The 143,736-nt window shown below is 43.3% G+C and overlaps 4 protein-coding genes across 6 annotated transcripts; 3 read left to right on the top strand and 1 right to left on the bottom strand.

Moving 5' to 3' along the window:
* The first annotated feature begins 31,608 nt into the window (after positions 1 to 31,608).
* Positions 31,609 to 39,286, top strand: H2AZ1 (H2A.Z variant histone 1). Its single transcript, XM_090031865.1, has 5 exons — positions 31,609 to 31,766; positions 32,197 to 32,274; positions 33,281 to 33,394; positions 38,576 to 38,705; positions 38,869 to 39,286. The coding sequence occupies exons 1-5, from the start codon at positions 31,764 to 31,766 to the stop codon at positions 38,928 to 38,930; spliced, it is 387 nt and encodes a 128-aa protein (XP_089887991.1). The 5' UTR covers positions 31,609 to 31,763; the 3' UTR covers positions 38,931 to 39,286.
* Positions 39,287 to 40,586: 1,300 nt separating this feature from the next.
* DNAJB14 (DnaJ heat shock protein family (Hsp40) member B14) lies at positions 40,587 to 74,055 on the top strand. The gene is made up of 8 exons (XM_090031864.1): positions 40,587 to 40,878; positions 49,765 to 49,939; positions 62,807 to 62,952; positions 67,995 to 68,180; positions 68,492 to 68,586; positions 69,471 to 69,580; positions 70,401 to 70,573; positions 73,206 to 74,055. The coding sequence occupies exons 1-8, from the start codon at positions 40,746 to 40,748 to the stop codon at positions 73,328 to 73,330; spliced, it is 1,143 nt and encodes a 380-aa protein (XP_089887990.1). The 5' UTR covers positions 40,587 to 40,745; the 3' UTR covers positions 73,331 to 74,055.
* Positions 74,056 to 82,723: 8,668 nt separating this feature from the next.
* LAMTOR3 (late endosomal/lysosomal adaptor, MAPK and MTOR activator 3) lies at positions 82,724 to 90,826 on the top strand. Of its 2 annotated transcripts, XM_090031863.1 has the most exons (7): positions 82,733 to 82,844; positions 83,011 to 83,048; positions 83,355 to 83,389; positions 85,593 to 85,651; positions 86,785 to 86,918; positions 88,149 to 88,212; positions 89,954 to 90,826. In XM_090031863.1, exons 2-7 carry the CDS (start codon positions 83,040 to 83,042, stop codon positions 90,025 to 90,027), a joined length of 375 nt encoding a protein of 124 aa, XP_089887989.1. In that variant the 5' UTR covers positions 82,733 to 82,844; positions 83,011 to 83,039; the 3' UTR covers positions 90,028 to 90,826. The 2 variants fall into 2 exon arrangements, with proteins under 2 accessions (XP_089887988.1, XP_089887989.1); XM_090031862.1 differs by having other exon boundaries at positions 82,724 to 83,048.
* A 1,338-nt stretch (positions 90,827 to 92,164) lies between these two features.
* DAPP1 (dual adaptor of phosphotyrosine and 3-phosphoinositides 1) lies at positions 92,165 to 139,161 on the bottom strand. 2 transcript variants are annotated; one of them, XM_090031861.1, is made up of 9 exons: positions 138,901 to 139,160; positions 113,198 to 113,320; positions 109,860 to 109,993; positions 100,266 to 100,396; positions 97,921 to 97,968; positions 96,964 to 97,026; positions 94,863 to 94,948; positions 94,156 to 94,243; positions 92,165 to 93,554 (listed from the first exon to the last, which is right to left on the bottom strand). In XM_090031861.1, exons 1-9 carry the CDS (start codon positions 138,999 to 139,001, stop codon positions 93,504 to 93,506), a joined length of 825 nt encoding a protein of 274 aa, XP_089887987.1. In that variant the 5' UTR covers positions 139,002 to 139,160; the 3' UTR covers positions 92,165 to 93,503. The 2 variants fall into 2 exon arrangements, with proteins under 2 accessions (XP_089887987.1, XP_089887986.1); XM_090031860.1 differs by lacking the exon at positions 94,156 to 94,243 and having other exon boundaries at positions 138,901 to 139,161.
* Positions 139,162 to 143,736: the final 4,575 nt, after the last annotated feature.

Below are 143,736 nucleotides of genomic sequence, written 5' to 3'. Positions count from 1 at the left end.
ATGTGGGGCCTGTGCAAGATTCTCTGGGCAATCTGGTGGTTGTGCCAGAGGAGAAAGCAGACCTCTTTAACTAATTCTTCACCTCTGTTTTCTTGGGCAGGGACCAGGACTTCCCTACCGTGATGCAAGATGGACTCGAGGGGAACGCCTCCAGACCTCAGGATGGGGAGGACCGGGTTAGAGAGTTTCTGGAGGGGCTGGACCAGCAGGTCCAGATGCTCTCCACCCCAGGGTGTTGAGGGAGCTAGCAGGGATTATTGCAGGGCCCTTGGCATGGCTTTACGAGCGCTTGTGGTGCTCGGGCCAGGTGCCGGATGATTGGAAGATGGCCAACATGGTCCCCATCTTTAGAAAAGGGAGGAGGGGGGACCCAGGCAACTATAGGCCCATCAGTCTTACCTCAATCCTAGGGAAACTCTTTGAGAAGATCATCATGGAGCACATCTGCGATGGGCCAGCCTCAGAGATGATGCTTAAGGGCAACCAGCACGGTTTCATTAGGGGCAGGTTATGTCAGACCAACCTGATTGCCTTTTATGATCAGGTCACAAAAGCATTGGATGCAGGTGTTGCCGTGGATGTAGTCTTTCTGGACTTCAGCAAGGCCTTTGACACCGTCTCCCACCCCATCCTCATTAAAAAATTGGGCGACTGTGGCATTGATACCTACACAATCAGATGGATTGCAGATTGGCTGAAGGGTCGTACTCAGAGGGTGGTGGTGGACGGGTCATATTCGACCTGGGGAGAAGTGGGCAGCGGAGTCCCCCAGGACTTGGTTCTTGGGCCTGCGCTGTTCAATCTCTTTATCAGTGATTTGGACGATGGGGTGAAAAGCAACCTGTTTAAATTCACTGATGATACCAAAATTTGGGGTGAGGTGAGCATGCTAGAAAGGGGGGGAAAGACTGCAGCAAGACCTGGATAGGTTACAGGGGTGGGCTAACAAAAATAGGATGCGCTTCAACACTGACAAGTGCAGGGTGCTGCGTTTGGGCAGTAGTAACCAGCAACACACTTATAAGATGGGAAACTCCCTTCCTGAGAGCATGGAGGCAGAAAGGGATCTTGGAGTCATTATTGACTCCAAGATGAACATGGGCCAACAATGCGAGGTCACGGTTGGCAGTGCTAACCGAACCTTGTCGTGCATCCACAGGTGCATCTCTAGCAGGGACAAGGAGGTGATCCTCCCCCTATACGCAACACTGGTCAGGCCACAGCTGGAGTACTGTGTCCAGTTCTGTGCGCCCCACTTCAGGAGGGATGCGGACAGCATTGAGAGGGTCCAGAGGAGGCCACCCGCATGATCCGGGGACTACAGGGCAGGCCCTACAATGAGAGACTGTGGGACATGAACCTGTTCAGCTTTCACAAGAGAAGGCTGAGGGGGGACCTGGTGACTGTCTATAAACTCACTAGGGGGGACCAGAAGGGTTTGGGAGAGACCTTGTTTCCCCTAGCGCCCCCTGGCATAACAAGGAATAACAGCCACAAGTTGTTGGAGAGTAGGTTTAGATTAGACAGCCGTAAGAACTACTTCACGGTCAGGGCAGCTAGGATCTGAAACCAACTTCTGGAAGTAGTGCTGGTTCCTACCCTGGGGGTCTTTAAGAGGAAGCTTGATGCCTACCTAGCTGGGATCATCTGAGCCCAGTTTTTTCTCCTGCCCTGGCAGGGGGTCGGACTTGAAGATCTACAAGGTCCCTTCCACCCCTACTTCTATGATACCTATATATAGCAGTGTTTCATTTTAATCCTGGAAAAACACAGATTTGGGGATTTTTAATCAGAGAACCTGCAATTTTTATCAGAGAATTTGCAGTTTTTAAACAGAGAAAACCAAAATCCCTGTACATACTCACAATCTGCCTCTTGAGTTAGGAGGAGATTCTGGCTTAAATGTGAGATCACCTCAATGTCAGAGTCACAGTCATCAAACGTCTTTGGCCTCTGCACTGTGGCTAAATGTTGGTGCTCCGGGACAAAACAGATTAATTACAAGGACAGATGACAAAAGCACTTCTGGAGATCTGTTTTTTGTCCTTGGTTTGTGAGGCTGCTTTCAGATCGGTGTTGTTAATCCAGCATTGCAGTTTCTCTTGAGTGTAACCCCTCTTGGCCATTCCTTTAATAATAGCTTCATACATCTCTATTCTGGTGGTTTTTTGACATGAGAACCTCTGCTGTTCTCTGAAGGGCAAGGAGATCTAGGCAATATGTATCATTCCAGACAGGTACACAAAGCCCAATGTAGTGCTATGGTGCTAGATTGTGATGATCTGGAATTCAGGTGTATGCAACCACAAATGGCTCAACCCTAGCAGCATGTCAGCACTCAGAGTGGTGACATATAGTCAGCAGGACCCCAGAGCAGCAGAAGGCACAGAAGCAAACAGGTTGATTCTGATCAAGACAACAGCTGGAGTAACTTAAGTAGAGAAACATCCAAATAAACACCCAGGCCATCGAGCATACTGGCTGCACCTACATGAGATGCTGACTGTGTAGTAGTCCATGAAAAACTGGCAACAACAGTGATACAATGCTACTGAACAGTAGTATTTGGCTACTGTGCAGTAGTTTCATGAAAAAGATGTTCGACGATGCTACTGCATAGTAGTTTGGGTTACTCAGCAGTCATTTACTATTTGTTTGTACACGTACTAAATGACTGTGCAGTAATGACTGTGCAGTCAGTGTCTCATGTAGTTATAGCCACTGTGAGGTAAACTCAACTGGCATTCAGACAAAAATAAGAATTTCCATGACCTGGCCAGCTATTTCACCCACAGAACTATGTCGTATGGATGCAGGTCATTTCTGTGTGAATATACTATGGTTAGTGCGAACTAACTCCTTTCTCTCCCTTCCCCCGCAGTAGACAATTCTTTATGATTTATGCTTAGGAAACATCACAGAAAGCAAGTGTCAAGTGTTACTGTTATAGTTATATAGTAGTAGCACCATAGCACTACACTGGGCTTTACCATGTATTACATATTAAAGAAGATGAAGAATACAGCCTGAAACCTGAATATTTATGAGGATATATAATATACAAGTGTAGTATATATACACATCTGAAAAAATAAATATATATATACACATCTTTAGTTTTCAGGGCATATTCTTTAAATATATATATTGCTTTGAAGAGTTTTTCCTTCAAACCCTGTACAAATACAGCAACTTAGAGATGATTAATAGTAAATACTCTGTTAAAGCCAGCAATCAAAATTAAAGAGCAGGACACTGTAGATGTGTCTACATGAGATGCTTTACTGTGCAGCAGCCTGATCTACTGCACAGTAAGGCATCAAGTCTACATGTGTATGGCATTTGCTGCACAGTAAATTGTCTACTATACAGTTAGCTAATACCTGTAAATACAGGTACTAGATTAACTGTGCAGTAGTTACTGCAGAGTAGCACTTGTGTGGACTCTGACCAGGAGCAAATTTGCTACCTGTCAACCACACCAGCAGGGGGCCAAAAGGGACAGGTGTGTTCTCTGTCCCTGGTACTACTCAGCTCCCAGCTCCCCTCAGGAGCCAGAAGCTAAGCAGTGCTGGGACTGGAGAGCTCTCTGCTTCCTTGCTCAGCAGTGGGCTTGCTGGCAGCTGCTCCAGGAGTGAGACAGCTCCCCATCACCCCCTGCTGGGTGGGGAAGCCTGCTGGGCACCAGGGTCCCTGGCAGCTGTGTGTCCGGATGTGCCTAGGGCTGGGAGAGCTCTGCTTGGCTGCAGCCACAGCTGTTTCGTCCCATGCACATCAGGACCTCTCCTGATGTGCATGCCACTACAGCCGGTAGAGGTCTCCTGGCCCCAAACACATTAGAACCAGTCTCCATACTCCCTATCAGCCCCCAGGCTAGCACTCTGGGGGAGCCTGGAGCTGCCCCAGGCTGCTGCAGGAGAGCACAGCAGAAGTGGACTGCTCCCAACAGGGAGCATGTGTAGATGTGCTCCCAGGGAAGGCTTACTGTGCAGTATTTTACTGCATAGTAAGCCTATACCATGTTAATAACATGTGTAGATATGCCCTGTGTGTGTAATACTAAGGGACCATTAAAGAAAGTAGGAAGAAATAGCCCAAAGATAACCTCAATGATTGGGTCTTCCAAACTCCAACTCCAGTTCTGCAGACCTTATCTGATGGCAAAAAAGAAGAAATTATAGATGTTGCTAGAGGTCTTTTTGCTGTTTTCTAGTGATGCTGTGTGCGTGGGCTTTGTAAGAGTGGGTAGATGCTTCTATCTTGAGGTGGTTTGTTAGTGTTTGAGTCCATGCTTTTTTAGATGTGTGAAATGATTGGCTGGCTCACATGTCTTCAATCATCTGTTTGTTTAGGTCACTGAGGAGGCAGCTTATCAGCATGTCTGCAGGTGCCTGCTGTCAGTTCAGACAAAGCAAGAGTAAGAAAGGTCTGTATTCACAGTGGATTTATACATCTATCAGACTACCTCTCATTAGAAAGAAGTGCAACTCCTTACACAAAGCCATGATGGATTTATTATGCTGCACACAGTTGTTCAAAATGAACACTAGCAAAGAGCAGAGGAGATGTATCTCTCTATCCCGGAAAGTAATTGCCAATGAGGAAGCACAGTGATAAATTAGAATTTCACTGTAACAATAATAGGAGAAGGAATATGAGAACTCCTGAACAAGTCTCAAACTCCTTGGTCTTCTACTACCATTAACACTCACCAGTGGCACAAATAAACCTTTGGCAGGGGACAGCACCAGTGAGCAGGTATTTGTGAAACTCAATCAGTGTAATGAGCTGACTTTGAGACTTGAACGTTGTGTAAGGGAATGAGGTGAAAACACAAATTCATATAATGCCAATAGTCACAGATAAAAAATGCTTCCGAGAAATGTAAGATTGCCACAGTAGGAAAGATGGAATAACTTTAAATTGATCCCAGATTTAGGAAGTGCTCAAAGCCTATTTGTCCCTCCTAACTGACAGAGAGAGTCAGATTTCATAGATTTCATAGACATCAGGGCTGGAAGGGACCTCGGGAGATCATCGAGTCCAGCCCCCTGCCCAAAGGGCAGGAAGTCAGCTGGGGTCATAGGATCCCAGCAAGATAAGCATCCAATTTATTCTTGAAGGTGTTCAATGTAGGTGCTTGAACCACCTCCGCTGGCAGACTGTTCCAGACCTTGGGGGCTCGGACAGTAAAGAAATTCTTCCTTATGTCCAGCCTGAAACGGTCTTGCAGGAGTTTGTGACCGTTCGACCTCGTCATCCCTTGGGGCGCTCTGGTGAACAAACGTTCCCCCAGATCCTGGTGGTCACCCCTGATAAACTTATAGGCGGCCATCAGATCACCCCTGAGCCTATGCTTTTCCAGGCTAAAGAGTCCCATGGCTCTCAGCCTGTCGTCGTAAGGTCTGTGTTCCTGGCCTCTGATCATGCGCGTGGCTCTCCTCTGGACTCTCTCCAGCTACTCCACATCCTTTTTGAATTGTGGAGCCCAAAACTGGACGCAGTACTCCAGCTGCGGCCTCACCAAGGCCGAGTACAAGGGGAGAATGACGTCCCGGGATTTGCTCGAGAAGCATCTATGGATGCAAGCCAGCATTTTGGTCGCTTTATTAGCCGCAGCATCGCATTGCAGGCTCATGTTCATCTTGTGGTCAATGATGACCCCCAAGTCTCTTCCTTCTGTAGTGCTATCCAACGTAGCACTGCCGAGCCTATAAGGATGCTGCAGGTTTTTCCTCCCAAGGTGGAGAACCTTGCATTTTTCCGTGTTAAACACCATCAGGTTCTCGTCTGCCCATTTGCTGAGCTTGTCCAAAATGTACTAGCTCCAAAATCCTTCCAGGTCCTTCTGCTGAGCAATCTGCTACTCCTCCCTCTGTGTATCTTTTCTGATGCTCTTATTTCATTTTAAAATGTATTTCCATTTAAATCATTCTAAACCCAGGGTAACTGCATTGGCATCTATGGAATTACTCCTGATTCAGACCAGAATAGCCTGTAAGCAGAATCTGGCTATAGATGTACTACATGCAACTAAATTTGTGATTTTTCTGTAAACAAAATATAGCTGCCACCATTAAATCTAAGGCAAACTGAGCATCATCCAGTCCGTTCAGCACCAAAGTAAAATCACTACATGAGCTGCTGCTGTTTCTCCTCTGCACGTAGCAGAGCATGAAAATCCTGTCTCAGTGGTTAAGGCTTCACATTTCAAGGTAGAAGGAAGCCTCAGTGTTTCAAAGACTTGGCCTTAATCTGCCTTGGGGATGAAGTAGGTGATTGGTCTTTTCTAAAAGCCTGCCCTCTGTGAACTTCAGCCTTGGCCCTTATACCAGCATACTTCTAAGGACATTTCAGTTCTGAAAAAGCTACTTCAGTCATCTATCTGCCTTGTTCACCTTATACCATAGCTTAGGAGTGTTTCAAATATATTGCACACAGCATAGGCAGTCAAGATTGAAAAGTATATACAGTAAAGAGCTTTTGTCACATTCCAGTAAATTTTTAAAATAAACTATCTCATGCTAGCGAATGTCCACATACTTTACTTGTATAGTAAACAGTCATTGAGCTCTCCCTTATGTTCTATATTTGTCTAAACAGAAGCTTTATCCTTCCTAATCAGCCTAGAGGATTTTGTGGAGGCCTTCAGGGATGACATAATTCAATACCTGTAATGTCACAATGCTGAGAAAGGGAATAGAGAATAAAACAGATAGGGCTCACATCTGAGAAACTATGGAAGTGTCAAAAGCTTTGTAAGGGCCCATTCCTGCCAAGGCTTAAGATGCTTTCTGTACCCTTCCAAGTGCCTCAATTCCTACTGTTATCAGCAAGAACTGGAGGTACAATTTTGGATGCTGAGTTCACCATAGAATCTAACACCAAATTGGAGCAACTATAAAGGACTTACTGTTTATACACAACACCAATGAAGAGGGGTGATGAGATAGTGCACTGTATCTCCATGATGGAATGGAAATGAGTGGAGACATTTTATAAACTGCTGTTTTCAAACATTTGTGGAAGCTCAAAGAAAAAAAGTTGAGAATTCATCCAACTGAAACATGGTGCACAATTTAATACCTAGATGTTGCTAGTGCCACCACCAACCCCATGCCCCAAGGCTGTACACTCACCTCCCATTTATTCCACTCAGAATGAGATGGTTTCTTTCTCCTCTGGGAAAGATTCGTCTCCCACGTCTCAGCACCTCCTGACTGGCTCTTTCCTTTTCGTTTCCGCTGTACCATTGGCTTCATGTTGCTCATCTCTCTTTCTTACATGGTTTGAACAATCTTGTTTTAAGCCAGTGCAATATGCTCCACTCCCCCAGCTCCCTTGCAGCTCCCTACCCAATCCCAAGGTGTCCTTATTGTTGCTAATATTCCATATTGTTCTCACTGTTGATTTATGGCACTGATATCTAGCTGCCTCACCAAGATAAGGAGAATGGATATGTATCCTTCATGGTGACACAGAGAAGAAATAGATCTCCCTGTTGAATACATTAGAGCAATTCACATTTAACCCTCTTAGTGCTGAATGGCCACTATTTTTTTTTTTTTGCTCACTTGTTACAAACCTGTCCCTTTAACAGTTGAGTTTTAATAGCTGGCAAATGCAACCAAGAAAAGAAACGCTTAAAACACACAATAAAGCAGTAAATGTAATTATTTATTGTATCCAGTGCTCATCATACAAGAACAACAGAAAATGTTTCTCAGCTGGTGACACTGCTACATGAAATGCCTAATATTATTATTTAATGTTCATAGTGCATTGTGTCCAGTCAGGATACCATCGCTCTATGCTAGGCATTATACAAACACATATGAAGTCAGTCCCTTTCCCCAAAGGAGCCTGGGTATCATAAAAGTAGTGTCTCTACATAAGAAAAGGTGCATAAAGGTGCAGAAGGCAGGGTAGATTTGAATATTATAGACTGATTAAAACAGAGATGTACAACACAAGTTTTTGAGAGTCTAAGCTTGCCTCATCAGGAGCTGTGAAAAGACATGCACAGAGACTGGCTAAGTGTCAGTTATTTGAGCTTAAGAAAATAGGTTCAGGTTGACTTCTATGCTGTTTTTGAGAGGGGGCTTATGGGATGCTGGTAGGAAGATGTCATTAGTTCATAATGGATAAACAGAAAAATAACATTATCTGCAACAGCACCATCAGCTGACTTTTAAAAATGTTAAACATTAAGGCTTCGTCCTTATTGCTAAAAAAAACCCAACCAAACAAAAAAACCCTTTTTCCATAAGATGATGAATTGAGGTTAATATTAGTCTTTTTGGCAGTGAAGATGTAGCCTCAAGGACCTACAAGAGCTGGGCTTGCACTATTTTATATTTAATGATGCCTATGCTCATTTCTTATGTTATGCTGCCACCTTGGGGCCAAGTCTTTTTTACTGAATAACCAATTCAGTTAAAAGAACAATATATGTTAGGAGCTTATCCCATGCTGTTGAACAAAACAATTAATCATGGAATAGCTGGGTTGAAATCCAATTTAGAAATGTGTTGAGTGCAAGTTGCTTTACTAGTCTGCTTGCAGGATTACTTGCAGTCTGGGTATGAGTTAGTTTTCCTAAAACAGAGAAACAACCCATACATTTAAAATGAAGCTCTGTTGGGACAGACCTTTGTCAGCAACACTCCCCTAGTGCCACCAATTTAAGTCACCATAGATCACAGTGATGGATAAATGCAAATCAATCTGACTTCTCTCCAGTCTCTATATTACTGTTGTTCTTCAACTACTTGTTTTAGAATTGTATGAAAACAATTTTTAAATCTTTCCACAGCATCATTCATTGTGAGAGTGGGCTAAACTTAAGCTAAGGGTCAGACTTTTGGTAAAACTGAGATCTTAGAAGCACCACAATTTATCTAGACCTCTATAAAGAGCTAACCCCAAAGCCTGGGGTCCATATAATCCTGTAAATTTGGTAAAATCCAGAGTTTTTAGCAGAATAGGCAGAAAGCTTTTGGAGGAAATTTGACTCTAAAAGCTGTATCCTCATCACTTCCTATAGCAACATTTTTCCTTGGAGGAGTATTACAGATGTGTAATAGATGTTCTTAAAAAGAATAAAATATCTCTTTTCTGCATAAAAATTGAAAACAGATGCTTTCGTTTCACTTAAAAGTTGTCTACAGTACAGTGCACTATCCATTAATTTTGCTGAAATCAATGGAATGATGGATTTATTAAACCAGTATGAGGCATAATGGGGCTCTTGCCCTTACAAGTGTAAATAGATGTTGATAACATGTTTGAAAACTGACTGTGCTATTTAAAGGACGTGGCAGCAAAGTTATATCCCATCCCTTTCAAACAAATCTCTTCTTTCTATTTTGAAGCCCTACTTCCTGCAGTCGCTTCACAGCATCTGATGAAGGAAGCCATTGATTATGAAAGCTTATGCTATGTAGCTCTGATTTAATTAGTCTGTAAGGTGCAAATATACCCTGCCTTCTGCCTGACTTCAGACTAACACAGAAAATTATTTCTGTCTGCTCTTAGAAAGCAGGCCAAATGAGGAGAGGTTGAAAGAAATAGGCATGTTCAGTTTACAGAAAAGGTGATTAAGAGGGGACATAAAAGAAGTCTTCAAATATCAGAAGAGCTGCCATAAAGAAGAGAGAAAATACCTTTTTCTGTTGCTGCAGAGAGAAGAATGTGTACCAATGGCTTGAAGTTGCAGTGAAATAGCTTTAGATTGGATATCAGGGAAAATGTTTTCACTGCTGGAATAGTAAAACAGTGGAACAGACTGTCTACTAAAGTAATCATCAAAGGTTTTCAAGAGAAGATTGGATAAGCATTGGTTAGGGCTGGTGTAGGAGTAGCAATGCCTAGAGTGCTCTGTAACAAGTTGGAAGCCCAGGAGTCTCCCCCAACCTCTCCATGAATCACTGGGGCTAGGGACAGACATTATACGTAAACTGGTTTAAGTGATCAGAAACTGGTTTAAACCTGTAACAGAACAGACGTTCAGTGCACATATACTAGTTTGAAAACGGTGGAAACTGTTTTGAGATAAACCTGGTTGAAGGTAGTATCAGACTTAATTGATTTGAGTCCAGCTGGTTTATGCAATGTCTGTCCCGGGCCCCTTCCTGGTTTAAGTTAAATTAGAGTTCCCCCAATCCCAGATGCTTCACAACACTGGGTGGGGCTCTACTCCAACCCTCTGCTCCCTGGCTGGAGCTCCAGAAGAGACTGAAGGTACAGGATGTCTGCCTGGCTTCCTCCTGCTCATCCCCCTCCCCCTCACCACTCCCTGCTCAAGCAGGGATTTCCCCCTCCCCTCTGCCTTACATAGACACTTCTCAGCATATTACCTAGCATACTACATGCTGGCTACATCCATGTTGTGGGAGATGGGACAAAGGCAGACAGGACAGCATCAGATTAGGGCTTTTTGGAGCTAATCAACAGGTAGCTGGTAACATCCTTCTGTTCCTTCCTTGGAAAAAGTTGTTTAAGAAGAGCTTGAACTAATGAGAGATCCTTTTGTTTTGCCAATGGATTGATAAATGCTGCGTAAATCCTTGCTGGCTCCCTCGCTGACCAGCAAGGCAAGGTATCCCTCCCTAATCTGAGTTTCCTGTGGGCCCTGGCCATGCCCCACTCAGCTCAGCAGTGTGGAAGAGGTGGAAGGGCTGCTCTTACATCCCCCAGCTTCTAGCCTGAGCCACGGCAGGCATGTGCCTGGATTTCTTCAGTCCAGAAGGGGTATCTGCACAGTTACAAACTGATTCAGCCTAGACAGGTTAGAATAATCTGCAAAGATTGAATCAATTCAGGATCAGGCTTTTTGAATGTCTGTCCCTAGCCAGGGAGATAATGAGAAGAAGCTCTGCACCCTAAAAAAGGTGGATATTGGAAACAACTATGCTCAGCAGTAGGAGAATGAAGCAGAGCTCCACAACTGGCTTAGTTATAAAAGAAGATTACAGCGGCTAAGATAAGTTTATGAGGGGGATACAGAAAGAGGAGGTATGACTGTCCAGTTAAGGGGTGTGGTATGTGGAATTCAGCTTGCTATTCCCATGTTGCAGAGCAGAATAAAGGGTCTTTGTTTTTGCCTATGCTTCTGGGCTTCAAGTTTCCTGTGAATATGTGGTAGAATCCTTGTCCGTCATACAGGAGACCTGGGTTGGATTCCCAGATGCTTATACAACTACAGCCATGGAGGCACCAAATATATGGACTCAGTTTGGCCTTTGAATTCTGACTCAGTGGCCTAAAGGTGGGATGAAAGGTCTGAGAAGCCTCTACTCCTCCAAACTCCTGCCTAGGTATATGCATCAAAGGTCTAGATGACATCTCATGCATATACAATGATCCAGAAGGATTGATGGTTGCCAACAGATGCTTCTAGGATTTGCTGGTTGCCACTTGGGGTTGGGAAGCAAATTTTTCCCTTCCTGTTGCTATGGGTGTTAGGGGTAATCCTGTTTTGGAGGGGAGAGGGGTTGTCTTCCTGAGAAGAACTGGCTGATTCTGGCTGAGGTATACCAAAGGGCTCAGGAAGGAATTGGTACAGACTATTTGGGGATTTGCTTTCCTCTGTAGTGAGGAGTATGGCCCTCTTCCTTGGATCTATCCAGTGCATTTTAACAATCTTTGTAGTGGTGGAAAACTGACAGTCCTTTTCCTCCTGCTTTACCTGTGAAAGGTTAGGATGTTTTTGGTGTCTTTGGGTAATAGGTCTTGTAGTTGTGGAAAAGTGTTGATTTTGTAGTTTTAGGAATAGGTTAGACAAGGACATGTAGGACATTTATATACATACATTTGTCTGATGTGCTGGAAATCTGGAAAAAAAAAAAAAAAATCGATCAATCAAGTCTGCTCCGCCCATGAGCTGACATGCCCGGCGCTGCATCCCCCACGTTTGTATAAATGGCAAAATGCATGTCAGCACTGAGAAAATGGCTGCAGTGTGCTTTTGAACTAAAACTCTTTCAATGTGTTTTAGTTCAAAAGCATACCGTCACCATTTTCTCAGCGCTGATGTGCATTTGGCCATTTATACAAATGCATGCACCTCAGCGCCAGGCGCTTTTAAAACCACCTAGCACTGCAGCGTTATCATGGGGACAAATGCCTATAATGGGTGGTTTGGATAGGGGTGATTTTGCCTTGAGCAGGGGGTTGGCGTAGATGACCTCCAGAGATCCCTTCCAGCTCCGCCTATGTAAGTTTCTATGAACACAGAAACAAAGTAACTCAGGTTATTGACACAAGATTCCAGAATCAAATGCCCAGTATATTAATGTACATATCCATATAACTTTTTAGCAGCTTCTTACTAATAAGTATAAGATAGATCATCTACTTCACCAGCAAAGTGAACAATTGGTGCTAATGGAAGGGAAAATCTGAGGATCCCATGATAGATTTTCACCTCTTGTGGTTTTAAACAGGACAGGATAGTATTTGCATTTTCTCTTCTATCTTCCTATAGTGAATCATGGTTCAATCCAATGCTTGCTGTCATAAGGAGAGCCTTTTCATAAGAAGTCAGGTAAAAGCTGTATTCAGACAAGCATAGAACAATTTACTCCCTCCATCTTTTTTTACTGAAAAAAGAATGGATTACTTCAGATCTGAAGAATTAATAGTAAAACATCAATTGTCAACTTCTGGGAAAACTGCTAATTGGATGGATAACCAACAGGAGGAGGAATGGAATGGAGATCAAAGAAATTTGACTGGAAAACTGGATGCAACAGGGCAGTAAGTATACCCTGTTGTAAAATGCTAAAAGAACAAAGGGAGAAAAGAAATGTACTGTGGTGGCAAGCCTGGACAGGGGGAAAGCCAAGCAGAAGTCCCCAGATGTTAATTAGCACAAACAGCTTGGGGAGGCGGCAGGGCAGTGAATAGAGAGCTATAGCTGGACACACAGCTGATCTGTGCGGGAAGTTAAAGGAGAGACAGCCAAGCAGTTGGGTCCCTTCCAATGAAGGGAGCAGCAAAAGTAGAAGTTCATGGGAGCACATAGAGATTCAGCGGTTGCATGTGACCAACAGAAGACTATTCTGCAGACAGACTTACCAGAGAGCAGGGACAAAAAGGGAGTTGCAACATCCGAGCTGGTGGGTTCGAGTCCACTGAGTGCAGGGTCTACATTCCTGAGAGCTGAACAAGAAAGAAAGAAAGATGGATTGGCAGAGTGAGTTTGGTGCAGGCCTGAGATAGTCCTTCCCTAAAGGAAAAAGGGTGGGAAAATTGTGTAACTTTACATTTGAGACTGGTGGGACAAAGAATGTGACAGGAGGCCCATGGCAAGAGACCTGTTGCTAGGACATTAAGCAAGGGAGCATACTGATTACAACTCCCTAGGGGAGAACTAATGAGATTGACACTGAAACACCTGGTGTGGTAAGGACAGGGGATGGGGATGGTGGAGCCAGCCTGCTAAGTTGCAGAACTTAAAAACAGATTTACCTCCCAGGACTATACCTGTTTTGGGTTCCTCCCATTCCTTCTAAATTATGCCGGACTAATTTACAGGAGACTATCCAGTGCAGAAAGAGGGACTGCAATTTTGCTTTCATGGCACAGCTAGGTCTTCTACACTGAATATAAAACTCTTCCTGTTCTGGCTTCATTGGTTTGGCTTTAATATTTGATTGACTTTGTCCCTATTGCATTGCAGTTGGTGTGGCAAATAGACTGAGTGAAGGAGTACTGCAATTAACTGATTAAAGAATTGCATAGCTGTGATTTTTCAATCTCTCTCCAGTAGTAAATTAGGAATTTACTGTATTGTAATATAGTAAATTCACTATTTAGTAATGTAACCCTCCTGCAGTGCCTTGATGGCACTACAAGGGCTGGCTTCCAATTTGGGAGTTTGGCTTGAGCCCCAGGAACCTGGGAAAACCTATGCTACTGGAGTCCTAAAGGAACAGCTTCCCCACTTAGAAGCAACTTAAAGTGAGCATCTTATTAAAATGTAAATAAATAAATGAAATAATTAATCCTTATCTAATTCCCCTTTAAACTCCTCAGCTATTATAACCCCAAACAGAAAATACCCCAAATACCCAATACTTCTCAATAACAATCCCCAAATGTCCAACCCTACAACATATTCACCCCTTAAATATTAATTACCTGGAATATCAAATACCCATTAACATTATTTAACCTAATATATCAACTATTTAAAATATTAGACACTTTTAAAATATTCACAAATAAACCTAATTACACTTAACATACACATTCTCTGACCTGTGGGGGCCACAGTTTCAACTAACCACCCCTCAGTCCTTCCCGGGAGTTACATCTTGCTCAGTCCAACCTGGGACAAGAGTGGGTCCTTCCCCTGGGAAGACTTTTGTTATTTCTTCCTGGAGATAACAAGATCAACTTGCAGTCCTCTAGCATCCCAGGATGCACAGCTGTCACCCCTTTCTGCCTTCCAAACATCTGGTGGTTCCAAACCCCTACCCTGTATCTCCATGCTGAGAGCAGCTAGGCTGCCCAACTTAACTGCAGCAAGATCCTGGAGTCAGGGAAAGTATTTCCCAGCTCCAGGGTCTTGCCATCATGCAGCTCCATGTTGAGCATAGGGCAGCTGGGCTTATGTTCAGTGAGACCTTGAAGCCAGGGGAAGCATGTTTTCTCCAGCACCAGGGTCTTGCTTCCTGATGGCTCCACACTCAGCACAGGGTCATTGGGCTGAAGTACAGTGAGACCCTGGAGCCAAGAAGAGCAGGCTCCAGGTCTGGCCTGGCCATCCAGTGGCACCACTTCTGGCTGCTGAGGGTTATGCTAGGTGATGGGGAAGCATGCCTTTCCATGCCTACCCCCTGTCCCCCGACTCCAAGCCTTCCATAGCCCTCCTCACCCAGGAACACACTTGGAAGGGCTCAAAGAAAAGCTGTCTCTCCCCCACTTCCAACCTGGCCCAGAGAGAACAGAGAAAAAGGGCCAGGGGATGTGAGAATTTCAATTAAACTCAGGTAAAATGAATTTAACTGAAGTTTTTCTATGCCTTGTGCCAGACTTAAAGGTGCAGGCAGCCCTGAAGAAGGCTTGGGAATGCTGGGATGAGATTAGGGGGCCTGAGGTCCAGTTTTCAGGCAGCTGGGATGGGCTGTGGAGGACTCAGGGAGTTGTGAGGGGAAGCTGGGCCCCACCACAAACCCCAACACCTGGGAGGAGACCATGGGAGGGCTCAGCTGGGTATGCTGCAGGCAGCTGGTGCTTGCCAGCCTCTTCCCTCTCAGCCAGGACAAGAACACACAGTCCACTATGGCTCAGCCTAACCCCTACCCCTGACCTGATCCTGGCCCATCCAGCCTTCCCCAGAAAAGACAGTGCTGGGGGGGTTCATTGGAGCAGTCTGGTGTGGGACCAGCCAGCCGGCTCAGCTAGGGGCTCCTCAGGACCAACCTTCTACCATCACTCACAGTTCATTAACACGTAAGAGTCTTTATTTTTTTCAGTTTCTTTATTTCATTTCTAATTAAAATACTTTAAGTAATTACATTAAAATGCTTTACCATAACCCTAAATGATTTAGAGAAACCAAGGTAGGCTGATGCTGAGGGGTCTCCCTCCATGGCTATGCCTCCTCTCCCCCACACCAGCCAGCCCCTGATTCCTCACTGCAGTTGACTGGCCACATCATCATGCTTCAGTTCCCCTTGCCTACAAACCCTCTGGTTCTCAGCTCTGCGCTGATGTGTGCTTTGTGCCATGCAACAAGCATGCTGGTTTTCAGCCTAGTACCTTGGCTATTTCTCCCCTCCCACAGTCCCCAGGTCAGGACAGCTCTCTTATCCCAGCAAACATGACCCCTGCTGCCCCTAGCCCAACTCCCCTCTCCCTCTGATCCAATCCCAGGTCATTGAAACACAAGATTTTGGTCCTTCAAATTTGTTTCAATCTTTTTTTCACTCCTTTCTCTTTACTTCCCCCTTCACTTCACTTCAAACAGTTTTTCAAGTTTTCTCCCCTCTCACCCTCTGGAAGATCCCCCCAGACCTCATTCTGGTTTCTCCACCTCCAAGCTACATGCCACCCTCCCTTTTCCCTTCCCACCTGGGGAGGGGGGAGGAATAGAGTCCTGGTTCCTGTCCATGCCCCTGCTTCTAAGGCCTGCTACTGGTAAGTCACTGTTGTTTAGGTCTGAGATGGCATTAAGCCTTAACCTCCAAGTGCTCTGAAACTATTCTAATTTTATTATAGCATAACATTCCACAGATATAACATGCTTTAAAGGTAACCTGTAACAGCACCCTAACAATACCCTGTAATGACCTGGGCAAAATGGATCAACGATAAACCTCAACTAGAGTGGCAGTAGGATACATTTAGAGGGTACTTAGGACAAGTTAATGCCCTTTAATGGGAAAATGCTCCCATTTTAAGTGCCTTGATGATGGTTTAAAGGTAGCCTGTAGCATCACCTAAATTACTTGCTAGAACAGGCTTCTGGGGCCATAGGTAACAAAATGTAAGTTAGACCAACCCTGAGACTGCTCCAATTTACACTTGAGCCTCACCCCTCAGTTTCTGTATGAAACAGAGTTCACATACAAACAACAATTGGGTCTCAAGATGCCAGCTAAGGGGAAATATTAAGGAGATAAACATAAAGGATAAACATTAAGGATCAAGCAGAGGAAAAGAAATGAAGAGGAAGATCTTCTGCTGAGGATGGTGAGGTGGGGTGGGAATGTAAGGACTTACAATTTGGTAGATGATATAAGGAACACAGATCACATCTGGTAGACAAAACATCCTTCCAAAACTAGACTAAAGAAGGATAAACAAAAAGAATTATTCTAGTTCATCATCAGGATGCTACAAACAGGAGATATAAAAACATATAACGTACACGTGATCATAAATAAAGGGGAGTTCGTGGATTTCTGCTTAACAGGACACAGCACAAAGCCACATCAGATTTTTCTGTTTGTACCTAATGTGTTGTATAAGTTAACCCCAACTATTTTTTCTATGATTATATAGACAAAAACTTCTCTGGGATTGTTAGTCAGAAATGACCCTGCCTTGAGCAGGGGGTTGGACTAGGTGACTTTCTGACATCTCTTTCAGCCCTACTTTTCTATGATTTTATGATCTTTGTAGCATCAGGCAATACAACAGTGCTACCAGGGAGCAGATTATTTTTCTTAACTCAAATTTAGCCATCAGAAGTAATATTTAACTAATGCAAAACTCTGTTGATTGACAAAGGTCCTATCTACACTACAAAAATCTTCTCAAGAAAATGAATTAAAACAGGATCATCTTCTACTACATCATCCAAGCCATTTAAAACCTGCTTTAGTGGGGCAGGCAGGCAAAGTCATGCTAAGTTTTGGTTTTTGCCAAGCAGTACCTGAATACAGGAACAGAGTTAATATATATGTTGGTTCTATCTATACTGCAATATCAATCTTTTAATTGTTTATATGTAGATGAAGACAAGAGACCATATTTCTGTTCACTGTCCAGACTAGTTGATCTAAGTGCATAAACAGAGATAAAGTGACTTGTGAATGGTAACTACAACTAAAGGGCCAGGTCCAAAAAATTATTTGGATACTTAATACAGGACTTGGATAGAAATTAGGTACCTACATGAAATTGCAATCCTAAAAATCTGGTGCCATTTAACTCTCAAGGCAAATGAGTCTCTGTGGCAGGAAATTGTGTGCCTGCCACTTTAAGGGCTTAGAGCTGGCAGCCACCAGGTGCCTGATTAGGGCAGCCATTTTGGAACTGGAGCTGCCCGTATAAACATGGCAGTTCTGGTTTGAGAGGTGAGGTAACAGTACTGCCTGGTTGGAGGGTTGCTGATATCATCTGGAGGGAAGGGCAGTGCTGTAGGGGATGGATAGGAGGCTCCTGGGCATGATCTAAAACTGCACCCTGCCAGGAGTGGGTGGCCTGGTGGGGCTCCCAGTGGTGTGGAGCCCCCTGGAAATGCCAGGCCAGCTACTACCCCAGTGAATGTGGGTTGAGGTGCCTTAACCCCTAGCCCCTGCAACTGGGTAGGTTACCCCTTGTTTCTGAGGGTTCAGAAAGTGGACCCTCAGAGAATGAGAAAAGGGCCATAGACTCAGGCCTGTCTGAGTTTCCCCTGACTGGCCCATGCTGGGGCCAGGTCTAGAAGGGTCTAAAGGCCAGGGGCCCACCATGAGGGACACCCAAGAGCTGAGGGCCTGGGGTCCCAACTGGCCTGGAGGTGGGCCAGGGCTAGATCAGGTATGGTCCCCCCCCCCCACACTGAGACCTTCAGCTCAAGGGGAATCAGCTTGGGGAGCTATGCTGCCTGGTATAACAGTGGAAGAGGCTGCCTGAGGAAGAGGAACCCAGGTGGGGTTCAATAGGAGGACTCTGGGGCCCACTGTGGGGGCTGGTGATTTTAAAGGAACATCAGGATCCCATCTGTGAGGCTTGGGCTGCAGTGTAGGGGGTGGGGAAATTACAAATAGTGCCCCCTGGCATTGGGACAGAACATGGGCAGCCTCCTGCTTAATTAACACCCATAAAGTAATTATAACAATAAGATGTGGCAGGTGACGATGTGGGTGGTTAGCCCGTGAACAGGTGGGTGGGCCACAGTTGGATTGGCCCTAAGCAGGCCTGCTGTTACAATAACCTTTTTGACTTTAAAGTTCCCCAGGTACTTCTTTTCATTCCTAGAACTGCCCTGGTCTTGCCCTCACTGAGGAGCTCAGTACCTCACTGTCACTAAAGTCTAGTTGGGCTCCATGAATTGAGCATTCTTGTACTTGCATACCCTGAGGAGCTCAGTGCTGTTGGCATGCTCAGTGCACAGAGCTCCTCTCATTCTAGGGCTGGCTCTCTTCTTCAAAACAAAGCCTGAAGAAGAGGTACTGCCACTGCTGCTGTTTTATATAAAATCCTGACTGTTAGAGCTATCAGCCAAGAAATGGAAGACTCTCCTCTGCCTACAGGGTCCACACCATATCTCTGCTGTCCCAGGGGAGAGTTCTTATCACCAGGTTTCAAACTCTACCTATGCCCCTCTGCAGAAAATACATAATGCATTGAACTGGAAAGAGAGCAAAAGAAGAAGTAAAAGTTTCTTGCCTACCTGGTAGGGCATTCAGCTAGGAGAGGGAAGCCTTGGTTCTGCTGCCAAAGCTGTTTGTGTACTTTATTTAATGACTATCTAATGTAATATACAGAAAAATGCCTGGAACTGAGCCTATGTCTCCCCTTCTCAGGAGGCTGCTTTAATTGCTAAAATATGAGAGAGCAATGGCACCACCTCCATCACCCACCACACTTTAAAAGAAAAGGAGGAGCCCTGCTTAGTTCTTGACAAGAAAGGGCTTGGGAGCCTATCCTTGGGAGAAGCTTCAGAGCTATGGATCCTAAGGGCATTTTTATGTGTGCTCTAGGACAAGGTGCCAGGCACTTTAATTAGTGAGCCACACTAATTAAAAGTGCCTGCATGTTGCTGGATCAGCATCCCCGCACTAAAAAAAAATTAAAGTGGGGTGCTTTGAATAAAACATCTTCAAGGAGCTTTAGTTCAAAGTGCCCTGCTGCCATTTTTTCAGTGTGGGGACACATGGGGACTCTGACATGTGACGCAGAAGGCTGCTGGAGCAAGTCAATTTCTGTGCTCCAGCAGACTCGATTAATTGTCTGCTCCCACATGCTGGATTTCCAGTGCATCAGAGCAGGCTCCCCACATCTCTGTAGAAGCCGTAAGAGGTCCAAAGTACCTTTCCTGCAACCCTTAGTAAAGTATCCTTACAGGCATGGAAAATAACAATTTTCACCTCTCCTAAGTTTTTTCTGTTGGCTAGTTGTAAGCCTGTGATTGTCAGAGTACTCTGGGGTGATGCCACATCCTTTGAGGGCTGCTGCTAGGTGTGAGAAGATAGGGATAAGCTTGTCTGCTTAGTTTATCAGCTTAACTAGACAGTCCCCCAATCCCCACTGCCCAGCCCCTGTGTAAGGAGGTAACCATTGTAATATATAAATTCCATTTTGAAATGGGATGCCACTGCCATATAATTAACAAAAGTTATGGAAGGATGCTTTGAATCCAATAAAGGTGCCTTGAGTCCAAAAAATGGTTGAGAATCGCTGTCCTAGGCAGCTGTATATTGTGCATGCTGACTTTAGGCAGCTCCCTATCCCTGTGCTGGCTTTTGGGTCCCATCCTAATCTAACTCAGTCTGTCCATTAGGCACTTGAGCTCTGTGTACACCACAGGGTTCTGAATTACACTCTGGGTACTGGGTACCTAAAGTAGGTACTGTAGTACCCCCACATTAGGTAGCTAAGTCTTTTGTTAGATCTAGTGCTAAAGCACTGAAGAGTGTATGGTATAAGCATCTTACAGCAGGCTTGTTTGGTGGGTATTTGCCCAAATGCACAGTAGTATTTTGGGCAGCAGTTGTCATACAGCCTATTTCAACTGCCCTGCAGCAGTGTCAGCTTTAAAGCTATAGCAGCAGAAGTAGCTGGAAGGGCAGAGGCACCAGACCCCACCATCAAGCAGGTAGCACGGAGGCCTTGGTGGCTACCTATCTTGCTGAGGACATGGAGCTGCTGCACCATGACCCCTTGGCCTATTGGGAGTAACCCGCAGCCAGGTATGGCAGGATCTGGCCATGGGTGCCTAGGAACACCTGTCCTGTTCACTGACCAGTGTTACAAGCAAGAGGGTGTTCAGCATTGCTGGTGATGTGACACCCCACTGCACCTCCTTGGATCCTGGCATGGTGGAACAGCTGGTGTTCCTGAAGGTGAACCTCCTGCTGCCGGGGTTCCCCAAGCTCTATGTGCAGATGGGCTGACTGCCACCCTCCTCACTCTGTACCTACTTGCTTTTTGTATTTGCTTTCAGAGCCTAGAGGTACACTTTCCCAGAAATCCCTGCACCACTCTGCCTGAAACCTGGCAAACCTCATGCCTGCATGAGGGGCTACCATCCCTGCTGTTTTCATCCCACTCTGTCTTAACACATACAAGTGATATGAGTTTTTTGCTTTCCTCAGTTTGAGGGGCACTTCCACAGAAACCCCTCCACCTATCTCCTTGAAACTTGGCAGGCTTCATGCGCTTAGAAGGGGCTACAACCCCTGCTGTTTGTCCTTTTTTTTGCAGATTTGAATGAAAAGTTATAGGTCTTTTAGTCATTCTCTATTGTAGTCTATAGCCAAATTTCTGAATCACCCCAAATCCCTGAATCCAAATCAGCTGAATTGAATTGGAACAGTGATTCAAATAGCTGTCCCTCCAAATCAGTCAAATTCACATCAAATACTTGCTGCTTCACACAGGCCTACTATTTGTAGACGTGCTTACTGTTTTCTAAATTGTGTTAACTGATTTGCATCACACAATTCAAATCAAATTTTGATTTAAGTTAAGGGTTAATAGATGATCATTAACCATCATGGCAGAGGGCCCTGGCTATATACAGTCTATACACTTGACAGCCCTTTAACAGACCCAATTCACAGCCTCTGTTGTGGGCTTATGCTTGGAAGTAACTAGGAGGCAATAATAAATGTGTTTAATCACTGCTCCTTTGTTGCAGTCCTACTGACAGTTAACTAAGTGCTGTTCCAGAAGCAGTAATGGGTACAATTGACCTGCAACTGATACTTGGGATGAGGTGTTTGGGGCACATTTGACTTTGTAAAGGTGTTACTTTTTGCCTGATAACCTCTGTTGTGTTGCAAAAACCCACCTGAGTTTCCCTTGCTGGGCTTAATATTTCCATAGGAAACAATGTTATAAATGTGGGATGGGTATCAGGCCTTGGTTCAGGTACCTTATTTTCACCAAAAATAACCCAGAATTTTATACTCGGTCAATTATAGGTGAGTAATATAGCTACATTAAAGTATTTATATTATAAATGACAATCCTATTGATTTGGAAGGACTTCTTTGAGGTGACTTTGCAAGATTTTTTTGAAGGGTTTTTGGCTAGAGTCTTCTGAGGAGTCTTGGCTGCAGATTTTTCTGGAGTTTTGTCTGCTTGCTTAAAGTGTCCAAGGAAGTTTGGACAGATGTTCTCCAGGGAGATGGGCAGTGCAGCAAACTTGTTCACTGGCGTGGTGTTGTATTGGATCAAGCATTGTAAAGTTGAAACTGACATCAGAAAGTTGAAATAGGGTGTCAATTTATAAATGTTGTAAGTGTGAAACTTTGTAACTCAAAATGTTCTAAGTTGAGGACTGCCTGTACATCTCTAGTACTATAACAATGAATGCCTCGCAACAAAACAAAAGCGACCCAGATTAGAGCGCACCACTGGAGCGCAGCCTTGGGGGCGGGGGAGGCAGGGAGAGCCAGCACTGCACTCTGATCAGCTCTGCCAGTCCCACAGAGTGCAGCCCGAGGGCAGGAGGTGGGGAGAGCTGAGGCTGTACCAGAACTTGTTCACTGCCCGGAGATGTGTTGTCAAGGCTGATAGATCATGACTGGCGAACACCCTGTCCTAGGACCACAATCTTCTTGTCATGGTCAGCGAAAACTTGTGAGTGGCAATTCATGAATATTCATAGTTGGGCTCTTCTTCATGGGTGGTGAGCACCCATGTTTAACACAATCTAATATATGGATGATTTATTGTTATGTAATTTGTGTTCAAGTTGGTTTTTTAAAGTTCTATTGCTTAAGGATGGCTCCTCTGAGATCAGTGATGGAATATCCAGGGAGGTTAAAGTACTTCGCCATGTGCTTTTTGTGTGTTTCTGGAACTGATATCAAACTAATATCCTTTTTTAATGTAGAAATGTCCCCACCTAGCCAACATAGACTGTAGAGGGGCACTGCAAGTAGGTGATGGCATGTATGGCATTGGCAGAGGAGCAGGTGCATGAACCCTGGATGTTATAATTCATGTTGTTTGGTCTAATAACAATGTGGTGTATGTTGATGAGGGAGCACAGCTGGTATCTGGGTCTGTAGCAAGACCAGGTGGCTTGGTGAGATTTGGAGTTGTGTATTTTCTGCTGGAGAGAGGATATTTGAGGTCAGGGGCCACACAAGTTCAATTATCAAACCTAATCCCTTTCTTTACAGATCCAAACACTTTTTAAGCTCATTTGAGTTAACACTTAATACTTCCCTGTTTCTCAGTAAACCTTCCAGTTTAAAGGGATTTTTCTCTCCACTAAAAGGATTGCTTCTCATTATTATCTAATTGACATCCCTTGAAGCAGCTGAATAATATCTATTTCAATGAAGTGCTGTGGCCTTGATTTTTTTTTTTTTTTTTAAATAAAAAGAGTAATGACCTTTTTTTTCTCATGCTATTTTGGTGAAAAATGTTTTTATAAACCCATTCCTTCAGGAACATAGAATATACCCTTTGAATGCGTCATTAACATGTAGGATGTGGGAACTTGTTATTGCCACTGTGAAATATTTTTGTTTACTCTTGTGTATTGGAGCAGTTTGCTCCTTCTTCACTGGGGAGCCCTTGGGGTACCTGAATTACATGAAGAATCACATGGTGCCTTTTTGATTAATACACAGGTCTGCCTACAGAAGCATTGTTGGCTACCTTGGAGTTTGTCTGAGCAGAGGTATACTAGTTTTTTGAAGCATTGTTTTTATTTAATACAGGAATAAACATGCACATAAACTGATAGATGCCCTGTGTGGATACTCCTATACAGGCTTAAACCTAGCTAATCAATTAGATAAACCAATACTCCAGGGGTAAATCGAGTGTTTAGATCCCTCTGAATGAAAAGGATATGCTTGAGGCACAAAATAGAGCAAATAGCACCATGACAGCTGTGCACCAACAAGAAGGCTGTGCACTTGAAAGCCTGATGAATGAACAGATGGTATCAATAGTGTAACGATGTAAGTAAACTATATCAAAGTAGGAGCAGATCATAAAGCAATATCAAAATTCAGCCTGGCCCAGCAGCCATTGACAAATAAGCAGATTGTATTCGGCTGTCACCGATATGAACGTTCGTATAGGGCAGGGGTTAGCAACCCCTGCCCTATGTGCCGAACATGGCACGCAAGGCCATCTTGCTCGGCACACCACTGCCAGCCCGGGCTCTAAGCAGCTGCTGCCAGCCACAGAGCCCAGGCTGTTCCTAGCAGGTGGCTGGGAGGCTGCAAGCCCTGCTGCAAGCATACCAGGCTCCTTGGGCCGGCTGCAGCAGGGAGGCTGCAAACAACTGCTCCAGCCTCCGGCATGTTGGCACTCTGGCACCATCCAAGGTAGACATTGTTTTTTGTGACACTCCAGCCAAAAAACATTGCCTAACCCTGATGTAGGGCAAAGGCTTTCCATGAACTATGTCAGCAAGATTCATAGATTCATAGATGCTAGGGTCGGAAGGGACCTCAATAGATCATCGAGTCCGACCCCCTGCATAAGCAGGAAAGAGTGCTGGGCCTACATTACCCCAGCTAGATACACATCCAACCTTCTCTTGAATACCCCCAGGGTAGGGGAGAGCACCACCTCCCTTGGGAGCCCGTTCCAGACCTTGGCCACTCGAACTGTGAAGAAGTTCCTCCTAATATCCAATCTAAATCTGCTCTCTTCTAGCTTGTGGCCATTATTTCTTGTAACCCCCGGGGGTGCCTTGGTGAATAAATACTCACCAATTCCCTTCTGTGCCCCCCTGATGAACTTATAGGCAGCCACCAGGTCGCCTCTCAACCTTCTCTTGCGGAGGCTGAAAAGGTCCAGTTTCTCTAATCTCTCCTCGTAGGGCTTGGCCTGCAGGCCCTTAACTATATGAGTGGCCCTTCTCTGGACCCTCTCCAGGTTATCCGCATCCTTCTTGAAGTGCGGCGCCCAGAATTGCACGCAGTACTCCAGCTGCGGTCTGACCAGCGCCCGATAGAGGGGAAGTATCACCTCCTTAGACCTATTTGTCATGCATCTGCTGATGCACGATAAAGTGCCATTGGCTTTTCTGATGGTTTCGTCACACTGCCGGCTCATGTTCATCTTGGAGTCCACTAGGACTCCAAGATCCCTTTCCACTTCCGTGCCACCCAGCAGGTCATTTCCTAGGCTGTAGGTGTGCTGGACATTTTTCCTCCCTAGATGCAGCACTTTGCATTTCTCCTTGTTGAACTGCATTCTGTTGTTTTCTGCCCACTTGTCTAACCTGTCCAGGTCTGCTTGCAGCTGTTCCCTGCCCTCCGGCGTGTCCACTTCGCCCCATAGCTTAGTGTCATCTGCAAACTTGGACAGAGTACATTTCACCCCCTCGTCCAAGTCGCTGATGAAGACATTAAAGAGTATCGGTCCAAGCACCGAGCCCTGCGGGACCCCACTGCCCACACTCTTCCAGGTCAAAACCGACCCATCCACCACGACTCTCTGGGTGCGACCCTCCAGCCAATTCTCCACCCACCGGACTGTGCAGTCATCCAAGTCACAGCCCCTTAACTTGTTCACCAGTATGGGGTGGGATACCGTGTCAAAGGCCTTCCTGAAGTCCAAGTATACGACATCCACCCCTCCTCCTGCGTCGAGGCGTTTTGTGACCTGGTCATAAAAAGAGACTAGATTGGTCAGGCACGATCTACCTGCCACGAACCCGTGCTGGTTTCCCCTCAGCATAATTTGTCCTGCCGGGCTCTCACAAATGTGAGCCTTGATGATTTTCTCAAAGATTTTGCCAAGGATGGAGGTGAGACTGACTGGCCTATAGTTACCCGGGTCTGTTAGTCCATTGCCCCTTAGTGGCCTGGCCTCCCTCATGTAAAAGCAGGTGCATAGAAGCTTCTGATTTTAGATGTCTGTGGGCCAGTGACAAAATCCTCAATTGCTGAGAAACTTTTTTCTGAGAAGGATTTAATACCATTTTCACACTGCCACCTCTCCTTAACTTGCCAAATGCCAACTAGCACCAGATCGTGACAACGTGTATGGCTTCATATTGCCAAGTGTGTCGTTCCCTGAAAACTCTTCCCCACATGAATGAGCAATTGCAAAGCAAGCTGTGACAGGGCTAGTGTCAAGGAGGTAGGTGCTTTATTACGTAGCACTTTGGACCTACATTGTCTGCTCTTGCCTAATATGCCAAGCTGCTAGAAAAATTAAAATATTCTGGCAGTGACCAAAGGAGGCTTGCTCCTGGTTCTGGATAAAGGTGGGGATGTAGGATATAGCAGACTGGTGTTGGGAGAGAACTCTTTTTGCAGCTGTACAATGACCAGCAGTAATGGGAGATCTTCAAGATGAAGAAAACTGCTTTCCTGGAAATCTGTGCAGGCAGCCTGCAGTGAATGTGAATTCCAAGATCTAAAGGAAATAGGTTAAACCTATGGCATAATAAAGCAAGCCTCCTGATAAAATCTCTTCCACTTGGCATGGAATAGGAAAAGACTTGAAATCATGCAAAGATGCATGAAAAAAAATTCCAAAAAATCAAAAATGCTCTTGAAGTAAGTGGTTGCTGGGGACTGCTTATATCTGAGCTATGCTTAAGAAGGATTTCATTTTAGTGTTCTGCTGCTTAACAAAACTTACTACCAGCAGAAATTCTTCATGAGGTAGAAAGTATAGCTGCTTCACAACTGTGGTTAAATTTCTAGTAGTTTTTCAAGTGTCTAAAAATATGAAGAAGCACCTAGGGCTAGATCTAGTAAAGGATTTAGGCTCTTGGTTCTGGATTCTGCTCTAGGACCTGGTGTTAAGTTCCCTATACCTCCTCTACAGAGCACAAGGAAAGTGTGAGAACCACAGCATTAGCAGATTTCATAGGCATTGGGGCTGGAAGGGACCTCATAAGGTCATTGGGCCCAGCCCCCTGCCCAAGGGGCAGGAAGTCAGCTAGAGTCAAAGGATCCCAGCAAGAGGAGGGGCACTCTGAGGTGCTTTGGGTTAGAGTACAAGGCAGTCAAGGGGTGAGAGATTTAATGGTGGGGGTCTACTACAGGCCTCCCAAGCAGGGAGAAGAGCTTGACCAGGAATTCTTAGGTCAGCTCAGAGGTGATGAAGGCTAAAGATGTGGTCGTCATGGGGGACCTGAACTTCCCGGATATCTGTTGGGAGGAGCAGTCAGCCAGGTCTGAAAGCTCACGTAGGTTCTTGGACAGAGTGCGGGACCTCCATTTAACCCAGGAGGTGCACAGCCCCACCAGGAGGGAAGCCTTATTGGACCTAGTGCTGGCCATGGGTGATGACCTGGTGAAGGGGCTGCAGGTGCTCGACCACCTGGGCGACAGCGATCATTGCCTGCTGGAATTTACCATCCAGCGCAAGGTGGCAAGAGCATGCAGTAAGGCAGCAGCCCTAGACTTTAGAAGGGCAAACTTTAGTGACCTAAGGAGGATAGTCAGGGATGCACTGAGGTCCCAGAGGGGAGGGGAGCCAGGTGTCCAAGGAGAGTGGTTGCTCCTTAAGGAGGCGATCCTCCAAGCCCAAAGGAAGGTAATCCCAATGAGGATCAAAGGGAGCAGGAGAGCACACAAGCCTTCATAGCTCACCAAAAGCATCTGGGAATGTCTCCTTGCTAAAAAGGAGGCGTATACCCAATGAAAGGAAGGGGTCATCACCAGGGATGACTATTCTGAAGTTGCTCGGGGTTGTAGGGGGGCAGTTAGGAAGGCCAAGGCAAAGATGGAATTAGGACTAGCTTCTCAGATTAAGGACAATAAGTAGTCCTTTTTTAAATACATAGGGGGCAAAAAGAAGGTCCCAGGTAACGTGGGGCCCTTGCAGGATGCATTGGGGAAATTGGGTCGTCACACCAGAGGACAAAGTTTAACATGTTTAATGATTTCTTTGCCTCTGTCTTCCTAAGTAGGGACCAGAACAGCCATCTCCCTGCTGGGCCCCCCTCGGGCCCCAGGGGAGGCACATCTGGGCCAAAGGTTAGCGTGGAACTAGTTAGGGGGCTTCTGGAGGGGCTGGACGTGTTTAAGTCATCTGGCCCGGACGATCTCCACCCTAGAGTCCTTAAGGAATTGGCCGAGGTCATTGCAAGACCCCTGGCACAGTGTGGTGCTCTGGTGTGGTCCCAGAGGACTGGAAGAGGGCCAACGTGGTTCCAATCTTCAAAAAGGGGAGGAAGGAGGACCCAGGAAACTATAGGCCAGTCAGTCTTACCTCGATCCTGGGCAAGCTGTTTGAGAGAACTATGCTGGTGCACATCCATGAGGGGCCAGCTGGGGACTGCGTGCTTAGGGGCAACCAACACGGGTTCATCAGTGGCAGGTCCTGTCAGACCAACCTGGTGGCCTTCTACGATCAGATTACCAGATCATTAGATGCAGGGGTAGCAGTGGACATAGTCTTCCTGGACTTCCGGAAGGCATTCAACACTGTCTCTCACCCCGTTCTCATTAAGAAACTGGGGGACTGTGGGGTCGACGCCCACACAGTCAATTGGGTTCCCAAGTGGCTGGAGGGCCGCACCCAGAGGGTGGTAGTGGATTGGTCCTTCTCAACCGGGAAGGACGTGGGCAGTGGGGCTCTGCAGGGCTTGGTCCTCGGGCCCGCACTGTTCAACATCTTTATCAGCGATTTGGACGAGGGGATAAAAAGCACCCTGTTCAAATTTGCTGATGACACTAAGATGTGGGGGAATGTGGGCATGCTAGAAGGTAGCATCAGGCTTCAATCAGACCTAGACGGGCTACAAGGGTGGGCAGATGTGAATAGGATGGGATTCAACACAGACAACTGCAAGGTGATGCAACTGGGGAGGAACAACCGTTCCCCTACAGGCTGGGGAACTTCCCTCTTGTCAGCATGGAGGCGGAAAAAGATCTTGGAGTCATCATTGACTCCAAGATGAACATGGGCCGGCAGTGTGGGGAGGCAGTTAGGAAGGCCAACCGCACCTTGTCATGCATCCACAGATGCATCTCGAGCAGGTCAAAGGAGGTGATCCTCCCCCTCTATGCGGCACTGGTCAGGCTGCAGCTGGAGTACTGCGTCCAGTTCTGGGTGCCGCACTTCAAGAGGGATGTGGACAACATGGAGAGGGTCCAGAGGAGGGACACTCGCATGATCAGGGGACAGCAGGGCAGGCCCTATGAGGAGAGGCTACGGGACCTGAACCTGTTCTGCCTCCACAAGAGAAGGCTGAGGGGGGATCTAGTGGCCTGTCACAAACTAGTCAGGGAGGACCAGCAGGCACTGGGGGAGTCACTGTTCCCCCATGCGCTGCCAGGAGTGACCAGGAATAACGGTCACAAGCTGGCAGAGGGAAGGTTTAAGCTAGATATCAGGAAGCGCTACTTCACGATCAGGGCGGCTAGGATCTGGAACCAACTTCCAAGAGAAGTGGTCCTGGCTTCTACCCTGGGGGTTTTTAAGAGGAGGTTAGATGAACATCTTGCTGGAGTTGTTTGACCCCAGTATTGTTTCCTGCCATGGCAGGGGGTCGGACTAGATGATCTGCTCGGGTCCCTTCTGACCCTAGAAACTATGAAACTATAAGCATCCAAATGTTTCTTAAAAGTGTGCAGACTAGGTGCTTGCACACCTGCCGGGGGAGGGAGTCTATTCCAGGCCTTAGGGGCTCATATAGTAAAGAACTTTGTCCTTCTGTCCAGCTTAAAATGGTCTTGCAAGTGCACCCCCTGCAAAAAGGCATCACTGACACTCAGCAGCACCTGTAAGCAAGTGGGGGTGTTCCCACAGACTCCACCAGCACTGTTGGTGGCAAAGGGGGATGGTGAGCACCGACCAATGGTTGGAGACCACCTGCAGCTGCTCTCAACATCAGCAGCCAGCCGGAATTGCAGACTGCTGCATATGCCATTGGTGGTGGCAAGCGGTGACTACCCACAGGTGCTGCTGAGTGTCAGTGGTGCCTTTGCAGGGGGTGCACTGCATCACCCCTGATTAGAACAATTTTTTTTACTGCAAGGAACACAGAAAGACCAAAAGAGCTGTCATTTGCTGGGTCAGACCATAGGTCTGTCTTGCCAGGTTTCTGCAGAGGGGTGGCATCACATAAGAGTGAAATCATGTCTGGCTGTGGCAAGCAGGGAGGCATGGTCCACAAGCCTAGGTCTTCGCAGGCAGGGCTGCAGTTCCCTGTAGGCTATGTATGCTGTATGCTTTACATGGAAAGCCTGATGGCTGAAGTCCTGGAATTGGCTGGGAATGCTGCATGGGATGAGAAAACTTGCATCAGTTGCACCATCTCTAGCTGGTGATCCACAATGACAGGGAGCTAAACAAGCCCCTAGGGGAAGGTCACACTGCTCAGAGCAGAGTCCCACCCAACATCTAGTTGGTTCTACTGTCTTAAGAAAAAGAGAGCAATAAAGTCAAGGGCAAGTGAAGCCCATGCAGATTCAGACCTAGACTTGGAAACATTCATAACACAACCCCCCCACCTCCCCTCATATCACAGAAGAGCAGAAAGTATATGCTGAAAGGGAGGGCAGACTAAGCATGAGCAGGCATTCCCCACCTCACAGTCTCCGGCATTTAAGGTCTAGACCAGGGGCAGGCAATCAAAGCAAGGCACACAAAGTCATTTTGCTTGGCAGTCACATCTCTGGGTAGGGGCCAGGCCTGCACTGCCACAATAAGGATCAGGCCCCCTTGCAGCTCCCCCACCTTCTGCCCTGGGGATGCCAATACCTTTCAAGCTGAGGTTGCAGGCATTTTTGCCACTGTGCCCAAAAACATTGCCCACCCCTGGTCTAGGCAGTTCTGATTCAGAGGCTGGACCCCTAACCTCCTTGCTCAATAGCTACCAGTACCCCTTTCCTTCGCAGCAGGCCAGGGTGTTTTTGACACCACAGTGCCTATTTGAAATCTCTGGGTTGCTCTAATGAAACGTGCAGTGCTGCTACTGTAGGGCCCCTGGCTGACAGTCACTGTGCCAAGGAGTGCAACACCCCTGTCTGCCGGTCCTGCCTGCTGCACCGGGGGGCGGAGCTTCACATCCTCTCAAGACCCTTTATTTGCAGGACACAACTCGGGGTGACCGTGTACAGGTGTTGGGCTGCGCCTCCTAGGGCAGGCCCTGGTGCCTCTCCTTGGGGTGTCTTTAATTTTTCCTGCACCTGAAGAAGGGCCTATGTGCCCGAAAGCGTGCTGAAAAAGACAACGTGTTTGCAGCTCTCCCGGAGGATTCAGCACCCAATTCCTTTTCCCAGCAGCTGCCCTAAGCACCGCTCGGGGGTGGAGGGGAGGCACTTGCAAGCCCCATGTGTGGGGCGGAGCAGGGCAGAGGTAGGTGCCCGGGTCCCAGAAGGGCCCGTAGCTGTGCCTGAGCCTGGGCGCGGGGCCTCGGAGGCAGTAGGTGCCCGCGGGCAGCACCGCCAGCGCTAGACAAAATGGCGGCGAGGGCCGTGCGGGCGGGAGCCGGAAAAGGGGTGGAGCGGGGTGATCACGGGTCCCTTACGCCGCGCACTGGGCCAACAACCCCCTCCCCCACCGCCCCGCGGGGCTCGCAAGGCCACTCTGCTGGGCCGCGCCTGTCATTTTAAGTGTGGGCGTGGTTTCCATTGATACCCGGGCGCGCGAGCCACCTGCCCCACCTCTCCCTCAGCCCCGCCCGGCGGCTGGGCTCCGATTGGCTCCTGGCCCGCAGAGACGCCCCGCCCTCCTCAGCGGCGATTGGCGGGCGGTGGGGTCCGGGTGCCCGGATGTGGGCACGTTCGGTGGTTATAAAGCGCCGAGGGAAGGCGGGAGCCGGCGCAGTTTGAATCGCGGCGGGTACGGGTGCGTGGTGCTGCTAGGGCCTCGTTGTGTGTGAGAGCCGCTCGCTCCCTCTACTGTGCGGTGCTACAGCGCCGCTCACGATGGTAGGAGACCACGGAGATGGGGGGCGGTTGGGGGCGGGGGTTGCTCAGCCGCGCGGCAGTGGCGGGGAGGAGGTGGCGGCCGCGTGGGGGGAAGGGGTGCAACGGTTGGAAAGCTGGCACGCGTTGGGGTGCGCTCGTGTCCCGCAGCCCGCTGGACTGGGGGGGAGGGGGCGCGCATGCGCAGCAGGCTGCCGGGAGCACTCAGCGCCTGCGCCCGGCGAGTCTCGGGCTGCTGGGCGTGGGGGCAAGAACGCATGCGCGGTGCCCTGGCTCGGTGCGCTGGTTGGGAAGCGCATGCGCGGGGCTGCTGGGCGGATCTTGCCTGAGACCCGAGTGGCTGATGTTTTCAAGTGAGCTTATAGGAGGGAGGAACTGGTTCCAGTGGCGTAGGGATCCACTTCTGATCACTGCCTGCCTTCCTCTTTTGTAGGCTGGTGGTAAAGCTGGGAAGGACTCTGGGAAGACCAAGACCAAGGCAGTGTCTCGCTCGCAGAGAGCTGGACTGCAGGTGAGTCTGCAGGGCTTCATCCCACTTACTTGCCCTCCAACACTTTTTGCCTTTTGTTTAGGAGTTTTTCTCTATTTGCGTCTTGTCTGCTATGGGGCAGTCTGCTTCAGGACAGCTGCAGTTCAGGTCCACTGATTTGTCATGATTTTTAAAAAGCTAGTCTTTGTTTGCAGGTTGCTATTTTCAATGCCTAGGTTTTGCATTACTTGAAGAGGTTTTTTTCAGTACAGTTAAGGAGTAACAGCTTGGACTGGGAATGAACAGCTTGAACTATGATGGTGCTGCTACTATATGATGGGGATCTTCAACCAAAATGCTATGAGATGCTTCCAAAGGGGCTGTGGTGCCCACCTGTGTCAAAAGATGAGCAATTGCTTCTTTTCCTTGCTGGGGTTGGGCACTCCTAAAATCTGTCAAGCAGCACTTGTAGCTAGTCCCCACACCTTGCAGCTTTTGCACTGGCCACCCTGCTCCTAACAGTGTGCTGCAGTGTGTATCCATGTAAAGTGCATGAGCTGATGGCCAGGTATAGGTGGGGGGCTACAACTTATATCCTGACTTATCCCCTGTCCCTTCTACTGCCCCTCCCCATGTGCCTGGAGTGGTGAGAGGCTGTAGGTGCATGTGGTTTCAGTTGCTGGCATTGGAAGCCTAGTACTTATCATTTCATGCACAGAGCAATGGCTGGGAGCGGCCAGATGCTGGAAAAAGGGTACAGTGGGGTGAGGTCTTGCCTTGCCACTCTTACCTGGCACAAATTGGTTTCTAATTCAGTTCTCAGCCAGGGTGCTTCTAAACTCTGAAAAATTAAGAAGGGCTGTCTTTAGGCTAAAAAAGCTGAGAATTGCTGTCTTATGGGATAAGGAATCATGCTTTGTTGCATCAAATAACAAATGGGCCTTTCTGTGATTATTTTATTGTAGCTTTTGGCAGGGTTTCAGTCTTTCATTCACCAAACCTTTTATGGTGTTTACACCATGTTCTTTCTGCTTTTAATGTCTTGCAGTTCCCGGTTGGCCGCATTCACCGTCATCTGAAGTCCAGGACCACCAGCCATGGACGTGTAGGAGCTACTGCTGCTGTATACAGTGCTGCTATTTTGGAGTACCTGACAGCTGAGGTAAGCTTACTGTGGGAGAGACTGGGAAAGGCAGTTAATGTTCTTAAAATCGGTAGATTGACTTAAGTCTATTTAAATTGCTATAAATCAGTAGCCCAAATTTAAATAATTTTATCAAGTTTTCCATTGTATTGTTTCCTTTTTTACAGAAAGGTTACATCATCATTGGTTGATCTAATAGAACTTGTCCTACTGTAAATACTGCATTAAGTTGCACGCTTGGTACATGTTTTCTAGGTACACAAGCTATCTCTCTCTTCATAGCTTGTGTACCTAGAAACGCATGTTCCAAACTTACAGTTAACTGCAGTCTTTAGTGTGTGTGTGTGTGATCAACCAATGATAGATATACATTTTAAGAACTTACTGTTTAACTTACAGCATTGCTAACAACCTGAATGTACTATTTTAGTGTACTAAACACAGGGAAATGTGTTTTGCTCAGTAGATTTAGCTTCTTGCTCTTTTTTATCAAGATGGTGACTTGCTTTTAAACACACAACCAACAACAAATTAAACAACTTTAGTGTTTTGGATATGGAAACTATTATCAAAACTTGATTAACACTTGGATAACTAATTTATTAAATGCTAGTATTGACTGTTATAGTATGGCATGAACTGTGATTTCTAGTGAATTAAAGCAATAATTTTGGATCACCCTGGGGAAAACTTTCTAAAATGTCCATCTTGAAATCAAGACTAGTCTACCACTTTCAACACTTGAGCCCGGTGTTGGTCCTCTGTACACACTCCTCCTTATTTCTCCCTGTTCCTCCTTCACACAGATTAACACCAAACCAGTGCTTCTCCCTGTGATGTAATCCACCATACCCTCCCTAGCTTCTTTGTCATCCCAACAACCTGTGCTGTCTGCTGTTACAGCACATAGGGCTAGGGGGCTACAATATTTTAGAGACATGAATAGCATGAACTTCAGTTAAATGGCCCTTCTGCTTCCTTTGGATATGTAAAGATGCAAACACACTTGAAGTACCCAAACCCTTACCAAGTCCCAGGGAGTTGGTAGTTACTGAGCAGATGGTTGCTTTGCCACGAGCTGGAAAATAAGCCTCTATTATGGGTACAGTCATCAATATTCATAAACTGAGAATTGAGCCAGTTGGATCAGGTAGAGAGAGAGAGGAGCAGGAGTTTTGATACCTTCCAGGTGGTCCTAGTAAATGATTCTGATCACTTTTTGACTCAAAATATTTTATTTAAATTATTTTTATCTTGTACCTTAGTCTATACTGTATTAAAATTAGGGTTCATTTTAAGCTGGCTTACTCTTTTAAAAGGAAAACTTAAGTAATTTAAATCCAACTTTTTTGCTTAAATGGGGCAAATAAAAGCTGCATAATCATTGCCACTTGTATTCAGAGGTTTTAGGATAACATTTCCTGCTGTAATCAGAATTTGCTTTCATCTAAAAATACTTCAGTGAACTATTTTAGTGAGTCTTGAGGATCAGCAGGAAGGGAGTTAAGTTGGTATTTTGATGGAGGCCATGGTGTGGGAGTGAAGGATGTTGCATAATACAGTCAGTGTCAAATCGGAATTGTGCAAAACTTGGGCTATCTGTGCTGTGGCATAGAGCTCTGTTAACCCTTTTAAGGAGCCCTATCCTGGGAGTCCTACTAATTAAGAGTTTCCTATCTTTAGGAGAAGTAACTAAAGCTATAAACAAGACATGGTAATTCTTGTGGGACTGGTTGTGCCCCATCTTCTTGAATGGAGAAGTTGTGGGTTTGACATCTCTACACCTCCCTTCAAAGTGGCTGATTGCACTGCTGCTTTTCCACCAGTAGGTGGCTGGAGAGAGCACACATTGCAGCATGCCGGGTGCTGGTCAAGTTCCATAGGATCCCTTGACTGCAAGTGCTCACAGAGCACCTGCTTTTACATTTTGGGTAGGTGGTGACATTTTTGTAGGACTGATTTTGGTGTTGGTCATTGTGTAGCTTGTGCCTTTGAATATCTGCCCTTATTTCTGGTGCACTGGTGTGGCCATCATTGATCATAAGCCAGAGCTTTCACCAGCAATACCTGCTATGGATCTGTATATAGTCATAGCCTTGCTGGCCCAGTGTCATTAACTTGTGGGCCTCAATGGCTGCTGTTACTATTTTTAATTTGCCCTCAAGAACAAAGGCTGGGGGAGAAGCTCACATGTACAAGACAGTCCCACCCTCTGTTTGGCAACAAGTACATGTGGCTTGTATTAGGCAGCAGTAGATACCGGTCCCCTAAAGCTGTTTTGGCTGCAGCTTGGCATCTGCCTGAGTAGATAGGGGATCGACTCCAAGTAATAACGCAGTGTTTCTGGGCCAAGGAGATAAGCAGCAACTGGTAGGAGCAGATCGTTTTGGCCACCTAGATGATAGGCAATGATGGACAAATGCCCCTGGACATGAAGAAGTGTACCTTCGTGGAGATTTGTGCCAAAATTGCCTTGCACATACAGCCATGGTCAGTGATGATGAGTTTGCTCTTACCTGTAGGGCAGTGGTCTCCAAAGTGGGGTGCGCGAGATGATCCAGTGGGGTGTGGGAAGAAATATTAGAATTCTGTTTTTTCTTTTTTTAGATGGAAAAAATATAAGAAAGAAATTAAGCTTTACTAATATTTAATATACGGATTGACACTGGTGCCCTCACTCGGTCCGTCTGTCAGACAGTCATGTGTCACGTATGGTAAGCAAGGTATCCTGAGGAAAGAGCGTGAGTTCCGCTACGCGGAGGTACAGTAGTACAGTAGTCTCCAAACTTTGTACAGTGTTGCACTGAGTAGTACATGTGTATAATTTATAAATAAATAGACATATATTGGGGTGCATGCTCAAACTTTTTATTGATAGGGGTGCGCGATCAAAAATTTGGAGATCACTGCTGTAGAGAACTGTATTTCTATAGTTATTCCTATCCCTATGAGGGGCTGGACTCGAAGATGTTCTGAGGTCCCTTCCAACCCTAATGTCTATGTCTGTACAAGCTTATGACCCCAGACAGCTGCTGCTCTGTGGCAAACTGTTTTGGCATAGGCAAGTTGACTGCTAGAGAGGCTGTGCAAGAGATATCTGAGAATATGGGTGATGGCCCTGTATACCATATGTCTTGCCAACCCACAGGAGGTTGTGGATGAGTTTACCAGCCTGTGGTTTCCCAGCTACGTTAGGGCTGTTGAGCACACACATCTGTGTCCTTCCCCTTGTGGATTCTGGCTGTGAATTCACCAATTGGAAGGGGTACTTCGCAATCATGATTCAGAAAGTTGGGGACCACCACGGGCACTTGAGCTGTGTATAGTTAGTCAGACAGTGTGCTTTGCTAAGATATGTAGGCATTCCCTTTTCCATTTTGGGTCAGGGAGAGAGCTTGCCCCTAGCCTGCCTGGCCCCCAGGCTGAGGAGTGACTATCTTTGGTACTAATAAGGGACTCATCCTACCCTGCACCCCTAGCTAATGAAGCCTTTCACTAGGTGTCTGGATGCCTAGGAGGAACTGTTCACTAGGTCAGCAGCTGTAAAATGTCTGTGGAGTGTGCTTTTAAACATCTAAAGCCTTTCTGGAGGTGGCTGAGGATGTATGGATATCAGTAAGTGCAACATACCCTAGTTCATGGTCCCTGTATGTGTATTGCAAAATGCTGGAGGCCAAGAGTAGCACAAGAAATTCAAAAAAAATTAAAGTCCTAGTGTCACGGTGAAAACTGATCTTATATTGGTTTGTTTGGGTTTTGGGGTTTGTTTTTGTGTGGTTGTTTTTTGTTTTTGTTTTTTTTTTTTTCTAAGCCTGACATCTAGTGGCATTTGTCAGTAGTCCTTTGTGAGGTCCATGCTTGTCAGATACTGGGCACCTCCAGGTTTGCTATTCTGGGTATGAGATGCTCATCTGGTACTAATGGCATTAAGCTTGTGACTGTCTGTCTGCACAGAACCTATTGGTGCCATTCTTGGGCACCATCATCGCAAGTGAGGCCCATGGGCTGTTTTGTTGAATTGCCTCCTGCCCTGGTGCCAACATGTCCCTGATTTCCCTTTTCCAGGTCCTACCTAGCCTATTTTCCCAGTGATTCTGAAAGGTGGTGAACACCTGATAGATTTGTCCCCTGTTTCCACTTGATGCATGACTAAGTGTATACTAGCTTGCTGGGGAAATACCTGTAGCTTTGCAGAAGCACTCTGATTTCTAACTCCTAGGCAGTAGGTAATTTTGTTAGAGTAGAATAGATTCCACCAGAGTTGTCTTCTGCTTCCACTATCAGATCTAAAAGAGGGTCTTCAATCCTTTCCCAGTTCCCCCACAGTGGGAAAAACAATTTTTCTGTCATAAGGTTTCATTACAATTACATGACTTGCTGTCTAATGGCAAGTGTGTTTTCTCCCCCTTTTTACATTATTCAGCTCTTTGACCTTCCCAGCCAGCTTGGACCTTTTTCTTTGCACAGAAAACTAAGTGAGGTAATACCTGGTTTATTGGTGCCCAACTTTCCACCCCCATGGGCCAGATGAGTGGTGTAAGGTTGGTCCAAGAGCTAGATCACATGGAGGTTTGGCACATGACATCAGTACATGGGTCTGTCCTGCACAACAACCTAGTTATGTACTTGAATACAGCTGTGTGCTAGCCCCAGGGCTCCTCATGGGTCCAGAAATGTGGCACCAGAGGAGTGGCAATTAACACTGCCACACCTCCCTGCCACAATTTCTAGACCCCTGGGGAGCCCTGCAGGCTGGAAGCTGAGCACCACTGTCCTATTCCATGTGACCTGTTGATCACATGGCAAGCATACTAAATCTCTTGTTTCTTCTGTGCCTTGGCTAGGCTCTCTTGGCCCAAATGCATGAGCTTGGTGGGTCTTTCATAAAATAAACACATACTTCCAACTTTCCCTCTGGAGGAATTTTTTTCCCCCCTTATTTCTCTTTCATTAAGTCCAGGGGTCTCATTGGCCCCTGACTGCACAGCAGTTCAGAAAGGGACAAGTCTGTAAATTTCTTCTAGTTTCCAAAGACATTCTCTGAGAAGGTAGGGAAAGCATTTATCTGTAGGTGTTGATTCATAAAGGTCTTCACCTGTTTTCAGAGTCCTCTTAAATCTCTCCATTGGATAACTCTTCCAATTCAGTGAGTTAGCTGAGTGAATTAAGGTTTTTTTTGGGGGGGTGTTGTGCCCACAGGTTCTTGAGCTGGCAGGAAATGCATCCAAAGACTTAAAGGTGAAGCGTATCACTCCCCGTCACTTGCAGCTTGCAATCAGAGGAGATGAAGAACTGGACTCTCTCATTAAGGCAACAATTGCTGGTGGTGGTATGTAATACTGTCCTCTTACTCGTGTTAAAGTCTAACAGATCATGTTTCTAATATACAAATAAGGGTGTGTGCGCGTGTGTGTGCGCGCGTGTGCCCTTCTGGATTTTACATGACTGGGAAATAACTTCTATTTAATTTCTTGCCTTGTTTTTTATTTTAGGTGTAATACCACATATCCACAAATCGCTTATTGGAAAGAAAGGACAACAGAAAACTGTCTAAAGAATACCAGGATTCCTTGTTATCTCAGGACTCTTAAGTACTCGAACAATTGTCCAGTGTTGGTGATTCCAGTGGACTGTATCTGTGAAACACAATTTTGCCTTTTTGTAACTTGAGAAGCTAAAGCTCGCTGAGCTGTCTAACAAACCAAATTTCTGCATTGAAGTCTTAACCATATTTAAGTGTTACCATGGCTTCAAAGAAGCTATTGTATTTGTAGTGGGTTTTGATTGAGCTGACTGTTTTAGATCGGTTGATTTTTAATGTGAAGCAGAAGTTAAAGGAAATGTTTTGGTTTTGTACAGACTTTTCATCCACTAGAGTGGAAATGTTCAATAAATGTTATATCAATAGTAGTAGTAGTAGTGGTCTGTCTCTTTCTTCAAATCTGCCTTTAACAAAAGGGTGCGATTATAGATTCCCTTCCCATAAAAGATCTAGCAGTAAGATGGCACCCCTGATTTTAAAAGCTGCAGGCTTGAAAGTACCTTAATCCAAGCACTCTTTTTTTTTTTCCTTCCTGTACCACAAAAACTAGCTGCCCCCCCCCCACATGCACACTCCTGGATTGCTGCAGTTAATTGATGTTTTAATTTCTGACATAACAATTTTTATCAAATGTTATATTTTAAAGAGATACCAATAGACTGACAATTTTGGCATTCAGTAGGTGAAGGCTGGATTATATCTGATGCTACCTGTCACTATATAACACGTCTAAAATTTACTGGTCTTAAATGGTGATAGTGAAAAGCAGGTGTTTGAGTGCCTGATACTGCTCTTAAGCAAGCCTGGGATCTAGGAATCTATGAAGCAGATGTACATCTTCAATATATTTGAGCAATGAGCCAAAATGTAACATTCACTGAACTAGCAGGTGGTCTGACAAATCCTGAAAATATTTAAATTCACCTTAATGTTTGGTTTGGTTTGGATGGATCTAGAACTCGAGGCTCTTGTCCATGGTAGGCACTTGTTTTTGTGTTTTTCCTTAGAGGTAGCATATATGCCATAAGTTGGAGAAGTGGGAAGAAGAACATGGAGCTTCCACTGCTGCTTTCTAGTAGCAGCTGGGTTCTACCATGTTCATTTGTGACAGATGTACCTTTTGACTTCACTGTCCTGAATCTTGTTTTACAGCCCCTTAAGTCTACTTCTATTCCTTTACACAAGGGCTTTGGAGTGAATGGGCAACTGCAGGGGGGGAAGAGTAATGGAGCAGAGAGGGGTGTAGTGGGGTATATAACTTAGTGGCCACAGAATTTTACCTTTACGAAGCTGATGTGCTGCTACACTTAATTGAGGTCACTGCTGGAGTTAGTATATGGTAACGCTAATATGGCAGGCGGCCTCCCCTGTGCCTTTCTCAAGGTTTTGAGTAAGCAGCAATTGGAACTAGTCACAGCTGCACAGCTCAAGTCCCAGAAAGCTCCCGTGCCCCTTCCTATCCAGCTGTCAAATGGGTAATTGAAATGAAGTCGGGCGCTGCTTGGTGGTGACGTGTCACCCGCGGCGGCCCTCTGAGGGGGAGCGGCCGGCCAAGGCCGCCTGCGGCCTCCGCAAAGGGGAACGGCCGCTTCCGCCTGAGGCCGAGCCCGGGGCAGGCGCGGGCCGCACGGAAGCCCCAGAGCTTGGCCCCCGCGCCGCTGCCGCTGCCCGGCTGCGGCGCATGCGCATTAGGCGCCGCTGTTGCTGCTGGGCCCGGAAGCCGCCGCCGCCGCCGCCGGACGGGACGGGACCGGATAGGACGATGCGCGCGGCCGCCGTGGGGCATCTGTCCCGCGCCGCCTGACCGGGCCCGCCCGCGCAGCGCCGATGGAGGGCAACCGCGACGAGGCGGAGAAGTGCATCGGCATCGCCCGCGCGGCGCTGGAGGCCGGGCACCGGGAGCGCGCCCTGCGCTTCCTGCACAAGGCCCAGAAGCTCTACCCCAGCCGCGCCGCCCGAGGTGACCGCCCCGGGGACTCCGCGGCGGCTGCTCGCGGCCCCTCGGCCGGGCCGCCGAGCAAACAGTCCCGGCGCTGCGGTGCCCGGGAGCCGGGGCAGGTCCTGCCGGGCCCCGGGCTCCTCCCGCGCCTTTGCGGCTCTCGGGCCCGCGAGGCGAGAAGGCAGCTCTGGGGAGGTCACGGCGCGGCTCCGGCCTCGCGGGGCGGGTCCGTTAGGCTGTGTGCGGCGTCGCCGGGCGTACTGTGTTTGTACCATCGCTTCAACCCTCCTCCCTGTACGGTCAGCAAGAGTCAAAGCGTTCAAAAGAGGTGCACCGATAAAGGTTTCTTTGGGCCCATAACGGTGGCTAATTATCAGCCGTTCTTATCCCCCAATATGCAGCGTGGAGAGCAACATCTGGCCGGTAAGTCTGTGTGGGGAGGTGGGGACGCAGATTGAGGCCCTCCATGGTGAGGGAGGGAGTGGGGGCAGGAGCAGGAGCTGCCCAGCCAGGGAGGGGCACAGGATAATTGTGCGCAGGGAGGGAGGTATGTGCTCACGGCTGCGCACACTCCTGGGGTGGTATGAGGGACATGTGCCCCCTGGATTTGTGCACCGGGTGAGGGGCAGGCTGCTGCAAGCTTGGCCAGCGGATGCACTAGCCTCTTCCTGAGGGAGGGCGGGGGGCTGGGCTGGGGCTGCACTCCAGGCAGGTGGTAGAGGTGCTGGGAGGTGGGGCTATGGGGAATTTTAGGGTGGTTGTAGCTCACCCCATAGCACCCCCTCCCAGCACCACTGCTGCCTGCTCCACCCCCAGCGCAGTCCCAGCCCAGCCCCCCTGCTAGGAAGAAGCTGGCGCAGCCCCTGGCCCCAAGCTCACAGCAGGCAGCCCACCTTTGCCCCACACAAATCTGGGGGGCATATGCCTCCCCGGGGTGTCTGTAGCGGTGAGGACCCCCACCACAGACTGCCCGCAGTTGTCTTGCACCCTGCCTCTGCTCCAGATGGGCAGCACCTGCCCCTGCTCTACTCCCTCCATCACCATGGGGGGCCTCAATCTGCCCCCACACACCCCTTCCCTCTCAGACTTACAGGCTGGATGCTGCTCTCCAAGCTGTCAGGCTGCTTTTCTAGCTGCATATATGCTGCAGCTGCGCACATGCACACAGCATTTCTTGGTGACATTATCAGTGACACTGGCAAAAAAAGCCAATTGCTGTTAATGTCAATTTTTCTTCTATCGGTGCTGATCTGTTATGGACCAATATATCAGTGCACTTCTAGTTCAAAATGTATGATAATTTTTGAGGCACCTAGTAGATGCAGCAAATGCAAAACCCAAGTCACTCTCAGAGTTAACCAACTTCTAGCTTTGCTGTTAGCACTTTCTTTTAACTGCTTGCCTCAAAGAAATGTTTCATCTTTGATGGCCCAGTTCTCACCCTCTCCCTGGCAATGTAAAGTAAATAAGAAGACTTATTTGCGTATTTTTCAGTGTACAATAGTTTTGAGCAAATATGATAATTTTGAACTTCCAATGCGATAATTTCATATTTAAGACCTGGCAACACTGCGTGCCTGTGTAGTTGATTTACCCACCCCGACCCTGGAGCATGCTGTACTGTTTTGTGTCAGCCACCTCCTAAATGCAAGCAGTGTGGTGTGGCCATGTCCCTGTGGTACCCTGTTCAGAGTAATTAACACAGCTGAGTGATGAGGCTGCAAAGACCACCTGCAGCACCATACAAAGTAGCTGTGCTTGCTTCTGGTTTAGGAGACAGCCTTTAGGGGAGCAGCACAGCAGGAAGGCACTGCTGCCAGGCACAGTAAAGCTACTGTGTAGACATGGCCTTACTCATGCTGTGCCATGAAGTCTGTTCTAAACATTATTGTGTGCACTTGTTGAGTTGCTGAGTTGTTTCACTTAAACTTCTTTTATCTTATTTGGGGAATAGGGAACCCTTATTTTTAATGCATGTTATTGAAGCTATTTTCCCCACAGCATTAAAAATTGCAGCACAGAGTATTTCAAGTTAAAACTGCACTCTAGGGCAGTGCTCCAAAAATAACAAGCATGGAGTGCATGCTAGCTTTACCATGCTTTTGCTTCTCCATAACCTGTCCGTTATATTTTGTGACTAAGCTGCATATCGAGGCTTTCTGAAGTCAGCATGTTGTGTTGTGAGGGGGAGGAGGAGCTGGGGTTGGTCCCCCCCATTACTCTAGATGGCTTCTTCTGAAAGACGTGATAGACATATTGAGGACCACTGGAAAGAGGGGAAAAAAATTGCTTCTTTAGTTTGGACTACAGGTCTAAACAGGGTTGATAGGTCACATATTTTACGTTCCTGTCAAATAGCATGCACATCTGAAATGCAAACAGCCTGTGGCCTGTGATACTACACAAAGCTTTCCATGGTTTAATTGGATTACCTCCATGAAAATACATGTAATCTATGGAAAGGTGTACAAGCCTGGAAGCCAGGTGACCGTTTCAGTCTGGATTCTTCCTACTGATGAATGTTAGTAATTATGTAAGAGACAAGGATTTATTATGGCGATATCTTTTACTGAATCAACTGTATAGCTGAGATACAGTTAGATAAGCTTTTAAATGCAAGACCTTCTTCATCCAGTTATGTTTTATGACTTATGCCTCTTTCATACTGGACAGGCAAAATCATTTCCCTGTTACACAGAAGAGATAGTTGTGCAGTTACAAAAGACCACTTTTGGGAATTCAGGTTAGGATTAATATGACAGATATCTATTTCGTTCTCTTAGCCATTCTGCCTCTCAGAATTAAGATGACAAAACCTGTGCTTGAATGGAATGTCCCTTTAAAAAGGAAAGCAGAATTACTGCTGCATAATCATCTTGGTAAAGTGTGTATTTCACTGTAGGGAATGAATTGTTAATGAACATGTGGCTTTAGGATCATTTTTCTGTTCACCATGGAAATTGCCAAGTGTGTCATGCCATGAATGAGGCTGTGGGCTGTAGGAAAAGAGAATGTCTTATGGCTGTGACCCTTAATTTGTAATTTGGGGGAGTTGTGTTCTTGCATTTAGGGTGAAGCTGCTGATGCAAGCTGTTTAAATCAGAATTTTGGCAAGTAGATATTAATTATGTGTTTCTTTCTTCATATATCTCACCTAAGATGGTGAGACCCCAGAGTGTTTTTAAGTAGGTATTTAAATTTGGGACCATTGTAAATTTAAGATCTTAATCTGAGTTCCTTGCCTGTAAAATACTTCCTTAGCTCAGCAAAGTCAGGGTTTTTATTTTGAGGCCCTCAGCTGTTCTCTGGTAAGTGCAATTGAAAAACTGGTGAGGCAACCAAAAAAAATTCTGTATGCAGAGCAGGGCTTGGTTTGTGTGCAATAAGTAAGGGATGGAGTCACACATTGAATGATAAGAATAAAATGAAATAGAGAGCAGCTGTCTTATCTGAATATCATCTTCTGCAGTGAATGAGGTAGGGGTCCTGTGGGGAAAATTGGAAAAGATCATATAATTAAAGATTGTTTCATAAGACATTCTCACACACAAGAAGGTAAAATGAAAGTTTCTTGATCAACCTTATTCCTCGTTCGCTCTAATCTGGGAGCTTAATTTCTGCCCCCCAACCCCAACCCTCATCAGTTTTTGTATGGAACACATTGTTTATATTTGGTACTTGCATATACTAGCCCATTGCAATCTTTAGACACTGGTGAGAGCCTTTCTTGAGGGTTCTTAATGGCTTGTTGTCCATCTGCACTACATTTTCTTGGAAAACAGAACCCCAGGTGCACCAGAGCTACTTCCTGAGTGGTAACAAAGATGGAATTGCTTGCAGATGGGTTTCAGAAGGTTGCAACCACCATTTCTGAAATGGTACTGAATTTGCTGTTGGCTATGTGAGCAACTAAACCATTCAGCTCTGATTCAGCTGTGCCATGTGCTGGCTCCCACTGTCAGCAAAGTTTAGTTTTGCTAGTGTAAACAAGGTTTCTGGGTGAAAATGCTGACTGCTCTGATGCTGTTTCACAAGTTTTGCTCAAGTAAAATATAAGATCATTGTTTATCCCGTGATTTCAGCTAATAACATCATGAAAATGGTATTCCATATTTCCATTGTTTATTTTTTTTGAAAATTATTTTACAATTGGACTGTTAAATCTAAATATAAAATTGTGATTGTTCTTAAGAACCAGTTGATTAAATCATGACCCAGTGGGAAGTTATAATTTCAAGTCTTTGCTAGGCATCTGTGTGGTATTAATAGTGGTGCCACATAAGGGGTGTACGCACAACCCCTGACAGCCAGTGCTCCCTGCTTAGGCAATGGGCGGGCAGAAGCTCTGGTGCCCCCCTCCCCCCACCCCATGAGCGCCAGCTGGGGAATTGGGGTGCTTTAGTCGGTGTGATTGGCTGCGGGGTCCCCCCTCCCTGGTCGGTGAGATCAGCCACCCCTGATCACTGACTGGCCACCGGAGGGGAGGAGGGGGGGGTCACATGACTCCCCTGACTCGGGAGGCACCAGTTGCCCATAGGTATTAACTTAATTGTCAGATAGTACAAATCTACATTTGACACACAAGAACCAGATTGTTCTAGCAAATACACTTACAGCTCTATTTGAAGTCAAAGAATTCATCTCTAAGCAGAGCAGGACTCTAAGGTTGGTAGCTGGCATGCACAGTGGGGATACTGATCTTCCCCCATAGTCTGTTTAGATAATTTTCAACTATATCTGGCACTATATCTTCATAGATTTTCAGAGTTCTTTGCAGAACTACAGTGTTCATTAGGGCTGTTGTATAGGTGCCAAATTGATGACATCAAAATTATTTTCTTAACCAAAAGATTATTTGAAAGTGAATGCTGTCTTCATTGCATATTTAAAGCAAATACAGTGCAGTAGTATTTCATTCAGAAGCAAGGAACAGAAAAAATAATGGAAAAAATCTTGGTATCATTTTGAAGAAAAGAAAATTAATTTTACCGGCTGATGCAAAAACTAAATTCTTGTATGTCTCTTTAAATCCTTTTATGTCTTCTTGAATATCTGTACAGCAATGTCACAAATCATTTTTTAAAATTCCATTAGTATACCCATTCTCATAGTTGCAGTTTCACGCTAGTAGTTCCTGGTGAAGCTGAAGTCTTGTTTTGAACATACAAACCATCTTTTATTTAAAGGAAATAACTTCCCCAAATACTTTGCGATTCTTTACCCCGCCTTTTTTAGTTTCAAATAGTAGGTTTTTGCCTTATTGTGTGTGCTAATGGCTTAAGTGATCTTTTGCAGGTCTAATATAGGCCTGATTTAATTATGAAATTTCAAATTTGCTTTCTGTTTGTCCTTGAAAAAGAATAAACATTTGTATTGTTAACCTTGTCACCCTTAACCTACTAACATGCCTCAGTTGTTACCTGGAGGGAAATTCTCAGTAGACAATAATTGAATGTTTCAAATATTCATTAAGTCCTTAGCCTCTTTGGCTTTCTGCATAGTGAACATTTTCATGCTGTACCATCCTACCACCATAGTAGCAGTGATACACCTCCACTGGTGGTAGTAGTCATGGGAGTGCTGATGCAGACAGGCTGGTGTTTTAATCAACTTGTCATGTAGACCTGCTCTTAGGTGTAGGTTACAAAAAGTGCAAATTGCCAATCTACACCAATATTACAACCATTGCTGCCCCTGGTGCTAGTGCAATGATGGGAAGTGTTTAGATGCATGCTAGTGTAGAGACAACCTGGAAATTATCAGTTTGCTTCTCTTTGTAAGTACCTGTGCAGTAGGAACCTGATCATGTCCATTATTAAATACTATATAGGCCATGAAATAGAAACTGAATAGCCACAATTTTTTGTTCTTACTAGGTTGGGACAAATAAAACTAGTGACGCTACAGCTTAAAGGTGCTGTCATCCCTTATAATTCCTGTTTTTACATTTACAGAACAAATGAAGGGTAAACCTGCAGTCATTGAATGATCTCTATTTGATTCATTGTGAGAAGAAACTCTTATTTGTATTGCCAATTTTCATCCATAAACAGTATAGCTGTTTTATTTTTTGGGATTTTTATTTAACATTGAATATGAAACCTGATCATTTACAAGGAAAATCATAAAATCTTTGAAAATCTTGACATTCAGACTTTGTTAGCTACTTGCTTATTTATGAACTTAGCTGTGCATCAGAAAAGGGAAGGATACTTAAGGGCTAAACTATGTCATACCCTTCCTACCCCTGGCTCCCTAGGTTCAAACTTAAACACTTTGATTTTAACTTCACAGTAGAGTGGGAAGTGTCTAAGCATTTACACCTTTCCAACCTGGCGGTGGCAACAGCATAACAACTTGTGTCTATCTGCTATCATCATAGTGTCTAATCACTAATGCATTTTATTTGCTCTGCTTTTGTCAAATTGGGAACTATTAGTTCCATTTTTTTATAAATACAGAAATGGAAACAAAGGGTTAATTCTGATTTGCCTTGGGTCAAGTTGGAAGTTGGGTCAAAGCAAAAATTGAAGCCATATCCCTTGAGTTCTAGATCATCATCTATAAGAGGACAGCATGAGTCTTTTATCTCTCAAATGGATATACTAATGGAATATTAAAAGTTGCCTCTCGAAGGTGTTAAAAGGCCGCCTGCCTCTCCTGTCTGGGAACCTAGATTTACAAAGATCTCATTAATGCCTACTGTTTAAATAAAGGTTAGAAGTACCTCCTTAATAGCAGGAATTTTCATAACCATGTCATTCCCTTGGCCACCAGCCCACCTGCATTTTATTAAGATTGAGCTGAAGTGAGCCAGCTGAACTTAAATGAAAGCAAGGAGACAGCAGACTCATTTCAGGGAAAGAAAGTGTTGAATATCAACAGAGTCCTGTCTCAGTCTTTCCAACAGTGTCACATATAGCATAAAATAACATATATTTAATTTAGATGAATGCCTGGATTTGGGGGGCTGCTTCAGTTATAGGCCATAGGCCTATTCCCTTTTTATTTCACTTGGTCTTTGTGTCATCATGACCTGCAAAGATAATGGGCAGAGGAAGTGCACCTCAGGGCCAAGGGCTTTTTTTTCTAAAGGTACTTTAGGTAAATTCTGTGCCTTTTTTTCCCCCAATTGCTATAATAAACTATTAGCCAAAGAGTGTTCTTTCTTATGCTGTCGGCCTACTCCCACAGGAATTTGGGGGGGGGGAAGTCTTAACTCAGTTTGTCATGATTATAGCTTCCTATTTTGTATTAATGAACTACACAATCCCTAGTTTAGGTGCAGTATTCAGAATCTAATATTAGCATGGTTCTTTTTTAACGCTTCTAAAGATGCAGTGAATTGTTGGAAACTATGCTTAAATTGCACCTTGCCAAGGCTATTCTTGATTCCAGTGTTTATTTCTACAAATGTCCTTACATTTTTCAGTAGGAGTTTGACTGTTAAGTAGATAAGCAAACCCCGAAGTTAAATGGAGACCATCAGGATTTTTGTTTCTTCCGCTGGAAGTATAACAGTATTTATAAATGCTGTAAGGTATAAGCCAAGTATCTTAGCTACTGTAAAGGAGATAGGCCATGAACATCTCTCCTTTGCCCTGTGGCTGACTTATGGTCTCCTGTCTTGCTGGTACAAAAGAGCTCAAAAGTTCAAAATAGAATAGTCATCCAGTGGCATAGAGTGGACTGCCTAGTGTTCATAGAAAGGGACACGATTGTTTAAATTTCACTGCTGCCCTGAGTGTTCCAAAGTACAGCAAAGAAATTGATAGGAATGTTGTTTGTTTCCATCTACTGTAGTATATCAGAGCTATAATCAGCAGCAATAACATCTGCAGATGAGAGTGCAATGCCTTGCCTATACTTTGCATTCAGCAAATTAGCTTAGCCATAAATATTTGGGGTGGGGGGGTTTAAGAAGTTGCTGGCTTAAGACTCAGAGTCAGGCAAAGCCTCCTACTCCTCACTAGGAAGTAAGTGATCATTTACAAAGATGGACTATATAAGCCCAAGTGTTCCCTGACTTTGTAAATGAACTGTTGCCATCAATGCCAGTTAACCTCTATTTCAGAAAATAGCTATTGCTTTTCTTCCTGAGAATTATGGGAATCATTTGCATCGCTGTGAGTGCCGGGAATGTGATCTGCTTTTACGTGTCATCACTGCAGTTCATGTTTTTTCTCCATACTGTTATTTCTAAAACTTTAATCTTCCTAGAAGATTGACTAGGACTGTGGCACACCAGGCTTCTTGAAAATACTACTCTTCACACCACTGTTATGATATGAGTCCTGTTATGATGTGAGGCACTCTTGTCCCAAGTCTCAGCACTTTGCTGTAGATAGTATTGCCCACTTTGGGAGTATGAAACAAGGCCAGGAATTGAGTCTGAGACTTTATCAGTTCTGTTGCTCAGATGGTCTTGAATTGGGTCTCAAGACTAGATAATTTAGTACATGGTAGTTCTCAGTCTACTCTGGACCATTGAGGCTCTGCAGAAAGCTGGCTTCTGGGGCTTATTCTGGCATTTAGGCTTTTTACTGCATGAAAGTAGCTGATTCCTTGTATAAGCAGCTGGAGGCTGAGAAGAGCTGTCCTAGTGTCTTTTAGTAAGAGAGAGACGGAATAAAGAATGATTATTAGACAAGCTACCAGTCTTTAAATATTCCCCTATTGTTGTTCTCCGTGGTGGGGAAGGGTAGGAAGGAACTGCTGTCAGTGCCTCCGGAGCATTCATTTGTGAGTTGGAAGGAAGGTGGTACCTGGTGATGGTTAACTAAAGGGGATTCTTCTTCCCTCTCCACCTGCCCCCAACATGGCTTTTATCATGAAAAAGTGCAAGAACTCTGTATCTTCCATCAACCATGTCTAGTTACTACTATGATCAATTTTTGTCTTTTACAGTTTTGTTGGATGCCATCATGAAAAATGGAAGTACTGCTGGGGGTGGTCCCTATTGCCAAAAACCAGCCGGTGGCAACGATCAAAGTAAGCCCGCTAACACAAAGGACAGCAGTGCATCTGGTGCATGTGAAAGTGGTAAAGGCTACAACAAAGAACAAGTGGAAGGAGTACTCAGGTATGAGTTTACCTAAGTAAATTGCTGGCTTTTATTTTGTACATGTGCTTCCAAATATAGCTTCTAAAGGAGAATTGCCAAGTTCTAGATTAACCATAGAAAAAAAATGCTAGTTTGATTTAATACGGTTTTCCCTTGTATGAGCATTATATCAATCTACATTGGAAATATTCCTGACAGTTTAATAGTCCAGGACAGTTACTGAGTAACTGTCATGGCAAAAGTCCTGAGGGAAATACTGCTTTTTTATTTTGAAGATAGTTATAGTTATCTGTCTACAGTACACTCCTATTAAAATACGATTGTAAGTCCATGGATTGTAATGCAAGAAAAATATCAATATGCTTATAGATAACTTGATACAGGGTCTTGGATAAACTGGTTATTAAGCTGATCTCTTATTGGGGGTAGCTGTATCTGAGGAACCCCTACAACCAGAGTCTTTAGCTTGTACTGCAAGCTCTAGCCCTGGGCCTAATATGGAATCATAGGAGCATAGAGCTTGAAGGGACTTCATGAAGTCATCTAGTTCAGCCCCCTGCTCAGAACAAGATTGTTACTGACTAAACCATCCCAGCCAAGTGTCTGTCTAACTGGCTCTTGAAAATGTCCAGGGATGGAGATTCTACAACTTCTCTAGGTAGCCTGTTCCAGTGCTTAACTGCTCTCATAGTCAGAAAGTTTTTCCTTGTATCCAGAAACAGCCTATATATAATGAAGAGAAGGAAGAGTCGTTTTGATGTGATATCTTTTATTGGCGCAACTGTATGGTGGGGAGGTGTTGAGTTTTCAGGCACAAAAAATGTTAGAAAGCTGGTCTAACATCTCCCAGTTATATTGTTGTACCAATAAATATTGGTCCAGCACCAAAAGAACCTTGCTTCTTGCATATTTCCTGGACAGTCATGGTTACAAAAACACTCCAACCCCACTGTCTATAAAACATGGCAGAGATTAACAGATATGCATAACATAGGTTCTCAGAAAGCTGCTGAATAAATACACTGGATATTGCCAGCGTTCACTGACTGTAGCCTGTTACCCACTAACTTTGACATCAGGCTGCCTGCAAACATTCTGACTTCCACCAGAGTGCTTGCAGCTAATTACTTTATTTAGTTCATAATCTTGATTCAGCTGTAGATCCAAAGTTTACTCTAAGTAACATTTAATATGTTGCTTCCCCCGAAGGGCCATCGGGTGTTGGACACCTAGCTGAATTAGTCCTGAGAGGATAATGTCAGTCTTGGGAGGTTTGCATTTTGAGACGTGCAGAAAAAAAATTATGAGCTGTAAATTTTTGACATGCTGTGATTTTAGAACATCAGTTACTGAAGAATTCCTACTTCCAACAGTGTAAAATGTATATTACTTGGCTCTAGTTTGAAGCTCCATGAGGCACAGTAATTTTCTGAATGATCCACGTAATTAAACCTGTGGATCTTGGAACAGATATTATGACCTGTGGTAATATAGATTGAATAGAGGTTCTTTGGAACACAGGTGGTCCTTTTGTTCAGTGGGGCCCTTGTCCCAGACCAGATAAATTTAACTAGAAATTATCTCATTAGTTTACAGAACATAAAATCTGCAGCTTAGGAGGAAAAAACTTTACTTTCCTTCCTAAAGGGAATATATTTGATGCACTACAACTAAATGAAAAAATTAATTTCAGATAAGCTCTGAATAAATTCAGTGACAATAAATGTGGGAGCAGGCAATTATAGTTCAAGTATAGGAAGATGGTGCTCATGTGGTGAGGATATGACAGATTATATGCATTATTACTCCAGTCAGACAACAAACTATTCCAATTAAATTAAATATCACAGTATAGAAGTGGTATTCTTACTGGGTCCAACTTCTCTTCTCCAAAAACTGCTGCCACACCACAGGTGAATTGTTTCCAGACCTTTGAATGTGTAATAAGAAAATACAATTTGGGTAGAGGCAAGATTAATTTATAGTACCATTTCATGTTGAGGTTTTTGTCTAGAATGTTATTAGTGCATTTTCTTTTACACTTCAAGTGGTTGGATAAATCCATTAGTCTCTGATTTTTCTCACTCCTTTCTATTTTGTCTTAGTGAAGTGGCAGATCCTCAATTTGTAAGCTATTCTCAGTTTTTGGGGGGTTAGTCTTTGCATGAATTTTACTATACAGTTAAAACTTCTCATTTGAAATGTGGGATTGCTTCTTTCCCTTGTTCTCATGTAGCCTTCTCTTCTGTCTCATTTAGTTATCGATAATTGAATAGGTACTAATGTACAGGGGATTTGTTTAATTTGTTTTCATTGGTACTGACTGGCCTGTAGAATTTATGACTTTATCTTGGAGGTTCCTGCAGCTGAACACCACATATTAGAATTTCTGTAGTGATCAGACCATATGCATTTTACTTGTAATAGCAATAGAGTTAAGAAACAGTGTGAAGGTGAGTCTGGGGAAGAACAACCCTACAAATGGTTTTAATGCAATGATTTTCATCAGTGTTACTCTAGTAATGTGAATAGATACAAATACAAACAAACACCTCAGTGCTGCTTTCTTAATTTCTTCCATATACACAAGGGACGTTGATCACCAACAAGCTAACACAGCACTTCAGTAAAACATTGTGTGATCGTATAAACAAGTTGCTCGATGGGGAGAAGTGTAAGATGCAATATCTTTCCACTGATTGCATAAGTATTGAGCAATATTCTATGAACAATAAGAAATATTGAAAAGAAAACTGCTACTTGTTCAGTGCTATGCTAGAAAAGTCAAGCACTTGATCATTTGTGAACTGAAATATATCTGAACATAGTGTTTTAGTACATGCCTCTCTTACCTGCTGCTGGTGATCCTCTTGTTCAGAACTGGTGACAGTAGGCTGAAGGCCAAATGAGGGCTGATCAAACCAGCTTCCCCCTGCTTCACTATAATCCTTACCTCAAAACAGCTCTGTCGTTGTTAATACAAAAATGCCATTACAGTCATTTTACAGTTAGTAATTATCATAAAAAATTAATACAATGGGCAGGAAGTAGAAAGAGGCTTGATATCACAAGCTTGCATACATGCATACCCTGCAACTATAGGGAGGGAGAATCACATGAAAGTTTAGATATGTGCCTCACTAGTCCTATAGGAACAGCCAGGCAGGCCGTTTGGAATCCATGTATTATTAGTGGTGCGTAGATCACGGTTATTCTAAGCCACTTTAATGCAACTTAAAAAGAAAACCTTTTAAAGAGGAATCAGTTGTCATTCAAGTGTTAATCCTTCTTTTCTTTTATGCCATTGGGCATGTATGGTTAGCTGTCTACTCATACCACAAAAGAATCTACCATGCATAGAAATGATATTACATTTTACGTTGGCTTCTTGCAAAGGAATTGAAAATGTGTGATTTAAAAATACATATGGTATTCCATGTCTTAAGTTTTTATTATAATAACTAACCAATTGGCTGTCATGAACAACAGAGTATTTCAGGGAGAGCTTACGTGCCCCCCATCACTCACCCTTTGGGGTTGGCCATGTAAACCAGGGGTGAGCAATTATTTTGAGCAGAGGGCCACTTACTGAGTTTTGGCAAGCTGTTGAAGGCTGCATGGGTAGCTCTGCCCTTTGGCAGGTGCCCCACCCCCTCAGTTGCCATCTTGTAACCAGAAGTCCTGCCCCCTAACCTTTGCCACCAGAAATCCGTACCCTTGCCCCCGGAAGTACTCATTTCAGCAGGGGGTTGTGCCTTCTTGGACCCAGAAAAATACCAAATCATATTCTCAAAAGGAAACGTGTACGTTATTCATTAATTTGATTTCAAAAAATATTTTGTCCTGATTTACATGCGTTTGTGTAGTGTACAGAGGTGATTGTATATAAGTTTAAAATGAAGTTTTACTCTTATATATTGTTGGGGGGCTGTGGGTATGTGGGGTGGGGGAGCATGTAAGTTTTTAGTTCTTCTGTCTGTGCGTCTGTCTATCTGTAACGGTGGGGGCCAACTACTCATACGCCCCGGAGAGGGCAGGTGGCACTTGGCTGTATGGGCCCCACCCTTCAGGCGGGGAACCAGGGGCAGAGTGGGAGGGTGGGTGTGTGTGCAGCCAGGGGCAGAGTGTGTGGGGGGGGGGTGTTCATAATATGAGTCCCACACGCACACCCCACCATACACATGTACCCACACTTGCTTCGCACTGCCATACATGCAGACCCCCACATCCACACCCCTTCACATAGCCCAGGCACCCCTCCACACACAGACCCCCACACACACCCACATGCTCCTTCACCCCACATGCCCACAGCCCCCCACAAACCTATATCTGCCCTCCCCCCACACAATATATAAGAGTAAGACTTAATTTTAAACTATTGTGCAATCATCTCTGTGTACACTACACAAACGCATGTAAATCAGGACAAAAATATTTTTTGAAATCAAATTAATGAATGCTGTAGATGTTTCTTTTTGAGAATATAATGTGGTATTTTTCTGGTTCCAAGATGGCACAACCCGTTGCTGAAAGGAGTACTTCTGAGGGCAAGGGGAAAGACTTCTGCTGGCAAAGGTCAGGGGTTAGGAGGTGGGACTTCCAGTCACAAGATGGTGACCAGGGGGTAGGGCACCTGCCAAAGGGCAGAGCTACCCATGCAGCCTTCAACAGCTTGCCAGAACTCAGTAAATGGCCCTCTGCCCAAAATAATTGCTAACCCCTGGTTTACATGGCCATCCCCAAAGACTGAGTGGTGGGGGGCATGTAAGCTCTTCCTGAAATGCTCCATCATTTATTAGGGCTGTGCAAGGCTTTGAACAGAGCTTCGGATCCAGAGAAGCTTCAGACGCTTCGGGGTCCGAAGCAGCACGTCCAGGTCAAAGCGTCGCCTCGTTTGGCTTCCCAAAGTGGTTTGGAGCTTCCGAAAAGCTTTGGAGCCATCTTGGAGATCCGGCTATAGGGTATAATGGGGAAACAATAAAATATCTATAACAAGACAGAAACAGTCAGTCCCACAGGTACCCATGGCACAAGTTTTGTCCGTCAGCAGCTAGGGGTACAGGGCCCCAGAACCCCCCTGCCCCAATCTCCTCAACAGCTGGCAGGCATTGTGGCCTCAGCAAGGGCCACCACCCTTGCAGCTTTCACCTTGCTGTGTCTTAACACACACAGTGTCACCCATGGCATGAGTTTTGCTTGTCCACAGCTTGAGGTGCAGTTCTCCTCAAACCCCTGCATTGATCTTGAAGCTTGGCAGGTTTTGTGGCCTCAGCAAGAGCTACCACCCCTGCAGTTTTGACCCCCCCCCACCCCGTGGTGTAACACATAGATGTGACAGGAGTTTGGCTTTCAAGAATTTGGGGTACAGTTCCCTTCAAACCCCTGCACTGATCTTCTTGAAACTTGGAAGGTTTCATGCTCTCAGCAGAGGCTACCATCCCTGCAAGATGCATCCAAATCAGACAAAAACCAACCAAGTTATAGATATTTCATTGATTTCCCCCTTAATATCCTATGGCCGGATCTCTGAGGTGGCTCCAAAGCTTCAGAGCCGCTTCGGCTGGATCAAGATGAAAACCCAGTCCGGAGCTCCGGATCGGATCACTGCCATCCGAAGCCGGATCAGATGGCTGCCGACTCGCACAGGCCTATCATTTATGACAGGCAATTGGCTAGTATTAGAATAATCATCCTCATCATCAACATCCTTAGCGCAAACTGCAAATCGGCCATTTGATACCTGAAAAATTCCTGCTGTGATTAAAAATGTGGTAGACATGTGATGGTTTTTTGCCAAGTGTTGGAATACTGCTTGGAAGGGGAAGGCTGAGAGGGTTCTCTCTATTTTGATTTAAAATGCCAAACTGTTATAGTAAGAATGTTCTTATTGACATTGTCTTCCCAAACAGGATTAGAATATACCCTTGTTGCAGTTCACAAGAATCAGTTACCTTTATTTAGGTTTAGAAGTAAGCTAGAACAATTGGCTCAAGGTTTCTATAAATCAAAACCAAGCCACAAATAGTACACGTTATTTGGCCACACTAAAGTCTGTTCCCAATATTTTTAATCTGCTGCTGCAAATTCAGCAAAAGGAAATATACATCATTACATTCTCAATATGGGGTTAAAAAGATGATTAACTGGAAATGGAGAAATGAGGGATCAAGATGGACTAAAATGGAAAACCAAAGCAAAGAAATCAGGACATTTTTTATTAGGCTGTTAGAAATAATGACTTTTTAAACTATTTAGAAAGTAAGGGCACTTTTATATGTGGTGTTGGGGAGGGGGAAAAGTGAGGGCCACTTTAATTAGAGCAGCTCCAAGAGCTGCTCTAATTACAGCGCCACAGCATTTCATGTATTAGCATCTCTGTGCTTCAAAATGGTGTCGGGGCACTTGAATTAAAACTTGTTCAAGCTTTAGTTAAAGCATCCCCACTACATCTTGAAGTGTGAGGATGCTGATGCATGAGATATGGAGGCTGGCTGGAGCGCAGTAATTACCACACTCCAGAAGAGTCAATTAATTGAATCTGTTCCAACATGCTGTAATTACAGTGCATCAGAGCAGTCTCTGCACTTGTGTATAGGCACCCTAAGGCTGCAATGGATAGGCTTCAAGATGAAAGCAGAATAGAAAAACTTACTGGGCCTTATGAAAATGTTTCTGCTCTCAATACTTCAGCTTAATTACTGCTCAGGGGGAAAACTCATCAAGTTCTGGGGGGAATGTATTAGCAGTAACATGGTCGTCTACATTTCACAGGCATATGAAAGGCAGCATGGTAACTGATGAGCTAAATACAGAAAACCTGGTGCAGAGAAACAGCTTTCTGAAACCCTTTTTCAGTCTGGCAGCAGAGCTCTTGTACTTCCAAAGTTTGCTTTTGAGTTGGTGTTTCTTGCTAAGTTAAAGGTACTAGACAATGTGAAGGGCAGATGATCTAGTTCCTTTATGGTGACACGGTGGAATAGGGCTAGCTTCAGTTTTTGGCTGTGGCAATATCTGAATCCTGCTTGCTACAGTTGGAGAGGAAACATGCTGAACAGTATGTCTTCTGGAAAGAGATCATCATGCCAGCCATCTTGTCTGCTTTTGGGGCTAGGTTGGGCCCTAGTGGTAATTCCCTTTCTTTGGGTTTTTCTGGTTTCTTTGTTTTTTTTCCCCTCTACTTCTGTCTCCTGTGCACCTCACAAGGGTTTGTTAGAATTTATAAACTGTCTATCAACAGCTTAACTTGGAAAGGTATTTTGGAGGGTGATGTATGCCGGATGTATGCTCAAATGTTTTGAATAACGTATTTTTAACACCAACAAAACACAAACAATGCATTTATCAAAATAAATTCAGCAGGTGTGTTCATCCTGAGTGATCCGGATACTGCAGATTTTAAAGAAAAACACTGAATTCAGAATTAAGGTCATTATTTCTTATTTGAGCTAAAAATGGTTATCTGAAGTATTCTTTAGCTCTGTTATTTTAAATGTTGAATTATTGACTAGCTGGCATATTTCCCAAATTTAATAAAACTCTTGAGACTGTAAACTGTACAGATGGACAAAGCTTGCCAAAAGCTGAGCTTAAAAATAGGAAACAAATTCTTGTGCTCACAGATATATAGTTTCTATTTTTTGGTGTCACAGTAATTATTTTTAATTAGCTTTACAAATCTCCTAACTAGAGTATAGCAAGTGTCATCACTATAGTGGGCTATATTTTTATCATGGGGAGTTCATACTGTGTATTTAGTTTTACCTAAATATATCCTGAAATAGCTCCCTTAAGTGGTCTCTGCATCTTGTACACAGAAAATGGGATCCCTCCACTAAACCTTCACCTCTTCCATCTGTGAACGCAGCGGTCCCACACGAGACATCATGGTCTGTCTTGATGTTGGCGTTCTTTTGGCTGTAGGAGTGCTGTTCCAATATAAAATTTCTTATTTTCAGGAGACAGCCAGAGTCCAGTTTACCCTTTTGCTCTTTCCATTTTGGAGGTTAGGATTGGTGTACACACAGCCTAGATACCACTACAGCTGTACCACTAAGAAAGTAGCATGTCTCAAATCGTGTAGATGCACGTATTGGTAGAGCTTTTCCCCATAAATCTGTGTGTAAATTAGTGATCGTTAGCAAATAAAAACCTAGGATTCCAGACTAGCCTAGGGATTGACACGATTCCTCATTCAATGAGCGACAAACAGGCTTTATTTACTACAAGTATTCAAAGTCAGATTCAAACCAAAGCAACGCCCAGTAATTAGCTATAGAGTGGTGATTTCTCACCACACAGGCAATAGGAGAGACGGTCTGTTTCTTCCAGCTTTTTGAGATAATTGGGAGGCAGCAGCAGTTCTTGTCGGAGAGCTCTTTCATTCTTAAGGTGCACGCTGGTAGCTGTTTCACTTTGTTCTTATACCCTTAGTCCAGCACTTTCCAAGCATTCTTGGAGAGTTGTGTAAATCAAGGAAGTGTCCCAAGCAGTAACTGACAGGAAAATCCTGTTGATCAAGCTGCTCATTATTGGTTATCAGAAAATTCCGATTTGAATGAATTACCTTCTTTGATGACAAGAGGTTATCCGTTTCTATTAAGTTTGGAACATATCAAGAAACTGATTACCAGCCAGGAAAAATGCAAGGTTTTGGGGAGTGTCCTTGGAAAATCAAGAGAACCACTAGCCAAAACAAGTAAATCAGGAGGAGACATCTATCATATACGGAGAATGACTCTTCCTGTACATAACATGGGTTAATTGCAAGAGAAACTTTTACCCTATTAATTAATCAAGGATAGACTTTTCACATAGTTACATATCAGACAACTCGGAGCCTGCTTGAAATCATCATGAATATTGTAAAATAAACTGGAAGGGATACCTTATTATTTCTTCTCAGGTGGCTTAGCCATGAACTCTCATCCTCTTGCACTATGCAGGTAGCATCAGTATTTTGTATTCTGACTTCTGTGAGTAGGCCCCAGCTTAGCATGAGTTTCAGAGTCGTCAGTGATGCATATAGACATGCTCAAAGTCCATAATGATGATGTCAGTAGGTACTATACTTAGGAACTTTTGCATTTCATTTTTCTGGTAGCTTTTTTCCCCATTTCTTCATAGATTTCATAGACATTAGGGCTGGTAGGGACCTCAGAAGATCTTTGAGTCCAGCCCCGTGTCCCAGGGGCAGGAAGTCAGCAGGGGTCATAGGATCCCTACAAGATAAACCAAATTTCTCTTGAAGGCATTCATAGTATGTGCTTAAACCACCTCCGGCAGCAGTATATTCCAGACCTTGGGGGCTCAGACAGTAAAGAAGTTCTTCCTTATGTCCAGCCTGAAACGGTCCTGGAGGAGTTTGTGACCATTTAACCTGGTCATCACAAAATCCTCCAGAACCGTTTCAGGTTAGACATAAGGAAGAACTTCTTTACTGTTCTTGCTTGCACCCAGGTTTTTTCCAAGTTTTAACCAAGTGTCAGTTTTGCAGTGCTCTCCCAAACCCTAGGTCTTCGTTCTTTTTTACCAGGGCTGTCCAGCTTTAAGCGGCCAGAGGCTGCACCCCTGCAGGCTGTGCTAGCCGGGGGCCACACACTACTCGAGCTGCACCAGAGGGGTGAACGCTCCCCGCTGCAGCATCCTCACTCCCCAGCACTGAAGTGTGTACCCATGTGAGCACCCCTCCACCACAGCAGTGAGCCAAAGTGAATCACTGCAGCATGTTCCCACATGGGTGCCCCAGCACCACTACCATTGCACTGCATACTGCAAAGATCCAGTGTCAACCTGAGCTACGCATGCTGCGCCCCACCACCCCTGGAGTGGGCGCAAAACACAGAGCCAGAGGAGGAGCCTGGAGAAACTGGCTGATGTTTCAGCTGGAGCAGTCAGTAGCAGCAGCCAGGTGGCAGCCCAGGAATCCCAACTTAACCCCTTGCAGGCCACCAGTTGGCCAGCCTTGATTTATACAGTTTCAGCTTAAGTTATTTTTCTGAATTTACTACTGCATAATTCAGTTTGGATTTGATATTAGTGTCCTGGTTTTGATCAACTGTTCCTTCCCTGGTGGAATGAGGATTCTCTCTGCCCCTTGTGACTTTTGTTGTTAAACCTTTCTCCTGGGTACTGTAAATACTTCAAATTATTACACCAGTCCTGACATTACACTTCCTACTGGGTTAAAACAAAGTTATGAGAGTGTATTCACAGTATGTAAGTACTTTGTGTAAAGGGTAGGTTGTACCTTTTGGATTGGTAGAATATAGGATTTATGCTGATTTTGTTATTTCTCGAGTTTTGTATAAACAGTTTATAGAAAGAAATATGCTTTCAGGATCCAGATATATTCTGATCCATTAAAATCTCCCTAGGTGTTGCCTCAGTGCATTATTTCCCTCGGAGGTAAATCTAAAGCTTCTGGAATATCTCCAGGCAGCAAGTTACCAAGAAGTGTGGCTCTAGTCCAGGGGTTTTCAACCTTATTTAGGAAGTATACCCCTTCTGGTGGCGAAGGCTGGACATGGAATAGGGGAAGGGAGCTTGTATGTGGCCACTGCCTCCCACCACCCCATGCACTGCTTTCCCATGGGTGGCCATATGTGCGGATCCTTGGGCTGCTGATAGGCCTTGCACCTGGCCAGTTGTACACTGCCCATCCGTCAGCAGCCCACAGAGCTGCATATGTGACCAACTGTGGGAAAGTGACATGTGGCATTGGCAGTGCGGGGTGGTGGATGGTGGAGGCAGCCACTGCGTGCGAGCTCTCCTCCTTCGCATCCTGCTGGCCAGGCGGTGCCTGGGTGGCCTGCAGAGTGGGGTGGTGGGTGGCGGTACTTCATCCCCTCCCACCCGTGCATACCCCTTAGGCCTAGGACTTTTCCAAGTACCCCTAGAAGTATGAGTACCCCCGGTTGACAATCCCTTCTCTAGTCACTTATGACCAGGAATCTGGGTGTTCTGTTTCCAATGAAAAAACAGAGTAAACGGTGGGTTTTAACTTTTACCAGAGGCAAACACAGATTTCTCGTTTTACAAGAGAAACCCATGGATTTTGCTGGTTTGCAGTGAGCTCCCTGCAGGCTGGCAGAGTTCCAGCATGCAGGGAGCTGGGAGGGAGTAGGAGGAAGGTGGTGAGACAGATGGTAAGACAGGGATCATGCACATGGCCTCAGGCAGCCCGAGAGCAGCTCTGGCAGGTAAATGGAGGGGAGAGGGGGATTGAGGCCCCTATAGGGAGGGAGCTGGGCAGGGCTGGAACTGCTGCCCAGCTGGGTGGGGCTTGGGGCCCAAGTTGTAATGCATGGCTACAGGGCCTCAGCGGGGAGCAGGATGGGGCTGTAGGGGGCTCCTCTGGGGAAGAGTGAGGGCCAGCTCCCTGCTACCACATGCACTTCCAGGGGGCAGGAGGGACCCGTGCCCCCCAGATTTGTGCGTGGAGCAGGTACAGGTTGCAGGTGCAGGCTCCTGCACAACCCCCACGTTGCTTCCCTCACTGTAGTCCTGGACCCAGAAGGCATGTCGACAGGGCAGTGCAGGGTTTGCAGCGGTGAGCAGGTTCTCTGTGCAGCTCCTCTGCTCCCTGCCGCACTAGGTCATGCCTGCTGGGCTTTGGAGGCCCTGGAGCAGGGAAGCAGGAAAGAGTGGGCCCACATGGAGAAGCTGCTTGCCACTGCAAGCCCTGCACTGCCTTGGTGATGTACCTCCTGCGCATGGGGCTGCAGTTAGGGGCTGCACCCCTCAGCGGGGAGGGAGTGTGCGCACAGCAGCTAGGAGGTCCCTGTATGGCTCAGCTGTCCCCAACTGCATTGAGTCATACCTGCAGAGCTGTGGAGACCCCCAGGGGGGAAACAGGGCGAGAGCTCGAGCCCACAGCCTGCTCCTGCCCCATGTACTGATCTGGGGGGCACAGATACCCCCTACCCCCTGGGAGTGCATGCGGTACTGGGGAGCCACCCTGCCCAAGCCCACAGCAGGCGAGAGTGGGGGCAGGGAGTTGCAGACCAGGGACACCAGCAGAGCTGTGGGAGTGAGAGAGAAGCAGGGCTAGGGGACTGTGGGTAGGGAGTGATGGGCACTAGCAGGGCTGGGGGAGTTGTGTGGGGCCTTTAATTTTAATCATGGATTTGGGGTTTTTTATTACAGAATTTGTGTGGGGGGTTTTGTTGATTTTTAGTAGTGAATTTGGTAATTTTTATCAGGGAAAACCAGGATCCCTGCTAATGACCAATCAGCCCTGAGCCTTCAGACATGCACCTCAGGCTGCTCTACCCTGTCTAGGTTGCCTAATTTGCAGGTTTGTGTGTGCAAAGAGGTGCAGATGGGTGGGACTGTGTTTCTTGGCACCACTTCCAGGTTTGCCTTGGAGGCAGCATAGACCGGGCCAAAGAGAGACTGTAGTATGGCATTTAGATTTGGATACCATTAATAGAACATATACATTTGTTTACAAATATTATTTCTGACTCTTGGTTCTGAAAAGTCAAGTCAGGTAATTTCATGTATTTTTTTTATCGAGAAAGCATTTTGCAATTGAAAATTAAATAAGTCTGTTGCAATTGTCCAAGGCAAAATAGAATCTAAAGCCCTCTTCTCAATTATTATTTGCTCTGTAGTCTAAACAGGAGTAAAATGTATCAAAAAGTATTAGAAGCAAGTAATCTATGAATTTACCATAATCTAATAGTATATCGTAATCTGTTGTGTGAGAATATGCCCTGTTTACAAATGACATTCTGGACTTGAGTCCTTTGTTGCTTTTAAATAGCATACCAAGCATTTGGATGTCTGTGCAGCAAGTTAACGCTTTGGGTATTTTGTTTCCTCCTATTGTCTTTAAATATTCGTGGTTTGAAATCTTTTATTTCTTTAACTCTTTTACAGTATAAAGAAATGTAAAAATTATTATGAAGTACTTGGAGTTGCAAAAGATGCAGGTGATGAAGACCTAAAGAAGGCTTATCGAAAATTGGCTTTGAAATTTCATCCAGACAAAAACCATGCACCTGGAGCAACGGAAGCTTTCAAAAGTAAAAGTTTGGGTTGTTTTAAACATTGTACAGGGAAAAATCAATCAGAACAGAAAGGGCCCATCTGTTTTGCAAAACTGAATATTTTAAAACATAAATTAATCTTATATATGTAAAATTGAAAATCCATGGTACATTGTATAGCTGAGAGAGGTTCCTTAAATAATGACTTCCTTTCAGAGAGTGACTGACCTTATAATCACATACACTGCTTACAGATGCTAAAAAATAAACAAACAACGCCCCCTCCACCGCACTTTACCGGAAGAAGGAGTGAGTTAGTTCAACCTGGCTTCACAGCATCTGTATAGATCGGGGATGCTTCAGCAGGGCTTTTTGGCACTTTTATGTGAAGCCAATTCAAGCAGCTATTAGATAAAAGTGCCAAGAAAGCCCACTAAAGCATCTGATCTACATGCACATTGGGTGAGCAAGGTCCAATTAATGCAATGCCTCTTCTGGGCATGCTCTGGGCTCGGCACAAGAGCACCCCAAGTTTAAAGTAAAGTGCCAGTTTTTTGTTTGGTTGTTTTTTTTAATCTCTGTAAGCAGCCATAATGTCTGCTATAAGGCAAGGGTGTCAAACACACAGCCTCCAGGCCAAATCTGGCCTACAGAGGTGGGTCATCCAACTCAGGAGGGTTTTCAGAGCTACTGTTGCCAGAGCCAACACTTAACAGGTTAATGTAGCCACTATCTGAGGTAGGTACCCTCTCACCCCACAAACTCTGCCCCTACCTCTTCCCTGCTTTCTCTTCCCCTTTAGAATTTACAGTGGCCCTGGAGGGTGTGGGGGACGTGTAAGTAGTAGCATTAATCCCCTAAGTGGTGGCAGGAAATATGGCCTGCCAACTGATTTGTTTGACACCCTTGACAGGGGTAGTTCAACATGTATTTGAAAGTTGAATATGGCAATATGGACTTTTAAAATCAGTGAGTTCAGGATTGCTTGAAATATAACAGCAAACCATGAGTAATATTTAGTAATACAACTCAGTTACCTTTCTTTTTATGCCATTTTACACTCAATTGACTTTTAGTTATGTTGGCTAATTTAATATGATCATACATTTTGCAAGATATATTCATACTATTCCTTCAACGTTTATATATTTACGAGTGCTTAGTGTGCCTCAGGCACTTGTAGCCCAAAGGACCATGTAACTGAGGAACGGTGCTTATGGGGGGTGTTAACAATGTATGAGAATAGACTGTCACAATTCTACAAGAAACAAGACTGTTTTGAAAGGACACCATAATAAGAGATGTATCTGAATCACTTGCACTGTTGAATGAGATAACAAAAGTTTATAGTATCCAATGTTACTTTATCAGAGACATTACAGTAGGGATAGACAACCTTTGGTACACGTGCCAGAGTATGGCACATGAAAGCATTTTGTTTGGCATGCGTACCTCTGGGCAGGCAGCAGGGGAGCTGCAAGGGGCCCAGTGCTGCTTGTGGCAGCGCAGCCCCTTTCCCACTGTCCACCTCAAGGTACATGTGCACCTGCTGCCAGCAAAAAGCCAGGTCAGAGCTCCGTGGACCCTAGTACAGCTGCTTGCAGCCTCCTTACCACCTGATGCAAGCAATGTGGGTTCCATGGTGGGTGGCAGGGACCTGCCCAGAGCCTGGGCAGGCTGTGGCAGGCAGCCAAGAGGCTACAAGCAGCTGCACTGGGGTCCATGGAGCCCCAGCCTGGCTCATTGCTGGGAGTGGGTTTATGCATGCTTCAGAGTGGACAGTCAGGGAAGGGGCTGGGGGCTACGCTGCTACAACAAGGATCAGACCCCTCACGGCTCCCCCACCATCCACCCCGGCAAGTCAGTATCTTACAAGTCAAGGTTGCATGTGTTTTCAGCACTCTGCCCAAAAACGTTGCTGACCCCTGTGTTACAGTATATAAAAGAGAAGCGTGTTGTTTTCTATCATAAGCACTGTTTGCCATTCTGCACAGTCCAAATTAGTTTAATGTCACTGAAGTCAATGGAGTTATGTCAAATATAAGTTTCATAGTTTCATAGTTTCTAGGGTCGGAAGGGACCTTAGCAGATCATCTAGTCCGACCCCCTGCCATAGCAGGAAAGAGTACTTTGACTGTGCCCTTTTTGTTGAAGCTTTTAAAAAAAAATACTTCATGTTAGAGGGCAATTTTTAGTCAGTTGCATGCCATAACAAGCTTCCTTTTCCTTAAAATTTTATGTGTGTATGAAGTTTCATTTTTTTTTTTCCAGACAAAAACACCTTTTTTTCAAAAATGGTTAAATTTTATAGCTGCCTTTTGACCAGATCTTAACTCAAGACATTATGGCTAGGTACAAACATTCAAAAAGCCTGAGGCAGAATTGATCTATGTTATGCAGTTTTCTATAAGTGGCATAGTTTAGACTGGTAGCAAACAGAATACACGTGTATGCCGAACTTCTATTCTGTTAAAGCAGGGGTTGGCAAAATGCGACCCATGGGCTGGATCTGGGCCCCCTCACTCCAGAGCCTGCCTACCTGCCTGAGCTACGCAGTGGCCTGGTGCTTCCCTCCATGCCTGTCATGCCCCCTGGGACTGCCTGGACCCGGTGCCTTTGGACAGGTGCCCCCTGGGGGGGCGCTGCTGCAGAGGGAAACTCCGGGGGACCTCCTTCCCACCCCCCCCCCGCTGGCAGCTCTGCCATCCCCCGCCCTGTTGCCAGAGAAGCAGGTAAGGATCGGGCCCGACCTTTGCGTACACGCCACAGGGGTTTACTTCAGTTTAAACTGAATGCTTCAATTTAGGGAGAATGAAACTGAAGTAAATCCCTGTGACGTGTACAAGCAGCCAAAGGCTTTAAGATGGAAAATAACTCATAAAAACCAAGTTAGTTGCAAATAATTCCCTTAATAACTCTTAATAGCCTTATTATCTAAAATGTATCGTGATCCGATTAAACATAAATTAGTTTAAAAATAAATCTGCCTTCTAATTAATTGCATCTTAAATTATTAACTTTCAAAGTCAAACTCTCATTATTTATGCCTTTTAATACTAGTTCTTCAGACAGAGAAGGCAGTGTATACTAATATAGTCACTGTCTAGTTCTCAAATGAAGTTGCAATATGGCAGTGTACTGGTGTAGACAAATGTTGTAGTCCAAACAGAAAATTGCTTCAGTCAAGGCATGTGATTTTCCTTAAATTGAAATTGTTAAATTTTGCTATAGTGTTTTACACAGACTACATTTTTGACTGAAATCTAACTTTTAAAAATATTATTTGTTTAGTTTTTGGAGTTGGGTTGTTATGGCAAAATTGTTGCAATGTATTTGTCAGCAGTCTCTTGATTTTTTGGGGGGGATTTTTTTCTGTGAGAAGGGGGTGTGTTTTAGGAGGAGAAACCTATTTAAACCTTCAGACCACAGGTGGTACCATTGTCATGGTATTAAAAAGATTTCATATTATTGTTTTAATTTACTAAAGATAATTCTTGTTTAATTACTTTGTTTTAATTACTAAAAATGCAGCAGATTGAACGTTGTACTGACTTACTCCAAAGGGGTCTGTAGATTTCGCACACCCCTACTGCATAACCTTAAATGAGCTGTATTCAATTCGGATTCGGCCCAAATCGGGACAATGATTCAATTTGTTGATTCAGATCACTGTCCTGATTTGATTCGGCCAAGTCCAAACCTGAAGATTCGATACTGATTCAGAGAATCAGCGATTTCAGTCATATACACAGCTTTAAATGTTTTTTCTACATACCTCAAGGTACCAGGCACACCTCGTGAACAATGCAACGGTGGGGCGGAGGGAGCGTCACATAGGAGTGGGGGGGGCAGGGGGCCTGCGTGCTCAGCAGCAGACACCCCGCCACCCCCCCATGGCCTATCTGGCTTGGCAATCAGTGAGGGGACCTGGGTGCGCCCCCCCAGACCCAGGAGGCACCAGTCACCGAGCTGGGGGTGGAGAGGAGGCTGTGCTCTGCAGTGGACTCAGAAGTGGATTGGAAATGCTTCTGGACCATTTCCAGGTCCACCACCAAGCACGGTTGGAACTCCCCTGCACTCCCGTGGGATGCTCCATCCTCCTCAGCATTCACAAGCTGCCTGGTACCTTGAGGTATGTAGAAAAAACATTTAAAGCTCTGTCTGTGGCCAAATTGTCGAATCTCTCCAATTCAATTCGGAGAGATTAAAGGGTCTCATGATTCGATTTGAATTTGGAGATTCAGCCATCGAACTGGGCTGAATCTCCTCCAAATCAAATCAGTGACCAAAGGTTCACACAGCCCTATTATCCAGTACATCATGGATACATTATGTACCCGGGAATACTTAGTGAATTTAAAGGACTTTTGAGCCTGGGTAAAACCAGGAGAGCTTGTAAGCTGTTTAAACTGATTATTTTCAGACTGCCTTACTGAGCTTTTTCCTTTCACCACTGCAAAACCAAAGAAATTAAATAAAAGGTTATTTTCTATACAACATTAATGTTTCAAGATCAAACATTTAAGTTGGGTAATTCTGGAAGTTGAAGTTACTTTAGCGTTTTGCAGCATATCATGCTGCATAGTTAATATTTTCTATTTCTTTCTTTTGCTGAATGTAACTCTTAATGTAGGGCATGTTAGTATTGTCCATAAAATTGAGAGGAATGGCTACATGGTAGTTAAAATAATTGGAGAAAGCCAAAGTTATGCAGTTGCCTGCCTTTTGGGTTTACTATTATGAGTAAACTATTAAGAGTTAACTATTATGAATAATGTCAGTTTTGGAAGAAGAAGGAAAACCTCTTTTAAACAAGGAGAATATTCTCTTTAAATATGGGTATAATCTAGCTATATTTACACAAGCATACAAAATCGTACCTGTGTGCAAAATCTAGGAAGGGGCTAGTGGACAACCAGGAGGGAATCTAAGGTAGAAGATCAGCTGTTTCTGGATGCTGTTCCAACATAGTATCCTCTGAGAAGCATATGAAAGTCCATTATATTATCTTTTACTTAGAAATTACAACATTATCATCATTCATTTGTGAGCTGTCTTCTTTTTTTCCTTTATTCCAGAGATTGGAAATGCATATGCTGTGCTGAGCAATCCGGAAAAACGAAAGCAGTATGACCTCACCGGCAGTGAAGAGCAAGCATGCAATCACCCTGGCAATGGTAGATTTAACTTCCACAGAGGTTGTGAAGCTGATATTACGCCAGAGGATTTGTTCAACATGTTCTTTGGGGGCGCGTTTCCAACAGGTATTTATCCATTAATGGTTAAAGGGCATGTTTTTAGAGATGCACTATAGAATTCTGATATTTTATTATGGATATAATTAAAGCAATTTATCATTATAAACTACTGTAATGTAGTGGTTAATACTAACATTATTTTAATTTTAGTTACTTTCCAGTTACTATGGTTACTTTACAGAAAGAATACGGACTTTTATTTAATATGATTCAAAGTATATTTTAACATGCGTTAATGTGATTCAAAGTATTTAGTAATTTAAGTATGCACTATTTTAAGTGTAATTAGATGGTAATCTTACATTCTGTTTTCTTAGGTAGTGTACATTCATTTTCTAATGGTCGGGCTGGATACAGTCATCCTAACCAACACCGACAGAGTGGACATGAAAGAGAAGAGGAGAGGGGTGATGTATGTTTGAACACTTTTTGACTGAAATCTACTGCAAGAGAAAGTTAGCTGTTGTCATGTGCGTGGTATGATTTCAGGGGAGCTTTGCATGTTGTAGGAAGACCTGCATTTGCAAGTGAAATATTTTGCAGGCTTGATGTGAGACAGTCTGGTTGTGTTTGTAAATAGGCAGATTTGAAAAAGATACTTTTTCTTCTATCAAATACTGCATGTCGTTTGCATCCTACTGAAGTAAATTTCTGCTCACTTGTTTTCTGTGTTTGTCCACACTTGTAAGCTAATTCATATTAAAGTAAGGCTCTTATTTTAAAAAAAAACTGGCTACTCCCAAATGTCTCCATGTGTAAATGAGAGCTTTAGTTACATGTGAGGCCTACGTAGGCCTGATCTAGAGTCTAAGTTGGCAAAAAGACTGTTGACTTTAGAAATCTCTGGATGAGGCCACTGGAGTCTTTAAACATCAGTGCTGTATGCTGAGAGGTGGTGTATTCCCATTGCTGTGAGTAGATTAATGTTGTATATATTGAAACTGAGTGATTGGGAGAAAAAGACTCTCTCTCATTTGTGGACAGTGCTGCCAACCACAGTCAGAGCCTGACCCTGATCTTGATGCTGACTAGAGCCACTGGGCACTGATGTGGACACTGATTTAAAAAAAAAAAAAAAAAAAAAGACTGCCGGCAATTCTGAGGTGGGATACCTGTCAGCATGCACAACTATGTAGGCTGACAGAGTTGGTCTAACAACTTCTGGTTTATTGATGCTGTTCAGGCTTAAAGAAAGACTGTCTGAGTTAGGACTAAGCACTGTCAAAAAAAAAAAATTGTCTGTTCACTTGAACCTCGTTTTATGAATTGCTAAAATCCATCTATTTTCTCTGTTAGGGAGGCTTCTCTATGTTCATCCAGCTGATGCCTATCATTGTATTGATCCTTGTCTCCTTATTGAGCCAGCTGATGGTTTCTAATCCTCCCTACACCTTATACCCAAGATCGTAAGTAACGATGATTTAAATTTGTTCAGCAAGAGGAAAGCATGATTTTCTTTTAATAAACTTTTTTTTCTTTCTTTGTAAGCACTTAACACGTTTTTGCAGAAAGTTCCCCTCTTAAAAATACAGGTCAGAAGATTCTTTTTTGAACTGTGATAAAGGCACAAGAAGTTCTCCGTTCATTCTCTTTGCAGCAAAGTCTACTACAACAGTATTTTACCCCAGAATGTCCAAAAGGAAGTACTGATGCTGTAACTGTATCTGTTAAATATCTATAATTTGTTCTGTTAGCTTAAGGAAATAGAACATTGACTAATCACCCAGCAGATGAATCGTCTATGGATTATCGTTTTTGCCACTACTGTCTGAAGGGTCCTAACTTCCACAGAAGAAAAAATCCTTCTCTCTCATTCTGCTTCAGAGTTCATGAGCTCAACAGGAAAGATACTGTTTTCTTCTGAAACTAAGCTGCCGTGATGCTTAATAAACACCTCTCTGTGACCACAATCCTTGACTCCTAAATCCAGAAAATATCAGTAGGCAGAAGAATTTGTCAGGAGTTGGAATAAAACATTTTAGAGTGAAATGTTGTTTGATCACTATGGCATAATGACTTTTTCTAAATTTGCTAGGTTCCAGTGTAATTTGCTATTATATGATATATCAATGAATACGGTATATTAAACAAAAATATCTTACAAAAGTTAATTTTTGAGACAGAAAAAGCAGAGTTTTTATTTTCATGAACACAGTGAATTACTGATGCTTTTCACTAAGGGGAGCATTTGAAATACAGACTAACAAAACGATGCCTCTCTTACAGGAGCACAGGGCAGACCATTAAAATGCAGACAGAAAACCTGGGTGTCATTTATTATGTGAACAAAGACTTTAGAAATGAATACAAAGGAGCATCTTTACAGAAGATAGAAAAGAATGTGGAAGAGGATTATGTGTCAAACATTCGAAATAACTGTTGGAAGGAAAGGCAGCAAAGTAAGTTGACTCTGACTAATATTTGATGCTTCTTACAAACATGTTACTAGAAGAAAAAACTTACGTCCATGTTTGGAAGAAATGAAACAGCTATTTTTATTAAGTTGTTGTTAGTATGTGTTTTTAATGAACCAATATGAGGCATTCCACGTGTACCACTTTTTCTCAAAACAAAATATTACACCTTGTCTAAATTCATATAGTTTTTCCTCAGTGATCCAAGGAAATAATTGCCACCTGCAAAATGATAGGAGTGCCATCTGTAGTCTTTTCTTAAAAAATGAACACCTAGATTGTTGGCCTAGATTGACAAATGTATACTCAAATGAATAAACAATGAGAAATAAATACATTATTCCATTCTCCATCTCACTCGTCACTATGACAGCCAGAAAGAAATGGTGAGTATTGTGAAATCACCATCAGTTAACTGAGACATTTTCCAGAAATGTATACACATCCCTCAGTGAAGGCTGTCCCATGGGTGGAAAGAAGTTCTCTTCTTTCACCAATTGTATCTGTTGCAAATAGTCCAAATTTTGAGGCATATCACAAATGGCTGAGAGATCCATGAAGCCATCTATTCGCCAAAAACAACTCTCTAATGTTATAAATCAAAACTAACTTCAACTGGCCCACTCTTCCATGGTCCTGTACCTTCATAACTGACTTTATGCATAAAGACACCTTTCAAACTAGGTATCTCAATCATCTAGAAACATTTATATGAAAGTTAATTTCCAGAGGGAATTAAGAAGCAAAAATAGCTCTGCTGTAGGCAGATTTTCTTATAAAGAAATATCTATAAGTGATATGGTTAGAAAAGAATTTATATAGGTAAGTTGTTCTAAAGGAATGAACTTTGGGAATGAGGATTTCTAACTTGAGTCTTGCATAGTAGATCATCTTTTAAGAAGCTGTTTCAATGATACTTTGCACCAGTTGAATTAAAATTAGATTCAGCACAGACACATTTTGGAAAATTGTCATGAAAAATGAGATTTTGTGGATGTGTATGTTCAGTCATTAGAGAGTATTCTGATGTAATCTGTAACTAAATATTGCAAATTATTAGATATCCATTACCAAAGGCTCTTTCAGTAATCTTCCTGAGGATTCCTAGCAGAAATGGTCATAACCAAAGACACACATAGTTAATTTCTCATTGGCTAGTTAGCTGCCACATCTCTCATGGAAATATAAACCAGTCCAAATCTAGAAAAATGGTTCTGACAAACATGAGGGGTATAAGTCATGGAGCCAGTAACACATCAGTAACATAGCCAGCAGAATAAATGGAGGACAAATGAATCAAGGACTTTGTCATTTATTCAGAACTAAGAGTGCATTCACCTGCCAAAAAATGCATTTGTAATTTTTGTTTAAAATTAGCACCCAATAGGCATTCTTGGCTTGACGAATGAGCCAGTAATTTCACTCAATTTAATTGCATCATCCAGCACACGATCCTTTTAAAACTACCAGAAGTACTTTCTAATGGTAAACTCTAATCAGAGTACCTCGTGGCTACCCTATGTTTCTCACCACAAAAGAGCAGGGTCACTTGTAATTAAATTGTTTCCAGTACATACAAGGCTCGATTTTTATAAATCTCTTAATTTCCTAAATAGTTAAACGGACAAAAAAGCAACCCCCGTCCCTTCAAATTCTAAACATCAGTTTTTATCTGTACATAGTAATTTAAAACTTTATATGTTTTTATTAAACTGTCTGCTTCATGTTTTTTTTATATTTTTATACATCAAGTAGTTAAACACCAAGTACGTAAAATGTTCCTTCCAGTGTTAGTTGTCTTTAAAGAATGGATTGTTAATTGATTTCAACCTAGGAGCCAAAAAAATATAGGTAGTCTATCTACATCAGTGTTTCTCAGTCCATGGGTCGTGACCTAAAAGTGAGAAAAAGTAAGAATATATGAAAGGGTCACAAACAAACTTTAAAAATGGATCAGTAAACTTTAAAAATGGAGAAAAACATGGGACATCATGTCTTTTCCCTTGCAGTCTGTCAGAGTTCCACCCTGCAAGAAGCTGCTTGGGCCTGCCCTGCCTCTCTCACCCACCTCCTGCCCCCCACACTGAGGGGTTGGTGCCAGGGTGCAGCAGGTCAGGAGTGAGGGGCACTGGGCCAGGACTGACTATCAAAATGTACAAATGGCTCCTGGTATGAAAAAAAAAGGTTGAAAACCACTGGTCTACATCACCTCTGTAATACAGAGAGAATAGTTTTAATTCCTCAGATCACTGCACTGATTTGTGAAGCCTGATGTAGTTTCAGAAGTGCATTTAATTTTACTGCTGCTGAGATCTCTAAAGATATTGATAATGCATCAATCACCTGAATGAAATGGTACACATCTGCATTAGTATACAGAAAACCAGTAGGGGGCAGAGCAAAAACAGCTCTTAAATTAACAGCTACTGTGTGAAACCTGAAAACATGGGAGGTGTTACACTGAGAAGCAGTGCTTATGGAGAACCAGCAGGAGGGAGCCTTGTTACAGTGCTAAGATACTGATGCTGCTGTGGGTATCCACTGGAAGGAGAAAACAGAAGGGTAAGGGGACAGTTAGATGTCATACTCTTTTTAACCCCAAACTTTTTTTTTAAAGAAACAGACTTACTATATGCAGCAAAAGTCTACCGAGATGATCGTCTCCGAAGGAAAGCAGACTCCATGTCCATGGACAACTGCAAAGAACTGGAGCGGCTGACTAGTTTATATCGAGGAGGCTGAACTAGAATTTTACATGTGCATCTTGAAGTACACTGTTATCATTCCTATACATTGAAGAAGTCTAATTTTTTCGTGAAAGCTGGAAAGAGGGTGGATGTAAAACTCTACTGTGTAGCTGTTTCCAGAATCCTTATGCTGAAGTATCATTTAATGGCTTCTTTACCTACTATGAAATATAGGTATTTTAATTGTTTAGATTTTACTCCAAAAGCTTCTGTGAATTGTTTCAGCTCAAAAAGGATGCTATACTTGTAGAGACTTAGTCATAGTGGTTCTCCTCTTAACATATTTGCTGTGTAAATATCTGTGGAAAGAACACGTTGTGTATATACAAGATAAATGACTTTCTATTTAATATTTCAGAGATCTAGCTCCATAAAACATTTTGTCTCACTGATGGAATAAATAGTCTGATTACATCACTCCTTATGCAGATGTCAAGTGTGTGGAGTTTAAATAATAATTTTTAAATTATTTAATTTTATGTAAAATTGTCTGACTTTACTAGTTTGGAGGATATTTTTAAATATAGCAGTGTATATTCCTAAATATATGTTGGGATAAATTGATATGGTGTAGAGTAGCAATTAGCTATTGTAGTTTTTAAGCATTTCTTAGCAATGCTAAGAAACTACATTAATTTTTTTTTTTTTTTTTTTTTTTAAGTAAATAGTTGCGAAGTGCAGTAGAGAAATTATGGACATTGCTTTTAGTACTTGAAACAATTCATAGCAACTCTGCCATTTGGTATTCCAGTAGTAATAAGTCCATACGTATGTTTAACATGCATTTTACAGCTTATTTAATTTTCATTGCAAAAGTAGGGGGGAAAAAACATTTGATAGTTATTTAATTTAAAAAAACAAAACTTTTTCCTCTTCAGAGATGTAATTTCTTATTCATTTTAAACTAGTTTCCTCAAACTTATTCTTCTACAGGCATCATTTGTGAACCCAGGAAAATCACCGCTAATGTCGAGCCATGTGCCTTGTTACACTTCTGCCAACTATTAAATGCTTCGCTAATTTGTAACATACTGCTGTGATATGAGCCCTACTTATTTGGCCAAGAACAGGAATTAGAGAACGTTTCAGGGTATAAAGCTGTTCAGTACAAAACTTTAGTAAATTGATTTTCTGTAGATGAGCAAATATACCAATTACTTATCTAATTCAATATACTTTAATTTTATGGGCTGTACACTTAAATTGCATGGAGTTGAACTCACTGACACAAATTAAGAAGCATTTTGAAGCCATTGAGTACACAGTACTTTGTGCCCACAGAGTGAGAGAGTTTTGAGTTTGGTTTGTGTCACTTAAGTTGTAATTTCCATGTAGTTGGGCACATCTACATATGCTATTAATGTGAAGCAATAAACTCTGGCACAGTTCATGCCAGAGTTTATTGCTCCTGGGCACAGCATTTACACATGCGTCCAGGAACAGAGCATGTTGAATGCATCCCCAGCTGGTAGGGCACTCAGTGGGGGTCAGTCTGGAGGTGCTCCTGCCCTGCTCCAACATGCTGTCAGGCTGGCAGGGGCACAAGAATGCTCCAGTGCAGGGCTAACTGGCAGACAACCCCACATTATGGCGCCCTTGTGCCCCAGCCAGCTCTAATCATCATCTACACATGTGTTGCAGCATATTAAATAATTTGGCCATAGGATGGTATTTGCATCAGTCAGTACTATTGCATGGTGAAGTTAATTAGTTTACTGTGGCTTAATAGTGCCACATCTGCAGACAGTGATGCTTTACTGCGGAGCTAATTCATCAGCTCTCTGGTAAAGTGTCTTGTGTAGATGCTGTGTAGCAAAATCTTTGATGTATTGAGAATACTAATTATTGATTTGTAAGGAGCCAAATTCTGCTCTCAGACTACACCAGTATAACTATATCATTGAAGCCAATACCTCATTGACTTTACTGGACTTTTGGTTTTTTTATTTAAACTTGATGCAACTTGAGAACAGAGTTTGGCCCTACAGGCGCTTAAATGCTGCTGTGTGGCCCTGAAATCCTTTTCTATATGCCTTTTCTTAAGTGTCTCACTGAAAATGCCCTGTGTTATATATAGTAGTGCAACATGGAACAGGCTTGCTGCTGACGCATAAAATTAGTAATCAGAACACAACATTTTTGGGCATTTGAAAGAGAAATGTTCAAAGTTGATACCAAAGGTGATTACAAAGTAGAGCTGAGGAAGAACAGGGGTTTCATTGCTATATGTCCCTTCTACTTGATCTGTGGGGTAAGTGAAGAGGGATTATGAATCATCTATTTACTTTATAATTTCCCCAAATGTTTGTTGTAGAAGTAAAAAAGAAAAGCAAATATGAATTCCATGAGTTATGGAAATCATTGCAACTGTTTGTTTGGGAAATAATATACAAAACTAGTCTTAATAAAATAATTGTTTCAATTAACCTTATATATTCTTGCCCCCTACTTCATAGATGCTTCAGTCTGCTTGTGAATGACATTTAGAGAGTATAAGAGAGAATCGTTTTGTAGCGTGTTTATAAAAATATTGGGGCTATAAAGCTACAGTTAAGAGGTACTCAGTAAAGCTGCTGACAATAAATGAGGATGTATCTACATTGTAGTAGTTTCTGCTTCGCTTGAAAATCAGGGAAAATTAACCTGTGCAGAACTCTACTCAGCTGGTTACTGGCAACAGCCTAGTTGGTTTAAAGATAGTTTGTATAGCTATAAACTACACAACAGTTGTTACTGCAGTTGGCACGGCAGCATAGACACACTGATAGTTTCTGGACAATTCATTCCAGTGAATAATTTACTAAAATGTTACCACTTTTCACAGAACATGCCATTCAGCAAAAATGCTCCCCAGTGCGTAGGGCTCAGACAGACAATGCATTTTACACCAGCTAAATCAGCCTTTAAACCAGGGTAAACATAATGTACAGCCCTAACCAGTGCAATCTACCTGAATCTAGTCTAGAATTATCCTAAAAAAACTGGTGGGGGTAAAACTACAGGAAGTGTTGGTAGGAAATGCATAAGTTTCTAGTAGTTTCCAAAAGGGTGGGGAAGCTGTTGCTCCAGACTAAGCGCCAACCTCTGTGGGGTTACAAATGTAGCAGAATCACTCCCACTTTAACATGATTCATCCAAAGCTATTGTATGGTGCCTGCAACCTAAGAGCTACATGCTGTAATAGTGCTTGTTGTAAGCAGCCCATACTCCACACCTGTTCTTCTCTCTAGAACTTACTATAATTTTCAGCAGTGTACAAAAATGATGTAAATAACACGGATGCAAATGAATTGTGTGCCCAGGCTCTTAACAGGTTAAATATTGACAGGGTCTCTTTTTTTCTATATACCAGTATTGGGAATGGTTAAGGATGGGTATTATTTCCTGCCTACAGTAAGAGTAACCTGCAAGTTTTCTTTCTATGTCAGCATGTGGATTCCTATATTTCTTTATGATGTACTTCAACAAAAATCCAATTATTTTTTCGTACTCGAAAAATGTGAGGAATGGCTGGTCTCTTCTTCTTTTGCTAGAAGGTTCTGCTGGATACTACAGGGCACTTGTATTGCAAGCAAGATGTCACCTGAAGGGATGCGATGTTAGAAGCTTTCAAGAAGTCCTTTCTTCAAAATGTAATTATAAAATACTCTTTAATATTTCAGTCTTACTGAAAACCTTTGCTATCCTCAGCTGATTGGATTTCATTCTTGACACTTGTGACTACCACATCACTAGTTCTCAGTGTATTTGTTTTCCAGTGAGGACCTGAATTTTGCAGGTATAATAAACAGGGAGAGGTCATTTTAAATTAGCAAGTCCTTGCAGGGCCATCTTGATACATAATGAACAGAAATGGGCATAAGCCAGTTTTTTTCTTTTGCAGATGACCTTTAAAAACAGTAAAACAAATCTTACGCAAATATAAAATCAAATCTGTGACCAATTTAAAGTAAAATATGTTGCCCATGCTTTCAGTTGACATTCTTTGTTCTATCTACAACCAGATTAAAGGTTAATTTAGGACCCTTAAAAATGTACTTCATTCTTTTTGGAAAATTTCAGAAGAGAAAAAAATATAACTATTAACATATAACAGGCACTCTATTTTAAAAGCAGAGTAAACTTAAAAACTTTTCTGGAGATTTTTTGGATACTGTTACAAGTAATGAGACCATTTTCCCTTCAAATGGTCAGTATAGCAATCTGTGTTTTCCAAGATTTTTTTCATTTGTGTTAATTTCAGTTTTTCCTTGAATAAAAAAGTGGCCAATGCCCTGTGTGTGGATCTTTCATGCAGCAACAAAGGAATAAATAGGAAAATGTGTATTCAAAACCAAAACTTGACAGAGGACTATAAGGTTAAGTATGATTATCTGAAACTATAAAGCTCTTAATTTATGTTACTAGGTCTTAACTTGTCCAAATTTTGTCAAAGAACCAGTCAATTGTATGGGAAGAAACATGGTCTGGTGATTAAAATGAAGAGTGAGAAACAAGCCCTAGTTGTAGTCAAATGACTCTGGAATAACAATGAATTTGGTACTATCACTTTATTTTTTGTTCATCATTTCTCATCTTCCTTGTAAATTGCAATGAGGTACTCAGATAAAAGGGCACTGTGAACATAGAACATTATTACAAATATGTTCACATTTGAACTGCAGCCACTTCAGTTTCAGAGTAAACATCAAAGAGAGAGCAAATATTAGTGCAGTTCTAAAAAGAAATATTCCATGATTTCACAGCCTGTTTTGCGCTCCCTGTGGTTTTTGTGATACCACTAACCCTGGTAGAAATCAAGTCTGAAGCTCAAAATTCTTCAGGAACTTGAAAGTAATTTTAAGATTTAGCCCTTAGAGAGAACATGCAAGGAAAGATGTTTGGTAATATTCAGCACTTGTGGCTGGCGGTGGGTGTTCAGAAAAGCTCAGTTCCACTAGGAACCTCAGGACAGTGATCAGATTGATAATGAACTTTTAAATGTGTTTATTAAAACTGATGAAGCATCTGGGTTGGTGTCTTTGTGTCCTGAATTACCCTATCAATTAGGCAAGTGTTATGACAAAAGGCCTAGAGGGTTATGCAGAGTGTAATCAGATATGAAAGATGGCTTCATGAACAAAAATAAGCCTAACTTTTAAATCCAGTTAAATATAAGCCATGAATGAAGGGTTTGGAGTTTTTCAACACAGTAGAGTGGAAGAACAAGCAAACATAATGATCTGTGACTAGTGGTAGCTACTTCAAAACTTATGTTCGTTTCTGCTCCTCACTATTAGATGGCAGGAGGAAATGGATATGAAAAGTCTGGAATGGGGAGGAAAAAACAGCCTTTAAGTCTTCATACAGATTTGGGTTTTTTATGTGTTTAAGTGTCAGTCTACACATGCGTTAATGCACCGTAATCTGTGCTACTGGCACATGTCTTTTACATGGTGCTAATGTGCAGTTAACTAATTCTATGGCACATTAGCATGGTTTTCGCTGTGACAGGAATGCACAGTAAAATTAATCTACTTTACTTCTAGTATCTCTTGTAGATACACCCAGTATGTAGGACCAGGCCTAATCTTTGAGATGATTTTGTAATCTTTCTGGAGCACTTCAGACTTCAGGCTTCCTCACTACTAAAATATGCTTTTTTTTTCTAGATCATTTGATTTCTTCTAAGCATGTTAAAAAGAAATGTTCCTTATATTAAGGATTCTGTGAAGTGTGTTTTTTAAAGCTTCTCTGCATATATAATTTCCCTGATCAGTACACGATTTCTTTTCTCTTAATACCAAGGTTTGCTGATCTCGGGGCTAGTAGATTTGTGAATATTGTATGTGCACAGATGTATAGATGTACATACTTTTATCCAGCTAATACCTCAACCTTGTGATATAATATTGTACCTCTGTAAGTTTGCACAGAGCAGGGCTTCCACTAGCACCAAGAAACTATCCATCCAACTTTGGTGGGTTCTGTTGTCACTGATCTTAAAAGACTTATTTTTTTCCAGTGAGTGAGTGACCTTCTCATTACAGTGTTCATTCTCAAAAGCAAATTATACTTGTTCATTCTGCACTGCAATCTGAAAGCTGACAGGGTAAAAAAGCAATTCTCATTTTAAATAAAATATGAAATATCTGTAATGTTAAGCCATTTTCAAATCCATTTATGAACCTGCTGCTGGCACTGGCCCTTGCTCAGCCGAGACGATGATATTTTAAAAGCATTGCCTGGCATTGTAAATTCCCTTGCTTGGTTTAAAAATCTGAAGGAACTTGGATATTTGTTCTCTAGACTCTTGAAACAAGCACTGGAGTTACTGAAAATAAATTGTGCTCAAGACCCCTCTAATAAATTTAATGGAAGCCTTACAAAAGGATATTCAGTGAAACGAAGTTGGCATCTTAAAAAAGATCTTCTATTATTTTGTCTAATTCAATAGCGCAGTCAAGATTTAAAGGTTAGGTTTTAAAAAAATACTTGTCTGATTTCTAATATATCTAATGTAATATCAGACTTATATTAAAATAAAATTATTTTCAGTGTGAAACTGCTACCATCTTATCTTTTTACCTGTTAAAAAACATCCCTGATGACTAACCATTCTAGTGTTGCTTCATGAAACATGGTTTGCATTTAAAAAGGAAATAACAATGTTATGGTATTCTCAGCACCACAAACTAAGGTTTAAGAACAAAAAATGTTCAGCTTAATAATCAAGTAGTCCTTTTTAGGGTAAAATGTTATAGCTACTAGATAGAAGTTTAATATTAACATTCCTTATGGATTATTTTATAACTTGAGACTTCTCTACACAGGCATTTAATTACCTAAAGGATGACCACCTATTTGAAACAAAGTTCCTTAATTGAGAAAAACAGCTATTTTATTATTCATAAGTACAACATTCCAATGAGGCATAGTTCCTTGGCAAATGACTTGAAAAAGAAGAGTATTAGGTATTCGTGACATGCTAGTTTGTGGTTAGTTTAAAAGTAGTCAAGATACAGAGAAAAAAAGACTTGTAGGGATGAATACAGAAGTAAGGGCTCTGCCTCTTGCAGACCTCAGGACTGTGTTCAGTGATTTATTTATATATGCACCATAAACTATTTAATGAAGTGAAATCCCGGCCCCATTGAAGTCAATGATGTACTACTGTTGATTTCAGTGGGGCTAGTATTTCACCCATAATCTTGCTCATAATTATCATGTACAGCTAAATGCAACTTTAAGTGAAACAATGGTAACAGTTATGTCACAGTAGTTACTTACTAGCAGGTGGCAGCCAAACAATGTTATAACTGAACATTATGCGACTTTAAATGATATGTTCTCTAATAACTCAGCAATGTAATAACGAAACAATGTTAACCAGGACGACATTAAGTGAGGAATACCTGTATTTAGTGCACATATATAAACTAATGTTAAAAAAATAACAAAAGGTATAATTGTATATGCTTAAGAAGGAATAATAGCTGTCACTTTTGAATTTAAAAATTATGTAGTAGAGTGACAGTACACAAATGTCCTTCTGTGTGCTGAGGTGGGAATTAGTCTTTTACTTTACAATGAACTGAAGCTGTGGGGCTTTAGTATAATCCAACATGTCTGCTTAGCATATGTAACCAACCAGATAGCCTATAAACTCTTTCATATGAAAGTGAATACACTGCAGTTCATGATGGAAATGAGTTATGCAAAAAAAAAAAATCTAAAACCTAATTTTGTCATGTTGGGGGAAGGTTTGTTTGTAATGATGACTACATATTTCAGTCCTGCAAAGGAGTAGATAACTGCAAATATCTGTAATTTAACAAAAAATGACACTGAAATATAAACCTCATCTAGAAATTCTGCCTGCCAGTTCAAAATTATTTTTAAATTTTGAGAGAAAAATGAAAAAGGACATTAAACAGCCACACTTGTCTTCTCTAATTAGATAATCTGATCTTTCATTCTAATTGCTGTTTTTATTAATAAAGAAATAAGATTTCTTAGAACAAATGCTGTTTAGTTGAGTGACATACATGATCACAAAAAACTGCGCCTATAGCTTTTACTGAATTTTATACAGTAGGTAGGAACTATGATAAAAGGAATGGGTTATGACCAGAGAAACTCTTTAAAAATCCAAAACACTCTGACTATAAACCCCAAAATCTGTGTTTTTACCCAATTAAAATGAAATGCCACTCTATAGGGATCAGTTAAACACAATGTTTTGCTGATATATTTACTATTCTAAAGCAATTTGGATGCCTACCAGTGCCTCAATCATTATAATAAATTCTAAATACCTACATATTTTGGTGCTTGATTTTGTTTTTTTTATTATGGAAAATCAGAGCTCCCCCTCCCCCTTTGCTCATCAGAACATGGGTCCAGTTGTGGTTGCCCACCCCCTGCTGCTTTATGGCACTAAGCAGCCCTGATACGCTGCTGCCCCTCACTCCCAGCCTACAGCCCTCCTAGCACCCCTCATTCCTGACCTATTGCCCCCCACCCACAGGTCCCAGCCCCCCTAAGTGTGTGAGGAAGGGGGTGGGTGTATGGGGAATGAAGTGCATGTGTGTGGAAGGGGGTGTATGGGCATAGGCAACAGGTTAGAGGTAGGCACAGGCGATGCGTCGGGGAGTAGGGGTACGTGCACCTTGGATTTCTGTCCCCACAGTAGTGTGCAGGGTTGCAGCCTGCCTAGACCAGTTCCAAGTAGGAGCTGCCTCTGCAGCACAGCAGGTGGGACCTGGTGTGCGAGGGAGTGCTGTGCTACCAGAGACCAAACTGAGGTGCAGCAGCATAGAGTTGGCCCTGCTGCTGCTGGATGGGCATGGGGTGCCTTACCTTGGAGGTTATAGCATGCTGCTCTCTCACACTATCCTGCCTGCTGGGCCATGGAGGCAGCTCCTGCTCAGCTGGGCTGGGCTGGCTGCAGCCCTGACTGAGGGGGCATTTGAGAGCAGCCTTTGACTACCTGAAGGTGGTTCGAAAGAGGGTGGAGCTGGACTGTTCGTAGTGGTGGTAGATGACAGAACAAGGAGCAGCGGTCTCAAGCTGTAGCAAGGGAGGTTTAGGTTAGATATTAGGAAAACCTCTTACTAGGAGGGCAGTAAAACATGAGAACAGGTTACCCAGGCCTATCCCGTAAGCGACGGGACCTTCGAGCAGCAAAAGGCGCCCGCCCGCCCGCTCCCCCAGCCCCACGTTCCCCCCCCGGCACGAGCCGCAGCCTCCCTCCCATGCAGCGGCCCTGCCCCGCCGCGGCTGCAGTGGAGACGCAGCGCGCAGGCTCCGAGCCACGCCTAGGCGGTCCCCCGGCCCGGCGCGCTGCGACCCAGCCCGTAACCTCCCCCCGCGCCCAGCTCCCGCCCCGCCCTTCTCTGCGCCGGAAGTAAGGCAGCGGCTTCCGGGGCGGGGAGGTGGGGGTTCGCGTGACTCCCTCCCGAAGAGGTAGCGGTGGAGTTTGGGCTGCTTTGCGTGCGTTTGGGACGAGCTGCCCGCCCGTGGCCGGGGTGAGGCGGGGTAGAGGCTATCCTTCCCCTTCCCCACAGAAGGGGCCTGGCCGGGGCTGGGCCTGACGGGCGAGCCTCCTCCTTCCCCCAGCGCAGGCCCGGCCCGTGGCTCCGGCGGCGGTTCTGAGCCGCGACTCGGCTGTGACCCGTGGCGCTTGTGTTGCAGAAGCGGCGGCGGAGCGGAGGGGCCCCAGCATGGCTGACGTGAGTGCGGGGGCAGGGGCCTGGGGGGGCGGCCTCCCTTCCCAGCTATCTGAACGGGGGGAGGAGAGGGGCGGGGGTGGTGGTCTTCCCGCGCGGCTGAGCTGGTGCCCGGAATCCCTGCCTTGAGGTGAAGCAGATCTGCTCTTGGAGGCTAACTCCCCCCCCCCCCCCCCCGAAGAAGGGATGAGGAAACTCTCCTTCCCACCAAGAAATACCCTTTCTTAGGTAGCTTTACACTTGGGGTACTGGCGTGTACTGGCCAGGACCCTGCGGTGTGAACTGTGCCCTGCTTTTCTCTCTTTCTAGGACCTGAAAAGGTTCCTGTACAAAAAGCTACCAAGGTAATGTACGTGCATCATGTGGCCTCCCGATCTGTGGATGGGGGAGGTCCCGTGGCCTTTTGTGGGGGGGAGTGCATGTGGTGTTACATGGGGGGAGTGGGCATCACGTGGGCTCCAGGTGGGGGCTGCAGCACAGCATCCTACGAACTTGACCAGTGCAGTGTGTTTTCTTCTGTGAGGGGAGGGAGGCAGGGGTGTCATGTGTCCTCTGGAGGTGTGGCAGGGTGTCATGTGTCATCTAGGGGCATGGTGGGCAGTCATGTGGTTTCCTCACAATTTCCTGTGGTAGATCATCCCTGGTGCTGCTCTGTGAGGAGCGTGTGCTGCTATTTAATTTGAGTCATTGTCCTGCCTCTAGCAGAGCTCGCTGTATTGTCTGTGCTGTCAGGATGCTTCAGGAGCCACTGGGTGTTCTGTGAAGTGCTACAGTACCCCACAATGGAGTCATTCTGACAGAGTGTCTTTGGCCACAAAAACACGTGTATTTACTCAGTTCAGTACTTAAATAGACCCTGCCAGCTGGAAATGTAGTATTCTACCCACAAGACGCCCACATCCCTGAAGTAGGCTGAAGTATAGTGCTAGAAGGGACTTCCAGAGGCCATCTAGCCCAACCCCCTGCCTGAGGCAGGATCATCCCTATCTCAACCACCTCATACAATCCATTATCTGAGTTCTACATAAGATTACCATCAGCCATAACACAACACAGCTCAAACCTGCTTTTCATTGTATGCTATGGGGAAACAGTATGCTAGAACGGATAACTCACTGAACTCAGCCGTCCAGGGTTGGGTACACACACCTTGTAGTCTTTGAGGGTACTCAACCCACTGTAAAAGCTTGGGGCGCCTCCTTTAGCGTGTGCTTTGTGGCAGGCCAGTAAGGGGACTTCTGCACTGAGCCGCCTACCTCGCTATGCCTGACTACCTACCAGTGCCTCCCTGGGGATGCCTTGCATCTGGCTGACCTCCTTCCTGGAACATACCCACTACCCTGGCGTTTACCCCTGCCACCGCCCAGGGTTGGGTACATACACCTTGTAGTCTTTGAAGGTACTCAACCCACTGTAAAACCTTGGGGTGCTTCCTTTAGCCTGAAGCACAAAAGTAGCCTCCCTTAGTCAGCCAGACCAAGGGAACACAAAGGCATGCCTCTCCCAACACAAGTCCACCACACTTGGTACAGTAAAGAACTTTATTCGTTCCAAAGGGGAGGCTTGGGGAAGGGTGCATTATAGAGGAACAGACTGACTTTTATTAGTAAATGTTTAGGATTGGGAATCCAGAAAAAAGATGACAAAGCTGGTAGGGAAATACAGATTGCCCAAGCGAGGGACTAACAATAGAGGGATGGGGGGTGAGGAGGGGAGCGCAACTAGGTTACAGGAGATACAGTGTTAGCCAGCTAAGCCCAGGGGTGGGGGATGGGGGGAAGGGGCGGGAGGGGGTTTGTGTTGCTGAGAGAGAAAAGAGATAGATGCACACAAACCTGTTACAGTGGTCTGCAGTGGCGGAGGAAGTGGTTTGAAGGACGTGTCTCAGTCCATATAGAGTCTCATCGCGGGGGTCCTCTTCGAGTGGAGCAGGGTAGTCCGTGGTTGAAGAAAGAATCCTCTTGAAGCACAAAAGTAGCTTACAGTGTAACCCTAAAGCAAACAGTGGTATGGTCACCTTTGTAACACAGATGCATGATCTATAGACTACATATCTAGTTAGGTTCCAAGTGGTTTACTCACAAGTATCATCCAGAGGCTGATAGAGCTTTCCTCTAGAGGCAGGTGGTTTGTAGTGTGTCCACGTGATGAGAGAGAGCTGCAGGTGTTCAGCTGCTCTGTATCTTCATCATGGCTACCACCCCTACTCCTGGGCAGTTTTGGCATATATAGCCCTCTTGACATCATGTACCTGATCCAGTGAAGGCCATCAGTTGGTGGCTGCCAGCCAGCCAACTTGAAATGCATCACTGGTTACAGGGCAGAGGGGCAGGGCTCCTACCTCCACCTGTAGTCATGAGGTCCTTGCTAAAACAATAGAGAGTTTAAGCCCCCACCCTGGTACCTGTCCCCAGGCACATAAGCAGAGTTGGTAGATGGGTACGTGGACAATGCTGAGGCAAAAAAGAACTGGTGAAAGAAAGATGGGGAGGAGGCTGGGATAGAAATACTCCACAATGCTCATGTTCTTTTTCTATCTTTTTACAGTGTTGAAGGTCTTCATGCTATTGTAGTCTCAGACAGAGATGGTGTGCCTGTTATCAAAGGTAATTCACAACTTCTAATGGTTGTATAGGGGTTTTTTTGGAGTGGTGGTTGTTTTTTGTTTTCTTAAGAAAAATAAGGTGTGGGGCTGGGGAGCACTAGATTAGATGATCCTGCCTCTGGAAGTCTGTGTCAAAACCAGTGATTCTCAACTGGCGACTTCATCTTTTGAAAGGTGCCATGAGGTGTGAGAAGATAAGCAAGGGTGTAAGGAGAGAAGCAGATAGCTTGAGTAGATAAATGCAGGCTTGTCCCTACCTAAATGATCCCCCAACCCCCTACTCCCAGCCCCCTCTGCAAGGAGGTAAGTGCTAAATTATAGAAATGAGTTCAGTGGCACCCAAATCTGAAAATGAACAAAAGTTACAGTGCTTCAGGTCCAAAAAGGTTGAATCACTGGTCTAAACTATTTTAGACAATTGTTTGAAATCTTAAATTGAAGGACAGAAATCTTACTTTTTTTTCTCCCATGTTCTGGCTTGAATGTACAGTTAACGTTGCACTCTGATCTAGATATTGAGCTGTTAAAATTTGGGACTGTTTAACATTGATTTTTTGAAGGTTTAAGTGTGGTTAAAGAAAACCCTCTACATAGGTATATGCTGTGTGCTTGCCTGGTCTTAGTTGTCTTGTATCACTGATTAAAGAATTAGTCTTGTAAGTCACCAATCAGTGAGAAGGTGGAGGTGATGCATCACTAGTTTTATTTTAACAGCGATTTCACTGAATTCTGTCCATAGACATGTAACGCGTCCAACTTCTGTGGATCCATCACTGGTGCCACTGACAGATAGTCTGTCAGAGACTCAATGGCAGTACTACACACTTTTATCTACCATCTGAAATACAACAGGAGCTTGGTATAGATTAAATGTGATTGACCTCAGACCTATTGTGCATGAGATTTAAAAAAAAATAGTCGTATCAGTACATATTGTTGTACATCAAACTTCTAGAAACATAAGGCTTCTTCAGAACACTACGAAGCCTGGCTGCTGAAGTGATAATTGTAAAGGTAATGGTTTATGCTCATTTTAAAGGAGATATAATCTAGTTTATTATTGCTTGAACACAAGATGTGTGACCCAACTGCACAGACATTGTGTAAGACTATAAAATGTGTTATTTATTCTAGTTGCCAATGATAATGCACCAGAGCATGCTCTTAGACCTGGTTTTTTGTCTACCTTTGCGCTTGCAACAGACCAGGGAAGTAAACTAGGACTTTCAAAAAATAAAAGTATCATCTGTTACTACAACACCTACCAGGTAAGAGATTTCAGTATTGCTTTGACACAGTGGCAGGACCTATACCTAAAAAGTGGGGTAGGCAGGATTGGGGAGATTAAGCTGTATGGTTGGATTTTTCACTAAGGTTCTCTTATTTAAATGAGTTGACTTTATTTTCTGTGGTGCATAACAGCTAGTCATGGTGCTGGCTTATTTTGAATCAGGGCTGTCTGACTTCTAAATCCCTGGGGCCACAAGCTCTAGTGGCTGCATCAAGTGAGTTGCAGGCAACATGGTACATAGATGGATGCTGCCCTCCCCATCCTTGCTAACCTTCTACCCTGGCCTCATCTTCAGCCCCCAATGCTGTGCTGGTGCTCCCTACTCTACAGGGGTAGAACAGTGCGGCCAGAGGAGGGTGGGAGGAGCCTAGAGACTTCCACTGCTGTTGGGAGCAGTGGCTGGGTGAGAGCCTGGGGGCCGCACAGGCTGCATGCCGTGGGCCCCCAGTTGCGCTGCCCTATTTTAAACTTAACTCCTCTGGCAGGATTAACACCAGGGCAAGCAACTTTAAGTAACCCATTATTCTTCAGCAGATTTGCACTCCTTCCACCCAAGTCTCAGTGGATTAAAGAGCTTTTTATGTTCCATTGCAAAAGTAGCCTAGAAAACTTATGCCAACAACTTGGCAATATTTAGCTTTGTTTCAGAGAGAAATAATGTAAAAATTAATTGTTTGGACCAGTTAAATTAGTCTTGATATTTTTAGGTGGTTTATACTTGGCACGCCTGTTCTCCATGAGTAGTTTGGGAACTTCTCCTTCCCTTGATTAGTTTAAAAAGCAGTTCAGATAGCAAGAGGGTTAGACAACATAAACAGTATTCTGCAGCTCTTAGGTAGATCTGCAGTTTTACTAGATCTCAGATGCGAAATGTATGTATTTTCTGTCTGCATAGGAATGTAAAGCTGAACTAAGCCCCTTGGATCATTAAGTCCTGTCCCCTGCTCATGCAGGCAGTCCTATCATATAGCTTTATAAAACCTGTTAACCCTTTCTTTAATCCACAGGTTTTTCCAAAATGTTTACTTAACAACTAGTTCTGCCATCATTATTCCTATTGGTAATTTAAGTTGATGCGGCTACTTATGCTGAAGGGCTGCAGGAATAGGGAATTAATATAACAAGCTTAGCATTCATGTTTTGAAGCAAAGTAGGTTTGACTTTGTTTTTTATGGGACCTTTCTTGCCTTTTTTTTTTTTTTTAAAGGTAGTCCAGTTCAATCGATTACCCTTGGTAGTAAGCTTCATTGCTAGCAGCAATGCCAATACCGGTACGTTTTCATTTTCTGTGATTATTTAAACTGTTAAAGATTTTGGCTGCTGATACATGTAGGGGGGGAAAAAAACCCAGTGCTTTACCAGAAGACAAAGCACATTAGTTTGACCCGGCTCCCCAGCATCTGTATAGATTGGGTGCTTCAGCAGTGCTTTTTAGTACTTTTTTATCTAATAGCTGATTGAATTGGCCATTAGATAAAAGCGCCAAAAAGCCCCACTGAAGCGCACAGTCTGTACAGAAGTTGTGTGAGCTGGGTTAAACTGCCTTTTCTGGGCATGCACTAAGCTGTAGCAGAGCCCGCTGAGCTTAAAGTAAAGCCCCGTTGTTGGGGTTTGGGTTTTTTTGTGGGGGGAAGAATGTCTCACATCTGTAAGCAGCCTGTTTGTTCTGTTTTTTTAGTTTTGGTTTGGTTTTTAAAACTAATAGCTATATTTAAGACGTGGCTACTTTGGAAAAATACCTGTCTCTGATTTTTTTTGAATGTTCATTACAAAACTGCTTTTAATTTGTCACTGGATTGTTAAAGGATGTCGTAATTTTTGGGGGGGAGGGCAGGGACAGAGGGAATAATAGATTGGGTAAAATTTTTCAAAAGCATTTAAGTGACTTAGATTCCCCCACTCTAAGCCAGGTGGTCAACAGAGAAGTTAAAGCACACAAGAAAAGGATGTAGTTCCTATGTCTGCTGCCTGATTTTTTTTTCCCCATTCCAAATGGTCAGGTACCCATTTACAGTTGGCTTGGCAGTGGCCTTCCAAGTGACTTCAGAGTTATGCTTGAACGATCCATAGTACATTAAGTGGAGTCTGTTATGTTATTTTTTTTTTCTTATTGATGCCAGTAGCAAAAATACAGCAAGCCAGTTTCTACCCCCTCTCTACTTATGGCCTTGGTATGCAAACTGTGAATCAGGCACTTCGGATGCATTCATTGATGCTGTAGTGAGGGGCCTGTTTATCTAAACTATTGAGGTCAAACTAAGCCTGCAGCCCAGATCTGCCCACGGAGGTGGGTCATCAAGCACACGAGACTTCTCAGGTGGGGCTGGATTTGGCCCACGGGGCTCATTACTGTAGCTGCCAGAGCCCAGGAACAGTGTCATTAATCTCTGCTGTTTGAGCACAACTCTGGAGCCCCAGAACTTAACAGTGTTCTTCCAACCTCCTCACCCATTGCCAAGATTTGGGCTTTTAGTTGCCCCTGGTAACCAAGATGAGCAACAGCAGAAATGTTTGGGGTAGAAGTGAGCTAGTGGTGTTAAGTTTCTGGAGCCATGCTGAAACAGTGGCCCCTTCAAATGCTGAGTTTAATGCTGCTGTTTGTAGGAACCCCTGCCATCCGGATCCAGTGCACAAATTTGACACTCCTGATCTAAAGTGACTGTTCTATGGCTTTCCAGCATGCATCCCTCCCACTCTTCCAGGGGGTTGCCTGGTGTAGAGGGTATACTGAAGATTACTAGTCAAGATCAAGAGCATGCTGCATTGGCTCCATTTCTGCTTCTCTTATGTGTTTTGCAAATAAAAGAGAACTGAGGGCACTTTAGTTTGGCAGTAGTTTGTATACCTGTCAACAGCTACTGTGTGCTGCTCCCACAGAGAAGGAAAAGCCAAAGGGAAATATGTTTTGTTTTTAAAAAGTATGTTGTTGAAGGGAACTAAATGCTTTGCAGAGAGGCCTCTTAATAGACACTTGGATGTAAGCATTTGTATATTTTTCTCTTATTGTTCCAGGGTTGATCGTAAGCTTAGAGAAGGAGCTCACGCCCTTGTTTGAGGAACTGAGGCAGGTGGTGGAAGTCTCTTAACCTGACGTTCTCTTCAAGTGCAGCGTTTGTCAACAACCCAATGGGCAAGAAGATTCCATAATTCAGTCCACAAAATAACAAATGTCTTGGAAGAAACACCACTTCTCATACTAAATAAGAGTAAAATTATACATAGTGCTGAGTCTGAAATGAGATACTAGTGTATTGTAGATAAAAACTTTTTGGCCACATTTCTTGGGCAGTAGTAGAGACCAATAAAATGGCTCCCATGGAGTTCAGCTCAGCCACTTGCTAAGGATCAGGCTTACCAGAGTTGGGCAACAACAACTTCATACCATAGATTCAAATAAGTAACCCAGAGTTCCTTGCTACGCAGGGAGTGAGGAATGGAGTAGGGTTTATCTTATGATTTAGCTACCATTACATACTGGGGAGGCAAAGTTTTCATTTTCCCAGTTGTCTTGTAATGAATGCTTCACTGCTTCTGTGCATGTGCTGGGGGAGAGAGCATTATGATAAAGGAAGTTTGCTAGCTGTTATTTATCAGTACAATCAGTAACTATCCCATGTTTCTCGTATTTGATGCTTTGGTAAAGGAATTCCACTAATTTGAATGTTAACTTACTTCTGGTGGGAAGTTACTTCTATAAAAGCTATCGTTTCAAGGGTTTTCGTAATGCCCAGATATAAGTGCCCAATCAGTGTTCCATGTCCACGGATCTTTTTTTTAAAATGTAGGTGTGAGAGCCTTGTTTGTCTTTTGTTCTACTATTCTTTGTGTGGGTGCATTAATGGTTTTCCTAAGTGAATCTAAATAAATACAGTATTTTTAAAAGTTGTAGCCTGTTTAGTTTTTCATAACTGTCCTAAACTAGTGCACCAACCTTTCCAAGCATCTCCCCAAAGCTACTGCGCTTAAATTTTGCTAGATGGAGGAGTTGTAAATGGTACAGTAAAGAAGCTTTGACAATGAAAGGCTTGCTAGCAGCCCACTTCCATTTAAATTAAGCTCTAGCTTCTGCACCTGTGCTGACTGATGCTGCACGTGGAAGTGGTAGCTTCTCAGCTGGCAGTCCCACAACAGCATTTTTATACTGCAAGGAAAATGCTGTGTTCCTAACTCATATTTTTAATGAAGTAGTGAACTCTGGCCTGCCTTGTCTCAAAAACACCAAACTGAAAACAAAACCTATTCTTTTTATTAGGTAGTTAATTGCAATCCTCTTCCACCTTGCTCAAGTCCCTGGCAAAAACATTAATAACCTACTTCTACAACAACTCATTTTGCGTTAAGGCAAAGTCACAAAAAAGCTGCTGCTTTAGGACAGCAGGAGGAAGACCCTGACCACTTGTTGCATTTTAATTGTTTTTCAAGGATGTGAGATGGGTGGAATAGGGTTACACTCGGGCACTTACTAAGTAGAATAAGATCTGCCCCCTTGTGCCAAAGTTGTTTCTTCAATTCTGTGACCGGGTGTTTTCTTATGGGAGGGAGCAGGCTTTTGCGAGTAGCCTTCAGGTACAATTTAAGTCCTAGAAAAGTAAAGCCGGAGGGACCTCAAAGTCATCTAATCCAGCTTCCACCACAAGGCAGGATCATTCCTGAATACACCATTCAAAGAAGTTTAGCTAAAGCGCCTCTGCGGCCATTTTAAAATGCATGGAGGTCTAATAGGATGATAAAGCATTGCTAGAGTGTTTTAGTTAGAACGCAGAGTTTGTGTTCTAATTAATTCAGGGCATCCATTGAGTCTGCTCCAGTGCATTCTAATTAAAATGCAAATAAGCACATGTATAGTCAACCAGGAAATAGTCCATTTTCATCATCTTTATAACAACCCTTCAAGTATGTGAAGATTTATCTAATATACCCTCAGTCTTCTCTTCTTCAGACTTAATAATCCCAATTCTTTTCAGCCTTTCCACATAAGTCAGATTTTCCAGGCCTCTAATGTCAAACATTTTTCAACATTTATGGTGATCTTTATTTAGACATCTTAAAAACTTTGAAACTCCATTTTTAAAAAGTACAAATATTTATTTGAAATAGCAAAAATAAAATGGAACACTTCCTCTTTACTGCAGTTCTGAATTTTTTTTATTGGTATAGCTGTCACTTGCTCTTTTTTTCTTCCCCCTCCCCCCAGTACCTGCTTTCATGTAGTAAAGGCAGTTATAGCTAATACTGCGGGCAAGCTTTATTATACATATGCCAATATGGTTTACATAGAGCATAATCTGTTTTTTTTTTACAGTATGAAACTTCTTGATTCAGCCAAACTTTATAATACTTGAAGAGAAAAAATACATGATCCCTTTTTTTATCTGAGAGTAACTGTCATCACAACAGTTCATTTCCAATATGTAATGCCTCTCTCTTGTGTACTACTGCAGAACTCAGTGGGCTAAAACAAACTTCCACTTATGAACACTCGGAGCAAAGTAGCAGAAATGCTTGGAATCCAAATTAAACACGCACACAGTTTGGAAAGAAATTCTTTTAAAAATATTTTAAATGTTGGTCATTTCTAATGTAGCTGTTGCCTTGTGTTACGTTTTTACATACTTTTACTACTTATTAAATTGTGCATGGTTGTAAAACTAATGTTATGCTCTAGGCAATGTTGCCTGCATTTTCCAACAAGTGAGGAAAATGTCACATAGGCAAGTGACTCAACTGCAACCTCTATTGGAAGGGGAACTATGCCTGCTCTAGGGTGTTCTTTTCTCTTTCTCTGGGATCTGGTTCTACAGTTGTATTGGATGTAGTAGGACTGGGGATCAGCTACTATAAGTGGAGATACTTTCAGTATGGTATGTTTCTGTATCTCCATCTGATTCATTTAACACAGTCATTCTCAGCTATACACTTCTAACTACCACTGACACAACATAAGATCAGATTATGCTACGCACATTTTTAAGCAAAGTCAAACAATTCATCCCTCACTCTGATGAAGTGTTTAAAAAAAAAACAATCTCAATTCCTCACTAATAGCTCACTTACAAAAATATCATCTAGTTCATTTTTTAGCTACGTGAACGGATCAGCAGGCAGGTGGGCTGTACATTTCCTCAAGGGTTTAAGCACTTAAAAACAATACAAAAAACGTTTAATCATTCCAGGCTAGATACCACAGAACACGTTGCCAAGGGTTAGCTATGAACTTATCACAGGAGAGTGCTCCATTATTATAATACAAATTTTAAACAATGAATATTTTTTCTTTCTGCCAAGTGAACGGGCCAGGTGTTTGAGCTAGATGCACATTCAGAACGTAAAGTATGACTGGGTTTGGGACTGGCATTGCAATGTTGGCAACAGTTTTCATGTATCATTCCACACTCCAAAAATGCTCAGCTAACAAATCTTTGTGTGCTGAGCTGGATGTAGTTACATGTATGTTCACTGTAGATACTGGATGCACAGACACTTCTCACTCGTGAAGAAATGGCATATTCCTAACTCTGGAGAGAGAATCTTGTGAAGGAAGCCGTAATCCCGACAGGAGTAACTATGAAGTGAGAGTGGCACTACGCTGCTCCAGCTGTTTTCGTATTTGAGACTGAAAAAGAAAGACAACCCATTACTTACACGTGTGTGAGTACACTCATGGATTATACACAAAGAAATAAAAATGAGTCAAGAAGACCACATGCCAGACCCAGATTTCTGAGCAAGTTACATTTTAACACCACGCTGTCCTGCTGATTCCCTGATGTCCTAATATATATTGACTGTATTGTCCTATATTATCTACAACCTAAGTAAAACAAATCCCTTGTCTCTTTCTTTCTTCTGGACAGGATTATGCATGCACAAAATGCATTCAAGAAAAGGGCACTATAGGAAATGTACATTTAAAATGTTTGACCAGGTCTGCACATGTCTCCTAATTTACTGATTTGAAACTAGGTCCAGGTTAGATGACCTTCGTTAGGAGAATTCCAGCAAGATCCTGGAAAGTACCAACACTTCCTGCCTGTAAGGGGGACAGATTTTACAGAGAACTATGCTATATATAAGCCATAAAGTTATTTTATTTTATAAATATTTTATGATTCCTTATGACTTGTACCTAGCAGCTAAGTAAGAATCCCATTGTGCCTAGACCCTACATAAGTCTTCTGACAGCATTTCCCTTCAGCTTGACACCATGTTCTTACCAGTTTCCACCTCAGTATCTTAATCCATTCATCTGCTTCTACTCCAGTCTTTGCACAGAGGTAATATGTCCTTAATGGGAATACTAAGCTGTAAATGGAACATAATTAAAATAACGTGTGAAGCTCTCAGACTAACCAACAGTTTTTCCCAAAGCTAAATTCTGTTTTGACACCTGCCAATTTTTTTTGTTAAGACTCAGAGCGATGCAAAGATGCTATATTTACATGGCTTCTGTCTCAGGTGAGTCTGTGGAAAGTTTAAACTGTGTTTAACCAGAACTGTTTTTAAATTTGGTATTTGAAAGGGCAATACTTGTTAATTTGTTGTCCCTTACCAATATAAACAAATGTGTTGCATTAACTGCTTTGCAGCACTGGGCACAGAGTATCTCTAGTGCATGCTATGAAAAACAGCCATGTTTAAACAGTGGCTGTGGCTTGACCATGATTTACACATGCTTACAATGGGGCTAAATTTGTACAAGGACAGGTAAAAGGATTCCAGGCCAAAGCTGTGCAGACTTGATCAAGATATCTGCAATGAACGGATAAAATACGGAATGGGAGATGCTTGGTAACACTCACCAAGCATCAAACATCTCTTTTAGAACTAACTGGCTATAAAATAGTAAGAGTTCCTGAATATTTAGGCCCTTAAAAAAGAAAGTAGAAAAAGAATCAAGGGTTTATTTTGCATTACAGCTTACCAGAAACAGTTGACTTTTTCCTGTGAGTAATCAAACTGTACCGCTGAGCATTCTGTTAAGTCTAGTGCCCGGATTGGTTCGGTGGCCTTGAAAATAAAATACCTTTAAAATTAGAATGTTATGAAACTGGCTTTGGGGCGGGGGTTGTCTCCAAACCCTCCCACCCCAAGTCGGTAGGGTGGTTGCCCTTGTCACCCCTCCCCAGTTATGCCACTGAGCTGACCTCATTCCCAAAGCAGGCAATGGACACACTTCCCTTTTTCCATGCACTAGGCCAGTGTATACAGTGATACTGAAGTAAATCAGGAGTAGCACCATTGACACTACTGGAGACAATCCAAATAGTGTAACTCAAAGACAAATATAGCTGAATGTAAGAAGCAGGGAAATAACTTGAAAAGTAGAGCTGCACTGATGACAGGTCGCGGCACTGCCAGCTGAAGGATAAGAGGCGTGGGCAGATTCAAAGCCCAGATGAAGCCTAACACTGTTAATTAGCAACCATTTGCATATAGTTTCCAGCTAACAGGACTTTAGCTGAAGGAAATAAAAGGCTGTTTTGGGATCCGTGTGTTGGAGGATTGGTTAAGCAAGGGAAAGTTTATCCTTCTTAGTAAAAGAGTCAGTGAAGCTTGCTCACCAGATAATACCAGGTATATATAACCCAGCTGAGGGAGATTCAGTTAATCCCTCAGGATACTAAATGGGTTTAACCTGGGTGAGAAGAAAAGTAAGCATAAGACCCAAGGCTATCCATTGCCATGAGACTTCTTTCCATTTTTTTTTTTTTTTTTTTTTTTTTTTTTGTCTAAGTACAGATGTGTCTGGCTCTGTGGTTGAAGAAAAACAAACAGTTTTGGCAAGTGAGTGAACTCTCTCCAGGTATGAGAATCTGGTCTGGATCTGGCCTTTGTTTCTGCTTGAGCCAGCTGGTCACAAAGAGGTTTACTAAAGTGAAAAATCAGACTATCTATGCTAAAAAAGCTTTGCCTTTCCTACTTGAGATGAAGCAGTATGTATACTACTTCTATACTACTACTTTTCTCCACAAATTAGCAACTGGATAGTCTGACTGGAGGTGATATTCTCTGTTAAAGGTTACTCCTGATTTGGTAAGCAATTCTATTCAAATGTTTGACTTTGCCTTGTGAAATGCTATCTTAGTTCATATTAGATTCAGTATGAAGGTATGGACTGAACTGACTAAAGCATGCATGTTTATAAGAGCAATGTATGGAGTTGTAACAGAGGTAAACAGTGCTGCACCACCTGATTAAAAATCTGTTGGTGATCTTGGATGGAAAGTATTTGCTTCTATAGACACCTCTAAACTTGTAAGTGTTACAAGGGTAGAATAATCATCCAGAGGCGCCTAGGCAAAAGAAAAACTAAACACGGAAAATAAAAAGGTAGCTAGCTGTGTCAATCTGAAGTCGGACAGGGTAGCAGTGCACCCTACAGAGCGTAACAGTTGCCCAAGAAAACCTAAGCTGTTACATCTGGGGAAAACTAATTACAGCAACATACCATAATAAGAAGTAGATGCTTAGATAAGTAAAAATGCCCCCAAAATGCTGCATCACTCAAAAGGATAAAAGCAAAACCTCCCCCCCCGCCCCACCCCCCAAAAAAATGTACATTGAAAGCACGTGATGTTGTCTATCAGTCTGTGGTACATTACCCTTCATGAAAGCCTTTTGTCATTTAAAGCTAGACTGACTAAAATAATTAAGAACGTGTAGCAGAAAATAATTTTGCATTGGGGTATGGTCAAGATAGAAAAGATTAGAAAGACTCAACTGATATTAATTAGCCTATTGTTACTAATGTCACTGACAAAACTTCTATTGACTTTGCAAAGAGCAGGTGCAGTCTCTCTGACACCTAGCAAACAATGTGGACAAACCATGTCATAGAGGGGAGGGAAGGCAGAAATTTAAATAGGGAAAATTGTGGTTTATTGGCTTTATCCTCAAAAATACTGTGACTCTCTTGCACCTCCCACCTGAAGTTCAGAGTTGAACATTTGTGTTGTTTGAGGTCAGGCCGTCATTGTGATAAGATGGTTTAGAATAATGGCAAATTACAATTTGCTACTCACCGTCTGGTCTTTGAAATATTTAAGTTCATTCCTATGCAGTGTAAACCACCTTGTTTTCCAGTTCTGAAATTAGAAAAAGGAAAAAAAAAGGAAATTGCTTTTTAATTGCTGTATTTTTGTTTTAAATGTCTCAGAGAGCCAGCTTTCTATTTAAAAAAACACTTTGGTAAGCATAAGTGAAGCATAGCTGATCACTTCCTTTAGTCAGTGATGTCCCATGTAAAACTAAGATAACTGCCAAAAGGAGAATATAAGCATTGTATTAAAAATGCGGATAAGAAATGGTCAAGATTTTTGTTTAAGGACATCCAAACTTTACTAGAGTGTAATGTTAATCCTATTATACCTTCTCGCTAAATACTGCAAAGTGCTTTATAAAAAGACAAAAAAAAAGTCATCAGCATTTTGCAGAGTCGATGGGGAAAAGTGGGTTTCAGAGATGTCAGAATGACTTGCCCCTGGCCATGTAGTGAATCAAAGGTAGAGCAAGGAAATAGGGCCCTGATCTTGTGATTCTCACAAGCTGCCTGCCTTTTTTAAATGGTTTTGAGGGCTTGGACCGGTGTATATGCCATGTCAAGGACTCCAGCCCTGCAAGGTTCAGAACTCCTCCCCTCGGGAAGCCGAGGGTGTTCAACACCATGCATTATCAGGATTAAATAAACAAGAAACGGAGGATCAGGCTGTCTGTTATCTGTAACAACACAAATACAAATGTACATGTACAAAATGTTCCAGCATATTGGTATGTGAACAAAACACTGTGAAGAAGAGATCAAAGGCACCCGTGACTCTTTATCTGTCATTTCATTGTAATGGTGAAATCGCTACTATAAACTAATGGGATATTGGGTAATAAAAGTAGGCTTTTTTTATTTTCTTATTATTTTTTATTTCCTTCTTCAGACCTGGGATGGAACAGAAGAGTGTGAAAGCTCTGAAGTTTTTTTTCCTTACCTTTACTATTTTGCCTTGTTTTATCAAATACCCTTCTTTTGTACCCAGCTGCAGAAGAAACAAGAAAGGAGGACAAGGTTAAGGGCTGCACAATGTTTGTATTTTTGAAGCTTTTCATTTTGAGCAAAGCAAAACAAAACCAAGCTACAGCTAGTTCTCTTCCAGATGCTTCCCACAATTACTTACTTTACCTTGTGTGGCTTATATACTGTCCCCATTGTGTGAGCCAAACTTACCCATGATGTAAACATATAATTCCAATAACTTTAAAAGAGCAGCACCCTCTTGCACCAGAATTCAAACTGGCCTTTGGTGCATGACGACTCTGGCCAGCACAGAGTTCTCAAAGAACACAGTGGGAAAAGTTCAGAGAAACACACCAATGAAGAGTTATTTTAATTCATACAATTGACTTATTGTTCATGTGCAGCAAGATGTCACATGCTGCAACCATCAAATTCTGGGATTCTTCCAGCCAGTGAGATTATCTATATAAACTGCTCTTTTAAAAAGATTAACAACAAAACAATTCTTTGCTTTAGTTAAGCATCCTCTACACATAATGAATGCGCTTGCAATAAGAAATAAAGGAAATGGACAGCATGTTACTTCAATGCATGTTCCAGAGAAAGTTTGATCTGGTCAGGCAAGTGTCCATTTGACTTCAGAAGGAATCCTAGATGCATGGTTTTGGCCAACTTTCAGAAGCAGTCAGTAATTTGGGGAGCTTTAACTTACTGGATCCCTCATTTGCAACATCATAAAGGAGTCTGACTTTTCCCCAAGTGAACATCTGAAATTTGGACCTCCTTCAAATATCAGGTGAATGACTATCCGCTTTTGAAAATTCTGGCCTTCTTGATGTTGGCATGTGAAAGGTTCACGTATTTCTTTTAAAGATAAAAATGACCATTACCACAGCAGTTTTCTGGCATGCCTGACCATCTCTCTGACTGGGACAGGTTTTCCTGATCTCTCCTCCTAATTTCTAACACTGATCTCTGTTGTTTGTTTGGGTTTTTTTTTCCTTTATTTTTTTACAAAGAATTAATTCCATACTTGCATACAGCACCTTCCTCTCTGTGCTGAATACTGCTGTCCTGGACATTTGGATTGTATCCTGGACACACCACCTGTCTCGACTAGACATTGGATACTAAGGATTTAAAGTCTCCAGTTACTGTTCAGGCAAGTCACAGATGGCAGAGGCAGGTGGACCAAATGGATATGAAAATGTTCTCTTGTTTCTCATACCAACACAGCACAGCTTTTACCATGCTCAAAATTACAGAAGCTGAAAATAGGAAGCACAGGCTACAACTTCATAAGAGAAAGCTCAGTACAAATCACCCTCTGTACACTGGGGACCCTTCACCACCACTAGCATGCCCCATGTCTCCCAAATGTTATCTGAACTGTGACCTTCAAATAAATAGTATAAGAATAAGGCCTACATGAACTGTGCATGGATGTCCAAACATGCTATTACTGAAAAGCTTTTGAACACTTGTGCAAATATTTAGCTGGGTACCCCACCCAGTTAACTTAGCACTCCAGCACACAAGGGCTCACTCAAGTCCTCCTCTTCTGGAAATGTGCCCTTGCCTCTTCCAAATATTTGCATGATTTTTTTAAAAGAAAAAGTAGACGTACATTTCCTTGAAGTAACAAAGAGAGACACATCACTGATATTAAAATGCTACTTTAAACCAACAGTAATATTCTAAAATGAAGAAGTTAAGTAGCTATTGATTTGTTTTGAGGTACATTTGTAGACTTGTAACCAGTACTACTATCTGCCTCCCTGCTTAACTAAGCCAGTCCTACACCTCTTTTATTTCATTTCACTTACAAGTAAAATACTTTCTCACTAATTTTAATGGAAATTTGCTTGAGTAAGGCCTGTGGCTCAACATATGTATTTTCACCTACAGTCTAAATCTATCAGAAACATCTCTAAATCACTAAGTAAAACAATAAGATCGGAGGAGGAAAATAGTTTTAAGGCTACTTTTTAATGTTACCATTCTTAAAGATGAATTTCTAGGTTTTTTTATTTTTGAAGAGTCAAAAATATGTAATTATGACAGATATTTACATATAACATCTCTAATTTAATATTTTCAGTCAGCATTGCACCCTCTGAGAAGAATGTCAGGAAGCTTCTTATTCATCACATCACTGCTTCTAGCCAGGTGGGGTTTTTTTATTTTTATTCTTATTACTGGAATACATATATATAAACACTTTAAGAGGACCGATCACTAGTGCTTATTCCAGGGTTCATAAACTTGGCCATGTCGCACTGAGTCAAGGAAAGGACACGTTGTAAAACAGCAACTTACAGAGGGAGCATTTGGGACAAGATCATTTTCTGTTTTTCCTGTCTGCATGGCAGTGTGAACTCGGACAGACTCATAAATGGACGGTTCTTCCACTTTCCGAGGATATGGATGTTTCAGTACAATCAGGGTGCCTGAAAGAAAGAGAATGCTAGTGAGTGCCCTGGCAAAATGAATATCACAAAATAATTAGTACCATCTGCCTATTCAGATGATCAAACTTGAAGGTACCATTGCTGAAAAGCTTCTGAATATCTGAGCACATCTCTCTTAGCTCTGTAGTTTGAAGGAAAGCTATGTCAGGACCCCTCTAGATGTTCAGGTAAAGGTGTGATAGGATCTGTTGAATGATCTACGCAATTGTGCCATGCCTCCTGCCGTGCTACACACACATGGCAGAAGGCACGATTGTGGGATCCAGCATCAGATCCAATCATTTTATTGCTGATGCAGAGGGAGCCCGTGATTTGCCACCCTGGGCTCTCCCTGAACCAGCAAGTAGCAAGGTCCTGTAGCTGACAGGACCCCCAGCCCTGGTGGCACCCCAAGCATTGTCACGGCTGAGAGTCTCAGAGTTGACAGGTCTTCCAGCCACAAGGGCATAGACCTTGCTACACATGCAAATTAAAGCTGGACAGAAACCAGCTATAAAATTATTACACATTTTTCCAGGTCTAACTTTATTGCTGGATGGACCTTTTTATGGTGTGATCGTTACTTTGCACAGGCAGGCAGTCTAAATGAATTGCTCTTAGCCAGTCCTAACCAGTTAATTGTGTAATACATGTAACAGGTAGAGGGGGCCTAAATCATGTATAATATCCCATGTACTGCTATAGCATGTCTGTGGTTTCAGGTTGCTCAGCAAAGAGGACAACAATCAAGTCCAAGGACGATTGGATATTATGTCATACAGTACTCAGAAATATTGATAAACTTGGGGAAATCCTTTCCAAAGCAGACAGCCCAAGCAGCTGGACTTCATATAAGGTGTTGGAGAGAAAGAAAACAAAACAAAACTTTCTAAGCAAGCTACAGTATGGCAGCAGGCAATGACTAATGGACTTGTGTAGTAGTAGGTCCACCATGATGGATCCTCTCTCTTTACCTCTGTTGTATTCTTATAAATGTTTCACAGGACACAGTCAGGAACTTGGGTATGGGCTACCCAAACCCTGCCCCTCTCCTCTGCAGAACTAATGCAGGTCCACTGTACAGACTCTTGCTCACCACTGTTTGTGCCCACTGTCACCTCTTCTCTTTTACTGCAAGACTTTGTTAACTTTTTAAATCTGCCTTATCTTCCTCAATTTCTTGCAGGTAGAAAAGCTATGATGACAGCAGTTTCAAATCTTTTTGTGTTACAGTTTGAATCTCTTTTGTGTTCATGGAATAATCAAATAATATTTAAGTGACAGAATATTTAAGTCCATAGTTGTTGTAGTTATCAAAAACCTCATCTATATTCAATCTTTAACAACACCTGAAAGTCATTTCTTGCCCTGCAAAATTCTGATGTGGACAAGCCTCCTTCTCTTTAGAGGCACAACTATATGACTGAGCCTGATATCCTGGGCTGATTAGTATTTTCATAGCTGCCTTCAATGTTCAAGCTGCATATAGACATCCAGACTCAAGAGTTGTGTGTGGATAGGGAACCAATGTTTGAACTTGAGTCCAAATGTGGAAAGACATTGGCTTCCCTCCTCTATACAAAATGCAACAAGAGGCCAGAAGGGCCAAGTAGACGAACCATCAGGAAGCCTTCAGCATCATCTTGTCTGCCTCTGACTCGGTGTGTGACACTGGACAAGTCATTTGGAGTATGTCAACACCATTTTCCTGCTACTCCTGAGGAGTATGGCTGTCGAGCTTTCCCCACCCTCCTGCTTCAATTTCAGAGATTCATAGATGTTAGGGTCAGAAGGGACATCAACGGATCATTGAGTCCAATCCCCTGCATAGGCAGGAAAGAGTGCTGGGTTCAGATGACCCCAGCCAGATGCCTATCCAGCCTTCTCTTGAAGACCCCCAGGTAGGGGAGAGCACCACCTCCCTTGGGAGCCTATTCCAGATTTGGCCACTCTAACTGTGAAGTTCTTCCTTATGTCCAGTCTAAATCTGCTGTCTGCTAGCTTATGCCATTATTTCTAGTAACCCCAGGGGCACTTTGGTGAGTAGAGCCTCACCAATTCCCTTCTGCACCCCCAGGATGAATTTATAGGCAACCAGAAGGTCACCTCTCAACCTTCTCTTGCAGAGGCTGAAGAGGTCCTTGTGCCCTAGTCTCTCCTCATAGGACTTGGCCTGCAAGCCCTTAACCATACGAGTGGCCCTCCTCTGGACCCTCTCCAGGTTATCCACATCCTTCTTGAAGTGCAGCACCCAAAACTGCATGCAGTATTCCAGCTGTGGTCTGACCAGCGCCCGATAGAGGGGAAGTATCATCTCCTTGGTTCAGTTTGTCATGCATCTGCTGATGCACGATAAAATGCAGTTAGCTTTTCTGATGCTTTCGTCACACTGATGACTCATGTTCATCTCAGAGTCCATTAGGACTCCAAGATCCCTTTCCGCTTCTGTGCTGCCGAGCAGGTCATTTCCTAGGCAGTAGGAGTGCTGGACATTTTTCTTCCCTAGGTGCAGTACTTTGCATTTCTCCTTGTTAAATTGCATTCTATTGTTTTCTGCCCATTTGTCCAACCTGTCCAGGTCTGCTAAGTTGCTATTTCTAACACACTACACCCAGAAATTAGGTGGTGAAGCTGCACACCACTGCCTCACAGATCTTGCCTTCTAGTTTGCTTGAGAGAAACAGCTGGGACAGTCTCAGGTCAGCTTCACTGCCTCATCTCTGGACTGGTGTCCATGTGGAGTAGGACCAGTTGGCTTGGGAGTGGGGTCTCTGGGAGCACTGGGGAAGCAGTGTAGGCATACCTGTAACCCATGTGAACTTTACAAAATGAGAACAGTGGTAGCCCACCATGGCATATTAACCTATGGATGGTAACTATCATTACTGTCAGTGCCTCATATTAGTTATTTCAGAAGAGTTAACAGATTCTGATTTTAGGGAAATTCTTCAATAATTACAGGCTTCAATCATCAAATGGCAGATGTTTTGCTTTTTAAAGCAGTGTCATTCTCTGGGTGAACAAGAAACAGTTTACTTATAAAAAAAATCAATTCTCCAAGGCCCCCCACCCCCAGCCTTAGTATGGGATACAGCATCCAATCATTAAATGATGAGTCATATCCTCTTGAGCTTGTGATTTTTGCCAGTTCTTGCAAGCTGAGCAATCTTTGGGGTGAGAGAGGACTAAGACAGGAGGCCCGCAAGGAAAGCCCAGAGCTGCAGGAAGTGGTGTTGACATCAACTAGTCAGTGTTGCACCAGTGACCCAATATGTGAAGCGACACTGTACTGCTGTGTCAGGCACACTTTTCCTGCAGATGTGCAAACTTTTGTTTCATATTTAAGTCCCACTTGAGCCAAATGAGGTCTTAAGAGAGTGGCAGCCCTGAGCACCTGTGAGCAATCAGAAACATGAATGTGTTTATATTTTGTCTTTCAACTAAAGGAGGTTAAGTCTGATGCTTTGGCCATATTCTACCATCTGCCCACTTGTGAAATGCTTTAGGGTGAAATAGCATGGAGGAAAACCTGAAATACAGGAAGCTAGTGATGAAACAGAACTCATCTGAGTTCATATTACTTCAACATAACACAACAGAAAGATATAAACGTCTGCAATGTGTAAAACTCTTTTCTGACTCTAAAAGTCAAGGTATTTACACTAAGAACCCTAACTACAAGAAGCTAATAATCAAACCCGTCTTCATTATTTAAACTGCACTGCCTTCTTCCTGCCTGGCCAGTTACACCTGTCCTTCTCCACTCTAAATTGTTCCTTTTAGAAGGAAAACCAGCAGCTGCAGCCCTAACAGGTCCTTTTGGGCACTAGTACTAGACCGCAGTCAGCCACACATCTCTCCCATCAAGCAAGTAAAAGTTTGGTGTGTTCTTGTTTTCCCTTGGCTTCCCCCTTTCTTTTATGCATGGCATTCCTCTAGAGGTGGCTTTTGAACAGCAGGGGAAGTTTCTCGCAGGTTTAGTCCACATAATTAAACTCAGGGCACGTGTACACGTGATACTACATCGCTGTAGTGATGCACTAGGGAGACATAGTGACCACATGCATCTACACGTGACCAACAACTACTTTGCTGTTGTGGCATGCTCCCATAGCAGCTAAAAATAACTGTGAGCCCAGTGTACAGTGCAGTACAGGCTGCTACTGTGCTGTGCTTTAGTACTTCGAAAAAGAAGCAGCAACATCACCATACAGGCATGTGTAGATGCGCACTCACATAATTTACCTGCAGAAGCCCACATAATTTACCAACTGGCTGCTCTGGTAGTTAACAAGGTTGCAGGCTTCCTAGATGGATCCTATTATCTTCCCTCACTACGAGAAAACTAATGTCTCTGTGGCAGGCCCAAGTTTAGTATAGAGTTACGCAGCCAGTTTTAAGTGACCTAATTCGGGTGCCAGAAGCAGTTTTGCCATGGTAACATTAAGCTTTGTCCAGAAAAAAGCTGCAGGGTAGACATGCCTTAAGAGACCAGGGCTTGCTAGAAGGAAAGAAATGAAAGCTTGATGTCCTACCTTTACCGACACTTAACCAACAAGAAGCCTCTAGAAACCCCAGTGTCCAGGGTATATACTGAGCTTAGTCAGGGACCAGCAACTTTGCTTGTTAGGTGAAGGTGGTGATAGCCAACAGAAATACCATTTTCTTTTCTCACTCCTTGCACAGCTCTATGAATGTACAACACTACCAATACCAACAGACTTTTTCATAGATTTCAACAGGGGAGAACCAGTTGTTATTCCCAGTTTCCAAAGGAAGAACTTGCATCAAACCTCAGGAATACAAGTCCCAGTCCAGTGATTTACCAGCAGTCACTCTATTTCTTTATCAAAGCAAGAAGACATTGTATGAAATTATTAGTCAGTTAGCACTTTGATCTGGTTAAATTGTTTTAAGAAAGAAATATGGAATCTTTTAAAAATAAATTAATATTGGTGTTCACCACACTACTATTTGGTAAGAGTGTGTAAATCATATAAAGGGCATGTTGTGTCATTCAGACTAACCTTCACAGAACTGTAACTAAACAGCGGAGTGCTTATGTTTACAAAAAAACAGTAGCAAAAGCGAACTCTAAACTTAGCATGGTGCTTCAGGGCCAATGCAGCTCACCCCCCAGTTACAAACCCTCAAATTCCCAAACCCACAATCCTAGCTGAAAAAGCAGATCAAGGAGATGCTCCAAAATAAACTTACAGTGATTGCTGACTTATTAAACCATGAGATCACTTATGTTTTTCAAAGGGGAGAGATGGAAAAAAGAGTATTTGAAGTAATTAACTGACATCTGATCACACAAACATGGGAGCCTGTAAATGTGATATTCAATTTGATATAGGTCTAAGGTCATTGTCAGTTTAATTCTCCCTAAGCATATGGAAAAATACTTTAGTGTTTAAAAGGGACAGGATCAAAAGGCTGTATGTAGAAATTGCTCTAAATTGTATTGACTTGAAAAGGGAGTAAATTTCCCATGTTTCCCATATTTCACAGAAGATGAGAGGTCTGCTACAGAACTGCACACACAGTTTAGAGCATTTTGTTAAAATGATAGCCTTTATTAATATTCTGTAGGATTTTCCTGAACAGAAGATTTTTGTTGAGTCTTTCACCCTTTAACCAGTACCAAGACTGTGGTGGGGGGTTTTTCTGGTATATTTCTCTACTTTCCAAGGAATTAGAGTACTCTGGAGACTGACAAAACAGGAAATATTAGTATGTCCCTATGTTCTTAGAAGTTTCAGTCAATTAAAGTGAACTTGGTTTTCATATCAAGCGTGTCTGGTTAATGACTCAAAGTTTCTATGTAGCTTTAAAAACATTGCAGTTGAAAACTAGCAAGGAAAGCAACCAATAGGTAAGAATAATCTCCTGCCTATGTCAGTATGGTAAGAAGATAAATATGATAGTATATTACTTCTACCATTGTTATTGAAAACAGCCTTTATAACTGGATCAGCTCTTCTGTTCAAGAAACCTTATAGTAGATACTAACCTGCATTACATTTTTATTATTATCTGAAGTACCCAAGCAGGTGCACATGTTTCAACCCTGGTGTAAAACCAGCATGAATGCACACAGCTGTTTGATGTGACTAATGGAGATTTAGATAAATTAAACTAAAGAACAGCATGAAAGAATTCCCAGCATCACCTGCAAAACTTTGCTGGATCAGGACTTCGGGATTCTTCAACCAGAGATTTCAGAAAGCCTTGCAAATTCAGTCAGGATTCATTTTATTCAACAGATGGATAACTGAGTGGCTAAATGACTTGCCTGAAGTCTCATGAGTCAGTGGTAGTGTGATATGAATTTCCTTGACTCCACAGGATGCCCTAGTTGAGCTATATTAGAAATGTGCTCCAGTCCATAAACATGAGCACTGGGCACTTCACAAGAGCTCCAGACTAGTTACAGGCACTGTAACATGGCAAAACTAGATATTCATATAACATTACAAAGCTGTCAACACGATAAAGGCTTTGAAATGGAGCCATTTCTCAGTTCATAAATGGTTTTTTGCGTTTTTTCTAAATGCTTATCTGAAGCAGAAGAAGGTTAACATTTTTCATGTCCTCAATCTTCCTGGCATTAAAAAATAATTTGCTGAAAAAAATGGGTGTTGGTAAATGGAAAGGTCTTCCATTCCAGCGACAAACAGAACAATTTGATAATGCTAATGTACCACCAAGTTTTATATTTAATATAACCCCTCCATTTTACATTAATAAATATTTTGCCCACAATGTTAGGAATAATCCCCAAAACTACCTTTCTTTCCTAGTAACCTTGACCTTAGCCTGAGAACCATGGGCTTTTTTGTGTGATGTGATCTCTTTCAGAGCTCTCTTATTATTGGTAACACATTTTTAAATTGTACTGTTATAGATCTATTGAAAATAATTTATATTTCATCTCATTCTCAGTTTATTGATAACCATGTGTTTATGAAGTCTTGTCTAGAACCAAGCAAGAGGACAAAATTATCAAGGGTCCTTCTTTTTCAGTCTTTCTGCTGAGCTGACCTTTTTTCATTTATCATGCATAAACATTAAAAAAAAGATTATATAACTACCGACCACTAATGCCTGAGCCAAAGTTCTCATGTTCCCTGTTACTGGATGGCAAAATGGATTGTGTGCCAGGAGACCTGGATTCTGTTTCTGGCTCTCTCACTGACCTATCACTTATTTAATCTCTTTGTCTAGTGACACTTCTGTATAATGGCTAACTATTACAGTTCTGTGAGCAAGCTGCTTAAATAGACCAGCTCTTACAACCTGCTTAGTGAAATCAATGGGAGATTTTGGGGGACTTTGATGGAAGCAGGACTGTACCCTTTCTCTAAACAAGCTATTACCTCACAGGCTTTACAAGGTTTTGAGCCCCCTCTATGTAAAGCCAGAGTTCGTCAGCTGCTAACTCATTCTTCCTGTACATTGCTGCATATAGGAAAGTAAAGTGGAAGGTGACACGCTCCTTGATATGATGCCCACTACCTATTTCCAACTGATAGCTTTGTCTGACTCAGACAGATGAAAGGTGTTTCACAGACCTGGCAGAATCTGATTAGGGGGCCATTAGCTAAGCAGCAGGCACATCCTTCAGCAGTTGGGATCCAGCTCCCAGAGATCATATAACACCAGCCCCTTACTTACTAATAGATGTAACACATGGAGTGTGAAGGAGGGGAAAAATCATAATTGTCTATATAACTTCTGAAGTATCTGAAGGGTAATCTAGTGGGTATATTTCTGACTTCAGGAAAAAAATCTCATAATCCAAACTATTTATTTAGCTTAAAACACACCCATCCTCAGTATTTCTGGACTACATCGTATCTCATGGTATGGTAACATATAACATAACCTTTTAGGCATAGGAAATATCTAGAAGTGTTTTAGTGCTAATTTACCATTTTATATGCTAGCACAGTAATTACAAAAGCAAGTAATAATTTGGGCATCCACCTGGTGATCTGCATGTACAATTACCACTCTTCCACAAACCAGGTACTTAAACACTTAATAGTAAGCTTTTGTCTCTGAGTTATTACCATCCTTCCACTTTTGGCCTTATAAATGTTAACTTATCCTTGATATATCACTGGGAGTTTGGTAGATATTAGCTTTATTATGGCTATGATTTACTCACAACAGGGAAGACCTGCTCAATGTCACGGAGTTGACAGAAAGCCAGGATTAGAACTCAGGAGGGCCACGGACCTAACACCATGTTCTTAGCACTAGATCACAGTCCTTTCTTTCTCTTGGGAGGCTTTAAATTTCATCAGTACAAGTGAATTAGTTCTTAATCTGCTGATTCAAGTAGCTGCTTATCTGTTGCAATGCTCTGTGGTTTTAAATAACCAATTGGCTTAAGAAATACTAAAAGAAATATCCAGGGTATAGGGACAATACATTAGCAAGCCAGCTGTTTTATTCCAGTGTGAGTAGAGAAGAGTACAGGGCATACCAACTGCAGGGAAGGGGAGGAAACCATTTGGATTTCTAAGTAGGAAACAGCAGAAATATACACTTCCAGCATGCCATCCTCTACTTTGAGCCCATGCTTCCAGATCCATGTTCCTCTAAGATCATTCCAAAATATTTTGGGCATCACTGTTGTTTTTAACCCTTTATTCCATACCCTTACAAAAATCAAACAAATTTGTTATTTTTAAGTCTTGTTGTTGCCGACAAATGCAGGTTCTGAAATGCTCACTGTGGATTAAGACTGTGCTACTTACTGTCAGGAATTAGAAAACAATTTTTTTATCAAAACATGTATTGTGTACACACATTATTAGGCACGTGTATAACAGGCACAGATAGTGAACATCATCCTCTCTCACCCAGGGCCAATTCTGGTCTCGGGAGCACTATTATAAATCAGAATCAAGTCTGATAATAATGAAATTACTGATATCAAGTCTTGTGACATAAATTGCTGATAAGAACAATTTCTATAAATCTTTACCACAACCCTTAACTCTTTCAAACCTGTTGCAGATACTTGCTGAATTCTAGCAGATACAGTTATCCATTGCTTCATAAAGCCAGGGGTCTCTTTACTCCAAGGTACTTTAAAGCTGTTTTAATATAAAATGGACACAACTCTGCTTAAGATTAGGAGAACAACTCTGTTTAAGAATTGGATATGCCCAGTGACCTAAGAGGTTTTGTCTTATTCTGGCAAAACCATACCCTGCTAATGCTAGGTCTGTGTTTAGATTAAGCATACTATTTCTGGAAGGAATATTTCCCTCAGGTACATTTAATATTGGTAAACAAAATAATTGATAAAAAAGAAAATCTGATCAATAGATGAATTTGAGGAAGGGGTTAAGTAAAAATATTTCTGATTTTAACACAGTGTGTTCACTAAAATCTTCTTTTATCCCTTTACATAAGCACATACACAAACACACACGTTATTTACCTGTTTCACTTCCAATTAAAGGCTGGTTTGCAAAATGGTTGACTAAATCTTTCACACTAGAAAACTCATTAAAGCCAAACTTGAATGCAGACCTCACGTATTCCACATGGAAGTGTTTGACAGAATCTCTTGCTCTAAAAGGAGAAAGACAATTGTCCAGAAAGGAAAGATTTGAAAATAAACAACAGATCTGAGGGCAAAACTCAGAAGCTCATACCAAAAAAACACGGGAGTTTAGATACCTAAATGCTTTTGTGGGCTTTGTCTTTGTTGCTTTGCTTTTACCCAACCCATGTTATTTGAAGACCCCCAAAGCTTACAAATGCTGGGCCTGATTTCCAAATCCCACGGACTTCAGTTGGAGCTGTAGGAGATTGACACTTCTGAAGGTCAGTCCAATTAATTTAGACTCGGTAGGGTAAACATCATCACTATTCTAGAGATGAACAGGCAGCGAAGGCACAGAAAGATTACGTGACTGGAACTAAGTCATATTGTGAGTTAGTGAGAAAGCTGAGACTAAAAGTCAGTCGTTTTGACTTGCAGTCCTCTGTTCCAGCCAACATGATACTTGTTAGTAGTGTTGTTAACTCTTAAAACAGGAACATAAGCCTAGCAAGGGCCTCTTGGGCAATCTAGTCTGATGTATTGCATAAGCACGCACACATTTACCCAGGGAAGATGTGGCCTCTTTACTTATTTTTCAGAGATCCCTCTAAATCTCATTGAAATCACTTCCTGTAATTTTTTAAAATTAGGCCACCTATATTTAGGCACCTAAAAAGGATTTTAAGAGTCTAACTTTAGGCATCCAGGTTTCAGAGTTTTAGCCTACTATTTAAATGTGCTGCCAAAAGCTCCAGTCAAATTCAGGACCCTGCTCTGCCAGGTATTGTACAGATGCATGCACAAGCTAAAGAGCTATATTCCAGTCTTGCTTTCCTGGGTAGATGTTTATTTATCTGTAAGCAACAAAGCAGTTAATATATAAGGAATTAATATGTGGCAGCTAATAAGGAACCACTGTCAACATAAGGAGCACAGGCATGAGTACTGTATTTTCTCACATACAACATGCACCTTTCCACAAAAATCACCCATGGAAAATTGTGGTGTGTATGTTAAGCAGAGCAGCTGATTTTCTGACCAGGATAGAAGCTCCCCAGTTTGATTCTTGCTTTGCAGTACAGTAGATGTGACATTACTATTTAGGCAGCTGAGGGAGTCAATTGACTTAATTAGTCCATTTTTCTTCGCTCCATAGGTGTTAACAATAGTCTATCCTTTTTAATGGTCTCAGTGTTCCACTAATCAAGCTAACCTTTCTTAGGGCAATGTTGCTGTCTTCTAGCTGCTCCTGGTCTCTCTCATGTTTCATAGCCCTGGAACCTTCTTAGCAATTTTCAAAATCAAAGATCCATCCATGGAGACTAGTCTTCAGCAGCAACTAGGGTTTCAGCTTTTGTTAAGTAGGAAAAGGAGGGCAGGCCAGCTGAAGATTAGATTCTGTCTCTGCCTTCTACAGCCATAACTCAAGAAAAAAATCTTCATTCTGCCTTTCAAAAACAAGGTGTGTATTATATTCTGGGACATGCTGTATGTGAGAAAATATGGCATTTATTTTGTTAAAGCTAACATTGTTAATGGTTGTCTTAGCACCCAAGACATTCTGGAGGACCTTCAGCAAAGAAGGCTGATGATGGTGGGGATAGGGAGCAGGGGAATTTTCACTGTGGAAAATTACAATGCTAGCATACTTTACTAAGTCTTTTAAAAATAAGAAGCCACACTCAAAGCATAACTGGCTTCTTTGTGGTGTGCATTTAAGCCTTTTGTGCCCCACTTAGGTGGCTAAAACTACCCTTTGCCTTAGTCACTCCCCAGAAAACCTGTGTAAACCATGGGCTGACAGCCTACTTGTACATAAGCTTCTCGCTACCCTGAGATCATGTTTCTATTCTTTCAGCTAATTTCACAAGAAATAAAGTGTGGCAATGAGAGTTGCCACTACTTGATGTCTTAGTTCCTCTTTAAAGTTAACTGGAGGAAATTCAGGACATGTGTTGTCATGCTCACTGGCTTCAGATTGCAAATGTCAATCAAAATCCCAAGGGATATCTGAGCATAGTTTCATGCTAAAACAACCCCCTAATGATGTCTGATAAAGTTACAGGTGTGGGTGTAGAGAGTAGGGAGTTGAATAAAAGCCACAGAAAGTGTTCATGAAAAAAGGCCAGAAATACCCAGTAATGCCCAAAATAGTGCTTTCTTTGAAAAAATATTTGAATAAAATGAAAACTTTTAATTTTGTGACAAAAGCATGTGTTTTGTAACAGACAAATCTAGTAGCCAGCATTTTTATTTTGCTTGTCATTTTTTAATGAAAAACCTAATACATTTGTTTTAAAATGAAAACGTTTTTTCCCCTACTTTTTCCCACTTTTATTAGGGGAATGAATGAACAATGAGTCTTTTAAATTAATGTTGCTGAAAAACTGAACAATACCAAAGAAAACACTTTGGGGGGGGACATTCATTTCTTTAACAAAATGTTTTTTGTCAAAAAATTCTGACAAATTTTCAATCAGCTCTGTGGAAATACCAGATAATTCACAGCATGGAAGAAGACAGAATCATATCAGGCTGTTTAAAAACAAACACTGAATATGATCTGATTTTGTATTTTTCCCATTAAATCTTTTTTTTTTTAATCCAAATAAAGCATCATCATCTTTGGACTCTGTGAGTAAGAATAAATTAAGCAAAGAAAGGAATTAAACAGAACGAGGTAGACAAGGTTCTTTGGGTAAATCTGATATATTTTGTTAGTTGGTCTAATAAAAGATACAGATTCACCCAAAGAACCTTGTCTGTCCATGTCCTTAGACCAACATGGCTACAACCTGTGCCCCTTAAACTGAATGAGTCACTCTAGTATGTACTCTGGTTTCAGTTTCTATATTTTAGAAGGTGCGTATTGAGGAATTTTCCTGAGATGAAGCGTTTCTTTTTCTCCCTCACAATCCAAAAAACTTTAGCAATAAGATCAATGATTTGCTGTTTTTATGAAGTAGATGTTTATAAAGTGTTTTTTTTTCTTTCATTGCATTTTTTTGGCCTTATTTTTCGTATTTCCCTAATGTGTAGAGAGGCCTTGCTCAGGGACCTACTGCACTGAAAACTGTTCATACTAGTCAATTTTTCTTAAATAAGCACAATGTTATAATACAGTTTATCCTATAGTTTATCCTATAGTTTATCTTGTATTTATAACAACGTATGCAAATAGTAGAAGTGTAGGTTCAGATAAATTGCATTCACTTTTCTCCATACTGTACCTTACAGAAAGGGAGTACAGGTTAGGCTTCTCATTACTTTTCCTTAAGAGATAGCTTCCATCACATCCATTGGAAAGAAGCAGTGCTTCTGCTGCATGACGGGTGAGATTATCATGGTACCAGCTAGTAAGAAAAAAACATTAAAGATTCACTCATTTTGTCTGGCATCTGGTGAGTTGTGGAGCCATAATAACTCCACGGTGAAGATTATAATCAGGTCTCAAGTCTTAAAAATTTCACACTTTCTCTCTCTCTCACACGGTGTGAAGAAAAACTCCTTTTGGCCTGGGATCTTTCTCAAGAGAAGAATCTCTTTGGAAAACTTGAAATAAATGGCTTAGCCACTTTGGGTGAAATTTTAATACTGTTCTGACCTTTGGAATGGAAAAGTATAACCTTTATCATTTGATTAGCTGAAAAACGAGCTTGGTTTTAGATTGCTAACCTTTTTTTGCAGGTAAGCCTAATGGGGAACTAACACACAGTTCTAGTGTGAAGCCCAAAGTGTCATAACTGTAGAATCACACGATTCCCTCTGCTGAGTGATACCAATGATAGCAAACTGCAGCATGTTAGGTCAAAAATCCAAATAATTTCAACATCTTATCCCAAATAGGGCCTTCAGATACCCTGGTAAATGACTCAGAGTAGGGCAAAATAAAAGTTCTCCCCTGCTTTCTACAGGTGCTTCCTGCACATCTACACATTTTTTTTTATTAGAAATCCACCCAGAATTTAATGACTTTTTCACCTGCACTGACTTTCTCTCATGAGGACTCACTAGCAGAATAATGCCAGCACCAGATTTCTTGAATATCCAGTGTTTCCATTTTGGAAAATAAATCTCCACACTTTGGGTGCAGGCTTTAATCAAAGTAAATTTGTAGAAAAACCTAGAATGACCCACTTACACTGGGAGCAATAGTTTCCATCTAAAGGTGTCAGGCATACAATACTTTACAAAAGCAGGGCTGTGCACCCTGATGAATTTATTACTATTGACTAGGACATAGGACAGGCTGGACAAACAAATGCAATGTAAATATATGTAAATCCACAAGCTAGTCTGTCAATCCATTGATGTTAACCCAATGCTGGCAGCCCAGATGCAGGTAAGCCATTTTAACACTGTGTCATTTGACTGTGTTCTGAACAGGCCTAAAAAAGCTTGCTGTTACCTCCGTGCACTACAAGGCTCCCATCATAGAGCAGAACTAGTAGTAGGAACCATGAAAAATTTTCATAACATTTCTTCTTAGTGTAAATAGGGTCATAGGGGAACAAAGGCTGTATTCATCTGGTAAGGGTGTGAAGCAGAGAAGATTCTCTGGAAAAAGTCAGTAATGATCTGGTAGTACTGCATTCCACAGTCACTGGATGCAAGTAATACCTAAGAGTATTTATTCTGAGCAAGAACCCCAAACACATTTTCATTTTATTTTTTCAGTTTGTAAATGTGTCTATGTGCCAGCATTTTTGTGTACTGTATAACGACTTTCTCCCTGGGACTGCTTAGTCAGAAGCTAAGTGAAGATCCCTCACTCCCTTCCTTTTTAGATAGAATAGGCGGTTTAACAGGCACTCTTTCAGAAAATGAATTTTAAAAAATCTTCAAGATAGGCTCCCTCAAGATATTTATGAACAGCTTATTGGTTACTGTGTCAACTGCAACAGTCTGAATGTAATTTGCATGACTGAAAAAAACCAATTATATAAAAAAAAACACCAATTATATAAAAATACATGTTTTCAGTGGAAAGAAGTCTATACAATTGTAAGGTCTGTCTGCTGTTTTTCTAAATCTGTATTTCCTGGTGTACATTGTAGTATACTTCCTCTTTTGGGTAAATGTTTCATGCAACATGTACTATTTGTAGCCAAAGGCAATGGCATTAAGAAATCCCCTCTAAGTTAACACAGTTCTGGCAACTCAGTCTATGTCTAAACACAAAAATCAATAGATCTGTCTTGATAAACCTCCTCAGTGGAAGAAGCAGAACATTTTGCAGGGATGAAGAAAAAGAGTAATGCCATTTAAAACAAAAGTTCTGTGGTCATGTTTCAGTCAGGATGCTGAAACCTCCAGCACCAATCCAGCAAAGCCCCTAACTTTAAAAACATGAATAATCCATTTGATTCTCCCATTGGGAAGAAAGTCTGTGGCTTCCTGGCTTAGTTTCTGGTGAAGAGTATCAAAGAACTGGGTAAATAAGAATAACCTTGGGTTCAGCACAAAAGGCACAGATCTAAAAACCCAGTGTACCGAAGACTGTAAAAGTTACTGCACCTAAGTATGAAAAATAATAATTTGTACAGAATCTTGTCTGAAAAACTGGGTGGCAGAAGATTGAAAAGCCAGTATCTGTCAAGCGGAACTGTGCACCAGTTAACAAATTACCGGTGATAACACGAGTGTCTTAAAGGACAACAAGAGATTAAAAGGGGGATTTTGAGTACAAATTGACTTACCACTATGAGCTACCAAGTTCTTAGACCAAATTTTGCTCTCCGCTCCACTAGTGATTGATATAGTTTAGTTTTTAGCCCAGCTTAAAAGAAAGCAGAAGTTGGACCACAGCATTTTTGTGCATTTGTGATATAGGCTGTCGCCAAGCTGATATGTAAAACTCATTCAACAGTGCAAATGACTATTATATACAGCCTCTTAATGGACATTTCATACTGTAAATTGAAATCTAGTTAAGAAACTAAACCCAATTAGGTAATATCTCCTTCATAAAAATACTTCAGAATTTTACACCCTATGGAAGACTAGACCTCTATGAAACTTAGTGGAGACAGAAACTTAACACTGCCAAGACTGCTTTAGGTGTAAGACCTGTTCCAAGAACTGTCTACACAGTAAAAAATAAAGCATAATGAACATTTAAAGATCAACGTGTCATCCTTTAAAACACCTGTTAGCCAAAACTGGCTTGGTTACTAAACACCAAAGTAACAAAACAGTCTAAGGTCAGATTTGTGTCGTTCCAATACCATAATGACAAAATCAGCACAAATACCTATCTCAAACCAAGCTACAACAAAGGTCAAAACTATTTTGTGAAATTTAATATAAAACACAGGTTGTTCCAAAGAATTTCATAAAATGACAATTTTCATAATGAAGTCAGAGTAAAAATGTCATTCATATTTAAAGTATTCACTCTTTAAAAAAAATGGTCTTTTAAAAGTCTTCTTTTAAATTGAAAATTTTATGATTTCAATGAAAAATGAACCACCTTTATTTTCAAACATAATAAATGAAATAGGAATTGGACCACTATCAAAAACTGAAAATGAAATGGAAAAAACAGATTTGTTGCAATGTATTTTCTACTCTTTGCTGAAAATGTTCTCACATCTTTGACTATTTTCCTTAACAATGTTTTTTTACAGGTGAATGTATACAGAGATGTGGATAAATAAATTAGCTCTTGCTACTGTGAAGGGGTCAGCCCTCGCTCCATCATCGTGCCTCGGGAGGACCTCCTATTCTAGGGCCCCAGGGTTCTGCTATAGATGTGGGGAGCCAGGGCATGTGGCTCAGGAGTGCACCCAGCCTGAGAATCCTGAATTGGTATTTGAAAGGTTAAAAGGGTGGTAGGCGGTGGGAAATGGGGAAGGGGCAGAGCAATGGAGTCAGCTCTGCTCCAGACCCAGACAGACTCCTGCACATTACCCTCAGTAAATTCACTGCCAAAGGGGCTAGTGGGACCCCATGCAGAGGTCCCTGTGACGGTGAATGGTCGCCCGTGCTGGGCCATTCTAGACAGTGGGTCCCAGGTTACCATCCTGTTTGAATCCTTCTATGAGAAACATCTGAGACACTTGCCTTTGCTTCCCCTTATGGGGCTGGGACTTTGTGGCTTAAGCCAAGAACAGTATCCCTACAGGGGTTATGTGAACATGAGACAAAATGCCTGCTGAAATAGCTAGGGTGGAGGAAGAAGTGTCAACCATCGCTCGAGTATGCTCTGATCTGGGGTGGATGAAAGGGGCCCACTCTCATTGGGACCAATCCAGCCTTTTCCAGGTTCTCGCTTGCTACTGTAAACAACAGGCTGGCCCAGGTTACCAACAATGGTTGACGATGCATGCCTTGTGCTCAGAGGCGTATGACCGATGGGAGCATACAGAGCTGTGGGGTCACCCTGAGGTTGTGGGGACCCTGCAGTTCCCTGGAGCAAAGCCCCAGTGAGTCCCTGCCCAGGGCCAATGGGCTTTGCCTACTGTATGTAATTGGATTGAGAGGGATGAAAAGAATAAGCTGCTGGTGGTGGAGATCCCCACTGCGAGAGAGAGACCCAGTGCACTGAGGGTCCCTGATGGCGTGATCAAGACAAAAGGGCTCAACCAAGACCCAGTTACAGTGATAGTGGTTAACCCAACCTTGAAAGATATTGTGGTCCACCTGGGACAGAAGGTGGCCTTGATAAAGGAAGCTGAAGTGGTGAGCCCTGAGCAGGAGGGAAACCCCCCCCCCTCCAATTGACTCTTCAAGGTTCTTTTTCAGGAACACCCCAGTGCCCAAAGCCTGTAAAACTTGGCTCAGGGACAAATTCAGGGCTCAAGCCCGTGTTTTCTCCCCACATGACTGGGATGTAAGGGAGGCTAAGGGGGTAGAGCATCACATTTGTCTGAGGAACCCACAACCCTTTTGTGAAAGGTCTTGGCACATTTCCTTCACTGAGATGGGGGAAGTAAGATGTCATCTACAGGAGCTCATGGACCACCACATCATCACGGAATCTAAGAGCCCTTATGCCTCTCCCATTGTGATTGTGCGGAAGAAGAATGGCTAACTCTGTATGTGTATTGATTACCAGACTTTGAACACCCGGACCGTCACTGATCAATACACTGTCCCATGGGTGCAGGAGGCTTTGGACTGTTTAATAGGAAGCAAATGGTTTTTGGTACTAGACCTCTGCAGCGGCTACTACCAGATACCTCTTCAGGAAGAAGACAAAGAGAAGACTGCTTTTATTTGTCCCTTGGGATTCTATCAGTTTGAGCGAATGCCCCAAGGGATATCTGGGGCTCCCACCACCTTCCAGTGACAAATGGAGAAGGTGGTTGGGGATATGCATATGACCCAAGTACTGATTTATTTAGATGACATTATTGTTTTTGGAAAGACCCTGGAGGAACACAAAGAGCGGCTACTCCAGATACTCAATCGGCTGGAGATTGCTGGACTTAAGTTGGCCGTTGATAAATGTAAGTTCTGCCAGGCCTCTGTGAAGTACGTCGGACATATTGTATCACAGGAAGGGGTCAGTACCGATCCAGAGAAAGTAAGTGCTGTGACCACCTGGCCTCGACCCAAGAACTTTAGGGAATTGAAAAGGTTCGTGGGATTTGCGGGTTTCTATCAGCGATTCGCTAAAGACTACGCTACAATAACTGGACCTTTAAATGCCCTGACTCGCGGACACCAGGTGGGAAGGCCACCCCACAAGAAGGGGCAAGACAATGTCTTAAATGGGCTCACTGCAACACGAAGTCCCACAGAGCCTTTTGGTCCTCGGTGGGACTCATGGTGTGAAGATGCCGTACAAGAGGTGATCCGGCGCTTGACTCAGCCACTTGTGCTGGCATATGTTGGCCCCAACTGCCCTTTTATTTTGCACATGGATGCCTGTCAGGACTGGGGGCTGTACTTTACCAGGAACATAATTGACAATGGTGACCAGTGGCTTTTGCCAGGAAGGGATAGTCACCCAGTAAGACGCGCTACCAGGTACATAAGCTTGAATTCCTGGCCCTCAAGTGGGCCATCACTGAGAAATTCCTATATGGAATATAAGGAACCACCTTCCAGGTGCGGACAGACTATAGTCCCCTTACCTATGTGCTCACCAGCACTAAGTTGGATGCGACCAGCCAACGTTGGATCGCGGCATTAGCCAACTACACCTTCAGCCTGCACTATCAAGCGGGACAAAAGAACGTGGATGCTGATGCCCTGTCTCGACAACTCCCCAGCAACCCCAGGAGTGTTTGGAGCCCTGAGACCGTGAAGATCATTTGCGACCTGCAGCTACAAGACTCTGTGGGGATGAGGGAAAGTACTGTTTGCATGGCTAAGTTGTTGGGGTTGCCCCCTGAGGGGATCCCACAGGCCTGGGTTCAGTACACCATGCTGACGCCCTCCTCACTGCCCCAGGTCACAGACACAGAATGGCGGACAGCACAAGAACAGGACCTGGATGTGCAAGAGGTGCTGCGTGCCCAGAGATCAGGGAATACTCACTCCGCAACCCTTAGTAATGCTACCCCAGCAGCCCACCTCCTGTTGAGGGAGTGGGAAAGGCTTCACTTGTTTGATGGAGTGCTACATTGGGAGGTGCAAGACCCAGAAGTATGGAAATATTGGCAGCTGGTCCTCTTTTGGAAATATAAGGCCCTTGCATTACAGGCCTTACATGATGACTTTGGGCACATGGGGGTGGAGTGCACCCTGGCGCTAGCCCGTGAGCGGTTCTTTTGGCCCAAAATGGGTGAAGACATAAGGACTAAATGCTCAAACTGTGATAAATGTGTGTGGAGGAAGACCCTGCCCATTCAAACTGCTTATCTATACATCATCTAGAGTTCAAAACCCATGGAGCTCACGTGCATGGATTTCCTAGCCATAGAAGGGGAGGGGCACTGAAAAGGGAATGTGCTGGTTGTGACAGACCACTTCACCCAATATGCCCAGGCCTTCCCTACATAAGATCAAGCAGAAAGAACAGTTGCCAAAGTACTGTGGGAAAAGTACTTCTCCGCCTTTGGGCTGCTCGCAAGAATCCATTCCAATCAAGGGCAAGATTTTGAGCACCGGTTGTTGCATGAAGTACTGACAGTGGCTGGCATAAAGAAATCGAAGACTACACCCTACCATCTCCAAGGGGATCCCCAACCTGAGTGCTTCACTCGCACTCTCTTGAACATGCTGGGTACCCTCCGGAACAGAACAGAAGGCCGCATGGAGCCAGCATATAGCATACCTGGTGTATACCTACAACTCCACTAGGAATGATGCAATGGGAGTCAGTCCATATTTACTCATGTTCAGGAGGGAGCCCTGGTTACCCATAGATTTGTGCTTTGGGGTAGAAAGAGTCTATCAACAACATTTGACTCATGGTCAATATGTACAACAGCTTCGGGACCATCTGCGTCATGCGTACTGACTGGCAGCCGAAACTGCTAGAAGAAACCAGCAATGCCATAAGCGGTTTTATGATGCTCGAGTTTGTAAGCAAAGGTTACAAGAAGGAGACCGGGTGCTGCTACGAAACCCGGGGCTAACTGGGAGACACGAAATCACTAATCAGTGGTAGGCTGAACCCAATACAGTGGTGCAACAACTGAGTATATGAGATCTCCCCTGAGTCTGGACCGGGCCAAAGTCACGTGGTCAACCAGAACCTCCTGCTGCCTATTGGCAAATTGATGGGGCCCCCTCAGTCCAAGATAGAGCCACAAGAAGAGAGGCCTAGGTCTCCTTGTAGAAGGATGCCTCACGCCACCCAGCCGGCAGTTGTACCTGCAGCTCCCTCAGAGGACTCGGACTCTGACTGGTGGTACCCTACTGACTTTCACCCAAGCTTAGGACCTGCCACTCCTCAGGGCAAAGGGGAGGCGGGGACTGCTGCTTGTGGGGCCCCGCCTGGTGAGACCGAAGGAGAAAACATCCCCATTTCTTTACCTGCCAGTGGGGCAGACTCTTCAAGTGAGAGGAAACCTGAGTTGCAGGGGCCCTCGTGGAGTCCTGCCCCAGACCACACCCCACGGCCAAGGCGGGAGCTTTGGCCAGTCAGCTGCTTCACCTACCATGCCCTGGAGGTACCAGAGGAGGTCTTGGTCACTGCCCCTTGGGTCCAGTAGTCCCCCAGGCTGAGGCCTGTGCTTCACCGGGGACAGCAAAGAGTTCCGTGGGGGAGGATGTGACAGGCTGGCTGGCAGTGACCTAGCCCAGGTGTTTTGAAAAGGCAAAAGATGATTGGAGGACTTGGGAATCCCTTTCCGCAGCAATCGGGCCCCAGAGACTCACCCTCCGTGTCCCCTGATTGGCTCCTTGGGTCACCTGGAGGGGGATAAAATGGGCAGTGCGGGTGACTCAGGAGAGACCAGTGAGGGACTACAAGGAAGGAGCTTCAAAGAGCTGGCAAGAGCTGGGCCAGCAGGGCAGGAACAGGTTGTCCCAGAAGTACCTGAAGGAGTGGGACCTGCAGGCAGCAGCTGGACTCTCAGCAGCGTGGCATGCTGCTGGCAGGAGAGGCTCCCCACTGGGCTCCAGGATCCCCTATGAGAGGCTGTGGCCAGCAGGAGAGGTTCCCCCAGTTCCAGGAAGGATATGAGCAGTGACCTGAGAGGTTCCCAGCTCTCATTCCAGCTCCTCCAATAAGAGGTCAGGCAGCTTGACATGAAGCTGGGGCTCCTGGAAGGTCAAGACCCCTTGCAGCTTGGCATAGCACTAGCACTGGTGGTAGTGTGGTAGAGTTTCTGCCTGCTATGTAGGAGATCTGAATTCAAGTCCCAGTGGGGGTGACTTGGGGTGAGTGACGTAGCAGAGAGAAATCCTTGTTGCTGTGGAAAGGGGTCATTGTGTTTTCCCTCTTCCAGGCACCTAGGCCCTATATTCCTTGTTGTTTGACATTTTGTATTTTGTGCCTTTTATATTTCACCAACCCATATTGTCTGTTCTGCTGTTTGTGTTTTATATTTTGTTAACCCTGTCTTTTGTCAATGATTGTAAGTGTCTAACCTTTGTTGAATCCTGCCCACTCAGGGCATTGTAGTGTCCCCTATACCCCCTGGTTTATGCCTGTTATGTTCCCAGTACTGTTCTCTCATTAAAAGGTATATGGTTAAGGCCCCATTGGTGGTCTGGCTTTGCTCTATAGGGGGAGGAGAGTCCCTACAACTCCCATAGCACTTGTGCACCTGCTTTGATCCCTTCAATTGGAGAGAGAGTACCTCTTGGAGTACCACCCGGGTTACACTACCCAAACTACTCTGTCACACTTAGCTTCACAGATTCATAGACTATAAGGGGCTGGAAGGGACCTTGCAAGATCATGAGGTCCAGCCCCCCTGCACTAAGCAGGAAAGACAACTGGGGTCAGGTGACCCCAGCAAGGTGACTGTCCAAGTCTCCTCTTGAGGATTTCCAGGGTGGGTGACTGCATCAGCTCTGGAGGGACCCTATTCCACAGTCTGCACACCCTAGCTGTGAAGAAGCTTTTCCTGGTGTTAAGTTTGAAATGGTCTTCCAGGTGTTTGTGGCCATTACTTGACGTTTTCCCCAAAGGTGCCTTGGTGAGCAGTTGTCTGCCAAGCCCATGATGTATTCCCCTGATGTAGTGGTAAGCTGGTACTAAGTCCCATCTCAGCCTTCTCTTTTTAAGGCTGAAGAGACCCAAGCCCCTCAGCCTTTCCTCATATGGCTTGCCTTGCAAGTCTCTGATCATACGAGTGGCTCTTCTTTGGACTCTCTCAAGTTTTTCCACATCCTTGTTGAAATGCAGCACCCAGAACTGGATGCAGTACTCCAGCTGTGGTCTCACCAATGCTGAGTGAAGTGGAAGAATCGCTTCCTTGGTTTTTCTTGAGATGCATTTGTTGATGCATGCCAGTGTGTTGTCTGCCCTGCTGACTACAGCATCCCACTGACAGCTCATGTTCATACTATGGTCTATTATTGTCCCTAGGTCCCTTTCAGTCCTGGTGCTAGTCAGTTTGGCACCACCAAGTCTATAAATATGTTGGAGATTGTTCAACCCCAGATGGAGCGCTTTACACTTCTCAATGTTGAACTTCATCTGGTTCTGATCCACCCAATTTGCCAGCCTATCCAGGTCCACCTGTATCTGTAGCCTATTTCTGAGTGTGACCACGCTCCTCTATAACTTGGTGTTGTCCACAAACTTGGCCAGTGAGCTTTTCATCCCTACATCCAAATAATTGATAAAGATGTTGAAAAGCACTGGACGAAGCCTGGACCCCTGAGGGACACCACCGACCACTTCTTGCCAAGACAACACAGATCCATTCATGAGAACTCTCTGGGTCCTTCCCTACAGCCAGCTTCCTACCCACCTAACTGTGGGTAGGAAGAAAACAGGCTTAAGAGAACAGGCTCCTTCTCCGTGCTCAGAGATAATTAGATAAACTTAAAATGTATTATATTGACACAACCAGAGGCATTAACTAATATTTTCAGCACCCTTGGAAACAGAGGCGAAGCTGGCATGTGAGATAGTGGCACAGAGGGGCTCTAGGCTCCAGCAGCTATAGTCTTGTCAGCATAGAGCACCAGGAGTAGCCAGGACCCACTAGCCAGGGAGTATAGACAGAGGGACTGAAGGGTACTGCCAAAAGCCATGCCAAGCAATGATATAAAACACCAAATTCAGCAGTAGGATTAACTCCTTGGCTGCAGGCTCCCTCTCCTCCCATCCCCCTTTTTGCTCCAGGGTCTCAAACCCTACTGCCTCCTGGTTCCTGGCCACTTCTGCTTCTTACATGCTGCTGGAAGCCATAGCTGCCAAAGGCTTGAGTCCCCCAACTCTGTTTTAGTGCCCCTACTTAGTCAGCACCAGGTCTGTCTCCTTTGCCCACCACCAGTTATACTACTGGACTCGCCCCTGAAGTGATCACTCCAAAGATATCACTTCAAGGGCTTGTCTTTTGCCTATAGCTTATACTTGGAAAACAACATTTTTAAGGCTCACCAGTAAATCAAGTATCTGCATGAATAAAACACAAAGAAGGCTTATAATTAGCCAGTTTTATGTACAAATAGATTATATGATCTTTTAGACTTAGTAACTGAGCTCAAAAATGTATGCAAAAGGACTACATTTGTCTCTTAAAGGATGCTGGATCTCCCTTTCCTCCAATCAGAAGTGTGGCTGTTCAAAAGGTCAGAATTATTCTCAGTACAAACTAGCTATAAAACGTATCTGGCAATAAAGTTCTATTTACCGCTGTTAGTCCTGGTCATCAGTTTGCATGGATAGCTTATGTGTGACCCTAGCCACAGGGCAGCCCATTGTAAAAGGGTTGTAAAAGGTATTTGACCTACTATAATGTTATTTGAACAATGAATAGAAAAATTTTGATATTAAATGAATAGTTAAAACATTACTTTTTAAAAACTCATCCTTTATATTATATTGTTAATATACTTATATTATCAGGAGCCTTAATTATATACCGTTGTGCTGGACACTGTACAAAGTCAAGAACGACTGTCATCTCCGCACAATTTTTGTCACAAGTTAAAGCTCATTAAATCATCCTGTATCAATCCAGAGAGCCATCAAACTACCATTATTGCTTAAAAACACAAATAATGACCAGCTTGACTCATGCACCTCTAACAAAACTTCCCAGTGACTGGCTGGCATACTTCCAGATAGATTACTGTAAGATTGAATCTTACCTGGAAAACACTATAAAATGCTCAAATTTAGCAATAACTTTTAAATCAATGCCTTAATTTTGAAAGTTAAAAGACAGCATAAAATAAAGTCATGATTATCTAATAATATACTCATTATAACCCTGTCTACCAACAAGAGTACATTTCTTTAATTATGTATTGAAGCAAAGCTGTTTGGCTTTGATTGTAGTATATCATGCTAGAAGATCTGGATCAATAGATCTTTACGCTGGGCAGTATTCAACTTTAACTTAATTTCAGTTTTCACTCTAAGTAATGCCTGAGAGAGATGACTGACTTCAAGCCAAGTTGTCAAACTTAAGAAGGGCCCCAGGATGGATATGGATATGCAGGGCCAGCAGCGGCGGCAGTGGGTCCAGTGGCAACAGGTCTGTGTTTACGCAGTGGCTTGGATCTGGGGTTAGGCAGTGGGTCCATAGCCAGTGGCAGGAGTTAGGTCATAGCAGGGCAAATGAGGGCTGTATTTTCACAGCCCTTGCTTGCCTTCCCTGCCACTAAAAGCTATGTCCATCAGGGCCTAGGGACCCTACATTCTATGGCAGGCCATAGGTCATTAGCCCCACCCCAATTTCCTTTAGCCCACTGGACTACCAATGAGCTGGATGGTACAGTTCTGTAGGCTGGATCTGGTCTGTAGGCCAATTATCTGACACCCCTGATTTTGAGAATCCCATCCACTTTAGTGACTTTTTAAATACAGGAAAGATTGGGGAAAGCCTTGGAAGGAAACAATGTGTATGTGAAAACAGTGCATCTTTGCCCATTGATTATTTAAAATAAGTATTGTTAATGATGTCAGGAAGATATTAATAGTGCTTCTAGGGTGCAGACAGAAGGTATGTTTTTTGTATGATTGGCCCCTGAAAGCACTGTACAGCTGTGCCATGACACACATGCACAGCTTCTAAGTGTTTTTAAAGTGGCTGATCATGCAACAAATTAACCCTCATCAAATGAGGGATCAGATGAAGGGGCTCCAATTTAAAGCACTCCTGCACTTCCTGCTGACAGCCCTGGAGCTGGGAGCAGGGGCAGGGCTGGAGGTGAAAGGCAGCTCCTCAGCTACAGGCAGGCACGATTCTACCCCCAACCCAACAAGTGAATGTCTGTTGGGTCAGGGGGGCACTCTAACTCATGGTGCTTTATGTAAAGCACCATGGGTTAGAGTGGGGGCCTTCATGTCTGTCAGCACCCGTAGTTTTATATACAAGTAAAATGAAAAGACTATAGTTATTTTTAAAATATCTCTTTCTTTGATTCCATCGTTAAATCGCCTACAAAGGATTCTAGTTCTTCACTTTCTCTGACTACTTTTACTTTCATGTTACATAATATGTGTCTCAGTTTGTGTCGTAGGGTATTTTATCTTGCATTATATATCCTCCCAAGATTCTTCCAGGGGATTCATGTTCCCCCAAGCATTACCACTGCTTTACTCAGACTGAATAGGAAAAAAAGAAGGAAGGGACCTTCAGAGGCAACTAAGTCAATCCTCCACCCCAACGCAGGGTCAGCTATAACTAAACTGTTCCTAACAGATGTTTCTTTAATCTGCTCTTAATGAGCAAAATCTAAAGAGATGTTTTGGGTGTGTGTATTAAGGCTGAATTCATCATTAATCTGAATTCATCATTCACTATGGATTTGGTCTGTCCAAAAAAACCAAACAAACTAGCTAACTTCATTAAGTTTGAACCCATTAAACCCATTTGTTCCCCCCACCCCCAAAAGAAAAACTTTGCTTTAGCCAATGACAACATTGGATTCCTTTCCTTAAAGCTATATTTTTCTTATTGCTTCTTCTATTACAACTTAATAGGGTTGCATGTACAAACGGTGACATTTTGCTTGCAAAGGTAATTAGTTAACTCCACAGTAAACATCTCACATAAATACACCCCCAGTAAATGCACCATTTTTCTCTAAACTTTTGGAGGAAGTTTATGGACATCTCTGGGAGAAAAAAAAATGATTTATTGAAGAGCGTTCTGTGTATGGGAGCTTGGCTGGGCTCCTGATCTGGGGTCTTTGAGAAGAATGAAAGGGAACAAAGACTCCTTTCAATGCAAACCCAGCTGGCCAGTGATGAGGGAGCCAAGTAAATTCTAGGACCTTTGAAAAATAATCAACCTCCCCCTTAGGTAAGAACATTGCACCCTTTAGCCATTGGCAACCTTAGGATGGACAAACTTAGGTTAATCCTTTTCTCAGCACTCAGTATATAATTTATTGGCCAGTAAATAGAAACTCATCTGTTTTTATTGTGAGGATAAAATATAGTAAAATACCTGTATGGAACATGGAAGAGACTTTACTTCCAACATGCTTCAATTGTTTGAAACAATATTGATTACAGCAAAGGTTATGTCTGGAAATCAGATAGGGCCCTTCTTGCAAAAATATTCTCACTGTCCCATGTTTTTGTCCTTTTCAAAAGATATGATCTAAGCAATTATACTGTATGGAGAGAAAATAGTTGCAAACCAGAACATCCACATATTTTCCTATCCTAAAAAGTTAGGCAGCATTAGGTTTCTTAGACATTCATATGGTAGTATCATAATTCATCTGAGTAACTTCTCATTATCATAGAATCATAGAAAATTAGGGTTGGAAGGGACCTCAGGAGGTCTCCTAATTCAACCCTCTGCCCAAAGGAGGACCATCCCCAACTATATCACCCGGTCAAGGCTTTGTCTACCCAGATCTTAAAAACCTCTTTGTGTAGCCTGTTCCAGCACTTTACTGTCCTCTTAGTGAGAAAGATATTAAGAAAAATCTAACGTAAACTCCCCTTGCTGCAACTTGAGACCATTGCTCTTTGTTCTATTATCTGCCACCACTGAGAACAGTTAACACCTTCCTCTTTGTAATCACCCTTTAGGTAGTTGAAGGCTGTTATTAAATCCACTTTCAATCTTCTCTTCACCGGATTCAGTAAGTCCCATTCTCTGGTCTCTTCTCATAAGTCATGTTCCCCAGACACCATTTTCATTGCCCTCTGCTGGATTCTCTCCAATCTGTCCACATCCTTTCTGTAGTGAGGGGCCTAAAACTGGACATGGTACTTCAGATTTGGCCTTACCAGTGCCAAATAGAGAGGAATAATCATTTCCCTGGATCTGCTGGCAACGCTTCTACTAATGCAGCCTAGTATGCTGCTAGCCTTCTTTGCAATGAGGGCACCCTGTTGGCTCATATTTAGCTTATTGTCCACTGTAACCCCCAGGTCCTTTTTTACAGAGCTGCTACTTAGCCAGTCAGTACCCAGCCTGTACTAGTGCATGGGATTGTTCTGTCCTAAATTCAGAACTTTGCACTTGTTCTTATCAAACTTCATAAGATTTATTTTGGTTCAATCCTCCAATTTGTCTAGGTCTTCCTGAATCTGAGCCCTAACCTCCAGTATATCTACTACTCCCTGCAGGTTGGTGTCATCTGCAAATTTGCTGAGGGTGTACTCCAGCCCAACTTCCAGATTGTTGAAGTAGATATTGAACAAAACTGGCCTTAGGACTGGCCCCTGGGGCACTCCACTTGATTGATACCGGCTGCTAACTAAACATAGAGCCATTGACTACTATCCTCTGAGCCTGATGGTCCAGCCAGTATTCTGTCTACCTTACAGTGCATTCATTCAAACTGTACTTCCTTAGCTGCTTGTAAGAATGTTGTGGTGACCCACATCAAAAGCCTTGCTAAAATCAAGACATATCGCATCCACTGATCTCTTCACATCCATGGAGCCAGTTGTCTCATCATAGAAAGCAACCAGGTTGGTCAGGCATGACTTGCCCTTCGTGAACTCATGCTGACTTCTTTTCCTTCACGTGCTTAGAAATGGATTCCTTAAGGACATGCTCCACAGTTTTTCCAGGGACTGGGATGAGGATGATCAGTCGGTAGTCCCCTGGATCCTCCTTCTTCCCTTCCTTAAAGATGGGCACTGTATTTTCCCTTTTCCCATAGTTCAGGACCTCTTCCGACTGCCATGGGTTTTCAAAGATAATGGCCAACAGTTCTGCAATCACGTTGGCCAAGTCCCTCAGCCCCTTCACATGTCCAGCTCCATGGACTTGTACATGTTCTGCTTTTCTAAATTGTCTCTAATCTGTTTTTTTTGCTACTGTCAGTTGCTCCCCTCCTTCCCAAACTGTGCTTCCAGGTGCAGTATTCTGGAAGCTGGCCTTGTCTGTGAAAACTGAGGTAAAAAAGACTTTGACAACTTCAGCCTTTTCTGCATCCTCTGTTATTAGGTTGCCCCCCACATTCAGTAAGGAACCCACACTTTCCCTGATCTTCCTCCTGTTGCTGACATACTTGTCAAAACCTTTCTTGTTACTCTTCATGTCCCTTGCTAACTGCAACTCCAGCTGTGGTTTGGCCTTCCTGATTTCAGCTCTTCATGGCCAAGCAATACTTTTATACTCCTCCCTAGGTGTTTGTCCAAGTTTCCCCTTCTTGTAAGCTTCCTTTTTGTGTTTTAGCTCATTGAAGAGTTCACTGCTCAGCCACACTGGTCTTCTGTCATATTTGCTAGTCTTCTGCCATATTTGCTAGTCTTCCTGCTTATCAGATGTTTAAAGCAGGCAGTGGCCATACTTTTAGGTAGGGGGTTTTCAGTGGGGATAAAACCATGATACAATAGACCCCCGTTTTATGCATATTCAACTTGCCTGAGTCTTGCATTTACACGAATTAATATTAACACCCAAGCAAAAAAATACACCTCGAGACGTGCTTCATTCGCGTATATACACATACGTATGTGAATGCCTTACGAGATGTGCAGACTGAGTCAAATGGAGTTAGGTGCAGCTTGGGTTCCCAAGCAGGATTCTGGAGGTTCGCTCAGTCTCAGTGTTGCCATTGTGGTAGCAGCATATGTTTACAATATGTTTTTATAACAATACATAAAGTATTGGTTGAAAAAGGTTTTATTTTGGTACCTTTGGTGTCATAAATGTGAGGTCTAAGGAATGCACTTTTCTATTATTTCCTATGGGAAAATTCACCTCGAGTCACGTGAATTCAACATATGCAAGGATTCTCAGGAATGCAATATATGCGTAAGTCAGGGTTCGACTGTATCTGGAATTCAATGCCAGAGCCTCTACTGCCTGAGCTGAAAGAATGAACTTTATTAACTAAGATTAGCAGACCTCTGTATGTGACCTCACCATCTCCAGTGGGGAACTACCTCACAATAAGTGTGTGTGAGCTGGACATGACTCCCATGAGGACTTTTTTTTTCTCATTAGGTGAGAGATCCCAGCTTTATGCTCTAAAACGGAGTATGAATGAAACTTAAGTGTGGCATGTCCTCCTTCCTTCTCTCACCTACTCTAGTGCTGGGCCAAGATCTCTCTAATCCATGATCCAGAATTCTCTCTTCCATCCCTGACCTAGAATACCTGATCCACTTAAGTGAATGAGAAAGATTGTCACTGTAGCAGATTGTATTGGCCCAATCAATTACTTTACCATGAAAAGTAATTGCAATGTGGCATCACTGGGTACTGTATTTATTATCTCTGTGATTTCTGGATCAAATGCACTGAATAATCAGTTAAAATCAGATTTTTTTACTTGCCAAACCTCAAAACTACAACTAGCACCTGAAAGCCAAATTGTGTTCTTTCAGCCTCATATATTAATAAAAATAAGGATTCCTTAAGCAGAATAGTTATGAACTCTGTGGATGGCATTTCAAGGGAATCTACCTTATTCTCCCTTACCTGCATGGACACTCCAGAGATAAAAATAAAAAAAAATGTTAGCAAGTAAGCATGAAATGAATGCCCAAAAAGAATTTATCATTTGAATAAGAAAGTGCTTACAACAGACATTTTTTCAGAGCAAAACCACACTTTAAGGGCAGCTCCTCCTCCATCTCCCTGTCCTGCTACCAAGAAGTAAAAAAAGGTAAGAAAAAAAATAACTGAAGTGAATTTATCTCACCTTAAAGTCCTATGCTCATGTTCTTTAGCTGTATTCTTTCTTTACTTCAGTTTATTTATACCCTGTCCTCTTCCAGCTTTCACTTCTATTTTCTCAATTCCTCCTTCTCTTTATATCTTATTCCATTCTCTTTACTTGTAATTTAGACCTCATCTGTTTATGAACTAGTAATCTGCTGTTGTCTAGGCACATGCATACATGAGGGTTAAAGAGGGCACATTGGCCATTTTATCCAGTTTTAATCACCCTAATGTCTGAATAAATTCCAAGATATCATCACAGCACAAAGTTCTGACCATGTTCTAGTGTCCTTCCCTGTTCTTCTAAAATATTTAGCAACTTTATTGTTCAGCCCAACAAAATACTATTGAGGCGGGGAAGGAAAATGAGAGGTATTTTGAAAATCTATTACAAGAGAGAAATACTTGGTATGTATGGAAAACACTTCAAACAGTTTCATACACTTCAGTTTCATTCATACAGAAAAACAGAAAATGAGCTAGTGGCACCTTTCTACATGCTTCTTGGAAATGAATTACAGAACTAACCTGTTGCTGTTCTGGGGACAAGCTAATCCACATTCTGATCTCTTGCCCAAAACACGAATTCAAGAAAATGGAGTTTCCCTGAGCTTACAGTCCCCCTGACTGGATATAGGAGTTTCTTTGCAACACAAATATTAACAGAAACAACAGTACGCACCTTGGGGAAAATGTTGGATGCCAGCTGCAATCAAGAACAATATTTTAAAAATGCCTTATTTCCTTTAAATTTGTAAGTCTTGCAAACTACTTTTTGCATAAATGTCTGTGTATGTCTTGGTGAATTTCAATTCTTAGCTTTCATTTTTCCCATAATTTCAGAGAATATTTTTAACTGATGATTCAGTTTCTCTCAAGTTATTTGAGATGCCCAAGGTTTTTCCCTTGTTGAAGGAAAACTTTCAGGCAGACCCCAAATGTCTGAATGTAAAGTTCCTGAAATTATTTCATTATATAATTTTAAGAGAAAACCATCTGTCTCCTAGTTTTGTATATCCTACATCATGTTGAATGAAAGGTGAATGATTTACCTGGCATATGGGACTAAAAAGAGGGTTTTTACATATAGCTCTTTCAAAGTTTTGGTAAAACAGGGTTCACTAGCAAGAAGTACTAAAGTTTTTGCACTAACTTTTATTCACTAGGGCATTTCTCTGGGCAATTCCATTGTTCTCAGTGTAATTAAAGCTCCATGTTACTAAGGTAAGCAAGCCCTGTATACCTAGGAAAGGATTCTCCCATAGTAATAGGGTGCATGGGTTTTAGGTATTTAGTGGACACTGATGCCCACTTTTGTTGCCCTTACATGCTTTCTGAAGCTTTCCTTCCTACTACTGTCAAATATATCAAAATATTTTTATTTTTTACTCTTCAGCTTTGAAATTGTTTTCCATTCCTGTTATCTACTTCTTCAAACCTTACCCATCACTTTTATTTCTTGGCAGGAAAGCAGAAGATGTTTCTGTTTCAGTTTCTCCACTGGCACATACATCTGCTTTTTTTTCTGGTGACAGAGATTGTCTTCTGGTCAGTGAATTTTATTTTAACAGCAATGCACAGCAAAATGTGAGAAGATGTGCCATGCTGACTTGCCTCCTCATACATTTACCCACCCAGAAATGTGTGCCAATAACTCAGACTGATTTGAGGATCTTAGAGTTCATGCAACTTATATTTAATTGAGTACATTTTGCTCTAGAATAATTATCTGGAATTTTTTGCAGTGGTTCTTTCCACTATGAAAACTGGTTCCTACTCAAGAGCTGAAACAAAATCATGGCAGAGAGGTTAGAAACACCCATTCTTATCTATTCCAATGACAGTAACTGGTCAGAGAGAGAATGTTACCCCAACAGATTACTTTACTCTGAAAAATAAATGCAATGTGGCATCACTGAGTACTGTATTTATTATCTCCATGATTGCCAGATCAAATACAAATATTTAATCAGTTAAAACCAAATTTTCTCCTCAGACGTTAGTCTGAAGTCAGACAGAAAGTAGGGTAAGTTAGGACCTTAGGGTCCTACATGTTCATTAATGTGCTTTTGCTAATGTGCATTACATTTAGTATCTCTATTGTGAGAAAATCTCAATAGAAAAAGATGCATTAGTCTATTTTAAAGCCCATTAGCTAAAGCGCATGAGGTGCTTGTACATGTGCTGTGGGGCTGCTCCAACATGCCGTCATTACAATGCTTCGGAGCAGACTCGATTAATCAAGTCTGCTGGAGCGTGGTAATTACTGTGCTCCAGCCAGCTTCCGCATCTTGTGTATTAGTGTCTCTGTGCTTCAAAATGTCAGCAGGGGCTTTTGAACTAAAGTTTGTTGAACAAGCTTTAATTCAGGCATGTCCCACCACCATTTTGAAGCACAGGGACACTAAAACACAAGAGACTGAGGCACTTTAATTAGCGTGGCTCTTGGAGGTGGTGTAATTAAAGTGTTCCCCCCACTACCACCCCTGAAGCAAGTGTAAGAGTGTCCATGGTTTTTCTGTGATGCTTTAATGTGCATTAAACTAGGCTAATGTGGATTAAAGCGCATGTGTAGATGCACTCTTGGGCTAGTGACAGACATTCAAAAAGCCTGAGCCTGAATTGATTCAATCTTTGCAGGTTAGTCTAACCTGGCTAGGCTGAACCAGTTTGTAACTGGACAGGCATTCTCTCTGGACTGAGGAAGTTCAGGTATATGCCTGCAGTGGTTCAAGTTAGAAGCCCAGGCTCAGGTGGCTCAGGTTAAAGCAGCCCTCCCTTCTCTTCTATAGTGCTGAGCTGGCAGGGGGATGGCCAGACCCCAGCAGGATGCTCTGATTAGGGAGGCTGCCTGCACCATCCCAGGCTTTTCCTCACTGGCTGCTCAAGGGGCAAGAGTGTTGCCAGACCCCAGGCCTCTACTAGCACTCTGAGGAAAGTGGAAGGTGCAGTGTATACTTCCACTGAAGATACAGAGCTTTTCAATCTCCCTCCTTCCTTCTTTCTACTCTCTACAGCAAACTGACTGGGGAGCAAGCCAGCAGGTGGCTAATAACAGTGTTTATCACTTCATCAACAAAACAATAGCTGCAAAAGGCCCTAAGTGGTCACTGTTCTCTCTACCTGTCCCAGTGAAATTGGAGACACTCACAAACAGGGTCTGTGAGGCTGGGGTCCGTGCTGTAGGAGATAGGAGGGAGGAAGGGTGGGGGTCCCTGCTTCTCCAGCAAGCAGCGAGGGAGAGGGGGTGTAGAGCAGAGGGAAGCCATGCAGACTCAGATGTACCAGCAGTCTCTGCCAAGCCCCAGCCAAGGAGCAGAGGGGAGGGGCTCGCCCAGCTGTAGAGCACAGACCCCCACCACCCTAGGGAGCATGCCAGGATGCTATGGGAGTCAGGTTTATCTTAAACCAGCAAGGGACCTGGGACAAAAATTGCATAAACTGGTTTGAGTCAAATCAATTAAGTCTGATACCACATTCAACCAGGTTTATCTCAAACCAGTTTCAGCCGTTTTCAAACTGGTTTATGTGCACTGAACGTCTGTTCTGTTCCAGGTTTAAACCAGTTTCTGATCACTTAAGCTGGTTTGTCTTTTGTCCCTAGCCTTAAAGACTAACTTCTTCAGAGAGACATAAACTTTTGCTGGCAATAGCCTACTTTGCCTATGAAAGCATTATGCATTGCTGAACGAGTTAGTCTCTAAGGTGCTCCCTGCCCTCCCTTCTTCCAGTAACTAGTCATTATTTCTTTATAACATCTCCTCTTTCTTTCAAAAACTTGTGTTCTTACCTCTCCACTCCTTCCCCCCCACCATGTCCCCTTACATTTTCAGAGGGGCAAAGAGATTTAGGAGTGGGGAATGTGATATATATTACTGGACTAAGTACATGGTTGGGAGAGATTTTATACAAGCTTTGAAGCATCCGCACAACCCCCAAGATTAAAAGACCTCCAGCAAAACAAACAACAAACAGAGCTAACACCCTCAATACACAGAACATAAAAAATAAGCCAACACAGGCCATTAAATAAGCAAACAGAGTTATTAACTACTCAGGCCCCCTAAAATCCTATCACTAGGTACAGAATTTGGGGAGAATAGGAAGAAGTTAAATTGTGTTAAAAATGGCCACCTAATCTAACTTGGGGTGATTATAGAAGTGACATTTTTTGTGTGATCGGGCCCCTGAAAGCTTTCTGCAGCTGTGACTTAACACACGTGCATGGCTGCAGAGTGTTTCTTAAATGGCCGAACACATGAAAAATTAACCCTGAGCAAATGAAGTATTAAATTAATGTGCTCTAAAGCAGGCCACCTTAGGGAAATTGTGTTTCCTCCAGGGTTAATTTTTCACTCAGGGGCAGGGCTGGGCTAATGCTCATGGCAGCATGGAGCTTCTGGCTGCTTTTGAATGACCAGAGCTGGGGGGAGGGAGAGGGTGAGAGGGGTAGAGAGGAGCCCCCTTGCCTTGTGGGCCTCCCCCTCCCCCAGGTACCCCAGCTGGGGTATTGGGGAGAGCTGGGCACAGGCCTTTTTCACAAACTAACATGGGATCAGGGCCTTAGCAAAAAACCAAAATAAAACAGGTAGTTAGAAATAATGGTTCCCACAAGAGCTGCAACTCAGTCTCTTTGTAAATAGCTAAGGCACAAGTTGTATGTCATGACAGCAATATTATAGATTGAAAAAGAGAAATACAATAGCGGTGCAGTGGGAACCGTTACTCAGTGCTTTCATTTCACTTTTGCTATGTGCAGGCTGCCTGAGCCAAGCACTTTTAGATGTGGGAACGCAGCATCAGCTAGGAGGATACTTTAACTCCTCTGAGGATGTATCCAACCCGCTGCCCTGCTCTCTGCCACCACAGCTTCCGGCAGCCACTGCAAGCGAGCACATGCAGCCAGATGCTTCCAGCAGTGCCACTCAGCGGCTGTGCCTCCGGAGCATGAAGCATACCCTAGGAAGACACAGGCTGCTGAATGGACTGTAGCAGCTGGCAGTGTCTACACGTGCCAGGCAGCAGCCAAAGTCCCATTGCACTCACCACAGGTGGAATGACTACTGTGTCAGCAGGAAGGAGGGTTTGGTTCCCTCTAAGGAGCAGCGGCCCACATAAGGCCTATGTGGTCTGTATTCTAAAGATTTGCTCCCATCATCTGTTAAACTGGGCACAAAAGAATGACAGAGCCAATCTGCACCTATACTTTAAGCAATGCACTTCCATCTTTTTCATACTGGTTGTAGCTCTTCTAATCCTTGCCCATTTCCTTTCAATATAAAGAGGACAGCATAGCCTTTCTGTTTGGGGGACTTCATTGGTCTCTGCCTCCTTGTTCTCCCCCTTTGACTTTGTCTGACCCCTTCACTGCAGATGTCATGCCTCTTTTTTTATTTAGCCAGTTCCCATTTGTGCTCCCACTTCTATATTCACATCTTGACCAGACCAATCTTTCTGATAGCAAATAGATGCAAGCAAAAGCATTTTTGCTTTCTAGGCCATAATGACAGCATTACAGAAAGGTCTTGCAAAATGCTGTCAGCCATTTGACAGCAACGAGCACAAGGAACTGACCTTAGTGATGGCTCTACTTAGTATCTGTAGAATTGCAGCTTTAATTAAAAAAAAAAAAAAACCCTCCAAAGCTTTTTAAAAATGACTAATGGTTTTGAGTGACTCATTCTTGAATACCCAATTGAGATGCATTAAAAAGATTCCACCATTCAAAAGTTCTGCGTAACAAATTAGGTGTGTTTGACATCCTGACCGGGTTCGCAGACAATGATCCTGTCAGAAAATGTTTACTGTATTTTACTGAACTCTTTCAGACTGAAACTCAGTATTTCAGTCCCACCCTTTGTCCCTTTGCTTTCTGCAGACAATCGTTTTTTTTTCCCTGCGTGTTTAATCGCAGTAGATTCTTGCCTGCAGAAGTGCACGTCTCTGAATCAGTCAGTCGCCAAGGTGTCATCTTGCTCTACTTTCTGCCTGGCTTCAAAATAACGCAGCTAACTACCTCTGTTTCAAATGATTCATTAATTCAAGCAGGTAGTAAGGAGACAGGAAGAGTTTCGGGGTGTGTGTTTGGGAGAGAGAGAAAAAGAAAGCACCTAGGATATGGGATGAACAGTTTGTGGGCGGGACCTCTGGGAGCAGCAAAACCAGAGGAAAAATCTAGGACTGATTTTAGCATTTCAATTTGCCTTTTTTGTCAGATAAAACCCAACCCAAGGCAGGTGGGAAAAGTGCTGTCCTGGTTTGGCTACTGATACTGGGAAGCATTTCCATCGTTTTTTCTCTACTGCTGCTTCTGTTTTCACCTTAGGGAACCTCTCTGGAGTTGCAGCCATGCCAGTAAAAACAACACACCTTGTCTTTGGGATTGTCCTGAAGGAAAATGTTTAAACTGTGAGGAGACTGTACTGAGAATAAGTGTGATGCTTATAATTTTATGGCGGCACTCCCCCCCGCCCTCATTTAAGTGTCTTGACCTTGGAAAATGTGTATTCTCATCCATAACTTTATGTCAGTCTTGCAATGGGACAGATGCACTCAGACGCTGGTGAGGGCTGAGGCAGAAGAATCTAAATAGGCAACTCTTTAGCACTGCAAGTGCATGCATTTATATGGTATATGTGTCTGTGTAATATAGTAGTTCATGCCTAGAACAGGTATGCTTGATACAAGTTCATAATGTTATTTAACTATGTTCCCTTGGCTGCAGCTCTCTAATACATTGTAGGATGAGACCTGAAAGAGAAAATGTATTGTGGTAACAACATTTTTTTAGGGAGGTGCAATATCAGGGATTGTAGCTTTGCAACATTAGTATAATACACAATGTTGGGTGTAGTATGTCATCACAATAAAACATTACGTAACTGGGTGTGAACAGATATCACCCATAAAAAAGGTCAAGAAAAGCATACTATCCTAATATCTAGTATTGTGAAGCTAATTTTACTGGGAAGAAAAAATTACAAATAATGCTACTGATGAAATTGCCAGAAGCGGTAGCTGATGTCAATGGGGGAGGCAGGTGGCCATTATTTTTGTTGTTTTCTGAAACTTCACCAGTGGCTTGGCAACAGTACAAGATGCTTATCAAGTTAGCCCATGCTCTGGAGGATTTGTAATACCATAAAGGCTAAAGTCTAGCACAGTTCAAGCTTCATACAAAATGTGTGTGGATGTGTGTGTGTGCGTGCGTGCGTGCAGGAGAGAGAGAGACCGAGAAGGCCAAATCATGTATTTAGATGTTAACAAAGCATCCCACACACACACTTTGAAGTTACTGGGGGGCTCGCAGAAGTAATGTTGGTCCTATAATTTACCAGCTACATGTTAGTACTACACTATTTCTTTTTACTGCTCAACCAAAGGATACACATTTCAGGTAGTCCTTGTCTCCCAATTCATAAGGGTTATATGAGAGAAGACACCAAACAGTATCTGCATACATACAATACAACACAACTAGTCGGGCAAATAATCTTCCAAAAACCCTCATACTGATTTCTCTTCCCCTTCACCTCAGAGAAGTAGCTTATTTTTAATTCTGTTTTAAATATAAAAGTCACATCTCTGTTCAAATGTTCTCAAAAAACCACTGTCCCTGACAATACTCAGCAGAAGAAAAGTGAAATCCAAATGACTGCTGAAGGGGCACTTGTTAATTTATAAATAAGATTTAGTACAGACGTCTGGACCTCTGTTGCCTTTTACACTTTGGGAGAACCTAACGTATCACCCTCTTTCATTCTGAAACATACATCGGCAGTGAAACACGTCCATCTGTACATACACCAACTCACGGATCCACACAACTGGACTGAGAGAAGCAAACAAAGGCTCAGCACTAATGGAAACAACTTCCCCAAGGAATAAAAAAGAAACCCCTGCCAGCTACACAACTACTTTCTTGCCTTGGAGGTCTCCATCCTTTCCTGTGGCAAACAAATCCCCTTCTCCTGCCAGGCTAGCAGCAGATCAGCTTTTACTTCAGCCTATATAGGGGAAGCAATGGCATTCATTCTGCTGTTCAGTCTCCATGCAATATAGTGCCCTCCCCAATTTCTCTGGCCTCGAACTGAGAAGAAAATGAGACAAAAGCAATGTCAAACAAAACAAAACTCTCAAGAGCGACCTCCAGTCCGTTACCAAATGTGCCAGAAACGCCTTTTGTGGGATAGGGTCTCAAATACTCAGTTCACTCAAAGCTGCATCCATGGAAAGCACAAAGCAGTTTTTCCCCTTACTCTAGGTTCTGGAGCTCCTCTTCTACTTCCTCTGGCGCCACAGGGTAGGCTTCTGGGCATCGACTCATCTTCCCTCCTTCTCCAAGCTCCACTCTGCCCATCCGCACCACCCACTGCTCCCCACACTGGGTGCCACTTCAAGTGGAGAAGGAAGACGGGCCTTTCTGTCCCGTCTCTCCCACTCCTCTGTTAGCAGCAGGGAAAGTCCACCAGCAAAGCAACCTGTTGCAGCACGTCAAATGCAATGAGGAAGTGAGAGCAAGTCCCTCCCTGCACCAAATCACTCAGCCTTTAAAGCGCAGGCAGACAAGAAGGGCTGGCCCCTGGGTGGGTGTGTGCACGTGTGCGAGTGTGCATGTCCGTGTGTGTGTCACCATGCTGTGATTTATTCACAGGGGAGAGGTCTGTGATTTCCCTTCCCCAAACAATCTTTTCTCTCATTTTTCACATTTAGTAGCTCCCCATTCAGGTCAGGGATGTATTAATTATGTATAACTTCTGATTGTCCTCAGAGTGGCTTCCCCTTTCCATTCCAGAAACTGAGCGACTAATCCTAGTTCAGTGAGAGCTTATATACCATCACTAGCACAGCTAATGTGCCCCTGTTCCTTGCATGCAGGAAACACAAGCGTGAAAGTATTCTCTCCCCTACTTAAACACCTGTGCACAGTATGCCATGTGCCCTAATAAGCATACTGGCATGGTGCCCACAAGTTTGAGACTGAAGGTTTTGAAAGATATAATTTAAGTCACACCTAACTCAGCATTTAGATTTCTGTTGTGGCAGTTCTGTTTTAGGAGGAAATGTGCTCCTAAAACTGAGTTGGATTAATTTTTTTCCCCTGCATTCCCAGCTTTTTCAGATGCGGTAGTTTCTGTTCCTTTCTGGCTACTATGCTGCTCTTACTAATGTAGGAGTTATCCAACTGGATCAGGCCTGAGGTGGAGCTAGTCCCATCTCTGACAGTAGCAAAATACTAGCTGTCTCAGGGGAAGGTATTAAAACATTGCAGTAGACAGATGGAGGTAATCAGCTTCTCCCTGCAGTAGGTCTGGTGCTTGTCTCTAACATGTAGAGACTGGCTCAAGCCCTGAAGCATGAGGTTTGAAATCCCTTCTAATCATGTTTTCAGCATTAATTATGCTCTTTTGAATGCATCATTGCAACTGGAACATTATAGATACACACACACACATATATATAAAACCAGGTGAAAGGGTTTGGCCTATGATTCTACTGCTTCCTCCCGCAAAAAAATGAAGTGGCTGTATGATACAAGACTCCAGCAATAGCCTATAAATACTATGCAAATATCTGAGGATGTCACAAAAATGATTTCATACTAAAAAAAAATGACCAAACTTGCCTTACACAAGAAAGCTATGATTTACACTGATGTATAAAGGATGTATGCATATAAATTATACAAGCACGTGAAGATTACATCATACACATTACTACTGATGTATGCGCATTAGTTTACTTCTTTTTCCTGCCGTGAGAGCCGCTTTGTAGAAGGCAAGGTTAACACACAGTGGGAAATCTGTATGGGTTAATGCAGGGGTGTCAGACTCAAATTGGTTGGACAGCTGTATTTGCATCCTGATCCTGTAGGGACACTCTGTGTGTGTGTGTGTGTGTGTGTGTGTGTGTGTGTGTGTGTGTGTGTGTGTGTGTGTGTGTGTGTGTGTGTGTGTGTGTGAGAGAGAGAGATCCTGTAGGGACACTCTGTGTGTGTGTGTGTGTGTGTGTGTGTGTGAGAGAGAGAGATCCTGTAGGGACACTCTGTGTGTGTGTGTGTGTGTGTGAGAGAGAGAGAGAGAGAGATCCTGTAGGGACACTCTGTGTGTGTGTGTGTGTGTGTGTGTGTGTGTGTGTGTGTGTGTGTGTGAGAGAGAGATCCTGTAGGGACACTGTGTGTGTGTGTGTGTGTGTGTGTGTGTGTGTGTGTGTGTGTGTGTGTGTGTGTGTGAGACAGAGAGAGAGAGAGGGAGAGAGAGAGGGAGGGGAGAGAGAGAGGGAGAGAGAGAGAGAGACCCTGCGCCATCCTGGCCAGAGCTGAGGCTGCCACAGGAAGCTGGCTGGCTTCTTGTAGCAGCAGTCAGCACTCTGGTGACAGCTAGGGCACAGCAGCCTAAGCAGCACAGTGAGCTAAAACTGCTACGTGGCCAGAGCTGGGTCTTCAGTAGCTGGGAGCAGTTTTGCTGGTCACACCAGTAACCCCAGCAACACTGTAGTCAGAGGCTCTGCCACAATAGCCGGAGCTGCAGCAGACACAGCTCCACCAGCCTGGCATACAGAAGCCTCCTCACTGAGACTAGCTGGCACTGTGGCAGTGGTGGTGGGTCTTCCCACAGCAGCAGTTTGGGCTCAGCAAGATCCTGGGGGGACAGCAAGATCTGGGGACAGGTAAGCAGCACTGTGGGTTCCCCCAGCAGTTAGCTCTAGCTCCAGTGGCAAGGCTTCCTGCAGTGCCAGCCAGTGCCTCAGCTTTTTCTCTGAGGCAGGCTGGCTGGCAGCTCTAGCAACACCATGGGCAGCAGCCCCACCTGCACAGCCAGAACCCGTCTTTTGTCCTGGCTCTGGTGGTGGTGGCAGAGGCTCTGCAGGTCGTGCTGCTCAGTGCTGCTCTCCCAGGGGCTCTGGCTGCCACCTCAGGTAGACCCACCACCACGGCCAGAGATGGGGCAAAAGTCCATGAGCTGAATGTCCCAGGCATCAGGATGGATTTAGCCCACAGGCTGTATGTTTGACACTCTCAGTTTAATGGATATATGGTTACATTGCTCTGTAAATTACTTTTTTATATGAGTGTAACATGCCAATAACAGCATGTGTCCAGACCTGACAGTAAGATTTTTTTTTTAATTTGTTCATTAGTGTTTTGGATCCATGCTCATAGAATATTGTCTAGCTCTTTATCTACAGAGTGTACAATTTCAGTGCTGTCCCCAGGGTCATGCACAGCTGCCAGTACCATAGTAAGGACAGTGCCAGTGGTCTACCACCACTGGGTGTATTTGCATGGGGGGCACCAAATCAAATGGACAGATGTAGGGAAGCACTCTGCACATGACCTGCATCAGGCATCAGAATGCCTGGATATGGCTCTCTGGCAGCCACACTGTCCCAGGGGGATCCCACAAAGTTATTGTGCCTCAGAAACAGCAGTGCACAGAGGAAGGGTGGGGTAAAAGTGGCACTAGCTTTTAGTACTCTGACTGCTCCTAGAGTAAGGAAACTAGAGAATGCCATTCACTATTGGTGCAATTGCAGTGGTGGTAGCAACAGTCATCCTGCTGTGCAGAGCATGGTTATAATACAAGGTACAAAAAACACCTGTATCTTGCCTACACTGCCTCCTGGATGGTACTGGCCCATGGAGCTGCTTCAGTGAATTACAGGTCTTCATTTTCCCAGTCTCTGCTCTAATTTGGTTCTGGATAATAGGCAGCTTTGGTAATGACCATGATCCATCTACTCCCTGCTCTTCCTCACAATGGCTCAAATCAACAAACAAACAACTTTGACAGTAGGATGCAGTGGGACGTTGCAGAGCTACAATTCAGAAATATGAAGGTCTGGTGCATTAAGCAATATGTTTAGAGGTGCAGAAACTATGGAAGTCTGAAGCAGGGAAAAGGAGGAGGAAGGAAGCATAGTGCTGGTGGTCCCCATCACCACTCTTGGTGTTGTGCATCCATAATGGCACATTAATATGGCTTTTTTTTTTGGTTGTTGCTTATTTCTTCCCACAACTCATGCCTGTCAAGACTCAACTGCCAGATCCACCAATTTAGTTGATTGGTTTGGATGTAGTGTAACAAACTGAGGTGGTTCTACTTTGGGGTGCCCTTCAGCTCCACATTTCTCTCCACTGTTCCACTGCTTATCCACTAAAAACAACTAATACTTACTTCTGGGCTACCTTCTTATTGAATAAATCTTGGTTTCACCTGTCTCAGTCCAGGGTTTACAGCTCCAGTGGAGGAAGTGTTGCTAGCTTGTGAGGCCTTGCCACTGCAATTTGCAAAAATTATAGGTCTCTTCTTCCAGACAAGAGGCAATCCTGGAGCAGCTTCTCCTTGTAATACTGATTACCCCAGCTTGCACTAGCTGCAGGACTCAATCATCCAAATGTATCTGGATGCATTTACCTTGCCTAGAGAACTTTATACCAAGAATCTTTCCCCAAGATATCCCTTAAGTACCTTCCCCTTATTCATTCATCTATATTCTATTCAATTATTAGGGAGTATGACTTCCTCTTCCCAAATAAGCATCTTTTCTATCAGGCCAAAGGACAGTCCTGATTTACAATTTTATCCAAGAACTGTAGGAATATTCACATCTTTGCAGATCTAATCCAATATCCTTAGCTAACAGGGGATAGATAGATTCCCTCTTATTCTGATCAAGAGTAAAAAAATATCAGTCTTTGGTTGTATTCAGGTATTCCTCTCCTGAGAATGGATTGTCCTGTTAATGGCCTTTTCTTCTAGCATGTAAACAACAGTTGTTTAGGGTTGGGCCTATGCTCACATGCATACTGTCACTTCAAATTTCATTTTGTCTACACATGCCCATGCCTAGTAAACTCTCAGGGCATGTCCACACATGCAAGCACATGCACTTGCAGCAGTTCAAATAGAAGCGGTGCAAATTTGAACCGGGGCTTTTTACCTCAGTGCACATGCTCAGACATGCACTTTGTTGTGGAGCAAATTGTGCCACATGGGGCAAAATAACCCTGCCTGGCTCCTCCTGGATCTGCAGCCAGGAGGAGCTAGAGCCCAGGTCCAGCACCCGTGCTGTCCCCGGCAGTATAAAAAGCT

This window comes from Crocodylus siamensis, chromosome 2 (genome assembly GCF_052110815.1).
Source record: "Crocodylus siamensis isolate JL-2025a chromosome 2, ASM5211081v1, whole genome shotgun sequence".
NCBI lineage: Eukaryota > Metazoa > Chordata > Crocodylia > Crocodylidae > Crocodylus > Crocodylus siamensis.
Note: the sequence above shows the minus strand (reverse complement) of the source record. Positions and strands in the feature narration are given on the sequence as shown.

What these genes read in the sequence shown, in the direction of transcription:
- H2AZ1 (XM_090031865.1), top strand. An exon ending in TGGAGTACCTGACAGCTGAG is followed by an intron (nt 33,395 to 38,575) that starts GTAAGCTTACTG and finishes TTGTGCCCACAG; the next exon opens with GTTCTTGAGCTGGCAGGAAA. An exon ending in GGCAACAATTGCTGGTGGTG is followed by an intron (nt 38,706 to 38,868) that starts GTATGTAATACT and finishes TTTTTATTTTAG; the next exon opens with GTGTAATACCACATATCCAC.
- DNAJB14 (XM_090031864.1), top strand. Translation starts at nt 40,746, where the DNA reads ATGGAGGGCAACCGCGACGAGGCGGAGAAGTGCATCGGCATCGCCCGC. An exon ending in CCCCAGCCGCGCCGCCCGAG is followed by an intron (nt 40,879 to 49,764) that starts GTGACCGCCCCG and finishes TGTCTTTTACAG; the next exon opens with TTTTGTTGGATGCCATCATG. An exon ending in TACACCTTATACCCAAGATC is followed by an intron (nt 69,581 to 70,400) that starts GTAAGTAACGAT and finishes CCTCTCTTACAG; the next exon opens with GAGCACAGGGCAGACCATTA.
- LAMTOR3 (XM_090031862.1), top strand. An exon ending in TGGTGTGCCTGTTATCAAAG is followed by an intron (nt 85,652 to 86,784) that starts GTAATTCACAAC and finishes TATTTATTCTAG; the next exon opens with TTGCCAATGATAATGCACCA. An exon ending in GTTACTACAACACCTACCAG is followed by an intron (nt 86,919 to 88,148) that starts GTAAGAGATTTC and finishes TTTTTTTTAAAG; the next exon opens with GTAGTCCAGTTCAATCGATT.
- DAPP1 (XM_090031860.1), bottom strand. Translation starts at nt 139,001, where the DNA reads ATGGGCAGAGTGGAGCTTGGAGAAGGAGGGAAGATGAGTCGATGCCCA. An exon ending in AACAAGGCAAAATAGTAAAG is followed by an intron (nt 97,027 to 97,920) that starts GTAAGGAAAAAA and finishes TTCTAATTTCAG; the next exon opens with AACTGGAAAACAAGGTGGTT. An exon ending in AATATTTCAAAGACCAGACG is followed by an intron (nt 94,949 to 96,963) that starts GTGAGTAGCAAA and finishes TTTATTTTCAAG; the next exon opens with GCCACCGAACCAATCCGGGC.